The 124,063-nt window shown below is 43.4% G+C and overlaps 6 protein-coding genes and 2 long non-coding RNA genes across 24 annotated transcripts; 3 read left to right on the top strand and 5 right to left on the bottom strand.

The window, feature by feature from the left end:
• Positions 1–14,624: 14,624 nt before the first annotated feature.
• trmt10a (tRNA methyltransferase 10A) lies at positions 14,625–19,409 on the bottom strand. 2 transcript variants are annotated; one of them, XM_040182400.2, is made up of 7 exons: positions 18,953–19,409; positions 18,011–18,152; positions 17,843–17,914; positions 17,690–17,764; positions 16,776–16,925; positions 16,576–16,681; positions 14,625–15,573 (listed from the first exon to the last, which is right to left on the bottom strand). In XM_040182400.2, exons 1-7 carry the CDS (start codon positions 19,126–19,128, stop codon positions 15,398–15,400), a joined length of 897 nt encoding a protein of 298 aa, XP_040038334.1. In that variant the 5' UTR covers positions 19,129–19,409; the 3' UTR covers positions 14,625–15,397. The 2 variants fall into 2 exon arrangements, with proteins under 2 accessions (XP_040038334.1, XP_040038335.1); XM_040182401.2 differs by lacking the exon at positions 17,690–17,764 and having other exon boundaries at positions 18,953–19,408.
• A 1,646-nt stretch (positions 19,410–21,055) lies between these two features.
• On the bottom strand, positions 21,056–33,224 carry c7h4orf54 (chromosome 7 C4orf54 homolog). Of its 3 annotated transcripts, XR_005712545.2 has the most exons (3): positions 27,556–33,224; positions 23,224–23,330; positions 21,056–22,336 (listed from the first exon to the last, which is right to left on the bottom strand). XR_005712545.2 is itself a non-coding variant. In XM_040180056.2 (2 exons), exons 1-2 carry the CDS (start codon positions 32,064–32,066, stop codon positions 22,324–22,326), a joined length of 4,524 nt encoding a protein of 1,507 aa, XP_040035990.2. In that variant the 5' UTR covers positions 32,067–33,224; the 3' UTR covers positions 21,056–22,323. The 3 variants fall into 3 exon arrangements, 2 of the variants coding, with proteins under 2 accessions (XP_040035990.2, XP_040035992.2); XM_040180056.2 differs by lacking the exon at positions 23,224–23,330; XM_040180058.2 differs by lacking the exons at positions 21,056–22,336; positions 23,224–23,330 and having other exon boundaries at positions 26,463–33,224.
• A 2,530-nt stretch (positions 33,225–35,754) lies between these two features.
• LOC144382971 (uncharacterized) lies at positions 35,755–37,251 on the bottom strand. The gene is made up of 2 exons (XR_005712547.2): positions 37,072–37,251; positions 35,755–36,311 (listed from the first exon to the last, which is right to left on the bottom strand). It is a non-coding gene; the product is annotated as an uncharacterized LOC144382971 (long non-coding RNA).
• On the top strand, positions 36,089–42,625 carry hacd4 (3-hydroxyacyl-CoA dehydratase 4). Of its 5 annotated transcripts, none has more exons than XM_040180060.2 (8): positions 36,089–36,351; positions 37,297–37,403; positions 37,591–37,718; positions 37,826–37,932; positions 39,820–39,926; positions 40,494–40,625; positions 41,972–42,086; positions 42,182–42,625. In XM_040180060.2, coding segments are annotated over exons 1-7 (666 nt in total). In that variant the 5' UTR covers positions 36,089–36,349; the 3' UTR covers positions 42,055–42,086; positions 42,182–42,625. The 5 variants fall into 5 exon arrangements, 4 of the variants coding, with proteins under 4 accessions (XP_040035994.2, XP_040035993.2, XP_040035995.2 ...); XR_005712549.2 differs by having other exon boundaries at positions 36,210–36,351; positions 41,949–42,086; XM_040180059.2 differs by having other exon boundaries at positions 36,210–36,351; positions 41,972–42,625.
• Positions 41,259–77,203, bottom strand: focad (focadhesin). Of its 4 annotated transcripts, XM_040180050.2 has the most exons (45): positions 77,143–77,164; positions 73,824–73,899; positions 73,667–73,738; positions 73,056–73,130; positions 72,227–72,381; positions 71,488–71,586; positions 65,506–65,607; positions 65,088–65,301; positions 64,476–64,685; positions 64,300–64,387; positions 62,319–62,512; positions 61,432–61,692; positions 59,320–59,424; positions 59,037–59,138; positions 58,825–58,952; positions 58,548–58,674; positions 58,320–58,454; positions 57,469–57,519; positions 56,862–56,945; positions 55,606–55,744; positions 55,273–55,461; positions 53,751–53,872; positions 53,543–53,635; positions 53,074–53,162; positions 51,353–51,394; positions 51,157–51,265; positions 50,404–50,520; positions 49,608–49,846; positions 49,426–49,515; positions 49,030–49,177; positions 48,725–48,844; positions 48,085–48,207; positions 47,738–47,815; positions 47,367–47,438; positions 47,018–47,120; positions 46,819–46,899; positions 46,554–46,682; positions 46,363–46,478; positions 45,607–45,867; positions 45,010–45,099; positions 44,210–44,387; positions 44,025–44,122; positions 43,415–43,666; positions 43,249–43,324; positions 41,259–42,475 (listed from the first exon to the last, which is right to left on the bottom strand). In XM_040180050.2, the coding sequence occupies exons 3-45, from the start codon at positions 73,721–73,723 to the stop codon at positions 42,402–42,404; spliced, it is 5,415 nt and encodes a 1,804-aa protein (XP_040035984.2). In that variant the 5' UTR covers positions 73,724–73,738; positions 73,824–73,899; positions 77,143–77,164; the 3' UTR covers positions 41,259–42,401. The 4 variants fall into 4 exon arrangements, with proteins under 4 accessions (XP_040035984.2, XP_040035983.2, XP_040035986.2 ...); XM_040180049.2 differs by lacking the exon at positions 73,824–73,899 and having other exon boundaries at positions 77,143–77,203; XM_040180052.2 differs by lacking the exons at positions 73,824–73,899; positions 77,143–77,164 and adding an exon at positions 76,352–76,459.
• On the top strand, positions 46,504–47,363 carry LOC120821492 (uncharacterized). The gene is made up of 2 exons (XR_005712550.2): positions 46,504–46,702; positions 46,845–47,363. It is a non-coding gene; the product is annotated as an uncharacterized LOC120821492 (long non-coding RNA).
• On the top strand, positions 74,681–112,709 carry mllt3 (MLLT3 super elongation complex subunit). Of its 7 annotated transcripts, none has more exons than XM_078105772.1 (14): positions 74,681–74,833; positions 79,260–79,440; positions 91,693–91,775; positions 92,136–92,279; positions 94,433–94,471; positions 95,067–95,198; positions 98,603–99,172; positions 103,516–103,585; positions 103,791–103,844; positions 105,048–105,192; positions 106,180–106,276; positions 106,385–106,441; positions 108,396–108,467; positions 110,664–112,709. In XM_078105772.1, exons 1-14 carry the CDS (start codon positions 74,696–74,698, stop codon positions 110,793–110,795), a joined length of 1,914 nt encoding a protein of 637 aa, XP_077961898.1. In that variant the 5' UTR covers positions 74,681–74,695; the 3' UTR covers positions 110,796–112,709. The 7 variants fall into 7 exon arrangements, with proteins under 7 accessions (XP_077961898.1, XP_077961899.1, XP_077961900.1 ...); XM_040181876.2 differs by lacking the exon at positions 74,681–74,833 and adding an exon at positions 78,446–78,598; XM_078105773.1 differs by lacking the exon at positions 103,791–103,844.
• Positions 112,710–121,978: 9,269 nt separating this feature from the next.
• On the bottom strand, positions 121,979–123,590 carry LOC120822309 (histone H2A.Z). Its single transcript, XM_040181878.2, has 5 exons — positions 123,399–123,590; positions 123,021–123,098; positions 122,763–122,876; positions 122,556–122,685; positions 121,979–122,288 (listed from the first exon to the last, which is right to left on the bottom strand). Exons 1-5 carry the CDS (start codon positions 123,399–123,401, stop codon positions 122,227–122,229), a joined length of 387 nt encoding a protein of 128 aa, XP_040037812.1. The 5' UTR covers positions 123,402–123,590; the 3' UTR covers positions 121,979–122,226.
• Between the last annotated feature and the right edge of the window lie 473 nt (positions 123,591–124,063).

Genomic DNA, 124,063 nt, shown 5'->3' with positions numbered 1-124,063 from the left:
TGTTGATACCCAGGTGACTGAGTTTCGTGATTAGTTTGGAGGGGATGACAGTGTTGAAAGCTGAACTGAAGTCTATGAACAGCATCCTCAAGTCTATGAACAGCATCCTCACATAGCTGTTATTGTCCAGGTGAGAAAGGGCGGAGTGTAATGCCGTGGAGATGTCATCCTGCGTACTCCTGTTCTTGCGGTCAAACTAACTAGACTGAGTACCGATCCGCCTTCGAGGAACCGAGATAGCCCGATGTCAATCATCTCGGTAATTTGAGCTGGATAATGGGACATTTGATCGACTTAGTTGAACCATGTACGACAAATCGGGCCCAGGTCAAAGGCGAAGAGTTGGTAAACACTGTAAAGTGGCGTGGTGATTTTATTGTAATAGGTGGTTTGGCGCAGCTGCAGAGGGGACGGAGCAGGCATATTGGCCTCAGGTGGAATTAACGATGTCTCTAGGTTCTTCCTTAAGAAGGGGAGATCCGGCGACAGCACGGGCAGAGAGTCTGGCGGAGAAGCTGGAGCTGAACGCACGTCGTTTAAGGCGAAATGGAGACCTGCAAAATAGACTGTTAAAACGGCACACTGTTTCCTCGTCTTTCCATGTTCCCCCATGAACCGCGCGTTACAGAAGGTTAAAGACAAAAAGCTACTATAGGTTTCAGTAATCTTTTGCTACAGATAACAGGTGGGTTTTATAAGAAACTGTTTCCCATAGTCTCATGATGTGGTAAGGTTACATAGAGGCCGATGTAAATTTAAATCAACATGAGTTTGGAAACGTTTACAATTAAAGGGTGGACATTTGTCAAGTGTATGTTTAAGTGGTGGATCTATGGTATATGATCTCTCTGAACAAGCAGAAGTATCCAGCGCATATTATGCCTTGGCCAAATTTTGGAGTAATTTCATAACTGACAGTCAACTCGCACATCGGCACAGGAAGTTCCTGATTTTCAATATATTACGTAGATCAGGGGTTAACATTTTTCAGGCCATGGCCTCCCAAACTGATGGTGAGATGGAGAAGGGACCCCCTATTGTATGGAGTTTGATCCGCCGTCTTTTATTTTTGAGCTTCGCGGTCTTTAGACGGGAGTATAGATAAGTTTCCTGAGTGAAATAAGCGGGCCGCCATTGGCCTTTCACTCTGCCAATGACTTCCGGTTGTGTCTGCAAAGCACTTCCGGTTAGCGAGTTAGGGTCTTTTACGGTCTTTGGTTAGCGTGCAAAAAAAGTAAACTATGGATGGTGTTACACGCCGACACGGCTCCGGGACATATTGTGCTGTTCACGGTTGCAACAACTCGTGGCGATTGCTGAATGTTTGGTCGGAAGGAGAATGTTTCGACCATCAACCATCTACAAGTGAGTAAAATGCTATAGATTTGCACTCAAATACGGAAGGCTTATCATTCAAAGTCAACACAGTCTACGAATGTCAGCTTTTTCATAAAAAAAAAAAAAAGGAAGTTAATACCTTTATCCATTCCGAAGCTATTAATAGATATGTCAGGGGTGCGCACTTTGACGCTAGTCAGTCGACTTTGAAGGGTTAAAGCATGCTTTTAGTGCAGGCAGGCTAGAGGGGATTACTTTTTCTTTTTATTACTCTTCGTGTTCTGTTTTATATTAACACACGGATACATACAAACATCTTAATACAAGCATAAGATGGGCTAACGTACCTTCCAAAGCACGGCGGCTGCATGGCTACAGGTACAGCCTGCAGTCTCCACATCTCCCGTCTTGGTAACCAAAACCCAGGCGTTACGCGCTGAATTGTTAACGGACTGGCTTGGTTGAACATCAGCCGTTATATGCCCATATCGTGTAAAAGTACACAGCCCACTTTGTCGGAATGGAGGTACTGAAACGCCTCTGAGCTTTCTTAGGTTATTAATTGCATTCCCATCCACCGCCATGGAATCAATAAAATAAGAAAAGATCTTGATGTTGTGATGCTGGGCCATATCGACATGTTGTCCGGCCATGATGTTACCTTACTTGGATGCGGAATGGTCAAAACACCATTTTTAACAAGATTTTCGGTCGAATGTTGCCATTCCAAAGCCATTTTTACACCACTACTCAGCCTGTGCCGGAAGTTCTTGGCAGAAACAGGAAGTAAACCGGAAGTCCCCGGGAAACTTTTCTATAAACGCGATCTGATTGGCTAGTGCCTGTGCCATCGTATTTGCATGAAAGGTGTTGTGAATGAACCGGTGTCCAGCTTGAGAGAGCTCCTGTGGGTAGCTGAAGATGTGTGTTGCAGAGTGAAAGATAACATCTTCTCCATCAACAATAAATACAATTCTTTCAATTTAAATTTATGGAAAAAAAAAAAAAAAAGTCTTATCAACCAAATATTTTCTTGACCGCCCTGCAGTACCATGGCGGACAATTTATTTTCAGCTGAGTTTGGGGAACCTTTAATATTTATCTATGTGACCAAATGGACACTTGAAATACTTTGGAATAATATCAAGACGGGACAACGCCACTCTTTTTGAGGGGAGAGACCCTGAATTCAATTATTTTACTGGCCAAAACCCCCATGCAAGGTAAACCATAGACTGCCAGAGGCTTCTGCGTGTACAGTGCAATATCACTTTTATTTAAACAATTCCTTTATAAAAGCACATCAAAAGAATTTATACCAATAGTGATTGACCGGGGGCAACAATGACACTTCCAACAATAATGACACTGCACACTGTTAAAAAAAAAGGCTAAAATAACCACCACGGCAAAGTAATAGCACTGGGAATCAGGTTGGGCACACACAAATACTATTAATGATCCTGGTTAATATACACAACACACTAGTGTTATGGTTTGTCTTCGACCCCAAGTGCACGACACTAGACAGAGCTTATGTTCAGCTAAAAACACGGCGTAGTTTATTCCTTCACAAGAACCCAAGAGCGTAAGGTTCCGAGGATCAAACAAAAACTGCCTCCTTAATTGGCAGGTGAAAACAAAGGAAAAACAACTCAAAATCCCTTAGTCCATGGGCACTCACAGTTCAACGAAATGAAGGAAAACTCACTCTTAAATAATCCAAAGGGAAAAAGTCTCTCGTAGGTATCCACAGGGAAGTCTCCAAAACGACGACTGTTCTCTCCGGAAACAGGGCACGAACTCGCGACGAGCCGCCTTCCTCTTCTTCTTCTTTTTCGTTTACTGGCAGATCGCACCAACTTAAAGGTGCATATACCGCCACCTACTGCACTGGAGTGTGAGGCCGGTCACGGCCTCCCTTCTATATCCTGTTGTACAGCCCCGTGTTCCTAAGAAAAATAAATACTGCCTTCATTACTGCCTCCTTCCCTTTTCCACCCCCAAGCACCCCACCTAAGTCCCAGCCCTGCTTTGTCTCCCTGACATTACCATACAACACCACCCTCTCCTTATCATACCTCCCACAGACAAACAGTACATGCTCAACTGTTTACACCACCTCACATCTATCACACAAACCTGTGTCATGTTTTGCCACCACTCTCAACGTGCCATTCAACCCTGTGTGCCCATACCTTAACCTACTCCACACTACCTCTTCCCTCCTGCACCCCATCATTCCCCCAACCTCCTTCACTGACCTATTTATACCCCGGAAGTGCCTCCCTTTACCACCTTCACCCCACTGTCTCTCCCACTCCGCAATCCCTGCTTCCCGTATCAACGACTTAACCTCCCTGCGCCCTAACGACACCCTTACATCCACCTCAGTCCTCCTTACAGCACTCTTTGCCACCATGTCAGCCACCTCATTACCCTCCACTCCAGCATGCGCAGGAACCCAGCAGAACCTCACCTCTACTCCCTGTCTCTCCAACCCCAGCAATATCCCCATCAATTCTCCCAGTAGGTCTTCCCTGTCAGACCTACCATCCAGAACACTGCTTAACACTTCTGCTGAGTCTGAACATATCAGCACCCTACATGGTGTCACATCCTCCACCCATCTCAACCCAATGATCATAGCCACCATCTCTGCTGTATACACAGACACATTATCAGTGACTCTTTTACAGATACTCACACTGAACTCAGGCACATGCACTCCTGCACCCACTCTACCACCATTCACTACCTTAGATCCATCAGTGTACACCCTTACAAAACCATAAAACCGTTTACAGACATACTTCTCCACACACACACTCACATCCCCCTTGCTCCACTCCCTCCTCTCCTCCATCATGCCTACATCCACTCTTGGCATCGGGAACATCCACGGAGGGATGGGCCCCAATGCAATCGCTGGCCCTATCTCTATCCCCTCCAAGCCATACTCTGTCACTTTCTGCCCTATTGTCCACCCATACATCCTCAAACTACTCTTGTCCCTCTCCTAACACTCCCTAGTTGCCACAACCGCCGTGTGGCTTTCAGCACACCCCTTCAGCCTGCCCCAATACGCCAGCGCCAACTTGTCCCTCCTCAAGCTCAGTGGCAATTCCCCTGTATCCACCTGCAACACCACTACTGGAGTGGTCCTGATAGCCCCCACACACAGCCTCAGTGCTCGTGATTGCACCCTGTCCAATCGCTGTATCACCGTCTTGGCCGCAGCTCCATAAATAAAACACCCATAGTCTATCGTGGATCTTACTAGTGCCTGATACATACACAACAGTGTCCTCCTATCTGCCCCCCAGTCTACACCTGCCACAGCCCTCATCAGATTCAGCACCTTCCTGCACTTCTGTTCTATAAACTCCACATGTTTCCTCCATGTGAGCCTTCCGTCAAACCATAATCCCAAATATTTAAACTCTAACACCCTTCCCAATTCCTGGCCATACATGTGTAACCGAACCTCCCCCACCCTCCTTCTCGAGTACACCATGAAACACGATTTAGTCACCGACATCCTAAAACCCCATCTCTTGGACCATTCCTCCACCACATCCACCGCCTCTTGCATCTTCCTCATTACAAACTTTTCATTCTTACCTCTCTTCCACAAAGCCCCATCATCTGCATATAGTGCCCTACCCATACCTCTCCCTACATCCCTAAACACATTGTCTATCATGATTGTAAACAACACAGGGCTAATCACACTGCCCTGTGGGGTGCCATTAGCAACCTCATACCTCTCTGACAATATTGTCCCAACCCTCACCTGTATGTACCTGTCAAACAAGAAATCCAGAATCCAATTATACATTCTGCCCTCAACTCCCAATACACTTAACTTCATTAACACCCCCTCTCTCCACATAGTGTCATACGCCTTCTCTATATCAAAGTACACCACCACCATCTTCTCCTTCATAGCAAGTGCCTTGGCTATCTCTGTGCTAACCACCACCAGTGCATCCATAGTAGACCTTCCTCTCCTGAACCCACTCTGTGCTTCACTCATCAATCCCTTACTTTCCAGGTAGAATATCAATCTTTTCACTATCATCTTTTCCATCAGTTTACATAGGTTTGAGGTCAACGCTATTGGTCTATAGCTATCCACCTTCCCTGGATCTTTTCCCGGTTTAGCAAACGGCAGTACTACCACCTGCTTCTACCCGTCCGGCAGCACCCCAGTCCTCCACACCTTGTTAAACAGCCCTACTATAGCTTCCATTACATTATCAGGTGCCTTTTTCACCATCTCATAGCCTACCCTGTCCCCTCCCGGTGCCGAACGCCTGCATCCTACCAGTGCCTTCGTCAGCTCAAACTTAGTGAATTCCGCATCCATCACTTCCTCCGTCCCTGCCTTCTTATGCAACACATCTCCCTTTTGTTTTAATATCTCGCATCTCCTCCTCTTACTCTCCTCACATAGGTGCTCGCCACTGTGGACCTTCGCAAATGCTACCCCCAACGCATCCGCCTTTTCCTTACCTGTCATAGCAATTGCATCCCCCACCACCAACACTGGTATTTCCGCATTTCCTCCTTTCCCCAACATTTTCCGGAACATTTTCCACACCCTGCCAATGTCCGTACCCCTCCCAATGGTAGAGCAGAACTCACGCCATGCTTCCCTTTTAGCTCTCTTTATTGTTCTCCTTGTCTCTGCCCTTTTATGTTGATACTCCAACACCTTCGTATCTGTCATGCTTCTCCTCAGTGCCCTAAACGCCTTATTCCTCTCACGTACTCTTTTGGAGCATTCATCAGTCCACCACGGTACCACCCTCCTCCTACCACCTCCCTTACTGACTGGAATAGCCACCTCTGCTGCTGCCACTAGCATACTTGTCAGTTCCTGAGCACATTCATTCACTGATCCCTCCATTGTCAACTTCCGTCCTTCCCTCTCACACAAGTACTTGAACTTGATCCAATTAGCCTTCTCATAACACCACCTCTTGCCATGCCCTCTGCTCTGCATACATACACCAGCCTCAAACCTACAAACAATAGGGTAATGATCACTCCCTACAGTGGAGTCTCTCATCACTCGCCACTCACACCTCCCTGCCATAGCCGCAGACACCCACATTAGATCGAAACAGGACTCAGTCCCTTTCCCTATATTTACCCTAGTACCGCCCCCCTCATTGACACATACCATCCCACAACCCTCCATATATTCCTCCACCACTGCCCCATTACCATCCGTGTGTCCACTTCCCCATATCTCATTATGTGCATTAAAGTCTCCACACCAAATCATCTTTCCACCCCCACCACACCTACCCATTACATCTAACTGCTCTGCACTTATAGGCTTACACGGGTTATAAAAATTTAACACCACTATGCCGCCTTCCTTCCTGCACACCTCTATCCCGACACACTCTGCATCATTTACCTCCACTACTCTGTATGCCAGTCCGTCCTCAACAAACGTAGCACATCCCCCACCTACACCCTCTATCCTATCCTTCCTTACCGCATGAAACCCTGGAATTGCAAACTCTAGCATTGGTTTTAGCCACGTTTCCTGCACACAAATGACATTTGGCACTACATCTAACCCATATACATATCTCTTAAACTCCTGCCCGTTAGCTACTAAGCTTCTTGCATTCCATTGTAACACCACCAGTGACATCATTTACTACGGATATCCACATCCCCACTCTTGGGCTGTGCCAACATCCCGTGTAACATCTCCCCTGTTACTTCCATAATCCCCATAAACTCCTTAGCAGCCCTAACAACCATCTCAATCCGTGCCGACTTTTTCTTCACCTGTTCACTCATATTAAGAATATGACACATAAATGCCAAAAAATCCACCCGTTTCACCACCAGTGTCTCTTCTGTAACTGAGCATCCCCCATGACTACACTTCTTATCTCCCCCCTCCACCACCTGACCCTCCCCTCTCCCTGTGATCACTCCTGGCTGTTCCTGGGCCCTTATTTCTTGTTCCCTCCTGCTGCCTTGGCTTTTCCTTGCTGCCTCTGCATATGTTACTTTATTTACTATCTTGTATCTCTGTACCTCTGCCTCTTTTCTCCGCACAATACACCCCCCATATGCCGCACTATGTTCCCCGCCGCAGTTACAATACCTTATTTTAGCCTGTGCTTCACATTTCCCATACTCATGTGGGCCCCCACATTTAGCACACCGACACTGCCCCTTACACACACTGGCCACATGCCACATGCCCCATGCGTTGACACTTGAAGCACCTTAGTGGCGCCGGCACATACTCCCTCACAAAGTAGCTCACATACCCCAGACACACTCTACTGGGTATATGCCCATCAAACTCCACCATCACAGTAGGGCTCTCCTCTCCGTTCCCTTTGTTTTTATTTGTCATTCGTTTTGCCTCCACTACCCGTCCTCCCTTTACTTCTTTCTTGAATTCCTCCACTGTTATATCCAGCGGTACCGCCGTAATCACCCCCCTGCTCTTAGCCCTTCCACCCGGTACGTGACACTTCACCTTCGCTCCATTCAGCGACGTCAACGCCATTAACTTGCCTTGCTGCGCCCAATTAACAGCAAAAATCAACACTCTCCCATGCCCAACACACCTCGCATCTCTAACATGTCCCACCTCTGCTTCAATAGCTTTAGATAATGCTATCGGGTTCAGCACTTTCCTCGTAGGCTCATCGAACACAGCCATAACTTTCCATTCCTTCACCTGCTCTCGCCTCTTATCCCTTCTCATTCTCTCCGCACCCCTCTGGTCATCCCCATCCGACATTGACTCCCCGTCTTTCCTACTACGTTTCTTCTCATTCTTCACCTTCCACTTTACCTTATTCCCCGCATGCATTTCTCCCTCCTCATTGTCCGACCTCTCACTGCCCTCCCGCATATCCACCTCGCTTCCACCCGAACTACCCGCCATGCCAACCTCAGTCACAGCGCAGCTGTCCTCGCGACGAGCCATTGGGAGTCCTCCAACTTAACTCTCCATAGAACGAGCCAACGAGCTGCAGCTGCGCAATGAGCAGAGTGGCTTCAGGTGTGATCCGGTGCACGCCCGGCTCGTCCCCGCCGCAAGGCACGTAACTCTCTGGCTGGCCGAGCCGTAACAACTAGAAGTGGGGAAGGGGGAAGCAACGGTCATCAAAAGGCACAATATTAGTGTGTTGTTTTTATAAATAGAGGTCAAGATGGAGGCACTAGAGCATAATACTAGAATAAAACTATAGTCGTACAAAAAGAGCAGTGGCTGCCCTGCTGACCACTCCGTGTCACCAGTTCAACCTGCAATATACAAAAAAGCAATTAATCACTGAGTACCTATCATCATTACACAATGCATAATGTGCTGGCAAGCCCAACTTACTTCACATCTATATTTCATGCCCTTTTTAAGAGCAAAGACGCCCACCGTACTGATAATCAAAAGTTATTTTCATGGGCTTAGTTGGGGGTTTGCTGTCTTGTCTTGATTTAAGAGTTAGGTAAGGGGGTAAGCAGGATCTGCCAAGCAGGCAGACACGAGTCTGACAGGATGGGGAGTCAGTTTATGTCCTGGCTGAGGAATGTAAGGTCTGCGGGTCAACTAGAAGATTTACCAGCCAAAGGGGGGTTAGAGACACACCAACACTATTCAACATACACACTCTGTTTACGATGTTTACGTTAAGTCAGGAGTCTGGACATTGGATGTGACCGGATCTTAGATGCGGGAGGTGGAAGGTCCTCCTCTACGCCAGTTTAGGGCCAATAGAAATCTTTCCTTCTCTGTCTTTCAAGGGTTATAAAACATGATGTTCTTGCTGATGTTAGTTAGTTGTTCTTCCGGCCTGTGTGCTGCCTGAACTGCTCCTGCCTTTGCAAACGCAGCGCTGATACTTGACCTGTGATCTGACAAATAAATTTTCCAGAACGAGAGAAGTTATTCGGCTGAATTTTTGATAACCCCGACCAGGCTCCAAATCTTGAACACGTATTCTTACAGTACCGTACGCCGGTCGGACAGTCAGCGGCGTCACTCCCCGTCGATCGTATATAGGTGAAACTCGAAAAATTAGAATATCGTGCAATAGTTCATTTATTTCAGTAATTCAACTTAAAAGGTGAAACTAATATATTATATAGACACATTACATGCAAAGTGAGATATGTCAAGCCTTTATTTAATATCATTTTGATGATTATGGCTTATAGCTTATGAAAACCCCAAATTTAAAATCTCAGAAAATTAGAATATTACATGAAATCAATAAAAAAATGATTTTAAATACAGAAATGTCAGCCCTCTGAAAAGTATAATCATGCATATGTACTCAGTACGTGGTTTGGGCCCCTTTTGCATTAATTACTGCCTCAATGCGGCGTGGCATAGATGCTATCAGCCTGTGGCACTGCTGAGGTGTTACGGTGTTAAGACGAAGATGCTTCAATAGCGGACTTCAGCTCGTCTGCATTGTTTGGTCTCATGTCTCTCATCTTTCTCTTGGCAATGCCCCATAGATTCTCAATGGGGTTCAGGTCAGGCGAGTTTGCTGGCCAATCAAGCACAGTAATACCATGGTCATTGAACCAGGTTTTGGTACTTTTGCCAGTGTGGGCATGTGCCTGGTGGGCAAGTCCTGCTGGAAAATGAAGTCAGCATCTCCATAAAGCTTGTCTGCTGAAGGAAGCATGAAGTGCTCTAAAATGTCCTGGTAGACGGCCGCGTTGACTCTGGACTAATAAAGCACAGTGGACCAACACCAGCCGATGACATGGCTCCCCAAACCAACACAGACTGCAAACTTCATACTGGACTTCAAGCATCTTGGATTGTGTGCCTCTCCATTCTTCCTCCAGACTCTGGGACCTTGGTGCAAATGTTGCACCTTGGAGATGCAACATTTGCTCTCATCAGAAAAGAGGACTTTGGACCACTGAGCAACAGACCAGTTATTTTTTTCTTTAGCCCAGGTAAGACGCTTCTGACGTTGTTTGTTGTTCAGGAGCGGCTTGACAAGAGGAATACGACATTTGAAGCCCATGTCCAGGACCCGTCTGTGTGTGGTGGCTCTTGATGCAGTAACTCCAGCCTCTTTCCACTCCTTGTGAAGCTCCCACACACATTTGAATGGCCTTTTCCTGCTACGGTCATCCCTGCTGCTTGTGCACTTTTCCCCTCCACTTAACTTTCTATTAATGTGCTTTGATACAGCACTTTGAGAACATCCAAGTTCTTTTGCAATTACCTTTTGAGGCTTTCCCTCCTCAATGATGTGTCAATGATGGTTTTCTGCACAACTGTCAGGTCAGCAGTCTTCCCCATGATTGTGAATTCAACTGAACCAGACTGAGAGACCATTTAAAGGCTCAGGAACCCTTTGCAAGTGTTTTGGATTAATTAGCTGATAGCGTGACACTTTGAGCCTACAATACTGAACCTTTTCACAATATTTTAATTATCTGAGATTTTGAATTTGGGTTTTCATAAGCTGTAAGCCACAATCATCAAAATTATATCAAATAAAGGCTTGAAATATCTCACTTTGCATGTAATGAGTCTATATAATATATTAGTTTCACCTTTTAAGTTGAGTTACTGAAATAAATGAACTTTTGCACGATATTCACATTTTTCGAGTTTCACCTGTATAACAAATTTTCACACAGTCAATTATTTTGGATAAAATGTGCCCGTTTTTATACAAATGTGTGTGCCCTGGTGTTCTCGAATTTTACACAATAACTGCTTCATGTCCCTTGTTCCCGTATCTGTCCCTGCTGGATCTGTTCCCTGCCCCCTAATTTAAAAATCAAGCATGGGAAGCAAAACAAAGCGTTTACACGACTTCATCCAGCCATTCAAACCATCCATGTGACCCCATCTCTACAGAAGCTAGAAGCTAATATTCTCTCTGAATTGTCCTAGAAACTTTCTCTGCCGTTTCTGTATTTTTGGTTCAGAATAAGAGCTGAAAATCACAAATTAAAATGTCAATACTAAAACTAGCCGTGAGGGCAATGGCAGACTTTCATCACTCCGATGCAGTGTTCCATATACATATTTTATAATTGCTTTACCAGTTTTAATGATTTTCCATCCATCCATCCATTGTCAAACCGCTTATCCTGCACACAGGGTCGCGGGGGGGCTGGAGTCCATCCCAGCCAACTTCGGGCGATAGACAGGGCCAGCCAATCGCAGGGCTACACAGAGACATACAACCATTCACACTCACATTCACACCCCTACGGGCAATTTAATTTATTCCCAAACTAATTGTCAATTAGTACTCATTACAATTGTTCGTTGAGGTACTGTTTTCATGGCAACTATTCCCCTGCTTACAGTCTTAGTGCTAAACTAGGTTAACTGCGCTTCTGGCCGTAGCTTGGTATCAATCTTATCCCACTCTGAAAATATATATGAAAATAAAGTAGTTTCTTCCAAAGCATTAAAAATAAATTGGATCAATTTTAGGATAAAAACCTACAGCATTTATCATTTATTTATGCTAAGTCACGCTGAGCATTTCTTTTTATTCAAACCCATTAAAAAATTGCAATAGAATGCTGTTTCACAGAACTAAACCTGTGTTGGGCAAGTTGAACAATGCTCAAGTCTAGTGATTATTAGATACAACTATTTTGCACACAGGGTCGCAGGGGGCTGGAGTCCATCCCAGCCAACTTCGGGCGATAGACAGGGTACATCCTGGATTGGTCGCCAGCCAATCGCAGGGCTACACAGAGACACACAACCATTCACACATCTACGGGCAATTTAAAGTCCCCAATGAACCTGATCCCCAGAGCATGTCTTTAGACTGTGGGAGGAAGCCGGAGAACCCGGAGAGAACCCACGCAGACTCCACACAGAAAGGCCACTGGGCGGAATCGAACCCAGGACCTTCTTGCTGTGAGGCAACAGTGCTAACCACCACGCCACCGTGCCGCCCTGATTTTAATGAACCAATTAATTAATTCTCCCTTTCATCAAAAGTATTTGTGACCAAACATGGTCACCTCGTTCATACCTGTATGCGCTGTCAATTGGTTGGATGGAAAAGCTGGACAAGTGACAATTTTAATTAGCTGTAAAACAAATGTATGCTTTTTTTCATGAACTGATGGCTACTATCATTGACTTCATGCAAAAGAGGCTAAGAAAAAGTTATGATTATAATAGTTTTTTCAACAATCCTTTTTGTTAAAACTTTCTCAATGTGAGAATTTTGATCCCTCACTAGGCTCAAGAGAAGAAATCTGAAAATCATCTGAAAATTAAAGAAGTGGAACCTCACAGTTTAGCATTAAGGAAGTATTTTAAACTATTTTAAAATGCTTTCTTCTTCTTTCAGCTTATGTGACTTAATTTGCACAATGTACTAAAAATATGGCTGTAATAAATTATTTTAATAAACATAACTATAAAATCTTTAATTTCTGGATTTGCGTTAGAAATGGAAAGCTGCATACTTCTATACTTATACAACACTGTCTAGTTCCTTTGTCAGAGTATATGTTCTATGTAGCTTTGCATCAGCAAATGAGAAAATACAAATACACTAGCATGCTCAAAATCATGATACACAAGACTGTCTAACTTTGGCCAATATAAAAAATGTTATGGTAAAATGATCAAATGTCAAAAATGCCAGATACTAATGAAAGACACAACTGCACCGCCATAACAAAGGCTCAGCAGCATCCATCTATGGTTGAAAGAATAGTTGAGTCCCTCTGCTGACAGACAGAGTGCTATGGTGGGAGATTCAGAGCACAGCAAACTGCACAAGGACAGCAGGAAGAGTCACTATCAACACTTTTCACCCAGTGAAATTCTTCTATATGTAGGTTTGATTAAAATGCAATTAAGAATTAGTCTAAAATACACACTTTAATCGTTGTTACGTGCCTCGGCCTGCTTGGGGGAGGGGGTGTGTGTGTTTTGATTTGTGTTCCCACAGGTGTTCTGACACACCCACCATGCAGTAATCTCCACTGCCCGCTCCCACCTGCAGCCACTAATCACCCACACCCACAGCCAATCAACTGCAGGATGCCATGGCTGAAAAGGAGGTCGGGAGGGCGAGACGGGGGGGCAGACCTGGTGGAGAGAGCGGAAGGACTGTTGTGAAAAATAACTTTTTGAAGGAACTATTGTTTTGAGCGGAGCTGGGTTCAAGTTCTTTTGTTTTGTTTACACATGTATTTGGTCATTTGAATTGGTGAAGGTTAAGTTATTGTTGTTATTCTGTCTGTGGTTATCACGTTGTTTGTACTATTCATTTTTTGTTTCTTCAGTTGTCCCTGGGAAAAGGGACAACTTGAAGTGTGTGTAGGTAAGCGACCCTGGGGTTTACATACTGCCCATAGATAAACCTCTGTCTCTATACACTAGGTAAGACCTGGGCGGACCACCCCCTGTATTTATCATAGTTTAGCAGATGGTGTTTAGACTAGATAGGTTAGGGGTCTTTTTCATTGGTTAATTTCTTTGCTTTGGTTCCGCTCAGCCCCTTTTCCCCCACTACCGTATTATAGGTGAAATAAACCTTGTTTAAACGGTACTTTGTTTTGTTGGTCCTGCTTGTGCGCCCACGCAATTTTTTCACCTCACCCACCTTTTGGCCAGCTCACGTGTGACGGCGAGTTACGGTATCCTCTTTAGAGGAGGGCGTAACAATCGTGATTAATGAATTTCAAAATGTGAGATTGGTTCAATTTTTACACCTATTGACAGTCCAATTATAATTTAATTATTTACATTTTTTGTTTCTGCCAGATGCAGGTGGGGGTCTTACAATGTCCCTATATCCTTAAAGGGGGCCATGACAGAAAAATATGTGTCTCAATCTCTCCATCCGTTTTGCTACTCAGGGACTTTTAACATACAGGTCGACTCATCGGATTCCACAACCTGTGCAGAACTCCTGGACACCTACTTCAACATTGACTTTCCCACTCATAAGAAAAGTACACACACTTAACCGGGTCTGCACTTCCGGCATTGCCATCAGCACTCTAACCAGCATTGACCTCATGATCTCTCACCACCTGTCTATTGCCTACACCCCACACAGTTCTTTTACTAAAATTATTATTTATTTTTTCCCCGTCTCTTTGCCACTTGTAAAGTGTCTTTGGGCATTTAGAAAAGTGTTAAATAAAATGAAAGCTTATTGTTCTAATGCTGCTTTGTTCTTTGGTCATCGTGGTTCCACCAGATAAGTTGTGTCAACACCAAAGCTGTGGCACTGCAATAGGTATACATTTGAACACTTCCATCAAATGACCCTTCATTTTATTCCACAGCAGTTTTTAACGTGAAACATATCTCCATATCTGTGAGTGTTCAAGGTATTCAGAATACTGTATCGAGGAGTTGGTTCTCTGTTGCTCTTCTTGTATGAACAGTAAGATTGGCCCAACTGATGTTTTGATGTCCGCACAGCGCATGGTTTATTTCTTAAGTTGTAACTATTCATTTAAATTAATTCCTTTCATTAAATTATGCAACATACAGACCCTATATACACTGAAACCAGCACTTTACACGTAAACTCAAGCACCTCCTCCAGATGTAGATGTTGCCTTAAAGGAGCACTGTGCAGGATAAGTGGAATCTTGTGGTGCAGTTGCAGTCAACTGAATACAGATTATTCTACTATACTTATGCCTCCTCACGTTTCATAGTCAGAATTGATGCTGCTGGCATCACCCAGTGCAGCATGGTCAGCACCAGGGCCATAAAGGGTGCATGACTATACTCCTAGACCATAATATTCAGAGAATTCCTGGGACAGTCATGTGCTGACTTTGGCTTTCAGTCCTAAAAAATGAACCTGAACTTACAACTTAACAATCAAAGTAGAAATGTCTGTTGCCAAAACTTATGTACATTTCCATAAGTTGTTCAACTCAAATTTGACCCATTACCTGAGGCACAAAATCATAAATAGGTTGCTAAAAAATAAAAAAAGCATTTCCAAACAGAAACATCCCTGTCAGGTACAGCGCCTCAGCATTAATGTATCCACACGTTGGGATGAACATTGTTTTATGTTTCCTCAGTCTGGTCTGGTGTGCCAGGGTCAGAGTCGGAATCTTCCTCTTTTCCTAGAATAGTTGTTCCGTCCTGACTGACAGCCACCGCTCCTTTCCTTTGAGGCAGGACGGTGAAGAAGGCCTCCCGCCAGCTGCTCTTCTCCATATAAGCCAGGACGATCTCAAACACTGACGAGAGACCAGATCACACTTTTAAACCCAATCCAGGCGCAGGAAAATTTCAAACGGCACAGAACAGTGAGAATCAAGATCAGTCAATCTGTTGTTGCAGCGGCAATATATGAATAGTGACATATCAGTGGACCGTTTACGAGAAATAACGATCATGACCGAGAAGCGCAGATCATGTAAGTAACTGTTAGCATAACTCATTTATATACACCAATGTTGTTAATAAAGTAATACTTTGAACCTGGTTGTTTGTCGTCTGCATGACACGGCTCTAACAAGACATTTAGCAAGGCATCAAAGCTGCGTCTTTGTAGTCTATCGTCGGAAATATTGTAGTTTTGTCACTGCAGACCAACATCACTAATATGTGTCTCCCGTTGCATCAGACCTACGTAGCTTAGTGAAAGTGGAGTCAGATTCCCTAAACACCGCAATTTTTTTTTCATAGATCTACATGAATTCTCCTAACCATCTTTCCTTAACCCTTTGACGTTTTCCAGAGTTCAAGGAACAGTGGTTAAGAACAGACGTTACAAGGGAATTTTTTTGACAATTCAAATCCAGCGCCTGTGACATCTCTTCTTACTCTCATCACATAAGAGGTGAAATCTGACTCCTCCTACTCTGTGCTGCCAAGAGGCTTGTAGTGTCATCTGAATGAGTATTGATAAGATATACAAGGTTTTTCATTTGATTAATGTGGGTGCTAATATGCAGAAATGAACTGGGGATGTAATCCGTGTGGGCCCGAACACGATGGCACTGGTACACAATGTACTGCGACTATCGATGAGACTTCCATATAGCTTCAGCTGTGTGAAACAGGGCACTTTGATGGGGTTGAGGTCCCAGTTGAAGAGTGAGCTTTTGCCTTTTCAACATAATAATAAAGGTGGTCAGAATTCTTTCAGACAGCCATGCATAGTCAGTTGTTAATTTATTATTAGACACGATCCCAGCTAATTCAAACTGGCTACTGGTACGAATAAATGTCCTTACCGTGGTTAACTGCAAGAACCTTCCGACTGTTCATTTTGACAAAATTGCTCAGAGGAAGCTGAGCGTGATCAATCCCGAGCTCCTTCGCCCTCTCAAACGTGATCCCCTGCAAACAAATCCCAGACAGGAAACCAACCAGCTCCAATTAGCAAGCAGGAACTGCAACCAGCAGGGAGCTGAAGGCGTGAAGCCAGACGGACCTTGTGGTGGTTGTGGTCCACCAGGCCTCCTATCACATAGGCCTTTTTGTGGTCCAGCTCTTCCAGCACATTGGGAGAGTCTGACGTCAGGTACACCAGGTCCTCCTGCGCCAAAACTTCACTGTAGTGTTCTGTTTTGATGGTGATGTCCTGCACAGAACAGCAGCATGCACATCTACACAGTTATACAATACTACCTAGTGAAAAATCGTAAACAATGCAGTGTAACCTTTTTATTTTCTATATAGCACCAGATCACAACAGTCGTTTAAGGGTTCTTTGCTGTAGAACAGATCTATACCTTGTTTAACAGCGTAAATGGCCTTATGTAACCTGACGCGTGCACCCAAGGATTCCCACAGGTTTCAGTACGACTAAAAAGTAAACTACAAAACGTGTGCATGGAAAACTACAATATGACTAGTAAAGAGATTTTTGTAACAAATGTTTGTGAGGTTTCTAAGGTAACTTCTTGATTCTATGGAGTGTTTTACTTGTGATTTTAACAACGTTACTAACTTTGGGGAAGGGACAAATTGTTGCCTTTTTAGCTATATAAAGAAACACATTTAAAACAAAAAGAAAACAATAGTATTTGTGCAGGACAAGGAGTCTCACAACCAGAGGAAAAGACTGATACTACTTTATCTGGTACCAGACGCCAGCAGGATGAACAGGCTGTGGCAGCGTTGGAATAGTTTTTTGTGTATCCGCTCTTGTCACTGATACCACAGGTGTAGTGTTGGAGTGGGAAAAGTACTGCTTTTTGCCCCTGGCCTTAATATCTATATTGTCTTGCCCTTATGACCAGCCAACTTGGAATTAAGTAAGACTACATACCATCTGGTTCTGCGGCATCCAGTCTGATCGATTTGTCTTTTTAACTGTCCATCACAAAGTAAATCGATAGCTACCTTCCAGTTGACCCATCCTTTGTCCTTCTCGTCCAAGCACTGTTTCAGCTGTCCCCCCAAGCTTGTCAGATAAAACTTTGGCGGGCGGGGAAGAGTAGTTATACATCAGAGAGGATCGTCTCTACGGTTTAATGTTCATCAGCAGACACTAACCTGCACTGGATGCAAGGCTCGTCTGTTCTCAGCATAGCATCGCTGGACCTGTCTGTGAAGCTTCCGGATATCCTGAAAACATGCCCAGATTACCAAGAGAATCTGAACCTCAATTCCCATCTGAATAAACAAATTGTTACTTTGCCCTCCACAGTGGATCGGTTTTACCTTAATGAGCATGAGGTTGTCGAAGCTGCAGTCCACCACGAGCCTCAGTGAACTGGGCGTCAACTCTCTGCGTAGACGTTTCCTGGGGTTCTGGGCCTCTCCTCCTTCTCGTCGCTGCTGCTTCCTCTCCTTTCGTTTTTTCCTGCAACAGAAAGCAGAGGACACATAGTGATATGACACCACATAATAAATATGTCTTAGTTGGATCAATTTACAGTTTATTTTGATCATTTCCATTTCAAATTTCGAATATTATTACACTCATACACACGCACTTATATCCCTCCCTGTATGCATGATTTGTATGGGGTGTATGGGTCAATGAGACGGGCCTTAAAAATAGGTAGTTTCGAGCCGTTGAAGTTCATTTTATTAGTAAGTTGGTCATGTCATTAGTAAATAAAAGTAATACGTTGTTTTATAGTATCTGGACTTGTATAAAATATGTCTAGTCACCTTGTTCCACCATTTCCGTTAAGGTGATGCTGTTATGTACATGCTGTGTATCCTACAACATTTTAGATGTTCTCAGATCTTAGTTAATATCAGAACTGGAACAACGGATTGCTGGAGCAACGGAAATGAAGCATCAGTGTGCTTTATGTAGCATAAAGGCCTTACATATATGTGTTGTGTAAGATTAGGGCAGATTAGGCGAGACAGGTACAGAACTAGCAGGTTTTCTACCAGAGCCAGAATGAATCACTTACACACCTTTGTACTGATTATGGACTTTATTCCTCAGGAGAATGAGGCACGTTGATGGAAATCTCTACTACAAAGCAACTCATAACCCCAACATCGCGACACAGTCAATGACAAACACTTTCATCTTTCACTCAAAAAGGCCTAACGTTAACTGTTAGTACAGCATGATATTCAATGGAACCCACGTGTCGTTAAAGTCATCGATGACACAGGCAGTTAAATGAGCTGACTTACTTCCGTAGTTCCCTTTCGTCCTCCCATTTCTGCTGCTTCAGAAGCTTCTTCATTTGCCTTTTGGAGATAGTTTGGTTTTCTCCGTCAGCGCTGGGAGTCTTGTTACTGCTCCTGTCCCCGTCATCATCTCCCTCCTGCTGGGCCGAGGCTTCACTCTTCGCGCTGTCATTAGCCATCTTTTCGGAGCAGTGATAGACGTCTGCTGTGTCAACTAACGTTAGCTGTTGATGTTAGCTTATCTACTGCTCCTAGCAGAAAGCTAACTGCCAACATTTATTAGCAACGTTCTTTGTAGTTTTACGAAAGACGAAAATAAGTACTATAGAAAGTAAACGCAAACAAGAAAAACTAACGTTAAATAAGCTGTTTAACTAAGTCTGAACCCGCACTTCCACATGTAGTTAAGGTGGCGCATGTGTGACGTAATTTAAGAGCGCCAGATGCATTCAAATGCTATAGAAACAAGGAGATATACAATGACAATCACAGACCTCCTTTATGTATTTCTTTTATTATTATTTCTATATTTTTGTTCCCATTAGTCAGATCCAAAGATCTTTATTGCATGAATTTTGACCATGAATAATAGATGACATGGTCAGGGGAAAATATGTTGCGTTCAAGTGCAGACAAACCATTTTAAGTGCAATTATGTGGAACTATGTTAAAATGTGTTTTGAATTTCACATGGGTCAAATTTAACAAAAGTAACTATAGGACTTGTTGTTTTAAAAACAATGGTTCATTAATTGCTGTTTATGAAGACATAGCCCCCTCCCTAAATTCTTGGAATAAGTTAATTTTCAAAAATTCTGAACTATTCATTTTTCACCTTTAACTGGTTTGGAAATGGAATGAGCACTTTATGGAGACAGACATGATGTGATATGTTTGTGCATGAAGTACAATCCATACTGCTGAGGAGTTGAATAAGTTGTTTTCAGCCACAGTTGACCTACCATTCAGCACTGACAATTTACCAGCATGTTTGCAAGGGTGAAAACTGGTTTAGCAGTGATAGTGTTGCAATGTGCGCTAAAGTGCCTGGGATGCATATCGAAACTGGGTTAGGACGGGATGCAAGTGGAAGGATGAAGCATCATGTTTAAGAGCCAAAACTGTTTAGGAGGCCATAGAGTAACGTTCATTGTGTGTCCACCTGCTGACTGCAAGTTCAACAATCTCAGTCCTTTCTGTTTGGTGCAAACCATCCATCTCAGAACAACACCTGTCTCTTTAGTTGCTAAATGCTCCACAGTGTTTGGCTTCATCAGATTGGTGACAGTGATAAAAGCAAAACAATGAGGTAAAAGAGGCTCAAAGAGAACTGGGCAGAATTGCAGAGGTGGTGATATTCTTTTGGTAACAATCGTTTAATCATTTGTTTTTCTTAGAACAATAGATAGCAGTCCAAATTCAAGGTCCCCTTACTCGCTCTTACCGAAGTATCCTCAGCAAATGCAAAAAAAGCGATTAACTGGTGCTTGAATTGTGAGTGTTATGTCAAAGTTCTGTTAGAAAGTCAAGAATGATTTTTGATGGGGACGTTTAAGGCCAACATGGAGTGGTATATGACCAGATGACTATCTCCTTTACACATGAGTAAATACATCTTCCTGAAGAATAGTTAAGGGTTGAGGGGGTTCCCTGATATCCTTTAGTTTAGGAGACTTCTCCATCAGATCCAGTAGAACCGGTTCAAACTAGATTCATAAAATGCCAGAAGAACAAAAGAAAAAGAGACAGCCCAACCTTGAATATGATGAGAATAAGGATGAACAGAGAATGGAACTTTGTCCAGTTTTGACAGAAGACATTCTTGTTCTTCAGCTGCTCCAACAAAAGCAATCACTGTACGAGAAAGTCCAATGCTTGAGTTCCACAATACGAATTATACTTTTATAAACTCATCAGAAAAAATGTATTGTATCTAAACTAGGGCCTGGATTCCAGAACTATGTCTTTGTAAAACATGAACTTATATCTAAAATGTATAAAAACATACAATAATGGGGACTCTAACAAAATTAAGTCTTTCTATAAGTGTCTCAATGGGTTAGATCTCATATTAACATTCAACAGGTAAAAAACACAAACGAGAGGTCAGCAAAAGGTTTTCATTTATTACATATTCACTCATTTAAAATTAGTAACTGTTGAAACACCCCTCCAGACATCGCTACTTTCCTTTGGAAAACTTAAATTAAATAAACTTAAAACAGGTTTCATTTCTTCATCTCAGCTCACCTTTCCCTGATGTGTCTTCATCATTTCATTCCAAATTAAAAGTTTCCTCATTTCAAAAGTCTTAAACTTCCAAACTTTTTCTAAACTTTCTTTTGCCATCACACCAGATACTGTTAGTTCATAAAGTACATTGTTTCAAAGCCCCACTCTGTTTGAGGGTCTTTGTGCAAAGCTTTGAATCAGAGATGCATCACAATATCTGCCCTTACTAGAGAACTGCAAAAATTGTATTTACACTTCAACATTTGCTCTCTTGCACAACAGAGAAACATTTAATGTACAAACAATGCACATAAAAAAGGTCTGACTTGCAAAGTGCTGCAAAGACCGCAAAACAAGGCAACGCAATGATTTGTATGAAAAAACTACAACCTCACGAGTGGATGTTTCCTGGTGTCCTAGCATGAATACAGTAAAGTTAATTCAAAAGGAAAGGATGGACTGGCCAGCAGATCCAGATTCTGAACAATTATAAATACAATTTAAGTTACAAACAATAAGTTGGTGCTAAAATACTAAATTACTAACAGTGACAGGCATGCCCGCAGAAATACATGTCAAACAGAGCAAAAACTGAATTGAACATTCCGCTCTGTATGAAGGACAAATGCATGATGAGCAATCTCCAGAATGTCTATAGTACATGGTATAGTTTTAACACACACGTCATGCCTTCATATTATTATGTTAATGAATTCAGCAAGGTTGACTTACTTATTATATTTCCGGGTGCATAATAAAACATAAATGCTGACCTTTCTGCATTTTAAAGCTGTATACAATCAAACACTGAAGATGTACTGATACAATTCAAGCTAATTTAGATGTAAGGCTAAATTGTGTCATCATTAAAGTTGTGTTGTAAAATTACAATCACAAAAAACAACATAATCTGTCAAATCAAAGATTAGTTTAGGAGGTGATTGGAAGCAGAGCAAAGGCCTAAAAATGGATTATTTTTCAATTATTTACAGTGTGGTGTTATAAAAAACATCATATACAAGTTAGAAAAGGTCAAACTGCAGGAAAATTAGCCACATTACAAAAGGGCCTTGATTCATAGCCTCCAGCCAATGACTAAAGTAGCACATCAAGACCAAAAGCCAAGGCCCTGCAGCGTCCACTCAGAGTTCAGTCCTGTTGGGAACCAAGAAACAAAACAGTTTGTACAAAGCGCTTCCATCTACTTATTACTTATTTGCATTAAATTTCCATGAGTTTCCACATGTAAAATGTTTAAATTGTACACAACAGGACGGTAGATCACATTTTCCCATGCAGTTATTACCCCCACTAGGAAATATATATTTATATACAGGAATATATATATATATATATTTATATGAGCTAAAAGGAACTTCACAGAACCATGGTGCACAATCTTACAATCTCTCCCAACCCATTTATTTTGTGAGTTGACCAGAATCGAATGATCCATGTTGTCAAAGATGCTTATGTAGTATCTCACTTTAATTCATTGTTAGATGTGAGGAGCCCTCAATAGTAGTATTTTGTCCTGTAAAGGGTCTTCATGTGCAGGCTTGATGTACTCCTTCTCAAAAGAATTGCCCAACAAACTGTCAACTGAATAAGAAGAAATGGGAACAAAAAGTCAAGGGAAACAAACAGAGAGATCCTCCTCTGCCATTCTCCCTAAGGTTTCTTCATATTTTTCCTCTCTATTAAAGGTTTTTGGGGGGCAGTTTTTCCTGTGCTAATAAGAGAGTTGTAGAACAGAGGATGTTGCACTGGTACAGACTGTAAAGCCCTCTGAGGATATTTTGTCATTTTGGGGTAATAAAAATACATTTTATTTAATTTGATTGAAGGTGATAAATAATTTAAATAGGAAAATTCAATTACATAACGCAGTGGAGTTGATTTTATTTCTGTCCTCTTCATTTTGGGCCAAATTATTGAGGGCACTTATGTACAACTACAAACTAATAACTGCCAACATTGTTGTTTGTATATATATTTAGTTATTTAGCTTTGCACAACATCAGTTAGAGCGCAGGTGGTACCTTGGTTAGTAGCTCCTGTCATCAGTGTAAGAGTTGATTTAGCTGATTCAGCTGATTGCACTTTTGTCCCTTTCCACACACAAAGCCACCGCAGCATCAGTTGTTACCTGGTGAATGACACACATCCAGTTTGTAGGATTCAAACTACCTTCCACTCCAATGTGCATTTCTCTCTCCAGCCTGTTGACCATCCGACTACAAGCGATCAGTTTTCTTCATAAACAAAACTGAACTCTCCAGCATGTGGTTTTTTCAGATGAGAAGGGGAACACCAAATGTTCTGCTGCTATGTTGCATGTTGTGTTTATGTAATTGCGGATCAGAGGCCATGTGAACCTGGCTTCTCACTCTCCCTGTCTTTAAATGACTGGTCCTATAAAAAGCCGCCTGACTGTGACCTGCCGTGCAGTGTGTTGATGTCTAGCAGCAGCTGAAGCAGAGCTAGTTTACGCATAACGAATGCCTGTCGCCGAACCTTTAACTCCTGCTCACACTATGGCTAACACACAAATTCAAACACCTCGCCCATGAAATAATCTTATATCAACATGATCCTCCGTTTTGCCGCTGCAGTATCAGAATTCAGCTTGTGAAGGTGAATGCCTGCTGAGGTTCTCAGGTGCTCATGCAAGTCCGTTTGCATGGAGTCACACACTCTTTAGTTGGGCTTTCTTTTCTCACTATATTCAAACTATTGGCAGTGCGGAAAACTGGTGTTGTCAAATAAAAATTGAGTTGGGATGAAGAACATTTAAATAAATATATGAATTTGTATTTCTCTTAATTGTTTAGTAATTTGGAACATGTGGGCATCCATAGCTTTTTGCATTGAAACTTTGATCAACTAGGAGTACACAGTTATAATTACAAATACAAACGAATCAGCAGTTTTTCTTTCAGCTTTAAGGTCACGCCAGAATTACACTAGATGCTTACCGGACACTCTGACAGCCTGAAGGGGGGGCCTGACAGCAGGAAACATACTTAGGCTGCTCATGTCTCTCACGTAAGTGGCACAAAAATGTACACACACACACAAATATAAAATAAGGGTTTCACAAGAAAGGGTTTTTGCTCTTTCCGAGGTCAAGAATGAACTAGAGCTTGTATGAAGCGTTAGCTCAGCGCCTGAGAAGACTCGCCGCACAAAGACGAGTAGGACAAAGACAAGGGAGTCTTTGGGGGCGGCTGAGTGCGGCGCTTTTGACTCCTAATTACTAATAATGTGTTTACTCCTTGCCTGTACCTGTTCGAATCTCTTCCTGCAGATACTACAGGCCTCGGGCTAGATCTGCTCTTTATCATAACCTCTCCTCTCTTACCTATCCCACCCGCTCCACACATCTCCATCACCTTGTCAGAGGAGGCCTCTGGAACTGCTAGCCAGTTACTTGCTTTGCTATGCAGCAGTCGCTTGACTTCTTCGCTCTCACTGAGACCTGGATCACACCGGACCACACATCCACTCCAGCTGCTCTCTCCTCTACCTTCTCCTTCAGCCACACACCCAGACACACTGGCAGAGGTGGTTGCACAGGTTTATTCATTTCACGCAAATGGAGCTTTTCTCTTTACCCTCTTTCACCATCCACCCTACTGTCTTTCGAATTCCATGCTGTCACAGTTACTCACCCTGTATAATTAAACACTGTGGTTCTTTACCGTCCGCCAAGTTCTCTGGGTCATTTCTTGGAAGAATTGGACATCCCCCTGTCCAACTTCCCTGAAAATGGCCCTCTGCTCATCCTCCTGGGTGACTTTAACATCCAGAGAGAGATCATCCGACCTCTTACTCCTACTTTCTTCTTTTGCCCTGTCCCTCTCCTCCTACTTACAAAGCCGGTAGTCACCTTGACTACATCTTCACCAGAAACTGCTCTACCTCTAACCTCACTGTAACTCCACTTTACGTCTCTTTACGTGACCACTTCTTCATCTCCAACTCTCTTCCACTCTCTCTAACTAACCCACCCAATTAACTAACTCTGTATCGTTTTTTCCCCTCCTCTCTGGCCTCTGTTCTATCTGTTCTACTCCACCCTTCTTCCCCGGGTCTCTGTCAACTATTTTACCAAAGAAATAGCTGATTGCTTGTGTCCCACCGACTTCACCTCTATCACCCTCGTGTTTTCTCCTTCACCCCCCCCCCGTCTCCTAACCAAGTTCTCACCTTAGTAACCTCTGCCCGTCCAACCACCTGTCCTCTTGACCCCGCTCCATCCAATATTCTACAATCTATCGCTACTGACCTTCTTACTTTCCTCAACTGTCTCATTAACACTGTTATCTGGCTGTTTTCCCAACTCTCTGAAGGAGGCAAGAGTTAACCCACTCCTGAAGAAACCCACCCTCAACTCATCTGAGACCAGGCCTTCTTCTTCCTTTTTTGTCCAAAAATCTTGGACGTGCGATCTTTAACCACCTCTCCTCCTATCTCCACCGTAACAACCTCCTTGACCCTCACCAGTCAGGCTTCAAGGCAGGCCATTCCACAGAGACTGCTCTGCTTGCTGTCTCAAAGCAACTCAACACTGTTAGAGACGCCTCTCTCCCCTCTGTCCTCATCCAGCTGGTCCTTTCTGCTGCATTTGACACCGTAAACCACCAGATCCTTATTTCCTCCCTTCAGGAACTTGGTGTCTCAGACTCTGCTCTTTCCCTTCTCTCATCCTACCTTCTCTCATACTACCGGGTAACCTGGAGAGGATCTGTGTCAGAACCTTGTCCTCTTACTACTAAAATTCCTCAGGGTTTCGTTCTGGGTCCCCTCCTCTTCTCTCTCTACACCAACACTCTAGGCTCTGTCATTCGCTCACATGGCTTTTCCTACCACAGCTATGCTGATGACACCCAACTAATTCTCTCCTTCCCTCACTCGGACACTCAGGTGGCAGCACGGATCTCCGCCTGTCTGACTGACATCTCTCAGTGGATGTCCTCTCACCATCTGAAAATCCACCCCGACAAAACTCAACCACTTCTCTTTCCGGGAAAAGATTTTCCTGCACAGGATCTGACTGTTAACTTTGGCAACTGTGTGTTTCCGCCCACTGACTGCCAGGAACCTCGGTGTAACACTTGACAGCCAACTCTCCCTAACTCACAACATTACAGCGACAAGTGGGTGGTTCCGCACCACCTGACGTGATTTATTTATCTACCAGCACTGCGTTGGTGAACGACCCGGTCCCCCTGGTCTAACGCATGCGCTCACTCACACAGTGCGACCCCCAGTGAACTTTTTAGGAATAGCAGCTACTTTTATAGAAATGCAATTTATGTCTTTCTGGAATTCTCCAGTAGCAAGGTCATCCGGCAGGCCGTACTGGACCCCCTGGCGGACAGTTCAACACCTGTGCTGTAGATACACGCTCTACAACATCTGGAGAATACATCCCCTTCTCACTCAGAAGGCTGCGCAGGTAGTGATTCAGGCTCTTGTCATCTCCCGCCTTAATAACATCGGTACTCATGTACCATGCTGTGAATGGATCGGGTCCAGTCTACATCCAGGACATGGTCAAACCCAACATCCCAACCCACACACATTCCGCTCTGCATCTGTCAAACTGCTTGTTCATCCCTCACTGAGAGCAAAACACTTCGACATCCTTGCTCTGAAATGGTGGAATCTCTGATGACATCAGGACCGCAGAGACCCTTCACATCTTCCGCCGCAAACTAAAGACACACCTCTTCAGACTCTACCTCGACTAAAAGACTAACAAATTGTAGCACTTGATTTGTGCTTATAATGACTTATCTATAGCAAGTTGTAAATCGGCTTATTTAATGAAATTGCACTTCTTTCTTGTTCTTTTGAGTTTGCATCCTTATTGCATCCTTAAAGGGCACTTATTGCTTATTGTAAGATTTAGATAAAAGCGTCAGCTAAATGACAAGTAATAATGTAATGTAATGTAACTTTTTAAATTTAAAGAAATGCAATCCACTAGAATGAGAAGAAACCGTACCAACTATTTTGATTTTTATCCCATTAGTAGTGTCTCCACCGGTAATATCAAAATCAGAAAATAACGACACAACATGTGCAGAGATTTGTTCACTTGTGCATCATATCTAGATTTGATGGAAGAAAAATAATGCATAATTATCACCATGAAATGAAAGCAAATTTGAATATTTTGCAAGAAATGGTTATCTGTGCTTTTAATTGACTTAAACAGTTTTTAACTTTTGTATTGTTGCAAACAAACCATAAAGTTACTCTATACAAGCCAATAAAGCATACGTCTTACTCGGGACTACTGAACCCTCATTCTGTACATACAAAAGCTAACTACTCAGAACGACTCAGAAGCTGCTGTTCACCTGTGCTCAACCACGAAGCTCATCGTGGTCCCGTCAAATGAGGGCGGAGCAATGATCCGCGGCCCCTGCTGTGAGGTGAAGCTGATGACCGGCTGCCTGGGGAAAGCCTGCAGCGGCCTGTTTGTGGCGCCCGGCTGATGAGCCCCGTGGCCCGCCTGCTTGGTAGACTTTCCTGTGGCCATGTAGAAGGGACTCTCCATGTACCTGCCGTCGGCCTGCTGTATCACAGCTTTCCCTTCGCCCTCCGCTTCTGACTGCATCGACATCTGCGACTGCACCAGCGTCCGGGCCGGGATCACGGACGGGGTCGGCATGAAGCCGGGGTAGATCATGTAGGTGTGTCCGTATGCTCCTGGACTGAGGGCCAAAGGTGAGATCGGCAAGGGCACCGGGGTCATGGAAGGTTGTGGCATGGGCACGTCCACATACTGACCGGTTTCAGGGTCAAAGAGTCGCTTGGTGGCCGGCTGCACAGGAGTGTCCACCAGGTAGTAGCTCCCAGTAGTGGGATCCAGGAGCATCTTTCTCTGCGTGACCTGGAAGGGGTCCACGGTTGGAGCGGGGGTGATCGCAGGAGAGAAGCAATACATCTGCGGCTGATTGGTGGACATTCCCAATGGCAAAGAGTGGTAGATGGTAGCAGGAGGATTCTCAGGTAAGCCTGTGTCCATCACAATGCTGGAGCCTGTGTTGTCAAATCCCCTTGCGCCAGATCCCAAGTGTCCTGAAGGAGTGTTTGGGTGTGTATGGTTGTACACAGCTTTTGTTTTTTCAGCAGATGAGACTTGTCTGTTGCTGCTGATTTTAGTCTTTGCAGGAATGGTTAGGTAGTTTTCGTTGTCAGCTGATACACTAAAGAGCTCTTGTGTGGACCTCTCAACCTCCTTTGATTTAGCTCCTTCCTTTCCACTTGGCTTTGTCCGGCTGACTTTTAAGGACACAGGCAATTTCGGGGACTTGGGGAGGAAGCTTTTGTTGCTGAAATTGGTTTGAGTGGAGGGTTTTGACATGTTTCTTTTACCCACAGCTTCAATTGACCTTGCATCCAACCTGTCCCGGTGGCTGTCAGGTTGCTGGAAGAACATGGAGAGGTCTTTGTCCTCTCGCCGCAGCAGGCTGACGGTGCCAGGGGACACCCCCAGTGGGGGTGAATTATTGTCATGGTTTTGGTGGGAGTCTGTTCTGGCTGTCCTCTCCATTGATGCTCTCCGGCCGTCATCCTCAAGTCCTCCATGCTCATCACCAGCTATCAATGAGAGCACATGGCTGTCTGTCAGGAGATGAGGCTCAGTCTTCCTTTTCCATTCATTTTTTTCAAATTTATACAGCTGCTCCATGGTTTTCACTGCAGCCTGCAGCTTTGCCAAAGCCCCCTGGTTAGGGATTGTTGACTCAGGTTTCTTATCTGTGATATCCAATAATGTTTCCTGCTTTGTTGAAGACGCTCGGCTTTCAATTGTCAACCCAATCACTCCAACTGAGGAATCACTGGTGTCCCCCATGGGTGCTCTCCCTGCTGCACTTTGCGGCTGTGCATTTTTAGCGCCCTCTGGAGTCAACCTGTTTGCGTCAAACGGCTCCTGTTTGGATAACTCGGTAAGATTTACAGAATGTTTCCCGTTATTTGTATTCACAGACTGACATTTGATCATTACAGGGGATACAGAATTATAATTACCATAGGACATTTGCTTCTTTTGCTCCGAGTGGCTGTCGGATTTATTTTTATCTAAAGAGACAAAGTGATAAGAACTTTTCACCAATTTACGCACGTCTCTCACTTGGTGGATGGGCGTCTGCAGCTTCCCTTTGTTATCTCGAATGTCTCTGACCATGAAGTGCGGCACTTTATCTGACGACTCACCTTTCAGAGCTGCAGCCAGCGCCTGGCATTTTAAATCATCCGCCCTGATGAGGCTGGCGGCGTTGCAGCCTATATTGGGAGCGCGTAGTTTAGAAACGCCGAAAGTATCCATTTTATTATCTCTGGCGCTCCTTAAATTAATTTTAATTTCAGGAGATTTAGACGTTACCACGGAGCCTGCGACGTACAACGTGTTGTTAGAGCTTTCGATCTCTCCTCCGTCCCATGGAGAATCATTTCTGTTCTGCAGCTGCTGCCCGGCTTCTCCGTCACCAGATAGCAGTTGGATACTTGGCACAAACAAATGTGACATTTTCGTCAGTTTGCCGCTTCCCGCTGATTTCTGCTCTCCTTCGCCCTCTTTTCCGTCAGCCGAGTGCAACCTCACCGGAGTTGTATCGTTTTTATGATCCTTTTGCAACTCTAGCTCCTCGTCCCTCCAGCACCTGAATGCGCTATTTTGGCTGCGAAGGAGCGTACTTTTGGACGCTTCCAACTCGCCTTTTTTAGCTGCGATTCCAGCCCTACTGGCCGGTTCTAAATTAGTTTGAGGCGCAGGAGCGGCCGCGTCTTGTCTCCGAGAGTCGCTCCTGGTATCACACGTGCCGCTTTCCAAGAGGTCCCCCAATTCATCCACGTACACAATCGCGTACTCGGCGCTGCTCTCGGAAAACTTGGAGCTCTGTCTGCGCAGCTCCTTGCTTCCCTTCTCCCCGTGGCCTTCGCTCTCCTGGCGCGCGAGGCACGGGGAGGGCGTCGGATGCCGCTCGCTTATCTCCCCCCGTTCCATCTTGCGCTCCTGCTCGAACTGCATCTTCTTAGAAATTACATTTTTAATCAGGCTCGAGGCGAATACGGCTTTCTTGTGCGTGTCTTCCATGGTTTCAGAAGGCGACTTGCTGGCCCCTCTCCTCTGGCCACTTGGCAACCTGTCGGTAACCGCATCTGTGGAACGTGATCCTGCAGCGTTTTGTGCAAACTTAGAGAGCCTTTCTCCTCCAGACATTCCTGATTTGACATTGCAACGGAAATTCAAAGTCTCCGTGAGTCTAATCACTCCGCTGTGGCTCTGACTGAATTCCCCGGTCAGCTCGATTTGCTTTGCTGACGACGTGCTGTGGGGTTCGCCATTTAGAGTGAATATCTTGCTGGAGGGCGGTTTGATGCTCGCCAGAGCGATGCCCTTACAACCTATATGTTTTATATTCTTTGCTATTTCAAATGAGGCTGCAGAGTTTTGATGGGAAAGCACACTTTGGTCCAGACCCCGTGACATGTTCATATTGCCATATTTCAGGTCAACAAACGTAGCCCAACTGTTTATACCTTTCCCTTGCTCTGATGCCGAAGACTCGCTAGAGGTGCTGAAATTGATGGATTCAAAGTAGGGATACGCCAGGCTCTTGAAGGCTTTGGCTGTCAGGTTGCGTACCTCCTTGTCAGCCTCATCCAGGGAGCTGACAGCGCTGGATGCACCGCTGGAATACCCGGTGACCTCTTTCCCTGTCAATCTACAGCCAAAGTGCAAGCGTCCGGGCGCGGCTATGAAACACTTCGCCCTGTCACACAACGTCTCTGCCTTCCCATCAACCCCCTTCAACACATAGCGACTCATATCCCCGGAGCGCCTGGCATGATACAGTATCCCCCCCCGTTCTTGGATGCTGCCAGGGTCATTTATAGCTCGAGACGTGGTTCTGATTGACAGGTGGATCTGTCCCGAACTGTTCCCACTGCGCAGGTGCTGCTGCAGGTGCTTTGACACGCTCTCATCTGAGCTGGTGAATTTGGCCCCATCGATGGGATCACTTTCAAGCGGAGTGCTGACTGCTGTTGTCGCGACCGTTGATCGAGGCTGTACGGCGTCCCCCCTCTCCCCCGCCGTCCCACCACCATTACACGAGGCGTAGTCGACAAACGAGTACACCTGGTTGTCGTCCTCGATGTCCCAGCTGGTGGAGGAGCCGCCACCGAGATCGAAGTCCTGCTCGTGATCAGAGAGCTCCAAGAGCTGGATCTCGTGCGTGGTAATATAATGGGACTCATCCTCCGTTACGCACGAGACGCAGTCGTCGCAAATCACCGAACTAATGTCATCATCCTCTTCTTCACTATCCTCATCACTTCTTCCGCTCAGATAGTTATCAATACTGTATAATCCCTCACCTTGTGGAGGGTTTTTGTTGTCTTTTCTTTTGGACACCTCCGACTGCGTTATTGCGCGCTCACCCTCGACTCCTGATTTGAAGCAACCCTCCGACTTTGCGTTAAGACAAGGGAGATTTGATGGATCAGGTGGACCCTCCTTGACATTCTCTACATATTTTCCAACTCCAGAAACATTGTGTGTTTTAGTTTCAGTATTGGTTTTAATCGCCACCTGCTTGGCCGCTTCCGTTTCGCGCAGAGCTCCGGCGTTGCTGCCGTTGATGAAGGCAGGCATTTGGTCTTTCTTTTGGCCAAAGCCAGAGTCCTTCTCCGGGTTTGTCCCGCATAAGTCCACGTCCATTAATTCCAAATGGACGTAATTGCTTTTGTCTTTTTTGTCTGGGTCCTCCTCCTCTCCTCTGTGCGCCTCTTTTTGGAGCACGTCTTTGAGCTCCCGTAGAGTCGCCGGCGTCTCCACACAGGTTTGCTCTGTCTTCATAGCTCAACCGGGAGGTTTGACTTTACATGTGTTGTCAGAAGGAAACGGCAGAGACGGAGCACTTCCAGGATTCCTCGGACATTTAAGGAGAGATTGCGCGGCGCACAACGCTCCGAGGCAGTTCGAGACAAACACTGTGATGACAGCGCTGCACACATTCCAGCTCACCGCGATGTGAAGCCGAAAGCCGAGTATCTAAAAAGGACCAGAGACATCACTGACCAACTGTCTCCAGGCCACATGGTTCTCAAAATTGGGTTCACAGACCGGTAGGGGTCGCTGTGAGGTCGCCCCTACCAAATTAGTTCATTAAATATGATCCCTAATACAAAATGTTTTATTTATTTAAATGTTAATATCAAGTAGTCCCAAAATGAGCTGTATACATTCACTGACTTTACTTAAATATCAAATTAATGAAATATTTGATTTCTGACACCATTTAAAGAAAGAAATGGAGTATTCATAAGTATGTTTTCCATTCTGCATTATAAGAATAGTTATCTTCAAATGAGAAAAGTCGTCTTCAAAGAAGCCCAGAAGAGACTTGAGCCAGCTGCCAGAATAAGAGGAATGAATTGCACGTCAAATCTCAACATCTCTAAACCAAAAATAAATTTCATAATAACATTTCTGCATGCCTATCATCGTTGGAGTTTATTAATCACTTGTGGGCATTTATAAATCATAGGTATGCAACACAACTACTTGGTTAGGTTTAAAATACGATGGATTGTGTATAAATAAGTAGGCCATTTAGGGTTTTGCGGGAGCCGCAAACACTGGCCTCCTCTTTATGTGGACCTATGGCTTGGTTATACTCCCTGTGAACAGCTATATGAACAACACAGCCTTGCAGTGCGCGTCTTAATGCAGTCTTAGATACCTACTCTTCCAATTCAACACCCTCTGGTAAAGTTATCAGTCTTAGTCTTAAGAGTAAAGCAATACAGAAGCTTGTAGAACCTCTTTAGACACGCAAATAAACTTTCCCTGCAGGGCTCAGAGAGCATCGGGGAATCCAGTCCAATTGAAAATAATAAATGGAAATTGAATGCTAATGGTTGGCTGGCAAGGACCCTGAACTTACCACCAGTCAGCGAGGGAAGGGCAGCGGGGCGTCTGCTGTTGGTAGGCAAGAACATCTCCCTGTCACCCCCTGCCAGCACTGTAAATGCAGCAGATACTGTGAGAAACCAGAGATGACCCTGAGCTTAACTGGGGGAAACTCTGCTCTCCTTGTGTCAAAGATGTTATCCAGCCGTATCCAGTGTGCAATCTATTGGATTAAAGCTGCAGGTATTTGGTGGTCCAACTTGTTCTGAACACACTTGTGATGCCAGTTATGAACATTTTGAAAAATAAAATAAAATATTTCATTTGGGAAACAACTGCAACCCAGTGGGACCCACAACTTAGTGTTTTCATCTTTTTTGTCTTGATCTAACAATTTGCTTGTGGAGATAACGGGGCCCACATTCTGAGTGTTGAAAAAGTCACCTCCATGATGGTCCCCTGCAAGACTTACACCTGACCCTACATCGCTGTTCCCACCAGGAGTGACATTTAATCAACCTGGCGAGGGTTATGCAGGTTAATTCAGCCACGCCACGTTAATACAAAATGATCTCAAATACAAAAAATGACACGTTAATGTTTGGTGAACATTAACGTGTTACAAAGCTGTGTATACGTCAACAGAATCCAAACTGAAGAAGATACATGGGATGTGTTTTTTAAAAATGGAATGTATCCTGTAAATATCCTAAAATATCTGCTTCCCCGGCACGTCCTCTCCGCCTGTCTGCATGTCTCAGCAGAGCTGTGGCCACAGAGGTCTATGAAGTGATTTAGCTAATTGCCGGATAAATATATAAATGTGTGACGTTCAATTTGACTGATTGCCGTCCTCAGATAAATTTAAGCCCAAGGCCAAAGTGGTTTGGAAAATCACCTTTTGTAAAGGACACTTGTTTTGAGGCTTTTTTCACTTCCAGATTTGGTTGAAATTTGGTTGAAAGCTGAGTGTCGGCCCGAACAGTTTGAGCACCTTGGTAGTTGCTCCAGACATTGGCTGGAGCTGAATTACTGAATACCCAGCCACACAAACAGGATATATTTAGAGTACTATTTTAGTGAGACTGCCCGGTGACTCCAGGTCTTGAGGAGCTACAGTTACTTCTGGAGTCCCGATTAAAAAAGCAGGCTATCAATCTTGTTGGACCATTAGTCAAGAAGGGTTAAGATAAGGTGACATAACGAGTAGAGGACTGTTTGCTGCTTTGGATCTCCATAGCAGCAAACATACAAAAGATATGATTAACATGGAATATCGTGTTTAAAGCCTGGAGCAGTAGTGCAATACACTGTCCCACAGCAAAGCAACAAGTCAATGACTTCATTGGGATATCATCAGGCACCTTTCCACCTGTGAACAAAGTTACTCCCTTCAGTGGCTCTGGAGAGTACCGGTAATGGTGCATTATTTCAAACAGAAAGAAGTCAGCCAATTGAATCCAAAGACGGCCACATGGCTGGCATGAGATGGCAATGTCAGTTACAAACATCAAGGTCCTTGCTGACTTCCTGAGGGTTTAGTTGTGTCCTATTGTCAAATTGTTATGTGTTTGAGGGATTTCTGGTAGACATTTTTAGGCCTTTATGAAACCTTTCCGTAATTCAGCATTCGGTGGTCAAAAATAGGATAACCAGTGAAAGCATGGAGGCGTACAGAAAGATAAACTAAGAAGACGGCACACGTGTTTTCAGACGGTCATAATAAAATGTACACATTTAAAACATCAATAATTAAAGATGGAGAAAAAACACATGAAATAAGAATATATTTATTAATCTATTGATGAAATTTAACATTTTGTCATTGTCAAAAAAACTCTGCCCTTTACAATGACCGTAAATGTCACGGTGTGGGTTTATTTCCTGTTTTATTTTGTAGTTTCCTGCCGCTCGTTATACCTGGGTTAGCTTCACTTCCTGCCCTGTCGGGCCCTGTGATTGTCTGCTGTGATCCTGATTGTTTCCAATTACCTTCACCTCCACCTTCCCAGTGTATTTAAACCACAGCTTTCTCTTGTTGGTTCATTGAGTTGTTTGAATGATTTCCTGAGTTGTCTGAGTGTCTTGTTCATGTCGGTGAGTTTTTGGTTGTTCCTGGTCTGCGTTTTGCCCCAAGGCATTCTGTATTATTCAAATAAAGTCTTTAATTTTTGCTACATCTGAGATTGAGTTCTACTTCCGCCACCTCAAGCGTGATGGTAGAAAGTATTAAATACCCTCAATTGTAAATCAGATTTTTTTACCTTGTCAGTGAAAGTGACCATAACCACTGCAGATGCCGATCTGTCAACTACAAGGTTGGAGGTTTACAGTGTTCACTGAGTAGTATAATTTTCCCAAGACTTCTATTCAACAGAAGAGCCGCCCTCTGATAAAAAGTAGAGAGAATGCACCTGATCGATAATGCACCTGATCGTTACCATCTCCTTTTATGAGTGTTAGAAACCGCCTCATATGGATAAGTCAATATCATGTAGACTATAGTATATCTATATCTATATAGCATTTCTATTTGTCTTTGGCTTCCTATCTCTTAAAGGCACATTATAAAGTGCATTGCAGTATACAAAATTGAAGGGAAAATTAATGGACCTGTGTGAGAAACCGATTCTTTACTTGTGTTATTTATATTTTATTATCTCAATGTATGAAAGGTACATTAGCATCCATTCAGTTAACCAGAGCAGACATGTGATATCTCTCCCCTGTGACCCTCTATAACCCTTCTAACACACACACTAAGGGATGACATATAACACATATGTTATGTTTACAAACTCATCACCAAAGACTACCTGTCTATGACTTTAATTCCGACCTCTACAGAATGTACTTGTTCTTTCCACCACTAGAGGGCAGTGCATACTATTTTATTTATCTTGCCTGCGTGTGCTGAGCCACATTAGTCTTCTTTTAGGGGACTGGGACAATCCAACGTCGGACTCGCAGTCGACATTCCACGTACTTTGCGTAAAGTAATAGCTGGAAACATCCGCCTGTCGAAGAACGACAGAAACACTGATGTTGCAGCATTTCTTCGGCTACCAGTTGTGAGGGACGATCACAAAAGAGGCGGGTCTCTATGAACTGGGAGGAAACTCGTGCAGGGAGCCACAAAGTGCACCACAACATGATCCTGGGACTATGAGCAGAAACTTCTTGCTGTACCTGAAACGAAAGAGGCAAAAGGAGACCTCGGAGGGAGAATGTAAGTGGCTATGGAGAGACTTCAACAGCAGTGTCTGACTTCTGCCTGCGGAAGGATTGTTCTGCTTCTACAGGGCGTTTTGAGGGATGTCAGACAGAAGTCGTATACAAAGCTTTTTTCAAGCATTCAACAGCTACATCATATGAGATTGCTATAGTTTGAATGTATCTGACTTGATATCCAAGAAGATATAATCTGCATAGAGCTTTAAAACTAACCCAACTATTAGATTTTGGTTCACCTTCTGTAAGGAGTTGATTAAGACCAAAAGCAGTCTTAAAGAAGCAAGAATATTGGACATATATGTGGCATATATATATGATATGTCAGTTAAAAAGAAACATGACTCTTACTCCATAAATACTAGTTTTCTAACATGTCAGCCACAATCATTTTTAAATAGATAAAAAGAGAGACAAAACCTCTTTCATTTCCTTGCAGTGAATAAGTTGGCAAATCCTCTTTAAGTAAAAGTATCAATGCAATCATCTGAATACCAGAAAAATAGAATGTCTACACACAAAATTGTGCTTAAGTTAAAACATTGAAGTATTAGAAACAAAACCTACTTACTTTTGTTTGCTCAATTTCATGTCCTAGCATTAGGAAAAGCCCGTAGACTGTTAGCCTAGCTTAGCATGACGTCTATTAGCAGGGGTGGTGCATTTGTTTAACCTACATTAAAAAAAAAGGTGCTAACAACACATGTGGTGGTGTTACCTTCAGTCAAAGTGTAACCACAGGGCGACTGGATCAGTGAGTGCAGGTCGTCCTTCAATCAGATCAGTGGTTCGATCCCCGGCTCCAATGTGCAGCTGTGACATGGTGTGACAATATGAATTAGTCACTGCTTGGTAGGTGTCACTGTTAGCGCCTGACATTAGATGGTTTCACAAGTACAGTGTGAAGCAATAATAAATGCTTTTTATTTTCTCTCTCTTACAGGCTCAGTTTCAGACTTGCCTACATTTTCTCGTATAACCTGTTCCAGTTCTGTGGACACACGTGGATCCTGGCGAATACAATAGCCAGGTTTCTCACATTTGGTCAAGGTAAGGTTTATACAAATAAAAGGGATAAACAAAAAAGGATACAATACTGTGAAATGTAGATCTTTAGATGTCTGAGCTCATCATGAGAGACCAACTTTCACGATTGCTTTTAACTCCAGAGCAGGAATACGCTAATTGACACAAAAACCTGTTTGTATGATGCAATTTGATTTTTTTCACTTGGTAGATGCCCTAGCAGACACATTTTACTCTGTTGGCCTTGTGATGACTCTGTGCCAGCTGCTCTCCATCCTGGAGCTTTTCCATATAGCAGATGGGATTGAGAAAGCCAGACTCCTCCCTCGCTTCATCCAAGTGCGTATAAAACGTAAAAATGTGGATTTCCTAATATGCTAAAATGTTTATTCAAGAGTTTCACATCCATTTGAAGCGGTGGGTGGATTGCTGGGATCTTGTTTTAGGTTATGGAGAAGAACTGCCTGCTGATCATGGTCATCATGCTGGAGATCGAGTGTAAACCAGTGGTGTGTGCACAGCTCTTCTTGTGGAACATTTTGGACCTCCTACGGTAAGCATGTCTTCATTTCACTTGATCCATCCTGTTTAGGATTATGCTGCATATTTGAGCTGTTCCAGGAATGCAGGAGCTGCACTTCTGCCAGGTTTTATTTACACGTTTGTTTTCCCCCCCAACCGCACCCCTCCATCCGAACACATTTTTTAGTAACACTTAACAATTTTATTACATTACAAGCTATTTTCAAGTAAATTTACTTCAAATTATACAATTTAAGTGGTTCAAACAGTGCAAAAACATATATTTCCACATTTAACAGGAAGTTTTTCCAACCATTTTTTCAGTTTGCACCATCTCACGGTCTGCGCGGTTCGAACACAACGCATGGAAAGTCCTAAGGCTGGTTTCACTTTTGTTAGTTTTTTTCCGTCGTGGGTCTGCGTTCGGGTTGGTGATGAAGCCGTGACCCCACTGTCGGCTCACCGGGTCGCGACCCCCAGGAGAGGCCCGTAAGGGATAAATTAATTTATGCTTTCTAGTTAAGTGGAATATTCTCTTTTTCTCATCATCCTGTTTCCCATTGATTTTTATTAGTAATTTTATATTTATTTTGTTGGGCTGCCAATTATTACAATATTAAAATCTTATGACAAAGTGGCCAATCTGAGGTGATTGCATCTGTTTAAAATGCAAGCCATGAATTGATGCTGGCTGCTCATCAATTCTATTAAACTTTTTTTGTTTTATGATATCCTTTGAAACTTCCTGACAATTCTTGGCTGCTTTTATTTTTAACTGCATATTCTCCTTCAGCAGTATTGATGCTGGATCCAAACAACAGATCAAGAGTCTCTGACTGGTTTAAATTACATTCGATACGATTTGTGTAATGAGGCTCGATGCCTTAAAAGATTGTTTCACAAACCACAAAGACAATATGGGGCGTCATGCAGATTGTTTTTTGAGAAAATTGGCACAGAACATAGTCAATATTCTGTAACATTAGTAACATTATACTGAAGCAATGAAGTATGTTGAGATGCCGTTTCTCAACATCCTATTTGCCAAAAATGTTTTGGCGTTGTAAATGCAATGTTCATGTATTGCGCTTGCAAGTCTTTTGACCGCTTCAAGCACTTTGTTACTGTGGAGTTCTGAAACTTCTGATCAAGGAATGCTACTATTACCCTCTCCCCTTCTGATATGAGAAGTCAAAAAGAGTCAACTGGCTCGAGTTTAAAAATGATAAAGAATTTAATAACCGAAGCAATACAATTACAAAGTGAAATACGGTAGGAATATTATATTTCACAAAATAGAGAAGCCCCTTGGTCCTGTCTCAAATGACCATCAATATTGGTTCACAAGCTTCTGCCTGTTCCTTCTCCAGCTCAGCTTTTCCAATATCGCAGTCCCTTGTGCTGCAGTTCTATGTGATTGGCTGCACGTTCAAACCCAGCTCCTCCCAGTTGTCCTTCCTCGTGAATGCCTTTCTGCTTCAAGGCATTCCATGACTCTCTCCCCTGGTTTTATCTGATGGACAAATCTGAAATCCCTCAATGCCCTGATCTCGATTGACTTAATTCTTCAATACATTCAATGATTACACCATTGGCTTAAAGCTTTTTCTTGTAAAAATAACAAAACATACATAATATCATCAGCATCTAATATCTAGCACACTTTAATAATATAATACATCTTTAATCATCACAGTTCATCACATTTTAACCATTATGTTTAACTCAGTTTTTATGGTCTGCCTGGCAGTCCTACATCCTTTTGCTCATAAACAGCCCAACAGGAGAAAAAGGAATACGATCCTTCCCCTAGACTGTGACATTACGAATATGAGTGTGACGTGAGTGTCTTGTGAGTACTGTCTGATCCAATCACCTGTCGGTTATTGTGTAATACTGTGCCGTTGTGTGATGACAGGTACCCTCATGAGCTGCTGTGTGTAATGGGCAAACCCTCCATCCCCATGGTGTGGATCCGCTACACACTCTGCATCCCCTTGTACATCCTGTCAGTGGCCACTGAAGGTGACTACGTGTTTTATACACTTCATATCTGCTATCAAGTAATGAAACTGGCATTTTGACCCAAAAGGCCTGAAATAAATTCAACGGCATTGCACTACATTTAGGATCATCAGCTATATTGCAACACTGTTCCAATGTGTCAAGAAGGGTTTTCGTACAAGGGAAGTGGTGGAAGTGTACAGGAAATGAGTTGGCAAGGCATAGCTGATAACATGTCAGGAAGTGTGTTGGGAAAGAACACGTGACCGCAGGCAGTGTTGTTACGGACTCCTCACTTTCTGTGTACTCGCAAAACATCCCTTTGTGTAAAACAAGCCATTTAGAGGTTTCCTGTTGTTTTGTAGAAGGTTCCAATTACCTGTTCTTATGCATTGATTTTATTTTTTTAACAATTTGCATTCTTAACAGGCTTTTCTTTATCATGTGACATTTAAGAAAACACTATCTAAAATAACAATCTATACTCAAAGAATAACATTATTTGAAGTCTTTGGCAACTCCTGGCGGGGTCTGGATCAGGGCTTTACCTACAGACATATAAAGGAATGTGTTCCTCTCCCTCCTCAGTTGTCACTATATACCAGGTCCTGCCTTACGTGGAGCCAACAACACCAAGCAGTTCCTGTTTGAACTCTACAGCGTCGCCACCCGCTCGCCCCCCATTGCTCCTGATGGTGTACCTGCCTGTTCTGGCTCTTGGTGAGATGTTAGATGTTCAGGGTGCATTGGAGAGGACAGTGAAGGAATATCTGATACTAAAACACTCACCGGCAGTTATTATAATCATAGGAAGTTATTACTTTGGAAATTCCATCTTTTATCATGATGGAAGGCCAGATACACACCCTTTCGTTTATTGCAAAAACAGTGTGGGTGCCGCCCCACTTCTGTGCTCATACAGCAGCCCCGCAGAGTTGGATGAGGGGTCTTTTTGTCTTTTCTGTGACGTTTCATTAAAGAGGTGTTTTATTTCCAATACCTGTTTCGAGAGCATTCCAGGGTGTGACACGTTGGAACTATTTAACAGTTTGCTGCTAGTCAGGTTTGGCACCATAAACCCGTGCGCTCAAACCTGCAAACCTAAGCTATAGCCAGAGGTAAAATTAGGAATCCAACTATAACTAAGGTGTGGCCATTATCACTGCCCTCTCTTTGGGTATAAGCCAAACTAATCTCACTCCTCATGACAAACCTCAGCTGGTGTACACATTAGAGATACAGCATTGCTTTTCCCCCTGCTTCCAGAACTTATGCTAAGCTAGGCTAATAGACTTCCATTTGTTCTAATAACCTCATATCACGTTTAGAAAGGAGGTACAGACACAATTTTCATCATTTTGACTGTTTTATTTAACATTTATTGTGGTGGTGAATACAATCAAGTTTTGAGAGAATACTTACAGCTTCAATTAGAGGATATTTACGTTTAAATAAGCATAACAGTATAGGAATTCTAACACGTTATACATATAATTGGACAAAGTGATATAATAAATCAAATTGTCACTTTTAATATATGGACACACACCAGCCAATTGTCAAATACTTCTGATCCCTTCAAAAGAGGAGACCTTATAATTCCTACACCATTGAATTGAAGCTGAAAGTCTCCACTCTTGATTGTTTCCTTTCAAATCCATTGTAGCTGTGTACAGAGCCATGCCAGAGCCATAATGAAAACTGAGTCAATGTCTAAATATTTATGGACCTGACTGTAAATATAGAGAATGTATCTTTTGAAAGTACCAGGACCAGTTTGTCCTCGATAAAGAAGTTACTCAATTGCAGGTAAGTCAAGCTGTATTAGGACTGAAGAATTTGCTTGTTGCTGTACGATAAAGTTTACAAAAGCTTAATCAGCTGTATTTGAGTCTTGGCTTCATCGTGAGTAACCTTTTTTTATACCAGGTCACTCTTTGTAAATAGTCTTGCACTTACGGTAGATATTATTTCTTTGGAGGCAATCTATTTTGCAGCTGTTGGATTTGTTCTATAAACACAATGTTTTTCTGACTTTAACAGTGATGTTGTGTGGTTCGGTTAAGGGGCCTCAGTGACCGTCTGGCAACTGCTGAAGGAGAGAAAACACCACCTTGAGAAATGGAACAAGAAGTTAAAGAGGAAATGACACCTGAGACTGAATGTATAGAAGTCTCTCAGGTAATTCCCCTGAAGTTCATCAGCAAATAGTTTTTTTTTTTTAAATAATGTGAGTTTGATGTCATCTCAATCATTACAATCTGTATTTTCTTTAGAAGAACTCGAACTTAACATCCTAAAATATTGGAACTTTTAATGATGTGCTGCTGGAACATGACCCTCTAGACGTTGCGATGAAGTCCTTTCTGCTGGATGAGCCTCACACATCCAGCGCCGTGTCCAGCAGTCTGAGGAACGAAAGGTGTTCCAGACACATTTTTGTGAAGAACACCTGCATGCGTTGCCACGGCGACAGTTTGTAAAAGCTCTTCTGGGCTACCACCCGTATGCTCTGGTCCATACAGCTTTCTTCTTGAACTCAGCGGATGACTTCAGGGCCAAAAGGGCAGCTGAAACAACAAGCATCAGATAAACCTTTACAGAATAAGTATATTTTCATTGTTGTCCAGCACCGGACTAAAATCCCTCTCTATGGATGTGTGCGGTCACTGCATTGCATATCATGTTAACGATACACGTATAAAATATGGTGTAGATAATCCAGTGTCTCTTCAATTATTTTATATATGCCGTATTATTATTGACACTTATTTTGTTACGTATTGAAAATTTGATATTGTTAATGGCCATTATATACACACATCTGTTCACTTCCACACAATATTTTAAGACCTGCATATGTAATGATTTTTAGAGGCTCTAGTCAAAAGTTTTACATACATCTCTCATATAATGTCAGTCTGTTAATATTGACAATGGCCCATTCACTGGCGGCCACAAACAGCCTTCCATCAGCTAAGCAGCACTTTGTATTTGTCTATGATGAAGCACCATCTTAAACAATTCGGATGGAAACTAATGATTGTGCCATATCCTCGTGTAAGAATGGGAATAAATTCTCAATGAATATTTTCATTGTCATTGATTGGACAAATGTCGTTGATGTCCCCTGCTCTACATGGGCGAAATGCTTTCAGGGACACCACAGTTGGCCACTGTGGGAATCGCCATCTCTTTAAACTGCCCAGTTTTGAGCATCACAGACTTAAATCAACATGGCCATAGCCGGTGTCATTTGAAGAGCTCAACATTTTGTATCACATAATAATACATTGAGAATATAGATAGATAATACATTTGCTGTGATGTTTGCACTGCTTACCTCTGGCTGTGCTGACAGTTGTGGCTGACAGAGTCTGATCAGGACCTTCTATGATGGTGAAAAGCCACTCTATGAACTGAGACACACAAAGACATGCTCAGACTGTAATCATTTTGTTCATCGTAGTGATTCTTTAAAAAAAAATCAGAATATGAGACTCACTAACCTTGTGCGTCTGGCTGCTCCAAGGCTCTTTGGCCAGGAGTAGAGCCAGGCTGCAGGACATACCCAGCAGGCACTGTGGCAGGGCGCGCTCCGTGAGCGACTCCTCACCGTACAGACCATGTCGCACAGTTTGGGGCTTTGAGTCGGATTGCCATGGGAACCACTGGGCCCTGATGCCGAACAGGAGGGGCATGGAGTGGTCACCCCAGGAAACTACGGCAGCAGCAAAGACCTGGAACAGGAAGTCTGTGGCCTGCCGGAAAAAAAAGGGAAATCTATGTTCAAATGAGTGTCCGGAGGGAGCTGTGTAAAGTCTGTCTGTGTCAGTCATAGGTTTCAGAATACATAAGCCACTACTGGCATAATCAGGTTGTGTTGTGGGTAATGCACTGTAGGTGTCACTTTTGACAAGGATGTGTAAAATAAGACCATTCTAACAGCAGCAAATTAATTGTACATTTGTTTTTTTTATTTGGGTAACAGAGTGGAGTTATAGTCTTAGGAATGACTCTTACCTACTTGCTGGAGGATCGTCTGCGGTATGTGACACCAACACACCGGCATCTCTAGAACTATCTCAAGTCTTCCACCATGAATCAGAAAACACATACCAGTTTGGTGTCTCCAATTGTGACGGATGTTGCACCGTAGGCAACATTTCGGATGTGTCCCATCAGCTCCAGCAGCCAATCCATTCTTTTTGAAACACCTATGACGAAGAACAAATCCTCTCAAAAGACATGCGGACATTAACATATGTCCTGCTTGACGTGAATGCACCAGAGATTCTTCTAACCAGTATTGGGGCTGGTGGCCAGGCGACACTGGTAAAAAGTCTGCAGGAGGAGCCAGCCAACTCTGCGGCTTGGCCAACCACGAAGCACACCGGCAATGACGTCATTGAGCCCCAGGAGGGGCACTCGGCCCTGGGAGGTCAAGTAAGCGAGGACGAAGCAGGTCTTCTCCATCTGAGTCTAAACAGGACAGAGTGTTCAACATTTGTTTTTTTACATGGTCACTAATAATTGTAGGTTAACAGCAGGTGCTAGCATGCACCACTTGTTATCTGGAATGCCATGTTATTCTACTAACATAAATGCATCCATCAGAATTTCAGTCTTTTTTCAATGCTATTTTCAACTGATAAAGGCTCCACTAACCACACAAATTACAATTTGTTTACAGATTAGAAAATCGTATTTTATTAGTGAGCTTCTGAGGTGTATCTTAACTTTGGATCGAGCAAGGCTCGTTCTTTCCCTCTGCTTACAGCCCTTATGCTAAGCAAAGCTAACCATGTACTGACTTTTAGTTAGTTAGTTTAGTTAGTTCTGTAACTAACACACTATAAGGATTACATTGACAACAAAATCAGGATTAACAGAAATGTCTGCTAGATAACAGATTCACAATACATGTAGTCGGTATGTCGAGTTTACACCACAATCAATAATCCAGAAAGAGCTATCATTCAAAATCCACTCTGTTGTTCAGCCAGAAGCCATGCGCCAAACCATTTGTAACCATGTTTGCACATGATACAAGCACTTCTCTTTTCTTACAATATACCATTTACTTTGTCACACCATACTGTACCTCCTGGACCCGTGTGACTCTTTCAATCTCTGCATCAGACATCTCAGACAAACATTTGCTGATTCCCACGTACAAATCCACTTCATTATCCTAAAACAAATGAATGTATCGTCAGCAAAATAAATATTCATAGATATTGTGGTGTATGGTCTGGTAAAATTATTTACCAGACCATACACCAACTATTTTTCAATTTTAAACAATTTAGTCTCATAGTTATATGTTGTAAACTTATATTGTCAAATGAGGATTAAAAGGGCAAATGTCAGCTGAAGAGTGAAAGCAGCTGTAATATCAGCATATTGTAATTCATGTGGGCTGAAAGAAAACTAGACTTTAGCACCTGCTTTCGGCTCTGTTTTCCTATTGCCGGTCGTCTAAAGCAGTGGTCCCCAACCACCAGGCCGCGGACCGGTACCGGTCCGTGGGCCGTTTGGTACTGGGCCGCACCACAGAAAGGTTTTTTTTTTTTTCTGAAAAATGTCGGACCTTCTCAACCGGTCCGCGAAATATTGTCTGACATGAAAACGGTCCGTGAGGTAAAAAAGGTTGGGGACCACTGGTCTAAAGGCAAAGCAGTGTGTTTAATTTCAGCACCTGGATGTTGTTGGGCAGCAGGGTGAAGATCTTCTCAGTGGTGGAGCAGAGGATGGTCCAGCAGTTATTGGGGGGGCTTTGGAGAGCCATGGCCACGGCGAGGCCCTGCAGCAGGGAACGGCACAGGGCCAGTCGCTGGGGTCGGAGATCCCCCTGGAACTGCTGCAGACCCAGACTCTCCAAGTGGACCTGGAGCTTATCTTCAGAAACATGCTTCATCCACAAGCCAACACTCTCAAACAGCAAAGCCCGAGTCTGGTACTGGAAGAGAAATAGAAATCCTCCAAAGTCACGTTTACTGTATTATGAGTAATATACAGCACTCTGTCAAGTACACAAAGTTAGGATACATTTAAAATTGTAAAATTAATTCACATTTGCTCAAACTAGTTGGCATTTGTGAGCCGTACAATGCATTTACGAATATGATAAATTACTCACTAATTGTCATACAAATTTGTACATAATGTTTACTTTTTAGATTATGAATATTGAGTCAAATCTATCCTTAACAAAAAGCTGAGACTGCAACTGAAATGAGTTTGCATCACAAACATGTGCTAAAATCCAGCATCGATTAAGCAAGTCTGTGGTTGTCAAGACGGAGCACAAAGTTACGCCCATGGCCCCAAATAAAAAAAAAAAATCCAATATATGTCAGTCAGCCCTTGTCTGGGCTAGGCTGAGGCCTTCATTCGCTAATCAACACTTGCCATGCTGTGAACATATTTCACTCACTACTCAAGAGGAACTTACGCTGAGACTGTGCACAAGGGGCGGGGACAGCCAGGGGCCCAGAAAGAGAGAGGCACTCTGAGAGGACTGAACCTGGCACGCTGCCAGCCGCACACACTGATGCTGAACATCCTCTCCTGTCAATGACAAAAGAGATGCTGAGCCTGGACTAACCCCGAGGCACAAAGAGACACGTGTGTGAGAGCCCTCACCGAAGCTGAGCCTCATCAGAGGAGATAAGACAGCACTCCAGTTGACGGGGGGGTACTGGAAGCTGGCTCCAACCGATGCCAGTGGGGTCAGAACCGATTTAACCAGAGCTGGATGAGCAAACTCTGGACCTGGGTCCACAAGAAGAGAGGTACAAGTGAAATTCAAGCATTTGCAGGCAATTCATGTTTAATTAGTGTTTTCATACCTTATGTAGAAGTGTGTGATATGTTGAAGAAAATAACATAGTTAAATATGTAATCTAACCTTTTTTCCCTGCCTCTGAGATGAAGTCAACGATGGATCGGATGAGGCTTTTCTCTGGGAGGTAACTGAAATCCTGAGGGACTGACAACATGAGAGGAGAACAAGGAGATGAATAAAGACAAAGACATATACCACCGACCTAGAATCCTGGTGAATTGTGAGAACATGGAGGTTCACAGGTGCACTGCTCCATTCTTACCTGCTGTATGACTGTGACTGGTGGATACATGGGCCAAATGCAAATGACCAACCAAACAAGCACTGTTGGACTGCAAACCAATGGCTCCTGAGGATGTTATGATCTGCAAAAGAGAACCAATACGGCTATTACATAATACAATCAGAGCAAGTGAAAAAATCTGTAATAACAGAAACTTCATTTTGAAATACTGTGCTGAAACAGTGACGATGCATTTTTGGTGTCTGACAGTGTGAAACATGTTGGAGTAGGGACAATAATGCTATGCTAAAATGCTAAATGCTAAAAGACGGGGAACATTGTCACTGGTGAAAACAATAACAACAATAAAATCTGTGGTGTGACATACCTGTGTGATGGCTCGAATAACCTCATTCAGCCTGCTCCGTTTCTGGGAGGAAAGCTCCAGCTCACTTGTTTGCTGAAAGAAAGAAACATGCAATGCCTCATTAGAGAAGTTATTTAGAAGTGTAAATAGTTCACTCCCAATATTTAGAAAGTGGAATCAATTAGCCCTGATTGCCAACTAGTTCAGGTATATTCCACATAATTTAATTCCACATGCTCAGTATATCAATTTAAGGATTTATTTGTGATACTTGACTTATTGGATTAAATATTAAAAAGTATGTGTACAAACAAGTCACAGTTTCATTGGGTCCCCCTGCCATCAGGGGACTTCTTCATAGGGATACGGACCTCCAGTAAGCAATTGCTTACCTGGATGAGAGAACTCTCAGATCCGACTAAAGCCACCAGGCCATTTGCGGCGGCCAGGCGCTGCATAGTAGGACAACCCTGAAACATGAAGACAAGTCCTCGACTGAACACACAACATGCTCTTAATGGTGTAATAATAATTAAAGCTTGTACATAATTGTAGATGTTACAATACTTTTATTACTGTGAGCAGTGAATAGTTTGAAATGTAAACTTCAGATTTGTCTCTCTCTAAATGGAGATCTATTACCTATATGTGAATGCAGAATCTGTTTGTAAAGATGAGAGGTGTATAAATACATTATATATTGCAGTTGCAGATAGGAGAGTTAATGTAAATGTAGGACCTCGGCCAATAAGATCTTGATCCAAGCTGCCAGCAGACGATGATGGATGTCCTCTGCTTTACCATGGCCTGACATCGACAGGCCGTGGACCACCAGCCCCAGAGCCAGGGAGAAGCCTGGGGTCTGATCAGAAGCATCCCAACAGCATAGAAACCAGGCGTTAGACTGTGGATTCCTCAGAATGGAGCTTTGTACAAAATATTCAATGCAATTTTTTCTATAGAAACACACAACCACCTTTCAACAGAGCTTGATTACTTGATATTGGTTTCATGAGTCTACTCTGGCCTCCCATGTTATAATTGCTAATTGATTAATTACCAGATTGTATGTTAACTTGCCCTTATAATAAGCAGTGTAGCTATTCCAACACAGGCAATACTTAATTCTCCGAACTTCGTGTGTACTCATTGCAGATGATGCGCTTCTATTGGCTCCGTCAGACCTCCAGCACACTGGACCAGAGTCAGTACCTACAACTCAAACACCAGGCTTCGCAGTCAGAAAACACCGGATTGAGCAGCTGCTCTCTTCTTCTACAGGGATTATATATCTCATCTGTGCAAGTCGGTCGCTCTAGAAGGAAGGAATAGATGTAGGCGCTTTAGTTGAGGTGAAGTCCTAAACAGTTGTTGCTGACCTGCTGGCTCTCCTCAGTCAGGGCGCGCAGAGTGTTCATGACCTCCTCAGCCTTGTCAGCATCAATAAGTCCTCCATTAAAGGCCGAGACGCCTATACAGGCAACAGAGTACGCCAAAACCTGCACAGTCAAAGTAAAATAATTAAATAAGAAAAATGTATTAATAGGTTAAAATTCCTGTTCTAATAAAGGTTTTCTATGGATAACGTTGAACCTCATAAGTAATAAGTCATATATACTGCCAAATACTGACACCATGTTTGGGCGAGGGATTCATCCTGGACCACTAAAGCTAGGGTTTGTACCTCCTGCTGCATGCGTCCCTGCCCACTGCTGTCCTGCAGGTTGGACAGTAGTTTGTCCAGTGTCAGGGTGATGTGGACATGTTGGTCCGTATGTCCACTGCTGCAGAGAGCTGCGAGCACCAGACCCAGACCTAAAACACAGCCAGTACTGAGGAAGGGGGCGGAAAAAAGGAAACTGGGTTATAAGACCAGTGAAGCTGGCATGAATGGGCTTTCTCTACTTGACTTTGGGGAAAATAATATCTTAAAAATAAGAGCACAATTCTGGGAATTGACCAGACTAGAAAACTTTCTTCATGACAATGTTGACCAGTATTTGAAACCACTCAATGGTGTTAACCATACTGCCTATTGTTATCCCCTATTGGTTAGTACTGTTAAGCACTCAGCACTCACTTGTATTCCAGGTTGGTGTTGAACGAGCAACATTCCAGAGCATCCAGAGAGCTGAGGAGGAGATCAGTGTCCTTGTGAAGAGGGACATCACTGGAGAACAGGGAGAGACCAGATCATCAGATGAACAGTACGTGATGGGTTAAAGCATCCGGTGGAGCCATTACTACAGACTCAGATCATACCTGAGGCGTTGGTGTTGCACACTGGCAAGCACCATGCCGAGTGCCAGGCCGGAGTGGAACTGGACAGCCTGGGAGTCGTCGGCGGTGGGGGAGCCTGGCAGGCCGGCCTGCAGCGCTGACAGGACCTGTCCCAGACCGTCCCTCTGCCACACCACCAGCACCGGGACCAGCAGAGACAACGCCAGACTGGCACAGGAGCGAGCGATAGCACTCGCTGTGTTCTCACCAGAGTAGGACCGCTTCGATTGAAGGAGGGAGCGGTGAGGGCAGCATGGTTAGGAATCAGGCAGGGCGTTAAAGCTCCTTGCATGTCATTTCACACTTATTACACTTTATTAGTAACACAAACGCATTGTCTTAAATCAAAGCTTCTATTCACATTAGTGCACAAACCTATCTATTATTGGGTGTTCAGCTGACTCACATGTGAAAAGAGTAGTATAAAGCCTGTGGTGTCCCCTGATTGAGCTGTGTGAAGTCTGATAAATGTCCTGAGTGATATCACTTGTCTGTGTCAAACATAACCATTTCATAAACTGTGACTATATTTTAGTTTCTCATATTTCTTTCATTGCACACATAAAAAGATTTTGTGGACTTTTTTTTGCCATTTTCAGAGTAAGATGGATAACTGGATTAAAACACTGAATGAACCAAGTGACTGCACGTATCAATTACATGCTTTCACAGTGGTTGTATAGCCCCTAAACTTGCTTTGTAATAAAAAAAGACTTCCTTTCCTCTACCTGCCAATATGTTCATAGTAGAACAAACTAAAAGCCCAGACAAGACTTACATGTAGGAACCATGGGAAGACTTGTCCTTTGGCTTTGTAGCTGCTGCTGCTGATGCTGAGCATGGTGTTGACAACAATAGCCAACCAGCTGGCTGAGGGGACAAACTCTGGTCCAGCCTACAGCGAGAAGTAAGAGGAATATTAATTTCCCCATCATGATGTTGATCACATGGTTGTTTGGGGGACGAACCGGTTCTGAAGACCAAAATCATTCCTGTACCTGACTAGTTGAAAGTCTAGGATAGGATTGTCATTTATTTTGTATGGCTTCATTTGAATTAATTTGTTTTCTTTGCTGCTTTTGATCTTTAGATCATCACCAAATATATCTTAATTATTTAATAACACATTGTAACAGGTTGTTTTGTCAGTTTGCCTGACAACACCTAGAAATCAGTATAATAGCCAATCATAAAAGATATCAGCCATATCTTTGATTATTGAGAGATGTATCTTATGATCAATTTACTGGCTGCTAAACCCACACGCAGTACTACAGGATTTCTTCAGAAATTGAGTGAATACACGGAAAATACATCAATACAGTAATCACTAATAACATGAATGCTTCAATTAACTATAACAGTGTGAAATTTAAATTGAATAATTTATGAATGCATAATTTGCATTCATAAAATAATTATAACTGAACTTAATAAACCTACCATAGTTATAAATATTGTATTGTATCCCACAAAGATGAAGTAATATATCACACATATATATATATACACAACATTTTAATACTGTTACCCCGAGGCTGCCGTCTCCATCAGCAGGCAGGTTGCTCTCATATTTAGCCAGAACAGCAGCCAGGCCGCTCACAGCCAGGATGGAGTTCCCCTGAACTACAGGACTGTCCCTGAGGAACACAGAGCCCCCACTACGGTTAACACTCACACTGTGTGTGGCAAACGCACGCGCAGAAATGGTGTAAAGCAGGACTCACTTTGTAGCAGCTTTGATCACGTCGGCCAGCTGATCTCTGGCCCTGAAAGGGACGAAAAGTTAAGGATGAAAGAATGAGATGAGGACCGCAGTGTTAACGGAGAATCCTTCTTCTGCTAATGCAATGAACAACAGTCTGAGTAAGAGTTCTCTTCTATTCATTTTCTATTCATAATTTAGTTGATGTTGATTTTTGTATCATAGTCAAATAGACAGACCTTTCAGAACAGCTTTTTTAATGCTTATAACATATAGCAGTGTTCTCAAACCTTTTTGCCTTCTGTCTGAGGCTTTGGTGACCTCTAGTGGGGGTCAGTGCCCTGAGGTTGGGAACATTCTACTAATGGCAGTATCTTTCTCCCTGCGTCACGTCTTAGTTTTAGGTTAGATAAGAGTGCATGCATAATTCATTCATTGTATATGTTTAAACTATATATATATATATATATATATATATATATATATACTTTACTATGTATACAGAGCATCTTGGGATAAGTACTTTTGAAATAAGCAAAGAGCAAGCAAAAGTGCTCCAGTGCTGCAGGTTTGACTCCCACCTCGGGACCTAAGTAGCATGCCATTTCAAATGAAGGCGAAAAAGACATCAATGAAATAAAAAAATGTTTTCAAAATTGCTACAGTCTAAATATGATACATTTGAAGGAAATCCCCATTTCATTTTTAAATTTGGTGCTATATGAAAAAAAGCTGACAAGAAAAAACGCTTTATGTCCTTTTAATTGTAATGACTAGAATTACAATATAGTATGACATGGAAACACATGGGACCACTTTGGCTCAACCCTTTTGCTGATTTTAAGTCAAGAGTCAATCATCTTACTCAATAAGAGTCAATCAACAACAACAAAAATGTATTTTGAACAATACGTTTCATGACAATGCTGCTACCTGTCATAAAATAACGTGTATTGATAACAAATAATGTCTAACTATATATATATATATATATATATATATAGATATAGATTGATTGATTGATTGATATATATATATATATATATCAATCAATCAAGGTAAATTGACAGGTTTTTAGCAACCTTTTCCACGTGATAAGACACATTCCTGCCCTTTCTCATTTTGAGCTAAAATATCCTGAAATTGAGTTTAGAGCAAAGTATCAATAGGTAATAGGATAAAAAAAAAACACCTTAAAGGACGGATCGTATGCCCATTTGACCACAAGTTGATATCGTTCCTTGGGGTCTTGATGAAATGTCTGTATCATAATTTGGTGAAAATACCACAAGGATCATTTAAAACCTTTTTACCCCGTCTAAAACAGCCCACCACAGAGTGACCTGTTTTCAGTGCCTGTTCTTCTAAATGCTAATGAGCCAATTGCTAGATTGCTATTCCAGGTGTATCCGATGTTGGAAAAATATCGTATCAATACTGAGTGGGGTGGGTGGGCCAAGGCCATGTAAGAGACTGATTTTATAGTGACGAGAGAATGTTAAGGAAGCTCATTCGCAGTGACTCCAGCACGACGTTTCTGACGTAACAACCACAACGAATCGCAGGAGTCGTTTTTTTTCCCCCCCAGAGTTTTTGAGTCGTTAGACATGCCAGATTAACGCGTAGAAGCAATAAAAAAGTGGAATTTTCATAGTCTTCCCCCTTTAATACCTACTACCGCCAAACTGTCTTTAGACAGTAATCAGTATTGTGTGTGTGTGTGTGTGTGTGTGCGACTCTCACCACAGCCAGGCACAGTGCTGTTTGTATTGGAGCTCCTGGGGCTCCTCTTCACTTCGTTTCTGCAGCATCTCTAATTCAGCACGTCGACCCTGGAGAAGGACACAAAACACAACGATTAATTTTACCATTCAGGTAAAAATCAAAATGATTCAGTCAAACGAGTTATAAACACATACTTTGAGCAATATAACAAATATCCAGAAGTATCAGTGCCAATATTACATTACAGGTTATTTAGCTTTTATCCAAAGCAACTTATATTACCTTTTTAACCCATGGCTTTTTACATTTTTGCCCGGGGACTAATTAGGGGTCAGGTGTCTTGCTCAGGGACACTTTGACATGGGCCATGGGGCAGCCGGGGCTCCAACCACCCTCTCTACCCCTGCGTCACGTCAACCCTCTAGAACCTAATGCAGTGTTTATCATTTCTTATATCATTGATCCATCAGCTGCTCAAAGCAGAAACCTGTAGGACAGCGTGGAAAGCTCGGCTCATGAAACCTCTCCAGGCCTGAGGGAGGAGGAGAGCACGATGCCACTCGGATGGCTGGATGTTCACCTGCACATCACCAACAAGAGGAAGACAACAGGTTTCATTGGGTCCGTTTGAAATACTTTTAAATTCCTAATAAAGAGGAGCTCGACAGTTGGGTTAGGAGCTGGTGGAGACGTACTTCGTGAATAAGAGTTGCCAAGGACTGCTGGTAGCTGCGGCTGCGGCTGACGAGAAAACGGTCGATCCGTCTGCCTTCACGGTCCGTCTGCACAGGCAGGTCGTAACAGAGCAGCAGGCCAGCTAACACACACACACACACACACACACACACACACTCAACCTTAGAGGCTTTGTAATCACATACTGAAAGTGTGTATATAGGAGAACCCAAAACATTTTAAAACCATAAAGCGCCAGTGATAGTAATTTGGGGTCTGCAGAATTGTAATATAATATTCATGGCTATGTTTTCAGTTGTGTATAATCACCTGCAAATAACCATCATTATGTATTCCTTAAGGAGCCCTTAATGTCTACATATTGAGCACCACCATGTGACTCGTCCTGAATGGACAAACCAATTACTGACGCTAGAGACAGCCTTGAGTATTGCCACTGTAGTTTGTGCCACTACATGAGACGCTACCGGGGCCTCATTTCTGTAGCTCCATACGCAGTGTTTGTAGTATGAGTGGCCTCTGAGCTCGGCAAAGCGAGGTACCATGGTTTTGCACTCTGCATCTCACATTTCTGCAGACTAGGAAATGGAGACCTCTGTATTTCACATCATCCTAATTTGTTTTCACCCTTTCGCCTGTTCACAAACTCTCCTGTCATTTCAGAACCAGTCCCTCCCTCCCATCAGAACTCAGATCCCTTTCCTGATACTCACGCCCATCTTACTTTTTTTTTTAATGTTTTAGCAAGCAGCTGTCTGCATACACATCCAGAACTTATGGAGCAACATTATCATTTACTTGGGAGTTTTGTTTGTGTGTACCTGATATTCATTGCTTTTGATCTCTGGTTTGGTCTCCGCCAACTCAACAACCATATCAGTCACTTCAGCTGCTAGATGCTCCTCTATTTAAAACAGCTGGTCACCAACTGTATCTGCTATCTGCTGTTGAGCAGGCAGTTACAGTGCGGCAAAAAAGTATAGCATAGGGCCAGAGATGGGGTAAAACAGTCATAGTCCAAACTCCACTATGGCCAAGACCAAAGAGCTGGCAAAGGACACCAGAAAAAAAATTGCAGACCTGCACCACGCTGGGAAGACTGAATCTGCGATAGGTAAACAGCTACAATGTGATTTTCTGGATTCTTTTTTCTCATTTTGTGTCTCATAGTTGACGTGTACCTATGATGAAAATTACAGGCCGCTCCAATCTTTTTAAGTGGGAGAACTTGCACAATTGGTGGCTGACTAAATACTTTTTTGCTCCACTGTAACTGTGTGCATATCAGAAATCTTAATGACAAACTGGAAAAACTACTGTAGCTGTTGAGCTAACCGCTAAGTCGGTAGCCAGCCGGAAACACTGATCTGTCATGAAAGCTCTCCAAGATAGCTTGTTTGCTGACCGTCAGTTTGTGAGCCCAGTATTTAAGTCTCTTATCAGACAGCATATTGAGGTAGTTACTTGTGTACCACAGTTCCAAAGCGAGAGCTTCACACAAAAGGGGACTGGTTTGCTCACCTGCCAGTCCAGGCTTCAGCCCAGGCTGCTTGTTCTTCTCATAGGTTTTCAACATGAATGAAGGGATCCCGGCCATGGTTTTTCCCTGGTCAGAACGCAGGTTCCCCCCCCTCAGGGCGGAGAAGTACACCCCCCGGGGCATCTGGCCCATCTCCTGCTTCACCAGTGAGGTCAGAAAGAGCTCGAAGGCTGAAAAGACAAATTCTAAATGAGAGTCTGTAAGACACAACAATAATGAGAAGCATTTTGACCTTGCAACCACTAACACTGCCCATTGTTGGAAGCACCACAGCACATATTAGATGCTAGATGTTTGACCACAACCTGATGTACCTGGTAGAACAGACACAGGGGTGAGAGCCATCAGCTTCACATAAGATGAACCTGGGATGGAGAGATCCTTCTCTTCGTTCTCTTCCTCCGTCACGGTTTCATCCTCCTCATTTTCAGGGACCTTTGCAGCTGGTCTGGCCTACACAGGAGCAGAGCCAACAAGACGATGTTAACAGAAGATCAAAGAGAGGGGAAACTTTCAGGCGAAGAGCTATGAGAAGAGAACCGATCTGTAACGCAACATATTCATATTAGTTATTTTTACAGCTAATTTCAATTATATTTTTTCGGTGCATTCTGAATTTGTATCAACTGATAAAGAATTGATGACTAACAAAAAAACAAAACACTGTCCTTCTGGTTTTGAAATGGTACACATGTTGTACTTGTATTTCGCTCTTCTAATCTTCGTCCGCTCAAAGCTCTTTAATGTCATCATTCACCCATTACACACATTCAAAACACTGATGGGAGGAGCTACCATACACTGACACCTGCCCATCAGCAATTAACATTTACAACATCCACATACCATAGTCACAGCTACTGGAGCAATGTCTAATTACATGCAGATAAGTAGAGCCAGTGATCAAACCCCTGATCCTCTGATTGAAGGACAGCTATTCTCCGCACTAACCAACATGTCAAATGCATGGGATGTGGAATTAAGACGATTGAAGCCATACATTCTTCAGTGTGTGCTGTATTTATCTGGAAAGCGGAGTCCATTGCTCTTGGAGCAACCCCAGCAGTGCCTACATGTACCAGAATGCATTGCACATAACCCCCCCAACAAGTTTCAACTGGAGGGTCCCCGACCATTAGGCCACATATTCATGCTCGGCCTGGCCGCTGCCTTTCTTTAGCCGTATCCTTTGGCTCCCATAAATACTCCAACAACTTGAGTGAGTGAAAAGCACTACAAAATGTATCCGCCAACATTACAGCTCAGCTCTCAAATTGTGGGAATAAAGTAAATCAGGAGGCTCTCCTTTTAAGGTCTAAGAGGCAGGGACTAGAAGTTGAAGGTCAGTGGTTCATCCTCATCTCATTGTCAGGTCACATGACGGCAAGTTCAATCCATTACTTTAGCCATCAACAATTATTGGACTTCCACATAAAAAGGGGCCTGATTTTCCCTTTAAGCTTCCAATGTGATACCACACAATCATCTGCTTTACCAGAAATTTGAGTGTGGGGGGAAAACTACTCATTGTGTGATGTAATGTTATAGACTTGAGACTGTTGATTCTTACTGCATCAGGAAGAAGATGTATTGTGTGGACCACTTCAGGAAAATCTGCTAAAGCCCTGTAGCCACAGCTGGCCACCTCTGGATCCTGTTACAGCAAACACACACACACATAGATGACTCAACGTTTTAAAATAGAAGTAGACTGTAAGAAATGTAGACTGTGTTTTCACAGAGATTACCATTGGTTTGAGCCGATGTTTCAGGCCTCTGCAAAGCTGAATTATGAACATTTTATGGGGAACGTAGCTACATTTGATGAACACATTTGATCCATTGTTTTTATTAAAAAAACAAATAACCGCAGCTTTAGGAATGTACTGCATTTAGGTTCAGCAGCTGCCTTCCCTAACCTTTAGCCAATCATTTAATTTGCTTTTGTTCGAAATCTATAACTTCAATATAAGAAATGAGTTGCTGCACAAGTTTTTATCTATGTGAGAGGAAAAATAATTTATTAAAACGATTCAATTCTGTAAATGAAAACACAAATCCTCCCTAGATCTGTCTGTCACACGCATGCGCGCACACACACACACACACACACACACACACACACACACACACACACACACACACACACACACACACACTACATTCAGGACACGTACCATGCTCACAGCATAATTCCAGAGAAAGCTGACCACCTCCTCCTTCACTTTCTGGATAAAAAAAAAAGCATTTGTAAAGCAAACATTAGCTTTAAAATGTAACAACATACACTCACAGGTTATATTAGGCTTAGGTTAGGGTTGTGCTATATCTATAGCCTATATATAGACTCTGTATAGATATAGCACAACAATCTGAGTGTAAGATCTCAAGACCATTCTCTTAAATGTGTAATGTAAACACAACTTAAGTCAGTGGATGTTTAGCCTAGCTTAGCATGGAAACTGGGTGGAAACTACTAGCCTTGCTCTGTCCCAAAGTATCAACCACTCTAAAGCTTACTGTTGAACTGGTCTGTCAGTCTGATACTTTTGTTTAGGGTCTCCATTTCAAGTGGGATGGTCTGTCGATGAGCTCAGGTTTTGGTCTTCATGTACAATGATAACCATTCTGACCATAATATTTTAGAAAGCTCACAGAAAAACACAAAACACACAGCTGCAGGAGCCAGCTCAATAAGAGGTGCTTGTATTGTTCTTGGAGTACATATTCTTATCTTTAGAAGTGCTTGCAGGGATATTTTTTAACTTTGGCGAGGTTCCTTCTTTCTATAGACACATAAACCTGCTTTAATCAAACAAAAAGTAGGCAAACAAAGACAGTTGGCTGGTTATTACCTATTTAAAGCCCTAACTTGTACATTTGTCTTTTTTTTCCTACAGGAAAAACGGTTCTGATTAGCCAGAGTGGTGTGTAAATGTGATAGCCCCTTTTGGAACCAGCAGACAAACTGATTGAACTAGTCCTAACAGTGCATCAAACAGAGGCTTTCACGCAGTACACCAGATACCTTGTATTCATCCGACTTGACAGGGAGCTGGGGAACCAGAGCCAGAAGTTCTGCAATGGCTTTGACCATCTGGGGACGCGAGTCACAGCTCAGCTCGGGTCCCAGACTCCTCCATGTCGAGACAATGTCCACAACCTATAAGACAATCCTCATAGAAGTCAGGTATACTGCACATGGAGCAAATGTTGTCTACGTGTGTGTGTGTGTGTGTGTGTGTGTGTGTGAGACCTCTGCCCGGCACAGCTCCTGTAGTCCTTGCAGGGCGAGAGCAGCAGGGGTGGCCATGTCTGGTTTGGTGCACTGGTTCAGAGTAAGTGTGATGACAGCCAACATGTCACTTCCATGTTGGTAAGGCCTGTTACACAATCATAAAACATGGTGTCAATGAGTGGGTGGAAGTTAAATGACCAAAGTTAAGCATCGGACTCTAATCCACTCCCTTCCCTTTGTATTCAATCAATCAGACCCTAAGGTCTTCCCTTAAAGAAAGCCCCTCGTCCATCACCTCTCTCTGCAGATGTCTCTGACGCAGGCGGCTCTGGCCAGGATCTGCTCCCACTGGGAGTCCCTCCCCACCACCACCCTGCTGTCCTGCTGGCCCAGCAGACGCTGCAACTCCGGGTAGACTCGATCCTGACAGGGAGGGACCAAGCGGGTGGTTAGGAGGAGGCGGACAACAACCCGAAAGGGAGAACATGAGCGTCACTCATCACGGACCTGTTTCTTCCAAAGAGCGGTCATGAGGCGCATTGCCACCGCTCTGAGCTTAGTGGTGCTGGCCAGCATGTGGAGAGTCTGCAGCACCATGGGGACACAGAACTGGAACAACAAAGCACACGGCCTGGCTTATTGATTAAGATCAACTGAAATGAGCTCTCCGAGTCCTCTGCTTGTGCACATTCACAATATCAATCAGGCTTTATGAAGAGCGATCTTCAGAGATGATGAACGGTTGTTTGCATTTCATGACGTAACATAACGTTGCAGATGTGCTCGGTACCTTGTGAGTCCCGAGGTTTGGCAGGCAGTTCAGCACAGCGTGAGCCAGGACCGGATTCTTCTCCTTCCCAAGTTTGAACAACAGAACAGGAATAAGGGAGGGAACCTGCAGACACACACAGTGTCTTTAGATCAAGCACCTCAAAAGAGGAGATTTATCCCAACAGGATAAAAGTACTCAGATTGACACACTTTCGGTCCTAACATTCTACCCAGCACCATTTGTAACCCAGTTCGCCAATGGTTGTTTGAAAAATGAGTTTTCAGATTGAGAAGTGATTACGAACCATGATGCACCAGCATCATCAGCCCATGACCTTTAACATTAACAGACTCAAAAAGGAACCCAGAGTGGGTTCTAGACAAATCCCTTGGAACAAAAATGATTGTGGGTGGATTCTTGTTTAGGATTGAACCTTCTGAGAGGGTTCTGGGTGAAACCACACATCATCTAATACCAAGGGCAGTCTAAGATAGGAATGATTGATGACAAAAAGCTTAATAAAGAACAAATCTTTTTTTACACTTAATATGTGTGGGTTGCAGAGAAGCGCACGTGTCGTCTCTGCAGAAACCAGTTGTTGAGTCCATTCCATTCAACGGACCCAGGTCTGACAAAGAGTGAAAATAGGAACCGGTGACGGTCCTTGGACGCATGTCGTCAACAGCTCTGCAGTCTAACAGCCTTTAATTAACATAAAGCACTTACTGCTGCCCTGCACCTTAGCCGTTGCATAGCAACCACTTCACCTGCTTGAGAGGAAGCACGGTGGGGTACAGAAGAAGGAAATGGGTTTTCCTTCAAGCTGAATCCCTGAAAAAAATAGTGTTGACTCTAAACCACAAGCTTCAATGCAGATAAATAATACTGGATCAATCCTTTGTGGTTACTTTTCTAACAAAGACATACTAAGCCGGCAGACATGGTTCATGCGATATTGGAGAGGGAAGTCCAAAGCAGTCTCATATGCCAATAACTTTCCACCAGCACATTGGAACGGCAAGCCAAGTGTCGTTCTGGGAGCAATTAGAGCAGCAGGGGAACACCGGGAGGCCTCTAACGAGCCCCTGTAATGAGCAGAGTATAACAATGTGATACTTCAGTTCATCTTCTGGAGCTAGTGGCTCCATTTATCGTTCTCCAGGGTCGGGAGGGGGGGTCTCTTTAAGCCTCTCTCTTCATACGACCAAAAGCAGAACGCCTTTTCCCAAATAGTTTACACTAGTGCTTACATTTATACAACAGATTATTAAAATAATGTTAAAAAACAAAGCCTGGTTTAACCCTTGTATTCCTGATAAAATTGAATACAATTTGGGAGTGGGGTGATGGCCCTAATAGGTCTCTCTAACTACATAAAATGCAAAGAGAACCCAAACCGTATGTGAAACAGGCTTTGCTTTCTAATTCCACCTGTTCTCCAACAGTTCCTCTAGGTTTACCTGTCGACCTGATATGTTCAGCACAACGTACATGAACACAGCCTTAAGTACAATGGAGCTTCTCTGCTTCTTTTTGAAAACATTTTTTTTTAAATGATTTCAAGTCTGTTGCATTTATTTTTGTTTGTATATTTGATAACAAGACCATAACCATATATTTCAAAATAATAATATCCTAGTTGCTCTATTCGAAACGTAAAAACGGTTTCTTTCATGCCGAGGTACATCTTGACATTTGGGCTTTTTCTCCTTTGATCCAAGACCCAAAATACACATTCTGATCCTTCTACTACTTTGTCCATTTGGCTTTATACATTTCAACAAAAATTACCATTAGTTAATGCCATAAATATTCCATAAACATTTTAGAAAAACATTTTTAAAAAATGTAATATATTACTAAAAGCATAGGGATTTTTCTCCATGGCTGTTGATTGTATTTTCTAATTTCTGGGGTGAAATAATTTGATATTGAAAATCCCATTGATAAAAACCTTACATTTTCCAAACAAAACCACAATAATAAACCTAGCTATATCGAATACTCAGATCTCTGTTCCGGAAATGCAGAACAGCTCATATTCTTTACAAATTGAGGCCCCTACATACTAACAAAAGGCAGCGGTAGCTGTACTTTGGCCATCTGAAGTGAAACTGGTGGATCACCTACCTGGCAGGGGTCGGCTGCAGCGACGGCCTGGCCTGCTTTGAGAGCCAGCTGGCACACGTCTTCCCCACCCACGATGATGAGGTGGGTCACGATGAGGGCCAGGGTGCCGAGCCGGCTGTGGCTGGACGACAGGGCCGAGCAGACGGACAGCAGCCACTCAGCTGCTGCCGCCGGATGGTCTACCACGCTACGCAGCATGGACAGTGCCACACTGAGCTCGCTGTACCACGGAGTGAGAGGAAGAGCCAATGGGGGACCAGACTGAGGAGGAGAACCGTTTATCTGTCATGCTCAAATTTATGATGAGACATAGGAATAAACTAATCAACAACTGGAAAAGAAGATTCAATGTTAAAAGAGAAAGTGAGAGGATAGGAGCTTTAGCCTTGTAGAACAGCAGCTGGTCCATTCTTCCTCACTCACGTAGTGTTGGACTGGAGGAGAAGTAACTTTCACCAATGCCGATTGCATTTTAATGCATTAATTTCAACAAAAAGCATTAAGGTGTTCAACTGGAATCACTAATGTTCTTTTTCAGTTTTATTTTGTCATTATTATTATTTAAAGGAGATAATCAAAATACTTCAATCCTAGCCAATATAACTGCTCTTTCACTATAGAGCTCAATTCTTAATTGCAATATATATATATATATAAAGTATTGTTTTTTCATTGTGCTCTATACTTTCAGCAGTGAGTGACAGATCAAATCTGGGTGGGAAAAGCATTGGATTATAAAGTCAGTGTAACAAAGAGTATGAGAAAACTGCTGATGTACCCGTTAATAAACAGTCGGATAAAACTATTTCAGCCAAACTAGCTCAGACGTTTAAAAATAGCCTGCTCTCAGACTGGTCATTTTGAGTCAACAGCTCGCTGATGGTCACCTGACCAGGTTTCCCCGCCGGTCTGCTGATGCGGCGCAGAAGCCTGTGGGCCAGGTCCTTGTTGAGGCTGTGTGTCCGCCGGTCAGCCAGCGGCTCGGTGAGGTCCGAGCAGGACAGGAGCTGGAGCACAGGAAGAACCAGGACTGGACTGGACCAGGGCGACGGCTCAGCCTGCTCAGGAACTAAACCCAGAGCTGTGGCAGCGGGACAGAGAGAGAGAAGAGAAAAAAGGTCAAAGAATCTATTGGCGCAAATGAGGGTGTAAAGTGGGAGAGATGAAATGATCAACGGGCATTTTAACATGCCATCTTGGGAAATTATGTAGCTAGGAAGGAATAACCACACACACCACAGTTCATACATTCAAGGGCAATGCAGTGCATGTTAAATGTTATGTCATATACATAAAATAACTAATGCAATTATTGGAGGGATTGTAAATTAACGAGGTAATAATGCATAGCCAAATTGTATAGGTCAATTTTAAGCTTAAATATATATAATTTATCATTGTCAATCAAACGTTGTTCTTCAAATGTGTTGACATGTTTTGAATGATTTTGCAGTTATAGTACCGATCGGTTTACTGAGCCATACAATTTATATCTAGCAATGTCGTTAAAATAAACCTACCACTTCTATGTGGAAAATATGTATAATAAGTCTCGTATTGTAATGAAGCAGTTATCCGTGATGATTCTCAGTCTATGGGATATTTGGTTAGTTTGTTTAACCTCTAAAAACAAGTCACATAAACACTAACTGATGGAGGCAGCAGTACACCACCAAGTCCTGTGTTCTGAGTGCTAGAATTTGTCAATTGAGTTATTAGCTTTTAAGAGAGCATAAAGGGGATTATGGCTTCAGTTAAATCAGCGCAAATATGATAAATCTAGTGTAAATTATATAGTGCAGCGATTCCCAAAGTGTGGGCCGCGAAGGTACTGCAGGTGGGCCGCGAGAGGTCATTTACAATAAATAGTTTAATTTTCAATTTTTAAAAGTTTGAAATGAATATAAAAATATTGATGATACGGCACATTAGTTATGTGAAACATTAGTTGATGAAGCACAAACAATTTAAACGGACAGATTAATAAAACAATAAGGCTCTCGCTCGAAATGGCTGCTCTTGTCCGCCTGTCATTGTTCAACAAACGGGGCGCCCTCTTGTAGTATTAAAGTAAATATACCGCATTTTACGCACTCCAAGGCGCACTTAAAAGGCTTTAATTTTCTCAAAAAACGACGGTGCCTTATAATCCGGAGCGCCTTATATATGGATCAATTGGTTAATCCATACTGGTTGTACACGGCGCTCAAGGCGCTCTGCCAAACATGCCAAAGCTCGGCCTACGACGGCGAGATGCTGAGCGGCGCTGAAGCGCGTGAGATACGGAGCTTTTTTCAGGGCGTGTCGGAGAAACAAAGCTGTCGTTCTCGCCGAGCACTTCATGAGATCAAAGAGCGAGAGACGGCGCCCTTTTCTTTACAGTAGCTGAACCATCTTAACGGGGAAAATAAGTTATTCTAAAAGCAGCCGATTTAAGATTTAAGGCGTGGATGGCGAGGGGGCGGCGGGAGCGGACGCACTTCACGGCATCGATCGGACCCTGAAAGCACCGTCTCCACCTTACTGTCAAACAGAACAACAGCGAGCACGTGGAAAACTCTTTTGAGCGCGAGCAGAGATTCTCCTCGCGAGCAACGAAGTTCACGTTTCGCAAGCGAGCAAATACCTTGCGGAGGTCATTTAATCATTATGTTTTGATCAGAGTTGTGATTAAAGGTTTGGGTGGTCCGCGAAAGATTTTAAGATTTCAAAGTGGGCCGTGGCATTCTTGAGTTTGGGAGCCGCTGATATAGTGTAAATGATCTAGTGTATGAAGAACTACATCGTGCAATCACACTCTCCCTGTGTGTCCAGTACTGGATGTTTCACACATTCAGATTCAACAGATTTATTAAAGAGGCTTTTTACCCAGACTGAGCAGGCTGGTCTGCTGAGCTGCAGGGACCTCTAAGAGCAGCATAGCCACGCCCATCAACAGCTCATCCAACGGCAGCTCCTGCAGATGGAAACAGTGCAGGTGAGATGACTGTCGATGAACTTGTCCAGAGCGAATAACTTGTTTTATTGGAACATAAACTACCGACCTGGTGACTGGCGGGCAGCAGCCGTTGCAGCACGTTGAGCAGAGGGCGGCAGTCTCCGTTTAACTCCAGGCAGCGCCGGCAGGCACACAGCAGGTGGAGAAGAAGGCCGACTCTCTCCGTCCTCCAGCGTTCCTTCGGGGCCAGGACGAGGTTCTGAAACAGGGCGTCTACGAATCCACACAGCTCCAGCACCGCCTCCACGCTGTCCACCTGTCAACACGGACGATAACACCAACTCCTCTTAACACCATCAACCACATTGTCTCTGTGTAGTGATGAAGAAGTTCATTTAAACTGCTGCTCGTGCGAGTGTTGTTAGATTTTGGCAGAGTTAGATTTCACAAGAAGGTGCTGCAGCACGGAGACTTTCACCCGGTTTCTTGGTATTTGATTTGGAGAAAGTTATTATGTATTAGAATAACATCCTTCAAGTAACAATGATAATTGGACCATAAGATTTGTTTGTATGAAAATGCAAGTGCTCTATGCCCCAGTCTTTTTGATACTGATACTGAGACATGATGTTTTGGAGCTATATATTATTTTATCTATGACCTCTATGACGTAGGCCTCTGTTACAGTTCTGCCTAACCACACCCTAAAGTGAGTCACCTGCATGTGTGGCACCAGCTGACAGAGGCACTGAAGTAGGCTGTCTGCCACTTGGGAGGTGGGTTCCTGGAGGACGGATCCAGCCCCTGGGTGTGCAGGCAGGAGCACCCTGAGGAGTCTGTGCCGCAGGAGGGCGTGCTGGGGCTGCCTCTGAGGCTCACAGTACAGGTATTGCAGGAAGGGGGCCAGCATGGTGATGTAGGAGGGTTCACTTCTGCAAAAACACAAAGTCCACACCAGGTGAGAAGCAGAGATGTGCAGTGGTGGTGTGTGTCTGTCGTCATTGGAATAACAGCTGAGCGCTGAGATATGAGTTATCAGGATGGGTGTCCGCACCAGATGGCGTTGAAATTCATGCAGCGTGATAGGAAGGAGATTTGATGGGAGGGTTCAAAGCCTCTGTGGCAGCCATGCTAACCTGTCAGCAGCCTGGCCAATTAAGTCATCAATCTCCAGAAGCAAAGTGGGCCAGCAGTCCACGCGGTTCTCCAGCGCAGTGATGAACGGGTGAGGGCTGCTCCTGCAAAACAACACGAACAGAGTGTTGCCAGATGTTACATGCTAAATGAACCACAGTAATCACCATTTAAGCTCCTATAGCAAAAAACTTAAGGTCCAGGATCCAAACTATTAAATTTATAAACTGAAATGACAGATATGACTGACGGCTCATTAGTGATCAACTTGAGAGATGAACTATGAAGAGGAACTACAGAAACAACCCTTCACAAAAAGGATTGCACAGCTTTTGCTGCCGCTAAACCTGAACATACGGGACAAGAAGAAGCTACTGCAGAGTGAAATACGCCACAATCTGAGAACATCTCAGTGCTCTTGGGCTATTCGACTGGGAAACCAAAGTAGGTTTTCCGTCCCTCACTTTGAAAATTGTTGCCCGAAGTTTTAATATTTAATGCGCCTGCCCTTTGATGTGCGGAAATGTTGTTATTTATTCGTAATCATTCTGCCTACTGTGTTGTTTCTTATTCATGTTTTGCCAGATTAATAGTTGCAATCAGATATACAAATGTTATAATTGCAGTCGGCTGAAAGATAAAATGTGCGTGTAATGCTGCTGCCAAGAATTGTGCATCACTGCACAATTCTTTGAGCACTAAAACCAAGCAAGAACATCCATTCGTTGTCTTGAGTCTGAACTCACATTCGCTCACTGGTGCTGCCAATTACTCTTTTACATTTGTCAATCTCGTATGGAGCCATATAGAACACAAGAGCCCGGCTGTCATCAAGGTTAGCAGTAAGCTTCAGTAAAATATGTGTGGATCGGCCCCATCTCTCACAATCATATTATGTCTTCCAATTACTATTTTTGAATAAAATAGTTTAAAAACTAGAGGTGTTCCCATCCTCTACCTGTCCTGGCAGTGTAAAATCCACACAGCCTTCATTACGCTTCCATTTGCAGACCCATAAGTCCGGACCACACACAGGGGTCAAATCCAAGGTGAAGCCCACAGACAGGTCAACTCAAGAGCACTTAACCCACGCATTCCTTCCATCGCATATGGAAGTGGAGGAAGGAAGTTCAGTGACTGAGCATGTCTGTGCTCGTAGCAGACTCCAGCCAGGCCCTGACACGGACTAAAAAGCGCCCTCCCCCACACACACTTTACATGCTGTTATCTGTCTGACCATGTCTGCCCCCCTCCTCGGGTTCCCGATAGCCGTCTCCTCAGCACAGCTTCCATCCATCAGCCTCTCAACGCGCTGCCTCCTTTTCAGGAGCCACACAAAGGGAGCGGCAGAGACCTTCCTCCTGTAAGCTCAACTCCAAGTTCAGCGGTGGATCAGAGTGCTGGCGGACGGACAGGCCAGGTAAGAGCCGTCTGCTGAAAGGCTGCCGTTTACACCCAGCTCTGAGTCGAAGTCTGGGTTACCACCTGAAAGCACCACAGCACTCTAACGATATCCTTCATGAATCCCATTAACCTTGAAGGTATCTTTAACAGATAAATATGACCGATAAAACCCCCCAATTCTTATCACTCAGACATGCAGACACACAGAAAGCTTAGTCTTATAGCGCATGACGTTAATAAGCACAACCGAGGCTGGCTTTAGCCTTTAGAGAAACATAATTAGTCCGAAAAAGACATCCTGATGTTTTGTTTAGTATACAGGTTTTAGTACAGAGACACTAGTGTCATATTGGCCTTACAATTGAAAGTCCTCAAATGATACCAGCGATACAACCATTGGACATTGATGTCAAAATGACATGAAAAAGACAGAAATTAGAGCATAAAATGACATCACGTGAGGATTAACACTACAGGCTGCAAAAACAAAAGCCAAATTGTGATCCTGTAGTGTGTACAGAAAGTTATGTATGGCTCTTTTGTGTCACATGACCCAACTCTGTTATACTGCATCTCTGTTTCTCTCGATTTCACTGTAGCAGTGTTGACGGGGGCAGGTCTGTGGGGGACTATTTGCGATACTGAAAGGTGGCTGCCTGAAGTCCAGCCTGGCACATGTTACAGTGTGGACTGCTGGGGGCTGGCATGCTCTTGAGCAAGGCACTGAATCCCCCCCTAGCTGCTTCAAAGTCTGAATATGTGGTAGCTCCATCGCTTTGCCACGACTGTAATAAAGAGAAAATGCAGAATCAAACAATTAAGTACTCCTAAGAGTAAAAAGAAAAATCAGTCGCTTTATTTGTGTAGAAGTGGAAAAGACGAAACGCGCAAACATTAAGGTAATAGATCATTTGGGGTCGTCGTGGCGCAGGGGTTAGAGAAGGTTGTTGGTTCGATTCCAGGCTGCCCCATGTTCCATGTCGAAGTGTCCCTGAGCAAGACACCCCTAATTGCTCCGCGGGGCAAAAATGTGAAAAAGCCATGGGTTTAAAGTGTAATGTAAGTCGCTTTGGATAAAAGCATCTGCTAAATGACCTGTAATGTAATGTAATCATATCAGTACTTCTATAAAATAGTAATTCTTAAGTGCAAGGGAGGGAAGAGGATAGAAGTGTGAACTACATACTCATTCAAGTTAATTCAGAATATATTTTTAGTATTAGTAATTACTATTAGGACATTAAAGCAAGCGATAAGGATTGTATAAGGATTACTTCCAGTGATTTAACATGATAATTAATGTTGGTGTTTGTTGTTATTTTGTATTGATTTGGTAATTAACTCATTACACATCAAAAAAATATTTTTCCATCAGCTTATGTTTCATCATCTTTGGAGCATATGCTTTGTCATATACGCCAAGTACGAAAGCTTTTTTGTTCATGTTCATTTTGTTCACTTCATCACATTCAGTTTAGGTCAATTTTGCACAAATTGTAAACATGCTGCAATGTCTCCCCCCAAATGATGATGATGATGAGAAAACTACACTGTACACAAAGAAGCAATGTCAGTTCATCAATCATAACATGTCCTTCACAGTGGGACCTGAATTCTTTAATGACCTAAAAGGCCTACAGCAAATACACTGTCTTGTCTGTAAACACTAATATATTAGTTATTGATGTGATCTACGTTCACTCTACGATTACTAACTAGCCAGGGTTTGCATGGCTGACCTTGAGAGTAGCTGCTGATTACCTGAGCTGGCACACGCATCCAGGACAAACTACGCTACGGTCACAAATCGCAGCCCCTCACACCCCCACACCCTGCTGGGGGTGTGAGGGGCTCGGAGTCTCCGTGGCAGATTGCAGCGAGCAGACGATCAACAAAGGACGGCAGTGTGCATCCTCCATTAATCCTGCAGCACTTAGTTACCCAGGGGTGCCAGGACCAGCGACCAATGGAGGGCCAGACTGCCAGACCAACGGCGCCTCCCTGCTGCCCCCCCACACATTCATCTCCCCACCGGGGAGGTGTGGGCCGCCCGACAGACGCAGACAGAAGAGGCAGCGCTGAAGACAGAATAGGACAATGGGAAGGAGGAGAGGAAGCAAGGAAAGATAGAGATGAGGAGAAAGACACGTTAAGAGGGTGAAGGGTAGATGGAGAGCGGCAGAGAGGAAGGGAAGAACATAAACAACTCTTTATATCACCCGCTGTAACTGATTAAAGAGGCCCCGGGGTCCTGGCAGGGGTAAAGGTCTAAGACTGGAGGAAGAGGAGGAGGAGGAGGACACCCCTACACTAAATCTGCCTAAGCCACAGACAGCTACTACTCTGAATAGGAACTGGATAGTCAGCATGACTGCTCTCCTAACAAAAGCTTCCAAGTAAGTGGGGCCTCCACTGGCTCGGATATTGGTCAAAGTAAATGCTGAGTTTTCATGAAACTGAAAATGCTTTGAGTGTAATGGCTCAAAACACACAAGCAGTAAGACATTCAAACAGTTCACCAAGCTGATCTAGACTAAAGAGCATCTGAAATGTGGATCGGAATCAGAAGCCATTTATTACAACATATGTTATACATTTGTCTTGATGACTAGATATACAAATACAATTGAATAAAAGAAGATAAAAATATATAAGCAAAATTAAAACAATGAACAGATACGTATGTTAAAACACGTATGTATGTACATTGGTTTCTCTCACCATTGAAACATATGTGCAAAATGTTCCAGGGATGGAGTATTGGGTGAATCGGGGGCTCGTACTTTGTTCATGAGACTGATGGCGGGGGAAAAAAAAAAAAACTTTCTGTGGCGTGAGGTCTTGGTCATGATGGCCCGAACCCTCCTGCCAGAGGCTCAAAGAGAAGTGCACCATCATTGTCTTTGGCTGGTTGAATTTCTTTAACTGCCCCAGGAAGAACAACCTCTGCTGAGCCTTCTTGGTGATGGAGCTGATGTTCAGCTCCCACTTGAGGTCCTGGGTGATGATGGAGCCCAGGAAACGAAAGGACTCCATAGTGGTACCGGCAGAATCACAGTGATGGGGGAAAATGGGCCCACGTTGCTTCGGAAATCCACAACCATCTCCACTGTCTTTAGAGCGTTGAGCTCCAGGTTGTTCTGGCTGCACCACGACACCAGATGGTCAGACTCCACCTGTAGGCGGACTCATCCCCACCAGAGATCAGTCCAATGAGGGTGGTGTCATCCGCAAACTTCAGGAGCTTGACGGACTGGTGACTGGAGGTGCAGCTGTTGGTGTACAGGGAGAAGAGCAGAGGGGAAAGACCGCAGCCTTGGGGGGAACCGGTGCTGACGGTCCGAGAGGCTGAGACATGTTTCCCAGCTTCACGTGCTGCTTCCTGTCGGACAGGAAGTCTGTGATCCACTTGCAGGTGAAGTCGGGCACGTGCAGCAGAGACGGGACGATGGTGTTGAAAGCAGAGCTGAAGTCCACAAACAGGATCCTGGCGTAGGTTCCTGGAGAGTCCAGATGCTGGAGGGCCATGTTGACAGCATTGTCTACAGACCTGTAGGCGAGCTGCAGGTGGTCCATGAGGGGGTTGGTAAAGGTTGAGGTGGGACAGGACTAGGCCTTCAAATGACTTCATGACAATACCACAATCTCATTGGCTACTGGAAACGGGCAATGTTTCAGTGGCTCCTCCCAATCAGACTAATTTGAGTAGTGAGAATGTTAGAGTTGAGGTGACATTCACAGGCAGCCGTAGTCTACGCTTTCATAGCTCATAAAACACTAAATCCTCGTCAGACCACAGTCACTGGCATCCCAGTCTACATTTAGACCTCTCCACAAAGACTGTATCTGCATTCAACCAAAGCCTGCTCGAACGTAGTCTGAGCAGCGTTGACCAAACACTTTTCTGAGTAAAAAGTATCAATAATATACTAGATAACATTAATGGATAGCCGCCACAGTGACCGTGTCACTGCAGTGTCATGCAACTCAGCCATTATTAATTTGGATTCTGTACACCTGTTACAGTGTGACTACCTGGCCTAGTCCCAGGTGCATCAAAGCAGCAACAACACGTTTACAGCTCACTGATCAACATGTTGCATCTGTTTAATGTGCACGAGCAAAGCCTGAAAAGGATGGTTTGTGTTTTCAGGGAGATCTGTAGGTCTGGGATTGAAGCAGTTAAATAGTGACCTACTTATTTAAGAATTTCCCTAGTAAAAAGAGAGATAAACAAGGGATACATAAAAAATCCTTACATAAAAACCACAAAACTTTCTTCTCATCAGTCATAATTCATAATAATAATAATAATAATTCACACTCATAATCACTTCAGGCTTGATTTGACCAGAAAACAGAAAGCAAAAATGAGCAGCAGGATTTGCTGTTGATTTTGAAAGCACCCTTACTCCTAGGATTCCTACATGATGTACTAAATACAACGGAGGAGTCAACCTATCAAAGGGGATCCTCGAACAGTACCAAAATAACCTTTAAAATGTCATCGTGTGAGATATGACCAATTATACACATGCAACAATAAAGATAGATCGACATCCCGTGTGATTGAGACTGACCTGATGGAGTAAGGACAGCTGAAGTGTGGGACTCTTTCTCTCTGGTCGGCCTGCAACTGGAGCAGCCGTCCAATATTCTTCATCAGCCCCTGGGCATTTCTGCTCACAGGGCCGGTCACAAACAGACACAGAATAATAAGGAAAGAGCTCAAATTAGAAAAGGAAAAGGAGCTTATTTGCTTTCTGACACTTGAGCACAAATGTTGAATACATAGAAATGTTTATATCACTTTGATACATACGGGTATGCCATAAATCATATTAATAGTAGACCTTTGCATGGGGTCATTGTCTCTAAATGGAACTCGTGAATTTGAATTGATATATCGCAATCCCTGGATTTTGCAGTTACAATGAGAGCTAACATACAGTTGTGGTCAAACGTTTACATACACAAAGGCCATTTAAGATGAGTCCTATCGTGTTGAATAGAAAAAAAAGTTACTCAGCAGTTGGAAATGATCCTCCTGCTCTGCAGGCATCACTGCATCCTGAAAGTTATATTCTTCCGGACGTTCTACTTAAAGAAATATCCGTATTTGGTGGTCACCTTGACTGGCACAACACTGAGCTGTGACTTGTGAGTACTATTGTATTACTACTGACAGATTTTTGTTGACCTAAAAACAATAAAAGTTGTCTCAAAGTTCAAAAGTGGCTTCACAGAAAGGTATAGAATAGAAATCGAAGCATGTGCACGCTAGATGAAGTGAGGCTCTACTTGGTGTGTTTTGTGTACCTGGAGGAGGGCAGCAGGTTGAGGACTCTGTTGAGAACGTAGTGTAGGTCGGCGTGGCCTTGATCCACCAGCAGCACCACGGCATCGCAGCAGGCAGAGCGCACCGGAGCGCAGTCACTGCAGCACTGCTGCCACAGGGCCTCCAGCGCCGGGCCCTGCACACACAACTCCAGATCTGGATCTAGATTCAGCTTGAAAGCTCCCGTTCAATTGGACTCACATGTTCAACAACTCCTTCAGTCAGGACAAAGAGTGTGCTGAATTCCCTGCATGTCTTGTTTTACAGTCCATGTTCAGACTTAAAAACATGGTATTTTCAACAAGAAAAGTGCACAAAGGTACAGTTCAGAACTCCTCAAGGTCCGTCTGCAACGACCAGCCTCTGATGGTTATCTGTTGCAATGCATTCTAAATGCTTGGGTCGGGTGCTTCTGTGAAAAGCGGATCATCAGAGACGAGCCGATGGCGCTAAAAAGCCAACACGAGTGGAACACGTTCCCGATGTTGGATACCAATTGTCAATGTATGGTTCTTTTGTATCTCATCATTTCAAAACTGAATATGCAATAATGTCAACACAGTTCAATAAATAATTAATGCCAAACGATGAATAAAAGGCTTCAATAACACTATATCACCGGTACTGCTTTCAGTGATCAGTGATCTCTTATTGGTCCTAAAGACCCCAAATGGAGACTCCTTAGTGGGTGTAGTCTCAAACTCAACTTCTCCAATTAAATCTAGGAGCCGTTATATCACACCCAAACGTCATGTTAATACAGGAAACACTTAGCATCCAGCAGCAGTGAAGCCATTATAATAAACTCACCTGGGTGGAGGACTGTGTGATTCGCCCATTGGTTTCTTTCTCCTTCAGCACAGCAGCAACAAGCTGTCTCACCGTCTGGAATAGAGAAAGCAGACCTGGTACGTGTCTGATTTTAAGAAAGGTTCGCTTTGTTTGAGAGATCTTTCTTGTGGTTTTCTTAAGATTGATCTTTTCAGCATTAAACAATCCCCTTCTGTTGTTTTGAGAGGTGAGTGGCACGTGCCTGCTTCTCTGCCATTGGTCGGCAGTTCTAGCCTGGCTCACTCATTGGCTAACAGGATAAGAAGATCGGCACGAGGGCCGGACCTAGGAGTGTTCATCCCAATGACAGTTTAACATCCTGGGAGATGCATCCACCTGCTTGTGAGATGATGGGATTGATATGCCAAGTGCAGAGCTGTGCTCCCATTTGAATACTTCCATTAGTACATATTCATCCAAGACAATGTGCGCACAATGTACCTACTAAGCTAGTGAGCACATTGAGACAGGTCAGTGTTGTCTCAAATCAAACCAGGTCGTTGTGAACTGACCAGAAATGAAGACAAAGACCCCTGACAGTGGGAATATGGAAGTGAAGACCAGTCTGAGCTGCTGACTCAGCAGCTTACCTGAGCTTGTATGACGGGGCTGTGAAAGTCAAATCGTATCTTCAGACTGTCCGTCATATCAGCTGGTCAAGCCTTGAAGGGGGGGACACAAAAATCAATAACGTTTGTGGTAGTTAACAGTGTTAGTGAAACAAAGCTGAGTGATGCTGTGAGCCACCTGCTGCATTGTAGCATCAATGGAGACGACCGTCCCCGGCTGAAGCCCTGCTCGGAGGCGTTCAGGGGCCGACACCCTTTTGAAAGGCAATTCGGGCCTTGTGTTATTAGATGATTGGCCTGCAGCCATCGCATCATTTTGCATTAAATTATTCACAAGTCATCAGTTTACCACTCCGTTCAATAAGTCTCAGGGGGCCCATCTCAGGGTATCGGGCCTGCCGATACGGAGCACAGGTGCTGAGCGCCAGCTGTCGGAGGCCTGCAGACCACAGCTGCACACCAGCACCCAGCAGGTCTCCTATCGGCCCATACTTCAGGGAGCGTCTGTGTGCTAGGTATCAGAAAATAGATGTAGGCTGCTTTATCGGAGACATCCTTCATTAGAATCAAACTACTTTTAGTTCTGGAAACTGGTTTAATAGTTTCTGAGGCGACGCTTGTCTTCTTGACTTTTAACGAGAATGTTCTCCCCCTCTGTTAAATGAAACATATTTATCTTCGAATTTGCTGGATCATTCGGGTGGCTTTGCATAGATTTGTATTGGGTGTAGTATCATCAAAAACAAAAGTGAAGGCCTGAAATATTTATACATATATATTACCTAAAAGAATGAAGAACACAGTGTTGCTTGTTAGTTTGGTTAAATCTTTGGACTATTGTTTACTTGGCTAATTGAACTTTATATTCTTATATTTTTAGTATATATTGTGCATTTTTTTATAGGTTTTACTCTTTTATTTCTTCCCCTGTAAGTATAAACGCTGCTGTGGCTTAAAGAAGTACTATCTACCTACATGTGACTTCAGGGGAGAGAAGAGCATACAGTGAAGCTTTTAAGCCTTTTCCACTCATCGATATATTAGTTTACCATGACTGTAAACACGAGCAGCCTCAACAACCCCCCCCCCCCTCCCTGTTATCTAACTGATTACCCCGCCTGCCTTGCTCTACTGTCCACCAGCCTGCTCGCTCTGCACCGACATTCAGCTCCATGGCCACATGAACCAGTAAGTACTGCTGCTATACAGCTGTTTGGACAATTGATACTTCTGCTAATAATGAAGGACCCACATGTGTTACTAAGATATTTTAGCTAAAAACTTGATTTTGACAAGTTGTGTGTGTGTGGTAGAAGTTTACTTTTTAGTGAAACAAACTATAACGACTGTCATTACTTGTCACGGCTCAGGTGACAGCTATAATTTGGAAAAAGCTGCTTCTACCCAAACTTAAGGCAGCGGATGGTCAGATAGAGCTATAAAAAAAAAAATGTTCCAGTGGTTTCTAGAGCATATGTACCTGAGAGGAAAACAATACGGTCCGGCCTGTCCTGCCAGGTCTGCATTGGCAACAAAAGGGAGGACAATACAGGGACAGTGTTGAGCCAACACGGCTTTAGAAATGACCCCTCTGAGGCTTTACTGTGGGACACCGGCTGCCGAGAAACACACAGCCCCGACTGACACGTGGGACTTCTGATGGGCTTTCAGGAGACACAACACACACGCTTTCACAGCCATGTCGGAATGCCTCATATCACACAACAGCTACACAACCGGTGGTCTTCTCGAACATGTGAAACACATTTAAATAAAAGGGTTGGTTCGTGATAGTTTGGATTAATAAATCATTACGTCATTAGATCAATCTTATTAGGGCTGTGAAACAAGTTAGTCAATTGATAAAATATTTGATCAACAACAACAATCGCAATCATTTATGAAGCATTCTTTGTCTTTTTTGGAGCAAAAACGCTGCTGGATGCAGTTCCTCAAAAAGAAATGTGAAAATGTTTTTTAATAAACTAATTAAAAGCTATTTATTTAACATGGTACTTTTAACGGTCTTTGACAAGATGTTAAATACACACACACGCACACACACACACACACACAACTCCACATTTCAAACAGAAGGAGGGTCAGTGGCAAACGGACCACTTAAAGCACCGTTATGCTAAGCTAGCTGCTAGGCTAAGCTAGCTGCTATGCTACTTCCATCTCAACATCTAACGTTACCCTGCGTGGCACACAGTCTGCAGAGGACCACCACTGTGTCCATAAAAGACTGTGGTTTGAAAACGTCCTGGCTAAATGTGGGGATTGTTGGCACTTCAAAAACAGCCATTAAATGATGGAGAGATGAGAGCAAAGTGCACGAGGACAGCAGGAAGAGTCGCAAGTTCAACATGTTCCACCAGGTGGAATTCTGTCTCCAAGATGATCAAATGCATGTAGTTTTGGGTTTAAAAAAACATTAACAAATAAACAACAGTGTCCTAAAAACACACTTTCTAAAGTGATTACGTTTAAGATTTAGAAAAACAAAACATTCCTATTGTAACAACAACAACATTATTAATCGCCATTAACGAGATTAATGAATTTCAAAATGTGCAATAAATGAGTTAATTGTTTTAATCTATTAGGCACAACGATCAAAATGTTAACTCTTGAAGTATGTGGGAACCGGACAATGGCGTTGACCACTAGTGCCGTGGAGCGGTGGCTGTTTGAGAAGGTTACCTGATACCATGGATCCTGTATCAAAATGCTGCCTTAGGTGAAGCCAAAACATCTCCATCAAAATATTAACCTGGTGACTGGCAGCAGTAGAAAGGCCAAAGATGAGAGGATAGTATCGTATTCATTGTTTAAAGAGGACCACCTGAGCAGGTTGTGATGGACGCCGCTTTGTTAGCGGGTCATGCTGCCGTCTGCTGCTGCTACACACACACCGCACACCTCCGGGGGTCCAGCCCTGCACTCCCGTTTGTGAGGCATCACGGATAGTCACAACGCATTTTGATGCGGCCATAAGATGACGATTTCATGTCTATTCGATCTATCCTTTGACTGGGCTGTTAGTTAACTTGCACTTATTTTTATGGCACAATAAATTGTCTGAAAATGTTTTATGCAATCAGCAATTTCTTACAGAAGCGTCCGCTGCATCATAATGACTTGCTCGTAAGTTAGTTTAGATTACAAATGTATCCGTGGGCTCGACTGTGCCAACATCTCTCGGTCGCGGTGCTGACGCGGGCTACTAGTCGTATATAACCATATGTCACGCAGCAAAACTATAGCGACCTCTACAAACACACGTGGCTAGATAATTAAGTTGTAGCTAGCTGAACCGGCTAATATTGCTACAATTGAGTGATGTAGCAGCTGAAGATATTGAGCTGTCAGAGGCAATTCTTCGTAATAATAAAGCATAGTGGACCGCAATGCTCCTGCAGTAGACTGAGTAGCATAACAGTCTCTCTGCTTAAAGTAAATGCACGTTAAACAGGTTGCTGCCATAACTTTACCTCAACATCCTTTATCCCGCAAACCAGCAAGTAACTACGGCGCGTATGGAGGACCAAAAAGAACGCACACACACCGCACAAATGTCAGGCTATAATAAGATGCGATCAAAACTTTACAATAAACTGACATCGGAAACTTTGAATATCAAGTTTATATAAATATGCACGCACGAGTTATGATCAATATTAACAGTTAAATTAAATTGTTATTACATCCATTATGTGTTTATTTTATTTGTTTATTCATCAAAATAGTGCTTGTAAAGTTCCGTTCCCGTTGTTCTTGTTGGAAGTCAAATGTCTTGTCGCCATCACATTAGTCGTCCATTAGCCATTGCTTCAAACTGCTTTAAACGGATTTGATTCATTTGTATTACAAACTGTGAAAATGCCTCTCTAGGCAGCTTCCCACGAGGCGGTTGCGTCCCAACGATTGGAGGGCCGTGTGCCTGCTCTTCTCTTATTGGCTCTTTCCGTCTTGTGCTCCGTCTCAGACCAGCCCCAGTTGGCATGCCAAGCTGCGCGTGCGCGCTGACCCTCAGGGTCGTAAAGTTTGCGAATTGTGGAAAATATGCAGCGGAAACGAAAGAACTTTATGTTAAAATAAAAGGATGCAAAATGATTAGAAACAAGGAATATTTTGTTACTGGGAAAAACTTGCAGGTAATTAACCTGTGATGCATCGTAATTCCTCAATAGATGAAATAAAGAATACAAATGCAATTTTCGATTGATCCTTTATCATATTACCACGGCTAGTTCTGGGTTTTACCATCTGGACCAGCAGCCATGGGCCTACTCTATCATATACATATGAAAACAAACGGAACTTTCATTCAAAAAGTTACGTTACCATGGGGTGTCATATTAGGAGATTATGCTAAAAGAAACACATGTTATAAAGTAGCTGATTAGTTCACTCGCAGTACATGAGTACGTAAAAAGCAGAAATTATATTATTATATTATATTACCGTTGCTCGATTTGTCATAATTACCATTTAACATAAATTGAATGTAAGGCCAAAATACCCAGTTTGTTTCACAACCTTTTGACCCGTCGTAACACGTGGAGGTCTTTATTCAACCATGAGGCATGCCTACTACTCATGCCGCAGTATATGTAAGACCCTGTCCAAGGTCTTGGGTAAATACAATGCAAATACCGTGTCACGACAACGAAAAATGACGAAAGCATCGCTTGCTATTCTGCAAATCCGCAGACTAAGAATGACCGCACTGCGATGGGTTTTATTTTGAAAGTCTGCAGCGGAACCTCTCCATGGTGTTGAATTGCGTTTTGACAGCCGGCGCTGCTCTGCAAGTCTCGAGCGTGACTTCAGTCCAGGAGAGACCATGTCGGCCGCGATAGGCAAACTGAATGCACCCCTGCTCCCATTTAAAACGAGTTCTCCATGAAATAACAGCGACGTGGGGCCTCAAGGATGGCCAACTCGGTAAGTAGCCAGTCGGAGGATTTGCTCGCCGGTCCGGCCTAACGGAGCATATTTTCGGATATTGTACCGCCTTGTCTCACCGGAGGAGCCGGTGTTTTTTCCTCCGTGCAGCTAGCCAGAGCCGAGACGTGCCGCTGTGTCCTGCCCGGACAGCGTGATGCAAACCCCCCTCGCTGGTGCTTTTCATGTGTTCTCCATAACCGTACCACCAAGTCTCACTCGGCTTAATGTTCCACGCGGTGCTTAAAGTAGCACGTAAATGGCTGATATGTCAGCTTTCAAGTAGTTGTAGATGCATTATGATTTGACACTTATTTCTCTGATATAAAGTTTGTGTGAACGTTCTAATGACACCTCATGAAAGGACCTGTATGCTCAAGCTAATAATTAAAAGTGGAGCAACTTAAATCAGGCTCACACAGGAGTAAACGTGGCGAGGATCAACGCTGCATTAAATGAATGCTGGCTGCTTTTTTAAAAGAGTTCTCCATTAATGTATAATGCAAAATGGCAGAGTGAAAGGATTTATTTTGAAGTCACACCACATGTCTGGTTTCTATTGGTGTGACGTCAGGATGGAGCTACTCTGATCATGTTTACCTGTTTTTGTTTGTTCGCATGCGCATGCTTTAGTAATAACCCGCAGGCGTGTGTTCTGCAGGGGGCTGTTCAGGTGAAACTAGAACTCGGTCATCGTGCTCAGCTGAGAAAGAAACCCACTGTGGAGGGCTTCACCCACGACTGGATGGTGTTTGTCCGAGGACCAGAGCACTGCAACATCCAGCACTTTGTGGAGAAAGTGGTTTTCCACCTCCACGAGAGCTTCCCCAAACCAAAAAGAGGTACGCCGTTTGTTCCTCTTTGCCTGGCTCTGTTTCTTTAGCTGTGCTGTGGAAGGAGCCTGGAGCATCCTCGCTGAGCTCTAGTCTGCTGCAGTCAAAGGCTCTCACACGTCGCACAGAGAAAGTGGTGAAAAGTTCACAGTCGAATGAAATAATTAGTGCTGGGCAAAGATGAAAGAATGTAACTCGATTAATTGCCTGATTTTCTGTGATTAACAGGCATTAATTGCATTATGCGCATAATTCTATAATCCATTAAAAACTAGTGTATTGCATGCTTTTTTATTTGTAACGGGCACTGTCGGAGCAAGTTAACCTCCGGTATATTAATCTGTTTTCTTTTCTTTCTGAACAAGTACCAGAAGAAACACTTGTCTTTGATCAGGGAACAGCGTGATGCAGCATATTTTCAGTAACGACGGTCTCTGTTAGAGTAAACTCAAGTGGTCCTGCACAAAAAAAGGACTTTTTAGTTTGTAAAGACTGTGGATTTCAGTGATGCAGGTTGAGCGGTTACACAATGACAAAATTAACTTTTAACGTCCTCTTTTCTTTATCCACTCCTCCGACTTTGCATTTTCTTACTCCGCTGCACAAAGCCAGTTGCTGAGACAAACAAGGTCATTTATGTTTTCAGATGATAAAGAACCTCTCTTCTTCTGAACAATATGACCAGCAAGAGAAAACCACCTTTCACAGGGTGCAGAAACTTCAGACTGCTGTGTGAGTCTGCATGTCGTCAGTGAGCGCAACAGTTGGTGCTCGTTGTAACGCCGTTCACACGAGTGTTCTCCTCACGGTGGATCGTGTTGGGGGAGGCTCGTACGCACCTCATTTGCTATCCACTACATGACTCATTCTGGGCTGTTCTTCTCAAGTTCTATTTTCTATTTTTCTTTTGTGTGCTCAGTTCTCTTCCTTTTTTGTCTGTCTGGTTTTGTTCTTGTCTGTTATTGTGAAGTGTCTCTGGGTAGCTAGAAAAGCGCTATAAAAAACAAAACTATTATTATTCGTTGCGATTCTGAAGAATTTTCATTCTTTTTGCGTTGGTTTGTTGACGTTCTCCTGCACGCCACATCCAACGTAGTCAAAGTCTCGCTCCACTGGTCGTTTAGGGAGCTAGTTGGCTGCATCAATGCTGTGAAACGCTTTATGTGGCTTTAAGCTCATAGTACTCTGATGATAAGATGTCTCCGGTTTGCAGTGGTTACAAATGGCTTTTATTGACTACGGTGTCTGGTAGATGGATTGATTGAATGGATTGATACGTGAACGCGTTAATGTGCCCGGTACTAGAAATAATGAAAGTTCAGTTCTGTTAAAGAACTTGTGTTACAACATGTAGTGTTCCTCCTGATGGTGTCTCTGTCACGGTGTGCTTGTGTTGTTGTTTCTGGACATGAGAGCGTCTTTTTGTAGGATGTGTAAAGAGAAATCCGGGGGGGTTGGTGTTTGTCTGTGACTGTTTGTCAGGTGGTCGCGGTGTCTGCTATTTGGGTGTTGTTTGTGTCTGTGTTTATCGGTTGTGTTTTTTTGGGTAGTGGTGGTGTTTTCCTGTTGGTATCTGTGTGGTGTTTGTTAGTCAGGTGGTGTGTGTGTGTGTGTGTGTGTGTGTGTGTGTGTGTGTGTGTGTGTGTGTTAGTCGGCTGCTGTTGTGGTGTTTGGGTGGTAGTGTCTGTGTTGTTTCGGTGGTGGTGTCTGTTAGTCAGGTGGTGTGTGTGTTGGTCGGTTGCTGTTGTTTGGGTGGTGGTGTCTGTAGGGCTCCAAAGGGGCAGTAAATTTCGGGGAACTTTCCATGGGAAGTTAAGCTTGGCAAAAACGTCACCTAAATGTAACCTAAAGCCATATAAATCGTTATACCAAGTTTATTTGTACACCGTAAAGGCTTTACAGCAGCGAGCGGGACGTCTATGTCCACAAAAGACTAAACCATTACCATGATTATCCGCGGCTGTTGGGGTTCCTCAAAAAGCGACTGAACCTAGATAAAGTAATTACTGCAAATTAAAGGCTGAGCAATAAAAACATGGTTCAAAACTATATTTTAAAGATTTATGGGATGCACCACATCCTGTGTTTCTTTGCAAAACCACCTTTTTTCTCTCAACCGGACGTTGATCTGAAAGTATTCAGGGAAAAACACAAAATCCGGAGGCTTGAGAAGCTTAATTCATTTTGCATTGAGAAATTAACTTTTGGGGAGGTGGTGATCTTATGGAATACATTACACATACAACGTTCATGTTATTGTTGTTCATGAAAGAAATGAAGTCCTACTCACAAATTAATTAAAATCTGATTAAAAATGTCAAATTTTGACTCAATGATGATGGTCTTTGATGAAGTCTTTAGAGTCCATGGGAGTCTGATGATGGACAGATACGCAGGCTGGATTTGAATAAAATAACCTCCTCCCAAGCATTTATTGCTGACCAATGCGAAAAACGTCAGGGGTCAAGGAAAGAGGTTAGAGTTAGGAGAATTCATGAGGAGTTAAAAAAAGACAGCCACAGTCCGACTCCACTCTCACTGGGTGTTTCCCCTACCGTTAGGGGCGAAGAAGCTGTGATGGACATTTTTGTCATGAGTTTGTAATCCTCAATGAATCAATACAACAACTATCGGATTAATCCGTAATGTAGTCTGTATACCAGTTAAGCTTTTTAGTGAACTCGTTTTGTTTTTGTTTTCAAACTCTCCGTGTGTTTTTATTGTTAGCATGTAGCACTTTGGGATTTTCTTAAATATACAGTGCATTACAAATTAAATGTATTAATATTATTATTATTATTAAACGTTTTGGGAAAATAAAAGCCTACCTCAGAAATAGGAATATGTCAATTTTTGACATCGAATCTGTGCTCTAAAGAAAAAGGAGAACAAAGCATAATACCATATACTTATTTAACACATCTTTTGAAATGGAAATCAAAGAATACTACTCTGCATAATGAATTCTCAGCATAAACCTGTCTCTTTTTGACATAGCTAGGTGAAATGGTATTACTATATGGGGTAAAGTACAATGTTAGCCATAGGATGTCATTAAATCACTCCCAAAGCACAGGAGCTCAGCAGCTTCTTGGCCCCACGCAGGAAGAACTGTTAAAGAGCAGCGTTGAGCGCCTGGGACAGTTTCTATGCTCCCCATGAGCTGCTGGGTGTTGTCATGTCTTCTACATATACCTTTGATAGCACCAGCAGAGGAATGGAAGGACTTGAGTGCTGTGTTGGGAAAATTTCGCTGTGTTCATTCACTCGGGACCCTCCTTGCTCTCACATTCCTCTGTGCTGATACGGGACCTTCAAAGCTTTAAGTCTCTCTCATGATGTGAGCAGAAAGGGTTTGGCTGCATCCTTCTCTCTTGATAAATGTCATGTGTGGCCGGACGACTTCAGGCAGCAGAGCTCTTAACCCTCAACAAGTCCGTGTGGTAAGAGGTCTCTCGAGAGTCCTGTGTGTTTCTACCCGGCGACAGGTTGTGAGCCAAGGGGTCTGAGGGGTCAGGTCTGTAGATGCCCCGGTAGGTTATTAGTTGAACCACATTTGTACCTTCGGGTTACTTTCCTTGTGTAATACTACATTTGGGTAGCCTTGGAACCCCGATATTCATAGCACCATTTAGATCCATTAGAATACTTAGATCGCTAGATCAAGGTCAGGTGAACATCAGGGCGGCAGCAGGAAAGCCGTTGTCACGGTCACCACGGATTCCCCCCCTCCATGTCCTATCACGATGTCCCTGCTACTTGGCTCCCTTGTTTGGAGAGGCATCCTTTGTTTAGTTGTGTGTGTCTGTCACGTTTTCTCTGGCTTCAAATGATTCTGACACAGCTCGTCAACTTTGAGGCTGATGGGGTTCCACCAAGCTTCTCCACATCCAAAAGACTGTTGTTGTCTAGCTGGAATCTGTGTGAAGGAGAGTGCAGCATCCCACTCTAAGTGATTTGTAGAAGCTGCCAGACAACACATTAAGATAAATGATCGGCCCGTAAAGCTTAAAGCTGCCACTTATGGACACTCTGTTAGAGGCCTGTTGGCGGCATTTGCTGTTTGAAGGCATGGAGGTAAAGGAGCTCTTTCGGAGCAGTGAAGGGAGTTGCTATTCTCTCAATCGGCTCTGGAGACGGCGTCTCTGCAGAGGTGTTTGATGGTTCAGGGAACTGTCACTTTTATGCACAGTGTAAGTCAGTGTAATGGGAAAGAAAAGGACCAGCGTGATGAGCCGTGGTCTTTAACAGGGTGAAACACCGCGACACAACAGTTATGTGACACATAACCAATTTGTAACACTAATAATTGTACATGTAACTGTGTCTGCTGTTTGGAGGTTTTTGGTTTTAAAAAATTCAACCTAGATCAGAAAACGATTTATTGCAAAGTTTGTGGCGCCGCTGGTGTTTCCTCTAGTGGCAACAGTGGTAATTTAGAAACAGGAAGGGACCAAAGGGAAGACACGCCACATCAACAGCTGTTCACTGCACGTTGGCCAATTGCGAGCAGTGAACAGCTGTTCATTTGGTCGGGGCAATGAATGTATAAAAAAATACTGTGATATAACTTGAAACCACATAATCTTAATACCGCCAAGCCCCATATTAGACCATAACCTTTACCAAACTCTACAACTGGAGGAAAAAAACATAAAAGCCGTCATATGAGTTGTACATCCAGAGGCAAAGCCAGCATGGTTTTGATCACAGCGGCCCCACTGCCAAAGCTGCGGTCCTCATTCTTGGATTTGTCTTCCAGAAGTGACAGGTCACTTCAGTTCTAGAGAGCATGAGGTCAACTACAGTAAATATTTGGTAAACCAGCTTGAACCTCATTTCTGCGCCTGTAACTCTTATTCACATTCATGCACTACAAAGCTATCTGAAGCTTCAAGTTTACTCCTCCGGCTCCCAGAAGGCCAAAATCACTTCCTTACACTCACATTTCCTCAGACGATCTCCTTTCCTTGCAGAGAGAGAGTTATTTTCCTTGAGCCAGATTGGCGACCGTGTAAGCCCCTTACATTTTACACACACACACACACACACACAGATTGATGCCTTAATGATTGGGCCAGCATGTTAGCCTGTGGCCATCTCCCTGGCTCTGTGGAGCGCTCCCATGAAGCCTCTTAACTCCCCTCATGCTCTCCTCTGGCTTAATTTGTGGTTGGTGTGCACATACCACATACGTCAAGTCACTGCAGTCCCCTATACATCAGTGTTCCCCCATTATATTAGGGGGGCACCACCGTACCCCTAGAACGTCAGCTTAACTTTCTTAAATTTGAGCTTGTATATAGCACCGGAGCACAACAGATGTCCTTTAATGTTACCTTTCCTATTGAACAGGTCTATATATTGTTTTTTTTTCATTAAAAAATGACAAAGTGGTTCCCCTTGCTTAACACCTTTTGGGGGGGAAAGGGGTGCTGACAGATTGACCAACTGACGGGGGTGGGACGGACAGTTGGACACCATTATTTTTCCATGTCTGTGTTTGCCCGACGGGGGGAACTCCGTTAAGAGCTGTGGAGAATTGCAAATGTAACACTAAAAAAAACAGTTAAGGGAAAATGCTGCACTAAATGGCCTTATGTTCCTTATCTTATTCACACATAAAACAGCATGTCATTTCTGTCTACATGGTCACGCGTTTACGCCGCATTCTGTATCGCGCGCGGCAGAGTTCCGACTCGATTGACACGGACGCATGCTTAGGGGAAGCGCTGCATCAGATTCACATCCTCATGCTCACTACGTCTCAGAAGCTGCGCTGCATTCCTGTGTTCTGCTAATGGGATCTGTGACCAGTATTGATATCCCTTTTGTACAGTAACAATAGTGGGGTCATGACTTTTAACTGAGAACACTTGCCACATCTTTTCTGTCTTCAGGCTGCTGGTAAATGGAGGACTACAACCCTGGGATACATTGTAGTTTCCTTAAATCCGAGCCCCATATATTGTTAAATAATACCAACTCCACCAGTGTTGGACCTCTGTACTTGTTCTGGGCGATATGGCCAAAAATTCTCATCACGGTATTTTGTAAGATACTAACTGTATCGCTGTATAGATTTTTTTCTTTAGAGTGAACCCATTTATTAATTTATGCTGAAAAGGGACACCTGATCAGCTGTTCACCGCTGTTTTTTCACCACTGGGGGCCAGTGAGAGGTGAACAGCTGTTTGTGTTGCCACCAGTGGTAATACCAGCAGCTCGACAAACTTCAATAAATTGTTTTCTGATCCATGTCGGATTTTTCAAAACCTCCAAACAGCTGACAAAGCTCTTTTCTTGGGCACAAGTTTTGTTGGTGCAACTCTTTAACAGCGTAAAACACCACAACACAAGCCCGAGTAACAACTAGTTACACCACTGATTAGTTTCCATAATAATAATAGGATTTACGATTGAGTGTGTAAACTGTACACAAAGTGATTCTAGTGTGTGATGATGAGTTGTTTTGTGGAGGAGACTTTGAATAATGGAATTGTATTTCAATAGTTCATCAAGTGACACATTTCCACAAGTTTTGTTTATTGGCTGAAACAAATTGAAGTGATTGTGTCTAATTTTAAAAAAGATGACAAACCGGACAGGACCCTGTGTGGGATGAGCAAAGAGCGTTCAGCTGCTGATACAGGGTCTTCTCAGGTGCAACTGACATAATGCATGGTTGACGGGGACATCACACGGTTTTTACCACCAGTTAAAACACACAGGGAGATCAGGAAGCAACGTCATATAAAGTTGTGTATTATAAAGAGGTAAACGGGAACTCCACCCAAAGAGACGGAAGGCCTGGAATCTGTGTTGGCGAGTAAGGAACAGGATCTTCCCCACCGGCCTCCTGGCTCACTGAAATCCATCACTACAGACCTGCTGATTATTTCTGAGCAGCAGCAGTAGTCTCTGAGATGATGTGTGCATTAGGGACCAAGTATCGGCAGGTTGTACATGGATGAAAATAACTAACATTTTGGGTAAAGGCTCCTAACACCCCCTCCTCAGTCCCCACGCCCCACCCCTCAGCGTCTAGCAGAAATCAAAGGGCTGCAGGAATTTGCCAGTAATTGTTTTACGATTCTTGAGCAATCATTGCTACTTGTATGGACTGAACACAAAGAGAGCTGCAGGCCGGCTGCTTCTGCTGCCATGAAAGAGGGGGAAGGGGAGGAGGTGCAGATAGACCACCAAAAAACAGGAACTGAGCTGTAAATGCCCGCTGTCCCTCGGTTCAGTCAATGAAAGCAGGGAGGAGGAAGTGGTTTATTGGAGCGTGCTTTATAAGGGCTGTCTGTCTGTCGCCGTGCCATAAAACATTTGTCTCTTATTTACGGCACTTCCACACACCTACGCTGGAGGATTAGTCAGTAATTAGTAGATGAGCGGCAAGCGCTTTCCTCAGTGAGATAAATAAAGGGGGAAATCATTTCCAACTAGAACTGTAGCTCTTCCTTTTACTCGTTTGTTACAGCAGACTGTTTGCATCCCTCAGTCCAGGGGTGGCCATACTTTTTTGGCTCGCAAGCTACTTTTCACTCAACCTATTGGGCACCCGTCTCTTAGTCCATGGACAGAGAATCCATTCCATCCATTCAGGACGTCCGTGTTGAAGTCATTTGTCTTTGATTGCAGCCAGATCTGCAAGTTCACATCAAAGAACACCGATGGCTCTTCTCAGCATATCTGTACATTGACCTGTTGCTTGACATTGACAAACAGAATTAATATGATTGAACTACAGGTTGCCCAGGACTCAGGCTCAGGCTGTGGTTCCTTTAATTGGCCAGATGGATGGAGTTGACAACCCCTAGTAGGATGAATATAGCAATATCTGCAATATAGAGTTTCTGAGGGAGCACTTGAGTAGATCAAATGTCAGAACATGTACGCATGATGCTTCCCAGGGGAGAGTCTCCCCCCGGTGTGCCCTGTTTATCAGAGGCTTCCCTGGGAGCTGGACCCAACCCCCTCACTTTAGTGCACTATTCTTTCTTTTTTTTGGTCCCGTGAGGGGAGCGCTGTGTCACACCTGTGGATTAGTGTAGAAAGGGCTCCTGGTGTTTATGAATCTTTCTTCTTTGACCGGCATGCTCATGTGTCGTCTTTACGACTTTTGTTTCTTATTTCAAATGAGCCTCGGTTTAATAAAGAGAAGCTAGTTAACATAATGAGAAGTGAGGCGTGCATGGCATGTTCAACCCGTTAACCTTTTCACATCACTACTGCTAACTGGTCGGCCGCTCGTCCAGCTCGTCGGCTTCCGACACAAACTTGAATGTTTCCCCGACGCAGTATAGAGAAACCCGTAGTAACGCTGAGATGAACGTCTCTACTGCAGAGACCGAGGGATTAACATTAAATCAGCGAATGAGCCTCCCTAAGTACTTTCTTATTTTCAAGTGATGTCTTATGTCCTCCAGCCTGGCCTCATTACAAAGCAGTCTGTGTGGAAAGGGCAAACACATAGTGACTGGCATTGTTCTGTGATTGGCATCTTGGTTTAAAGTGAGGGTGCGTTCATAAACAACCCGACCTCGTCCCTCCTTGAAAGCCTCTGTGACCACGGGCAGGTTTTGTTTACAGGTCAGCGGTTGCATTGTGCCTCTGAGACACCCTTCAGATAATGGCAACCTTTTCCAACTGAACTACTGGACCTCAGCCCAGATGCTGCCCTGACTTCTCCTGCTCATCGCTAGCTGGGTTCCTCCTTTTCACCATAACATGACCCATCACTTAGTTTGTGCAGTTTGGAATTCAGTATTGAAGTCTCCGTCATTCCTAATAAAAGGCCCGTCGGGAGGCTGCTAAACATGATTGGTTTGCCATGTTTTATTGTATTAAAGTGTTATATTTAGGGCTGCAACAAGTTTAACATTTTTAATCAGACTATTAAACCTCTAAGACTGTGAACAATGCAGCACATCCTCTCACCTCTACCTCATCTTTTCTTTTCCACAATGGATGTGGGTATATGTCACGTGGTAGTCTCCTACCCAACCGTCGTCTTTGCGATCTGGGCATATGCTAACTTGTATAGAAGGCTCCAGACGGATCATATCAACATCCTATTGCAACATTTCCACCGTTTTCTTTGCTATTGTCATTCATTGTGTTTGTTTGCATAAAAACACACAATTCAGATGCAGATGTTTTCCCAAGGTAGCTTTGGGAAGGGTTACCAACGGGCACAGTCATTTTCTGACTCGCCCCCCAGTATAATGATGGAGGGAAACGATGGAGATTATGTTGCTGTTCAACTACATTTTACAGGGCTACATTTGAACACATCATGGTAACTTGAGAAGTGGCCTTTTTATTGAACAGAATTGAAGCTTGAATGCGTCATAACATAACACAATGGCCGCTCCATTCACTTTCTTAATACCCCTCTTAATATCACATTTTTACTGATTTTTTTTAAATATTTAACAAAGGCAAGCATCAAATTATTTCAATTTAGGCTGAAACCTGTGCATGTTTGCCACTTTGACTTACATTATTAATTGGTTATGAGAATAGTTCCATTATCCCTGTGGAGATTTGCTCAGTTAACTACTTTCATTTCCTTATGTATGTTGGGTCAATCACAAATTCTGGGGGATTGTGTGACTTTTAATAGATATTGACCGTAGGGTGAAGAAGAAAAATGAATGACTGAAGCCTCAGAGATCCTGGTTGAGTAGGAAGTGGCTGTTTTGTGGCCGTTCGAACCTTAAACCACCAGGTCACCACTTGGTGTATTTTAACAGTGTGCAGGCAATATGTCAGCTAATAAGTAACCGCAATAGTCACCACTACATCAGTTGTCCATCAGGGAGTGCTTACAGGATCATCTAACTGGGAGGTCCAGCTCTCACGTCTACCCAGCTGTCCACGAAAACAAGAGAAATATGACATAACATGTCTACAGAGTTTATGTGGTCTATCATCCACCTTAGTTTATAGAAAGGGCTGCTGGTGAATGGGATCTTTTAGGCTGCTGTAATTGAACCTGACCCACTTGCACAATTAACTCTAACCCATAATATTTGCTCAGCGGTATTGGGGTTTTGAATGGCTCGGGCCCCAGTGGTGAGGTCGACCTCAGCGTAGCCATCAATCCGACACTAGTGTTTAACGGGCTGTATTCCTCACTGTGGAAACACCAGGCCTGAAAGTTCTAAATACATTGATATGAATGTACTGGATTGTTATTTGATTATTTAAATAATGTATTGTACTCCAACAACTCAAAGTTCAACCTTTTTAATTCTGAGATCTGTTGTATTGTTACCAAAACCCAGTCCAGCTTTTTGAGTCAGTATAGTACAAGTGTCCTTAATCAAGATTAAATGGTAATGGGGGGTTATCTTGAAGTTGGATAGTTACTTCTTATCATATTGGTACTTTATCAACAATCTAAAAGAATCTTAACTGAGAAACCAATTAATGTGGGTTTACTTCCTGCATGACTGGTACTATAGTAATGGACTGAGTATGTTTGTAAGGTGCTACACCTCTTGTATTATGCATCCTAGACATCGAGTCGCACAACTTTTTTTTTTATTTATTCCTGAACTGAAAAGAACTTTTAGCTCAGTAATTATCTGTCTGTGGCACTTTTTCTGACATCTTGATTAACCTTTTATTCATGATTTGCGTCACAGTGGAAGTCTCTAAAGAACCAGAGCTAAGACGTGCTTTCATCTGCTCTTCCAGGAAACCCAATCAGGTTGCTGCATATGTGCACTTAATTGGTACTTCTCTCCAGGCAGAGTCCACCGGGAGAGACACACACACACACACACACACACACACACACACCTACGAGGAGGAACACCTGAGCTCTTGTAGTTTGTTTGTCTTGAAAGGCCCATGGGAGTGTGGGGGAGGGGGGGCTTCATTGTGTCACCATCTAGGTGTATTCTGAAGCTTTAAAGACTCCGGTCCTAATTTATACCCCATTAGTTGCATCCTTACCAGCAGAGACAGTGTGAACGAGAGCTAATGAGATCTCATGAGAATGGAGACGCAGACTTGATGGCTCCGTTCATTAAGCGACGTGACTTTCACAAGGAAAGGCGCATATATTCATATACACGTAACCGTTTTTTGTGAGAAATGTGATCATTTTAATAGTGGTGAGGACTTTGTGTTCTCTTTCCCAGCAGCCACCAATTCTCTCTCTCTCTCTCACACTCACACTCACACACACGCACACCACTGCTGTGCAACAGTGTTTGAATGGAGGCAGCTGCTTTTCATTTTCTTGAAGTTAAACGATTAAACCTGTCGCTCTGTTTAGTTAAGTCACCTCATGTTGACGGGGCGGCACGGTAGTGTGGTGGTTAGCACAAGAAGGGCCTGGGTCAGAAACTTCCCAGCAGCCTTTCTGTGTGGAGTTTGCATGAGTTCCCGTGTCTGCGTGGGCTCTTGCCGGGTACTCCGCTTCCTCCCACATGCTTTGGGGATTAGGTACATCAGGGTTTCTATGTTGCCCGTATGGGTGTGGATGTGCACGCAGGGTCGCGGAGGGGCTGGAGTCTATCCCAGCTAACATCGGGCAAGAGACTGGGTGCACCCTGGATTGGTCGCCAGCCAATCACAGGGCTGACACATAAACAACCATTCACACACCTACGGGCAATTTAGAGTCACCAATCAACCCAATCCCCAGAGCATGTCTTTGGACTGTGGGAGCTGGAGAACCCGGTGCGATCCAGAAATGGGGAGAACATGCAGACTCCTCACACAAAGGTTGCTGGGTTGAGTCGAGGCCAGGACCTTCTTGCTGTGAGGCGCCCGTGTTAACCGCCACATGACCATACCGCCCCAGATTAAAAAATGACTGTAATAAAAACGTGTCTTGCAAACTATATCACCCTTGCTTTTCTACTGCTATTAACGAGCTAACGCCAGCTTATCGTGCTTGTCAAGCTGGATGATGAACACCTTTAGACCTACCGGAGGGACGTTACGTTCCTCAATGCAAAGCGGAACAGGAGTAGGATTCTGAAGTGACTGCTGTTGAACTCCCTCCCTCCTCATCAAGGACTCCAACATTTTACGTTTTATGTGCTGAATCATCACAGCGTGTTCGTCCTGCGATTGACTGGTAACCAATCCAGGCTGTGCGTTGTGTGTTGGCTGGGATTGACCCAGCCCCCCGACAATCCTGTAAAAAGGACAGGCAGCATAGAAATGACGGACTGACCTTGTGTTGAAGGTTGATGGCTTCAATTTAACATCAAATCTCTTTCATTTCAGTGTGCAAGGACCCACCTTACAAAGTGGAGGAGTCTGGATACGCAGGCTTCATCTTGCCTATTGAAGTTTACTTCAAAAATAAGGTATATTTGAACAGTTTTACTCACTGTTTTAATACTGTATTCATTGAAAGTCTTAATCTGCTCTTTCTTCAGGTTTGTTGGGTTGTGTGATGGTAGCAAACCATTCTTCCTCATTTCTGAAGAGCGAGACATTTTTGTGCAGCACTTTCATTATGCACCAATAATAGTTTTACTATTAATGGATTTACCATTAGAGCAGTTTAAAATGCTTCATTAAACTTTTGGTTCTCTCAATCATTGGAGTCACTCTGGAGAAGCAGAATGTAGTTTGGATCTGAAGGAGTGCAGCATAGTGGTGTTGGTGAAGTCCTGATGTGACCGTTCTTTTGCCTCTCTCGGTGGAACACCACTTCTCCTCAGGAAGAACCCAAGAAAGTCCGCTTTGATTACGATCTGTTCCTTCACCTGGAGGGCCACCCACCTGTCAATCATCTGCGCTGTGAGAAGCTCACCTTCAACAACCCAACAGAGGAATTTCGAAGGAAGCTGCTGAAAGCCGGAGGGGTAAGAGTTTAAGAGGGAGGCGGGGACTGTATGTTTACAGTACTGCAACCCGCCTAGAATGAAAAACGTAGTATTTTTCCTTCAGGGAAGGCGGAGTTCAGGACTATGTCCTGAGAAACACTCATTCAGTTTCACATTAAAACCGTTCCATTTAACCTGCCTTATGTCTGCCACAGTGGATTAGCCGTTTCATTATGTACATATTTAAAGAATAAGGCTGATAATATATTTATTGTTAACAAATCCTATGAGAAAAGTCATTTGTAGGCCTGGCAATTTAGGGCTGGCCCTTAAAAGTCAGATTGGTTCCCTAGTGGAATCTTCTTTGTTTTGTTAGCTGCATCATATAACTCTGCATACTGTAAACTTAACAAAGCCAATCTCAAAATGAGCTGACAGCAGGCTGACAAATGATGAAAGGGCCTTCCAGAAGTTGTCCAGCCTTACTGTCCATAAAGCTCTATATAGGTCTAGGGTTACCATGCATGCATCCAGATTTTCTTTGGTCTCAATCCCTGACCTTTTTAATATTGGTATTTAATACCAAGTCCTATCAAATGTTTAATGTTGATTAAACCTTTAAATAACAGCTGAAACTAAATTAAACCCACCAATGTGATCCAAAGCAAAAGTAGTTTTTCAGGAGGAAAAACCCTACATCAGCCATGATTTAGTTGTGCCTGACATTAAGCATCCAATGTTCATGATGTACGATTGCCCGGGGCCATCCTCAGCTCGCTCCTTCGGTCTGTGCTGTCAACTGTCTTTCGGGCCGGGAAAAAGTAATTGGCATAACTGTAGTAGGAAAAGGCATGTGGGAAAATGAGAGATGAGGGGAGTTGCAGAAGGGAGGATATGAAAGAAGGTGGAGAGAAGGATGTGGTAGTTCATCGTGTCAAAACGCTGCTGAAAGGTGTCGCAGGGTGACAGAGGAGAAGAAGACTGTTCTTGCAGTTGGGAGGTCCTCAGTAGAATGGCCTGCCTTGACGAAAATGCTTGAAGATATGCAGAAAAGAGTGAAATCAGCACATTCAAGTGTTCATGAAAGAAATATACTGGTCTGTAAATGTAAAGCTAAGAAGATTTTGATTGAAACCTCCATCAGAGGTGTCAAAAATATTCACATTCATTACTCAAGTAGAAGTATAGATACTAGAGTTAAAGTAAAAGTATAAAAGTACTGGTTTCAAAACTACTTGAAGTATACAAGTAATGTAAGGGGGAAAATAAATCCATTAAGGACAAAATCTTAATGTGTAACCTCGCTCACAGAACATGTCAGTCCGTTACAATATGATCGGAAGGTGCCTCCAGATCATGTGACCTGTGAACATGGCGATATTCAGAGAGGCAACACTGAAACAGAGGGACAAATGTATCAACCTGCATGCTATATAACATAAACAGATAAAACCAGAACCCATTTTCCAGTGACTGCTAAATGACATGAGTCAGAGGACGTACACACACCTTTGTCGCTACATACTCAACTGAGATCGGTTTGTGCCGTTCAGAAAAGGCAGGAGTAGAAAGTACAGATATTTGTGTGAAAATGTAAGTAAAAAGTTGTCTTCAAAAATAAATACTCCAGTAAAATATAGATACTCAACATTTATATTCGTAGTGTTTGTACTTCATTACCTGACACCTCTGGCATCCATTGACCAAATGATGTTGGACATTCACACATCTTCACTTGAATATGGAGGAAAATGCTCGCCGTGTAGATGCTGCTGTGGTAAAGGTGAGCAGTCTGAGGTGGATCAAGCAAAGCAGGCTCCAATGTATCTAACACCCTCATATGATCCCTAGCAAGGACTGAGGACGCAACTAGGGTTGCTTCCTTAGTGTTGGTCCCCTGCCAGAGGACCCCTGATGCCTAGGCCTTTTATGACTGGAGCTAAGTGCTCTTTATTTACTTTGGCCTGCATCCCCTTCTCAGCCTCAAAAGGACTTGTCATTGACTATATCAAAACTCACATTCTCTGTTGTGTCTCCCCACTTAAAGATCCATTTCTTTGAATTCAAACCTACCATACCACGCCTTGTTCCACTGTTTTGAATATTAATAATGTAAGTGGGTTTTTGCCTTAGCTATTCTTTTGAATGTGAGAGAATGAAAGTGTAAATCTTTGTTGTTCTCCTTTTAACAGCAACGGGATCCTCACAAACGAAGTTCAGAAGACTCTAAAGTAAGATTTTTACCATAATTTGGGGCTCAGGGTGAAACGGCTTGACTGACTGAAGATGACTAAGAACTTGGATGATTCTAGAAAGTGGCTACAAACTGTTTCTGTGTAATTATACCAGCATGTTTATTGTGGCTGGGAGACTTACCCTCCAGTGCCTCAGGTACATTCACTTTATTTCTTTCAAAAGTAAGACAAGAAAAATGTCCTGTATTGGTTAATTCTTCTGCCATAGTCCAGACGTTGGCAGCTGAGCCCAGCAACAGATTTTTGTTTTGGCGAGAGAAAGGTGGTACACATTCACCGAGGAGCTTTGGAGGTGCATAGTGTGCTTTTGAACTTTGGACAGAGACATCAGTGTTTCCTCATTATAACAGGGGCCGCCCCTCCCTCTGAAGTTATAAACCTAGGGGAAACACTGGTTTAATGCACATCACAGACAGATCAAAACTCTTCTTCTTGTAGCTTACGGTCTCCAAGGGCGTACCCTTTTGATCCATTCCTTTTTAGATTAGAATCATAAAACCTTTTATTTGATGTGAATGAATATAGAATACAGGAATCTGATCCTTGTGGTTTGCTGCCGTTTCTCTGCGAGGTGATGGTAATGCAGGAGGGCTCCACCTCCCTGTTCACCCAGCACCTGAAGCTGCCTACGCTCCCCAACACCTCGCATCTGACACCCACCTTCTCTGATCCAAAGAAGAACAAAAGCTTCCATGGCTCAAAGGTCAGTGTTGTCTTCGGGGACTTGCCGGGAGCTAGACAACCTCCTCCTCTGCCTCCATTCTTGGGTCCCACCCAGCTCTGAGACTTTCTACCTCTAGTATTTCGGCCCTAATCCCTAAAACATTTTGCAGAGGCAAAGGCCTCTATGATAGTCATACTCAAGGATTTCAAAGACATCCAACATTTCCTAGAACACACTTTGTTTGCTGCCGCTCAGCTGTAAACACTGACAGAGACAGATTGAGACTGATAATCTTTGACAACCTGTGGGTTAGAGCAGGGGTGCCCAAGCTTTTTTGCCTCACGGACCGCTTTCATGTAAGCCAATAGTGGCGGATAAACACAGCGAAATACCGGTAACCGGCCGGGGGTGGTTGTGGCGCGCTCTCTATCCGCTGGTGGGCAGAACTGCCGTGCACAGTGAATAGTGATTCTTGGGTAATATGTCAAGAGAGACGAGCGCACGTAATCGTGCCTGGAAAGGACCCTTGCATGGCAGTTCTGTCCCGACACATGTGCAAATATGTCATGTGCGCATGGCCCTCGCACCAGCGGACAGAGAGCACCCCCGTTGGCCGAACTGTTCGCCTGACTACTGTCTCGGGGAAACAACGATACAAGTAGTAGACAATAATGTACAAAATGATTCAAGCATGATGGGCCCAGAAGCTGCAGGGAAGATTGAGACAGCTCGTGCACCACTGAATCATGTATGTCAATAAGCTGGCATGTTGTTTCCCTTGTGTGTTATTTTTAGTCCCTTTTTTAAATAGTGGTCCAGGTTAGGAGACGCCCATTTCACATGGAAACAGTTTCTAGTCTAAACACAGTTCGTGTGATAAATTACTTGTGGAGCAGGCGGTCACACACACACACACACACACACACACACACACACTGTCCAACTGCATGTTATTTTACAAATACCATGTTGCATAGAACTACTTTGTGGCAAGTTAAAGCACAGTTAAAACTGCGGCAATTACTTTGACTATTAACGCAATTTTAATAAAATATTATTTTGAAAGTCTGTTGCTTACTGGCTCTATATAGACACACACAAAACACATGGGTCAACAGAGGGGGGGTGGTGATCAGTATTGGTTGAGCACACATCTCAACCAATGAGAGCATTTGGGGGCGGGCCTAAAGCCTAGTTTATGCGTTTTCAGAGAGACGCAAAGACACGCAGACGCAAGACCCCCTTGCGTGTCCCTTGCGCGCCTTTTCACACCTCCTTGCGTCCTTGCGTGTGTCGACCCATTTTTCTAGGCTTGCGTCAAAAGCTACACAAGCCTCCTGCAGCCCGCAAGGCTGTGATTGGTCTGCTAACTACATCCTTTATGTATCACATTTCCGGTTTCATAGCACAATACCGCCATTATTAAAACAAAGATTTTTACGAGAGAACGGATCAGATTGAATAACTTTTGTCGGAAGAAATCCGTAAATATCACCACTTCTACAGCCTCTGACTCATGGAGGGAGATCTCTGCAAACGTCTGTTTGCCGGTCGAGGGGTGTACAAAGTTGTGGGGGAAAATACGTAACAGATGGGTCCGTGATGAAAATGGAAATGTGTGACTCCGTAAAGGATGTAGTTAGCAGACCAGGAGGCTTGCGTCGCTTTCGACGCAAGCCTCCTGCAGAAAAATAGGTTGACGCACGCAAGGAGGTGTGAAAAGGCACGCAAGGGACACGCAAGGGGATCTTGCGTCTGCGTTTCCTTGCGTCGCTCTGAAAACGCAGAAGCATAAACTAGGCTTTATTCGTTGGGATTCCAAGGACGCTTCATTCTTCGTGAGTTGGTTTGTCGACAGTTCTCCTGCACGCCGCATCCAACCTAGTCGGCCAAAGCCTCGCTCCACTGGTTGTTTTGGGAGCTAGTGGGCTCATATCAATTCAGTGTAACCCTTTAGTATTACTTCAGGCTCGTAGTACTCCTGTGATAAGATACGTTTTGCAGTGGTCACAAATAGCTTTGTATTTATCAACTACACGCCGTCTGGTAGATTTCAAATGAAAATGTCCATTTAAGAGTGCAGAGATTTTCTCCATTCTCCCAGTTAATTTGCGCCGCAGTGTTAAGCCCCTCCCAATGCAAAAAAAAAGAATGGCTGTTAACGCATGAGGAAATTATTGTCTGCGTTAATGGATTAACGATTGATGGAAATACGTTAACGCATTTCTAACACATAATGCCTATTAAACTGCTATTCTAGATGGTGAAATCGTAATAAAACAAAATCATAATAATAAATGACTTGATCCAGGCCTCTTGTTTGATTGAACAAAATATATACCTAGAAAGTTAAACATAAATCCGTAACCGTGTGGTATGGTGTGGTATGGTGTGGTTTCAGTTCGGACAGCATTATTGTTCTTACCCCTAAACTGATTTACATGAACCTGGGTGAGCTGCTCAATGTCATGGTGCTGAGAGGTCTGTTAAAGAGTGCCCCTTTGGTGAATCCATGTTGGTGGCAGCAGAGGCACCGTGTCCCCTCTAGAGCACTAAAGCAGATCGATGTGTGGCGGGCTGGGATCACTGCAGCCGAGGAGTGCGTTGGAGTTCAGACACGAGCCGACAGCTTTACACCCTAAGGTCCCGAGGTCACTGACAGATAAACAAAATAAAGGTTTTAGAGGCGGTGTTCCAAAGTTGTCGGCCTCCCGTCGTCTAGACTGCTTTAATGGCTTTACTGCATTGATGAAATATTGACATGGGGGCTGGAGGTGAGGCCCAGAGAGTCGTTAAAAGGAATGCACTTCCTCCTTTCTCCATGTTAGCCTTCGCTCCACTTTTAAGGGTGTGCATGTGGCTGCTGAAAAGGCCCTCAAAAGTCTTGGGTTTGCTTCTCAAGTCCATAGAGACTAACAAGACCCTTTAGTATACTGTGATGCCAAGCTGCAGGGCGCCATGAGCTTACCTCTTGTGTCAAAGGCTAAGATGAATCTTGACTTGACCTCGCTCTCTGCTTTTCGCTCAATTTGTTGATTGGCACCATGAATTTTTGGGCTAAAGGGCTAAATGTGTTCTAAAGTTAACAATCAAGTCAATCAAAGAGGACAACCGTACCAGCACACATGTCGAGAGTTAAACCAAATTCAGTTATCACTGCAATGCAAGACCAGGTTGTCCTACCAACAGAATTAGTCAGTGTTCGCTCTATTATGTTTGCCCACTGACCTAAAGATGGGATTTCCACTGCTCCTTAATCCTTAGTTGCTGAGGTTTATTCGTTTGTAGCTTATGATTCTGTGTAGTTCTGCACCAGCACCCTAAAAGTTGGGTAGACTTTCTTGTCTTTTCTAGACCTGCTTGAATCTGCCGTCATGATTTGGACTTATTGCCGTTTGCTCTAAAGGACGTTTTTGTCTAATGAAAGAATTGTTGATTCGCAGGATGGCTCCAAAGGAAGCGGTGTCACCCTTCTCACCACCGCCACAACCACCAGCACCACCAACAGCAGCAGCTTCTCCAAACTTCACAAGCCCTCCAAGGACCACAAAGACAAGCCTCCAAAAGACTCAAAAGAGCCAAAAAGTGCCTTCAGAGACTCCGACTGGGAACCCAGCAAAACCCCCAAAGAACCTTCCAGGAAACCCAAAGAGAACCAACCACTTAGAGATATCAATCCTAAAATGGGCTTCAAGGAACCCAAGTCTTTGTCCAAGGAGCATCGGACTGAGGGTGGGAACCACGGGGCGGTTCTAAACAAGCGTCTGTCCACCCCCGACCGTGACAATCGCGTGACCAAAAAACGTAAAAAGGGATTCGGAGATCCAGCAGGGAAGCCACCGTCTGGGTCAGACACTCAACATTTGGATAAGAATCTCTTGAAGGATAGAATGAGTAAACTGCGACCAGAAGCTACTGAGGCAGACCGAAGGAAGGTTTCCACGCTGCTACCGTTCCAGGAAAGGGTGGACCCCAATGACTCGGATATTGAGGACCAGTCTACCAAATCGGATGTAAGTACGATGTCTTTGCCATTGTTATCAATATCAATTTACATTTATTTCGTATAGCCCCAAATCACAAATTATAAATGATCCCCTGAGGGATATACAGTCAAATTCAACATCCTCTGTCCTTGAATCCTCTAATCGGCACAAGAAAAACAGCCTTTAAACAGAGGGGGAAAAAGGAAGAAACTCTAGGGAGGGCAGCAGAGGAAGATCCCTCCATTATGATGGACAGCAGTGTGATAGATGTCATGTTTATACAATGAAATCACAAGTGCAAGGGTTCTTGGGAGCACATTGAACTCCCTGATATAAGCTTACCAGCCAGTACCCGAAGAAAGGGGTGAAAGGAGGGGTTGTGGAGAGTGCCCCAGTTCCTCCAAGGCTTCAAAGAGGGCGGTGTGCTGGTGGTCAGTCCTTCCCTGGCTATATGCTATAAAGTCAAATGGCCAACTGAGAGAAAAACTTTTTCTAATGGGAGTCCCAAGAACCACAGGGGTCTGGACAAGGGAAGTGTGGTGGGGGGGGCGCGCTGTCATTAACTACCTCAGGTTCATTCATCTGGGTGGCCCAAACAGGAAGTGGAAAACAAAACTGAAGCAAGATGGTTACATGATCCAGTTTTGTTGACCTATTAACGGTAAAAGCACATAGAAGGAATTTTGCTTTTTGGGACCCTAAAAGTGTGTTTTGTTGATTAAGTAACTGGATGTGGAATCGTATCCGGCTCCACATATTGAGTAGGATTATACTTCACGTCTACAGTGGCTGCTTTCATGAGTATGCTGACATTTGACTGGGTTGCCTGGTCCACACACATTTGGGGGAGGACCTCACCATAAAGCCAGGCTGTTTTAAAGCCAAATAGTAGACAAGAAAGATTTATGGTTTTACAACACCTGAGGAGAAAGGGGAGACGTGAATGGCCCGCTTTTCCCTTTAATCCTTCTAGCTTTTAAAAGGAGTTTGTGTGAGAAAGGTCTAAATCCCTGCGCTTTGAGCACTTTTCTTTCCTGTCATGGTGTTTTCATTTCTATTCTCTTAAGCTTGTATAAAGCGTAGGTCTTTGTATCTTTCTCCTTAGGGGTTCAGCCAGGGGAGTTATGACTTAGCACAAGCACAACCCATGTTTTTGTCTGCGCTGTATGTAAATGCCTCTCAAGTTGTCCCACGGACAGGCTGGGGGTCGGGCCGGCCGTAAAGGGGATGTGGGTTGACAAATACCAGGTGTTTGATCCTCCCCAGGCTAGCGACTGCGGTGGGTGAGCGCAGTTCTCCCTTCTTATTTGACCACTTGTTTGATCTCAGTGTTTCTACCCGAGCACTGGGCCAGAAATGGCAGATGGGAGGAAATGTGGAGTAGGTGATGACATGAAGGGAGAACCGGCTGGAGCGTCATCCCGGGAAGCCATTAAGCACACGCGAGGAGGGAACCGTCACCTGCACAAGTCATTTGATAAAAGCAAAATGCAATGCTTTGTACACGTTATGAAACTCATGTTAACTTGTATGTCAAGGATAATTCATTAATATTTGCAGCACAATTTTTGAGAGATATTTGAAATATGCACTCAGTTGTGGAAGAAACACTTCCTTAACCAGCTTAACCACCAGTTCTTAACCAGTGGGTGTTTTTTGTTTAATATACTGCATATACTGTTATCCCTTACAATGGAATGAAACAGGATTTACTGTATATTAAGAGAAATGATAGATATAGAACTTCGGCTTTGACATGGACATTTTGAAAGAAAAGTGACTAGGTCAAATAAATAAAGTTGAGGTCATTTGGCCTTAACTTGCATTGACTCTGCAACAATGACCCAACAGCTGAGAGAACCATGAACGGGTTAACCGCAGCAACCGCAGTGCGAATGAGCTGATAGATTAGTGTGCCTACCACAATGTCTCTGTACAGAGTGAGACTGTTTGGACTGCCCCTGCTGAATCAGACAAGCTAACCAAATGCTCTATGCTCGGTTTGGTCTTGTTTGCTGACATTTCTTGTTGGCCATTCTAACTGTGCCAAGAGTAAAGAGAAAAGGCCAGATTTATGGCTAAAGACTAGTTGTCTCTGAGGAGGTCAGCTTTGAGCAAAGCGGACAAAGGCCCTTAAAAGGAGCCGTGGTGAGATTTATGGCCGTCTGAAGAACTGTCCCATAAACCACCAGACCAGCTGTGTGCTGTTTGTCGGTGGGAGGTGACGGCCATTGAAGTCGCTCTGCCCTTTGTCCTCACAGCTCTCTTTTTCTCCTGTTTCTTCTGGAGGTGGCTTCTCACACTTTGTCTCTGTGGAGCCACATGTACATTTTACACTGCTGTTAGAAGGACGCGTTGTAGACATCCACATCTCCAGTTGGTCTGAGTGGGTCACAAAATGTACTATGGGGAAATGATTAAATCCACCTATGCATAAGCATAGAGAAAGACAACAAAAACAGCACTACGTATAGACTATACAATATAATTATAGCATAAACCCCTATGTATGTATGTATGTAGCTAGTTGGCTTCCAGATAGCTAGCTATAACAGCAGGAAATATGTGGCTTCCCTTTATTCAATTGAACAAACTCAAAAACACAACATTTGCACTATTAAAGGTGTGTACACTGGTATTACTCCACTTGATGGTGAAACAGTCTGATAGTAACAATCCTACTTCAATTTCTATAACCATGAATGACGTGTTCCGAGGGTCCTGAACACGGCACAGCGCTCTTCTATTCATCTTGTACTCCTTTTATTTCTGGTTGAAAAGAGGTAGAATAAGCACAGCAGGACCACTAAAGCAGAGTCCTTGTGTGTCTCTTCTTCACGCCTCTGGCCAAGAGGCAACCTGTGCATCCAGACCACAGGTTATGTTCTACTTCCCATGTGCAGACAGCAATGTAATTGTTCCATTAGGTTCTGTTGTTGTCCCAAACTGTTGACCCATCACTTGAAACCACTTTCTCGGTTTACTCCCCTGTGTGCATTTTGATTCTTGGTTTTCTTTATTTTTTTTTCAATTCAGTTTGCGTCATGTACTGTCTAGCTGCTGTGTCCTTATTTTTGTCAGATGCTATGAACTCTTTCAGAGCGCTGACACTTTCTCCTACTGAAAGCCAAAGATAAGAAAACCTGAAAATATTCACTATACTTGTGGCTACGTTAGTATGAAGGGGGACAATCGGAAACGTCTTTAACACAGCAAAATAAGACAATCCTTGGATGGAGACTGCGCTACACACTTCTTGCGAGAAAGAAAAGGAATCCCTCTCCAATCAGTCTTATCATTTTTTTTTCATTTTCGAGATGGGAATGTGCAGTGAATTGTATTCCATTTCAAAGGGCTTCAACCAATCAGGGGTCAGATAATCAATCTGACGTACTGGTGTTTCCATTTGATCTGACAAAGACAACTAGGGGGAGCTCTTAGTTCCCGAGAGCATCCTTGTTAAAATTTACGAGCTGCCTTTGAGAGCAAATTTGAGAGCAACACGTGACTGTCTAAGGAGTGAGGTCTCAAGTCCTAAAAGATATCGATCTGAGCTATAGTAACAGGGAAAAGTCTTAACTTAACTGTTTTTCATTACATTTATACTTAATATGTCTCATATGTCATGGAAGATGTTTAGAGCTATACATTAAGACGATTGTTTGTGCTGCGGTACCATCTGACTTGTAGCAAATACTATCATACAGGAGTTGGTGTCGATCTTTTTTTCTTTTTCTTCAATATTCATATAATACTCAAAATAGGTATCATGATTACGCCGATACGTGTGTCCAAAAAAGGATCAGCCAATTCTAATGCTTGATGGAGATTTCAGGCTCAAACACTAAAACAAGCAGAACAGCAGTGTGTTCATTAGCTAGATGCCAACATGACATTGTGTTAGTGGCGACAAAGACAGACCTATGTGACTCCTCAAAGGCTACGTGGGTTTAGGGATCCATCCGTCTGACACACCAGTCCTGACACAGAGCAACACCTGCAGGTACGGAGTACTGATCCCTTGCTGGGGGCTTCAAGCCTCTTTCACACTCCAAACAAAAAAATGGTTCATTGTAAAACATCATTAAAAAAATCAACTTTGGTGGACGGCCACAGCCTTGGTAATTATAACAAAGAAACTGAAATCAGTCTTGGACCCCCCATGTTCAGTTTGTTATGCTTTATTTTCCAGGCAGTCAGTAAATAATGAACATATTTAAGATTTTTCCGTCTCGCACTAAATAATGAGCCGTGGGAACTTGTACCTAATATATATCATAGCATGAAGGTGGTCAAAAGTTCAAAAGTAAACATTGACAATCTCCTGTAGGTTTTATTCATCAGTTTGTTTTTTTCTTCTCTTCTCCCAGTCAGAACAGCCCAGTCCAGCCAGTTCCAGCTCCAGTTCAGGCTTTGCTCCCACACACCACCAACGGCAAGGTAATTATAACTTTCAGCTGATACCTCTTCTTCATTGTGTCTTTCAGTCCCAAATGGTCCATAGAGAGGTCCAGTGTCATTGCTCTAGAAATCCTTTTGGACTAGAGCGAGTGTCAGAGGTCAGGGTCACCAGTGTGGGGCATTGGCCTCTGCTTTACTTGAGGGTGACCTCTGCTTGTGTGTTTGTAATTTTCTCTGGATGCAGTGGTGGACTTCATCATCAGGAAAAGGGTGGCTTTACCTGGCCCCACCCATACAGGTAACCTTTCCTGTTAGCCCCCCCATGCACATATGCACGGAGAATCTCTTGGCTACATTCGAATTGTCAAAACAATTGCCTCCTAACGTCTGTTCCTAACCACTATTCCTTGACCTCTGTGGAAAACATCACTGGGTCAAGGAAAGATGGTTAGGGGAATTTATGAGGAGTTCGGAAAAGTCAGCCGCGGTGTTTAGATCCGACATCCACTTTCACTAAGCTAAGTACTTATGATGCGACAGGAGACGCATGTTAGTGATGTCAGTCAGCAGCACGAAACTACAATTCCTCCGAAAATGGACTATAAAGAAGCGCATCTTAGATGCCTCCGTCCGTGTTGTTACAGTGGAGTCGTGCAGACGACATAACCAGGTTCAAAGTATTACTTTATTAACAAGGTTGCACTATAAATGAGTTATGCTAACGGTTACTCACATGATCTACGTTTCTCGGTTATTTCTCATGAACGGTCAACGTCACTATATGTCACCATTTAAATATTGCCCCCGCAAGGAATTGTGTGACAGAAATATCTCCTTGCCTTTCGTAAAAGATGGTCCAGTGTTTTCTATGCTAAAGGAGCAGAGTAGAAAAGCATTGAAGCTCATTTTCTTAACATTTAGAGAACTCGAATAGCACTTATCATGGCGGCCACACTACTTCTGGGTCATTTTCCTCAGTTAGGAACCTTCCTAAGCAGATTTGACAATTCGAATCCAACCCTTGTCTCAGAGCATGAAAACTCGTGCATCTCTCTGCAGCCCTGTCCGTAGGTGATTGGTGCAGAGCAGCATGTGCACATGCGTCCTCCTGCACTCTGTGATGTCATTGTCCTTTCATCGCCACAGACACACTGACTGTAGTGTATTTCACTTCATTCCGCTGTCCTTCTGCCAGAAATACTCACCAGTGCACCTAATATGGATAAAAATCCTCTGCTGCAAATAATCCCCAATGTATGTTTGCCATTCATATAAAGAAAGAATGTATCTGTGGACCAGATTTGTGCTGAGAGGCGCTGATCAGAGAGGCCGACTAATGCATCATTGGTTTAGGTGTTTTTGCAAAAAAAGCAAAGTGAAGAGTAAAAGTGTTGTGCAACCACAGCTTCCACTATTCGACCAGCTTACATGAACCGCTGCCTTGTTCGTGCCTTCACCCGAGCCCCGACAAAGTAATGACAGCTCTGCCACCATCCCACAGTGCTGGGCCCGCTGCAGTCGGTGCTACAGGACCTGCACTCCGATGATAACGATGACGATTCAGAGGACGACGACGACGACGACAACGACATAGACTCCGACGTGGAGCGACCGCCACACGCGCTTCTCACGCACCACCAACGCAGGTTAGTGGGCCTGCTGATGGAGGACAGGGAACCACACTTGGGCCTAGGCACCGTCGGCTAATGCTGCTGGGGAAACGCACATTGGAGGGGTTGATTTTTCATCTTTTTTACATCTTAAGGGAATACATTTTGTATGAATTTAAATATGCTTACACTGCATATGTATCACTGCAGTAAGGCAGCATTGATAAAGAGACATAATGTAAATCAGCTGATATAATACAAGCAACACTATCCATTCCTTTTTTAGAGCTCGGTAGTCCCATTTCTCTTGGTATTTAGAGCTGCACTAGTCAATGGTATTGAATTCACAATCAAATGACTGTGTAATGTGAAAGGTGTAAATGGTAAATGGTAAATGGCCTGTACTTGTATAGCGCTTTTCTAGTCTTCTGACCACTCAAAGCGCTTTAACACTACATGACATCATTCACCCATTCATACACTTATGACAGGAGAACCATACACAGTGACACCTGCCATCAGTAACTACCATTCACACACTGTAGTCACAGCTACAGAAGCAATGTTGGGTTAAGTGTCTTGCCCAAGGACACAACGGCATGCGGGTTAGCCGGGCCTGGGATCGAACCGACAACCCTCTGATTGGAGGACGACCGTGCTCCCCACTCACCCACAGTCGTTGTAGTGATGACCCCACAAAGTATTCTTCCAGAAGTGCAGTTTCCACTTTTCCTCTACCTGTCCAGCAGACTGGTTGGTGAACTGGAAGAGCATTTATGACCTTCAGAGACACCAGAGCTAAAAGAGAGATTTCATATTGGACGTGCATTCATCGGATGGACAGTAATTCGACTCCAGATGAATGCTAATGTTGCTTTGAGTCTGCTGGATGTATAAATGGTAGATCTGATATACCGGATGTTTACTACTCGTTCTGCTGTCAGCATTGGGTCAGACACAAACCTCAAAGTCTGGGCCTCGTTGAACACCTGTCTATCTTTCCTCCTATGATAAACTACCCAGGGTCAGTTTGAGTGATGGCAGTGAGAGTGACAGCTCCTCACCCTCCCCCCCATCCCGGAATGAAGTCCCACCCATACTTAAGACTACTGCTAACCAGGTAACACGATATGCTATGCTGTGTATTCTTGTGGTTAGTGTAATTTAACTCAGCACAAGGGTGTAGCTCCATGTGTCTAGAGTGACCGTGTACTCTGTCCTCTGTCAGATAATGGAATTGAAGAGTCCCAGCAAGCAGAGGAACAGAAACCTAGACTGTGATAAGGTAAAACAGGCTCTTCTGTCTTCATTACAATACATTACATGTCATTTAGCTGACGCTTTTATCCAAAGCGACTTATAATAAGTGCATTCAACTATAGGGATACAAACTCAGAAGAGCAAGAAACGAGAAAGTGCAATTTCATCAAATAAACCCATTTGCTATAGATAAATTGTACTTATAATGCCACTTAGGTGCTTCAATTTGTTAGTCTTTTAGTCGAGGTAGTGTCTGAAGAGGTGTGTCTTTAGTTTGCAGCGGAAGATGTGAAGGCTCTCTGCGGTCCTGATGTCATCAGAGAGCTCGTTCCACCATTTCGGAGCAAGGACAGCAAAGAGTCGTGATCTAGTCGAGTGTTTTGCTCTCAGTGAGGGAGGAACGAGCAGTTTTGCAGATGCAGAGCGGAGAGTGAGGGTCGGGATGTCGGGTTTGACTATGTCCTGGATGTAAGCTGGACCCGATCCATTCACAGCATGGTACGTGAGCACCAATGTTTTGAACTGGATGCGGGCAGCCACCCGTAGCCAGTGAAGAGAGCGGAGGAGTGGAGTAGTGTGGGAGAATTTCGGAAAGTTAAAGACCAGTCAAGCTGCTGTATTCTGGATGAGCTGCAGAGGCCGAATGGCGGTAGCAGGGAGACATGCCAGGAGGGAGTTGCAGTATCTCCCAGGCGTGAGATGACAAGAGCCTGAATCAGTACCTGCGCTGCCTTCGGAGTGAGAAGGGGACATATTCTCCTGATGTTGTAGAGCGTGTATCTACAGGATCGTGTTGTCGCAGTGATGTTGGGAGTCAGGGAGAGTTGGCTGTCGAGTGTCACACCGAGGTTCCTAGCAGTCAAAGTGGGCGTTAGCACGAAGTTGCCAAAGTTGACCGTCAAGTCATGGGTCGGAGAATCTTTTCCAGTCAGACAGGCGGAGATCCGTGCCGCCACCTGAGTGTTCGAGTGAGGGAAGGAGAGAATTAGTTGGGTGTCATCGGCATAACTGTGGTAGGAAAAGCCATGCGAGTGAATGACCCCGCCGAGAGAGTTGGTGTAGAGCGAGAAGAGGAGGGGACCCAGGACGGAACCCTGAGGAACTCCAGTAGTAAGAGGACAAGGTTCCGACAAAAATCCTCTCCAAGTTACCCGTTAGGTGCGGCCGTCGAGGTAGGACGAGAGAAGGGAGAGAGCAGAGCCTGAGACACCAAGTTCCTGAAGGGAGGAAATAAGGATCTGGTGGTTGACTGTGTCAAATGCAGCAGAGAGGTCCAGAAGGATGAGGACAGAGGAGAGAGAGGCAGCTCTAGCAGTGTGGATTTGCTCTGAGACAGCAAGGAGAGCAGTCTCTGTGGAATGGCCTGCCTTGAAGGCTGACTAGTGGGGCTCAAGGAGGTTGTTACGGTGTAAATAGGAGGAGAGGTGGTTAAAGATCGCACGTTCAAGAGTTTTGGATAAAACCGTTTTTTTCCACTAGAAGTCTGTCCCTATCAATCGATGAGGTGATATTTGTAGTAAAAAATGTTCATCTGGCTCAGTCTATTACACAAATGTACTTTGTGTTTTAATGGGTCATCGTGTAGTATAATAATACAACACCCTTAAAGACATGCAATGGCTCACAAGTTATTATAGAATTCATATTATTTGATTTTGCCACGCTCAAGTGGAGTTCCCGGCCGGGCGGACACAGTAATTTTCTGACGCGCGCTCTCTGTCCCGCTGGTGTGCACGTGTCTTTGCCTGCCCATCAGGGCAGAACTCCACTGAGCATTGGAGAAATGTAAATGTAAAAAAAACTTAAAGAGTTTCTGGGGAGGTGGCCAGCACGATGAAGGGTTCAGGCTCGATACGTTTGCCTTCTGCTAGGCTTCTTCTTAATGACTCCCATGAAATAAACGTATATAAGGTGTTTAAGAACAGCTTGGTGAGATGGTCCTGTGTATAGCTAACCACATGTTGCTCTGTGCTCCCCAGGCCTACCTGGACGAGCTGGTGGAGCTGCACAAAAGACTGATGACACTCAGAGAAGGTCATATACTGCAACAGGTATGTATGTCCACCTCATGATCACCCGCCGTTTCCTCTTGTCTCATCGAACTCCAGCATCTTATACTGACAGTCTTTTTTATTACCCACATTCTTCTTCTTAGTCTGAACTCCGCCAAATATACCCACAATGTCAACAGTTGGGTGGTAGATTAAGGTGTATTTAGCTGATAGCGGCTAACATAAGCACTTCCCTTTGCTTAAACTTGGTAGCGTTAAACTAAAAGCCTGCATGCCTATAACAATAGATATTCAGTCTGATTTTCCAGCATATTTACTTTGTGTTTGGCCAGCAACCACTCAGATGTGAGGCTAACGGCCAACGGCTACTGTCTGCGTGAAGCCCTAGAGAAGTGTCTCTTTCTGTGTGTGGCTTCCATCAGAGCTTCATAACCGGCCCGACCATTTTAGTGTATATGAGTTCCTGTGAGTGGGCTAGCTGTGCACTCCCAATCCTTTAGTATCAAACCAAAAATCAAAGGCCACAAACAAAGAGAACCTCAAATGTTGTCGGGGCTTTATTGTTTTCAATGAAAAGGTTGCACTGAACTGCTGAGCTTCTGATGTCTGTGCTATTAGTTGGCTCTGTTGGATTAGCAGAGGAGCTGTGATCTGTTACAGGTCCTCTGTAATCTGCGTCCTCATCTGGCACCAATGAATTATTTGGTTAACCTCTCCTCCCTGAGAGACTGCATGTTTCTCTGTGACATTCCGGAGGCCTATAATGTGACGCTAGTGGGGGGTCTTCCCTCGGCCGGGCCCAAGTGGTGCCTCGCTCTCCTAACTAGACTCGGCTGTGATAGGGAAACGAGATGTAGACCAATACACAGCGGAGGCCGATTGGTGTGCACTGTGTTACCTGGTGCTAATCGAGCAGATCTGGCCGGGGCTGAGCAAATTGCTCCGCTGGACCATGATTTAGTGTTAGGCTCCACTGCACTCTGGTGGTGCTCACCCTGGACCACAGAGCGCACCGTGATGCGGATGTCTGGGGACAGAGGGAACCTCTTTCTTTGGGAGCGGTTTCTAGTTGAAATGAATCCTAAACTAAATGGAAGCAAGCTGAAACCAGAGCGGTGACACCTCAGTGTCTGACTTTGATCTGACCCGCCGTAAATAACCTCTCCAACTTTTCTCACATTCTTGAAAACTGTACCCACAATAAGATATATGGGACGGTGTTACTTGTAATCTCAGGACTCCCTTTTCTCTTAGCGGTACCAAGTTTTAAAGCAATAACACCTGCATAACAGATCCACCTCTGTCAGTCAAGACAGGGGGAGAGTCCACATTATCCTTCAGGGTCCTGAGGGACTTAGGGTTACAAAATTCAAAGTTTGAAACTTTCCATGGGACAGGAATAGGAATATATGAGAATAACAGAAATAAACAGGGACATTTTTGGGTAATTTAACTGTACTTACCTCGGTATATATGACAAAACAACATTTGGTTTGTTTCAGCAGACATGCATGCAAACATTTGCAAATGCTAATTACATGTTTGCCTTAATTCATATATTTGTGAGTAGGACTTTACTCATTCAACATTGAATAAAATAGTGATAAAAAATGAATTGCTTTACAACAGTTAGCTACATCCTTTGCAAAGAAACACAGCATGTGCTGCATGCATCTTTAACATGTAGTTTGGAATTACCTTTTAATTGCTCAGCCTTTCATTTGCACTAATTACTTTTATTTGTGATAAGTCGGTGCACTTTTGTGTAGACATGCATACATCCTACTCGTTGCTGTAACAAGTTGGCCTACAGTATACAAATGAACTTAGTATTTAAAATAACATGGCTAGGTGCATAGTCTTGTTCTCAACGACATTTAAGTTACCCGTTATATGCTTTTCAAAACAATTAAAAAATTCCCCACCTAAACTTCCCATGGAAAGTTTCCAAAAGGTTACCAGAAATGTCTGTCTGTCCGTCTTTGTGTCCTTCTGTCTCTTTTTGTCTGTCTCTCTCTTTCTGTGTCTGTCTCTCTGTGTGTGTCTGTGTGTCTTTCTATTTGTCTCTCTCCATCTCTTTTGTCTCACATTTCAGCCCCAATCCCAACCTCCCCCCTTTACGGACAGGGGACGGCAGACCTGTGTTCAGAATGTTACATGTTAAAATGTCCACATTTATAATGTCATGGATTTTTTCATAAAATAGAACACCACTGATTTTGTTCTATCTTCCAGATTGTGAACCTCATTGAAGAGACGGGACACTTCCACATCACAAACACTACTTTTGACTTTGACCTTTGCTCCCTGGACAGAAGCACGGTGAGGAAGCTGCAGAGTTACTTGGACACCTCAGGGCTGTCCTGAGGCTCTGAGCAGCTAGCTGCTGATCCGTCTCCATGTAGACTTTTTTGATTTGTCTTGACTGAACTCCACCTTTGGATGCAATGCAAAGGCCCCACCGCGACTGGGTCCGGTTTACTGTGTGTCCAGCCTGCCGCTGGGACCAAGCCCTCTCAATGAAGAGGTTGTCCCGCTGCAGGACCCAGGGCCCGGTGGTGTGGGTCATGAGCCCTGTGAATCAGGGGATCACCCAGAAAGCCTTCAAACCGCACTTGATTTCTGAGAGAGAAAAGAAGTGGTTGCTCTTAATGAATGTGCTTTTTGTCACCATGTATTTTCCTTGATTTGTGTTCATCGTAACAAATGCATGGTCAAAATTACCTTACAACATAGTATGTCTTATTTATTGTGTGTGTGTGTGTGTGTGTGTGTGTGTGTGTGTGTGTGTGTGTGTGTGTGTGTGTGTGTGTGTGTGTGTGTGTGTGTGTGTGTGTGTGTGTGTGTGTGTGTGTGTGTGTGTGTGTGTGTGTGTGTGTGTGTGTGTGTGTGTGTGAGAGAGAGAGAGAGAACTAGAATAACACAAGATTGGACTTTATTGAAGCACTTCACAGGGGGCATGTCTTTGGATCTGTGACAGTGGAGCTGAGGACATAATGTCCCCTCTGAATCATGTCTGTGGGATTGACGGCAGCAGGTCTGCAGAAAGCGCTCCTCTAGTGAAGCCAGTCTCTGAGGATCTGGGGTTATCAAGTTCCAGAAGCAAGCAAGCAGCATTAAAAGAAGTCTCCATTCCTGGGCATACTGCGCAAAACTCAGAGTGCTCATAAGAAGTGAGCATAGTCCCGGTGAACCGTCTAGGATAAATGCTGTCACTGTCACAATTTTTTTTTCACAATTTATGAATGAATTTGAAATGTGGAGGAGAAACTTGGAGGCTTTAGTTGCAGAGGAGACCTGTGAATCACAGTAAGCACACCCTAAAACATACCCTAATTTATGATCTATCTGAGTCCAAATGGACTTCATTTAGCATTGTCTTTACTGGGGAGAACTGGAGGTTGCCACAGGGCATGAAAATAGAAATGTACACACATGACATTGGTTTCATGCTTACTACAAGCCAGAGCCAGCGTCACAGAGGCCTTTTAGAATGCAGATGCTTTCATCTGATGGAAAGCCAAAAACATCAAATCTTCACTGACTGCTTAAAGCTCTTATGTGTGCAATAACACAAATACAACACTGTGGTTGTGACAAAGCTGGAGCTGACCAACTGAAAACCAACATTTTAGGGCATACCAATCTTCACATTTCTGTCCTGTTGTACATGAATTGTAAGCCTGCCAGACTAATGAGTACTTCTGCACCTCTTCAGATAAAAAGATGAAATGGCACAAATTAGCTTCCCAGCTGTGAGGATTGGCGCACACATTGTTTCAGCTGCAACATCACAATTCCCATATTTTGACGAGATAAAGTGAAGGATGCCCTGCTCATTGGCTGCAACTTAAAGACAGCGTTGTTATGTTGGCTCATGTTCTGTCAACATGCAACATCATTAACAGATCCATTTGGTTTAGGAGACATGTTTATCATCGTAATACAATTGAAGGGAAATCATAAATATTCCATCTGGAGAAATGTATTTGTAGAACAAACCCTTTGTGAGGGGACGTGTCCTGCATTGCTCAAACGTGTGAAATATTTTGGTACATTTTTACAAAAGAGAAGGTCCGTAAACTGATAGCTATTGTACAGGTGTAAGAGGACAAATCATCATCTCTTTCATTTATTTAGTGGGTGTTTGAAAGCTCTGCATTCCTTTTTCCTTGGTTCACATGAGCTGAGGGTTCTCATCCTGCCTTCTCTTATGGTTTATTGTGTATTTTGAAGACATCCAATAAACATTCTTTATGATGTACAGATGAATAATCAAAACACTTGTGGTTGAGCTGTTTTTGCTGCTTTTCTTTAATTCTCAGGTTCATGCCTCTCATGGGTCAGGCAAAATATTCTTCTCCAGTCTAACAAGAATGTAGAATAATAGATTCACTAAGTACTCAGTACTTGACGAACCTGGTTTTGCAGTTGCTTTTGGCTCCGTTCCTCGTATGTGGCTAACTGTTGGAGGAACAGGGCGCGAAGTGAGGGCTTCAGGACAGAGGATGTTGCATGTGTACAGACTGTAAAGCCCTCTGAGGAAAATTTGCGATTTTGGGCTATGCAAAATAAAATAAATGACATTCAATCATTTTTAGGATGAGATTGCATAGATCAGGTTTTTTGTTTCACTGCTTCAATTGATCAAATTTCTAATTATGAATAATACATACATTCATATACGAGCATATACAGATTTGCACAAACATATTAAAACTCCTAGTTCTATACATGTATACACACATATATGACACATATCGTCATAACTATTGATCTGTATTAGATTCTCTTTGGACTTGTTCTGAAAGAGTTGAGAATTATTTAAGCAAGATCTCATTGGATGATGCATTCCATGAAGCCTACTGCCAACCGGTACATTTAAAGAAATGTAATCTGATTGTTTAGAGTGATGAGGCACTTAAAATGAACCTATACATGTTCCCAACACGCATTTAACTTGTCTGCGATACTTTGCCAGCCAAGTAGCCCTATCGGCGTTGGCTGTGTTAGTTTTAACATGATGATGCTATTCAATTAAATTCATATTTTGTATAGTCAAAGATCGCCTCAGAGGACTTTACTGTCTGTACGTATACGACATCCTTTCCGGCACCTGGGATGGACAGGCTACAGTGGATGTTGTGTCTACAGAATGAATGAGAAGTTTCAAAAGACACGTTCAAAGTAAAAGATGTACAATATGTTCAATTTCTTTGACAGAAATGATTCATATGATGGATCAATATGATGGACTTTAATTCCTCATGATCACCTCCTGCTCGTCAGTGGAGAAAAAGGCTCTTTTGAGTTTATTTGCCGTTGTACTGGTTTTAGTGATCGACTCAGATCAATCCATCCAGGATCAGAGTCTGTTTGGGACTGGGATCAAATCTCTGTATCACTACACCCTGTGCCATGCGTGTTCTTATGTGGGTCTGAGTGGGTAGTCTGAGCGAGGAGGCTTTCTTAAGTGTTCACGTCACAGATCTCAGCGGGCCTGCGCTGAAACATTTTCTCTTTTTTAAATATCAAAATGGCCACCCTTGCATGTCCGTGTGGTTTTAATTTACACAATGACCTTTCATCCAGCATCACCCTCTGAGTGAAAAAAGTCAGACATCCAACATCATTGTGATGCTTTTTGTGGAAACTAAACCATTATCTGCCACCTATCTAATATTGAACAACCATTATCTCTAGGAAACAATACAGTATCAAAATACAAACTATTGCAATAATCAAGTTTAAAGGCTTTTGTCTTTACTGGGATATTGCTCATGGTGACCTCAGTTACAATCTCCTATTGAAGAAATCCCAATGAGACGGCTCTATGGCTAATAGCCAATCAGCAGGTAATCACTTCCACACTTCTTCTTTCAGGGCCAGAGTTTTTGAGATGAGCTCAATAAAAGCTATATCTAATAACAGTTTGGAGAACTGCTTTGATTGCATTAACCTTGAAGGATGACGTTCGATAAAATGATAGACATACTGTACATGGATGTAAAGCTCTACTTGACTGGTTGGTTATATGCAGGCATACACCATAGGCACAAAGATGAACAGCAAATCTATGTACAGTTGTGGTCAAAAGTTTACATACACTTGTAAAGAACATAATGTCGTGGCTCTCTTCAGTTTCCAGTTATTGTGATTGAGTGATAGAGTGATTGGAACACATACTTCTTTGTCACAAAAAGCATTCACGAAGTTTGGTTCTTTTGTGACTTCATTATGGGTTAACAGAAAAAGTGATCAAATCTGCTGGGTCAAAAATATACATACAGCAACATGAATTAGCAATTTTGGTGACTTAGAAAGTTGTGTCAATGAAATTTTGCTGACTTCATGACTCTTCTCTGCGTATGGTGCTGATCCCCCGGTGAGTTAATTCCGGAAAAAGGATATCTCATAGGTCATTAGAACTTATTTTTGATTTTTGACAGTATAACTTTTAAGTGTACCGTTTTAAATGTAGCCATAACTTATTTGTGTGTTCATATGGCATCAGCTCATCATCAGGAGAAGTTTCAATAGTGAATGATTTTACTGGCATTCCATGGAAGGGGGCATGGAGAAAGAATAAAGCAGGAGAGGGATCTCTACAGGGGTCCAGCCAGCAGGACATCCAGTTTGAGCTTCCAAATACAACTCCCTCAAATAAAAAGGTGGTAAGCTTGAAAATAATCTCCCACAGAACAGACACAGATTGATTGTCACCATGGCAAGAGGCCAAGGCTGATGAGAAAAGCTGCCCCCCATCAAGCCTCTGGATGGTAGTCAAAAGGTCCCTTCAGGAAGTCATTAGAGCTCAAGGTTAATGACGATTCTTTCCTTTATAATCATGTTTCTGTCTAAAGGCATGCTGCTCGGACAACATCCAACTCATTTGCAGAAGCAGGTGCAGCTTCCAGGGCCACATGATAGAAATATTACCTTGATGATAAATTGCTTTGTTCTGTTGCTGCTAAGTTGTGGGTAATATCTTGATACTGAAAGCTGCTAACCTGCTCTGCCTCAGCTCTGTTAATTTAGATAGAACTGTTTTTCTTTGTCTTGACAGTATGTTAAATTTACCTCCCGGTTGGGACAGGTGAGAAAAAGAAACAATAGAAATTGACCAAATTGCAGTCTAGATTTCAACACAGCATTATTAAAATGTTGATCGTTCACAGATGTCTTTGTAAAGAAATGCAAAGATGCATACATATACACCGTATAATTCATTCAAAAGATTAGGTAGACATTACTCCATTACTCCACTATAGATATACATAGATATTAGTGGTTTGCTGCTATGTTAATGCTTACATGCTAAATGTCATTCATAAAACCTTTTAACGGAAGATAACCATTAAAGACAATAAATTGCCTATGTCTCAGTCAGCTTTGATGATGTATTTCTAACTCACTCTCGAAGATGATGATCCGTTTCCATTTTCTATTCATTTCAACTTGTCATAAACACTTATTATCGAGTGAAATCCTTTTTTTAAGTAAGTGGGGAGTCTTGCTCATGTAAATCTGCTCTATTAGATCTCCTGTGCCTCTCTAAGAGCTTATTCATATTTATGTTTACAGCCTGTTGCTGTCTCTTCTGCTGGGGAAGCTGATGTTCAAAGACTACCGAAGCTACCCGGCATCTGTTTGCAAAGGGATTTCAGCCCCCTGACCGCTTGGCCATTGTCATCAACTTTGCACAGAGCTACAATAATTCAAACACTGTGCATATGCTTTTGCGTTGCTGGTGTCCTATCGTGTTGACCTTCCTGTAAGTTTCCCTGTGGAATTGTGGGTGGCTGGCGGTTCTGCCGACCTTTCACCCCCGTGCTTCCCTTCTGCACCCCCACATAGAATGCATCCAAATTAGCCTTCCAAATATCAGATAAAGTTATGTAAAGAACAAAAGCAAGGCGGGCTTCAAAGAGGAGGGACGAAGCATATGGAAGGATGCTGCACGCAGAGGCTTTAACTAGCTCACTCAACCGGCCCGGTCCTCAGACGCTGTGCCAGATTTGATTATTGTTTTTATCTCCACTCCTCCCCTTTGCTCCCTGAGACCCCCAGCACCACCAAAATGGGTCCAGTCCTTTGGAGCAAATCCCAATCCCAGACCTAGTCTTTGATTTCAGGGGGCTTGGCACTGTTTCTTCTCCCCCTGCTTTGTTCCTCTTGATGGATCTAGGCGGGCCGGCAAACCGTGACCCCTGCCAGCCCCCCCTTCTTTGTGAGCGCACACACACACATTAACAAACAATGCCAAGATACCACAGAAGCCGAGAGTAAAGGAGAGGAAAAAGGAGCGGGGAAAAAAATGTCGACAAATGTGCTGAAAGCATCTGTGAATGGAAGTCTCATCCCTGACAGAGATTACAGACCCGGTGGATGTCGGGCTGTTTTCATTGTGTCTGTTCTGATAAGTTAGCCATGTGTGATGGGCAAGGAGGAGAGTCTGGACCGCTCCCTATTCAGCTGCTCTGAACCACCTGCCACCAGACGAACCCCAGTCTGAACTTGAACAAGGGAAAAAAAACACTTCAATTCCCAGCCCTCCCGGCGGCCGCCTCATTTTCTCTCTGACTGTGTGATCAAGCCCTGCTTTGTCTCGGCTCTGAAGCGGGCTCGCTGCTGAGTTGACAAGCTTTCACAGTCTCGCAGAGCAGAATATTTCATGCTGGGAACTTTTTGTGTACTGAGGTTGAAAACAAAGCAGCTTATGAGAGGCTATAGGAAATCAGCGATATCTGTCAAAGACCAGCATGCAATTCAGAATGCACACACGCTGATTCAGAGTTCACTTCTCCTCTCAGTAAACACCGGAAAAATGTCTACATTATTTGTCCATTCATTTTTGTTTATTAAAACTATATTGAAAATGATTATTTTTATGATTTGGCCATCATTTTGATAAATCGTGAGAACGTTGCACTCACCCCACTGCTTGTTCCCATGTCAACACTGTTACTGCTGCACTGCTTGAAAACTGCGTGAAAACATTTAGATAAATAAAACAAAACAAAATTTGAGAGAAGCTGAGCAAAGGGTTTAAATCATATTGTGTGTAGAGGTCAGATCCAGGGAGTAAAACAGGTTAAAAAGATAAAAGCTGAAGCGAAGGACCACAGTTTAAAAGCCCCATACACTTGGAGATCAGGACGGAACAATGAAATGAAGAAACACTGTGCGTGTTGGATCTTTGACCTGTTATAGTCAGTGAAAAGTGAAAGCAGCATCTGTCTACATAGCATAGAAGTGATAATGCTAGTTAATGATATGCTACTTACTTTTCGTTAGCTGCTCATGGTTTTTAATATAGAAACACAACCGTTTTATCTCCTTCCAACCCCTCCTTCTGACGAGGATCCCTATTAAACAACGTTTAGCAGCCTGAAAATTAACAATATTTTAAAAATGTTTAAAATCTAAACCACCATAAGAGAGTTCTCTTGACAGACAGTAAATCCTTTTTCAACTCGTGATGACGTGTTATGAGCTCTGTAAATCAACCGTAGCTCGGCGAATGCTGCAGTGTGAAGCTGCCTCACCTTTTGCTAAGCTAACCACGGCTCTATACTTCATGCAAGAGCATAGGATTGACATAGAATCCCTAATCTCTTCAAAAGAAAGCTAACACCCAAAAATATTAAACTTTTCCTACACTTTGAGCACAACTGCTGTCCTTTTGTGTATAAAGGTAAAGAATTCTTTTTTTTCAGCCAGTGAGTGCTGGGAAAGGTTCTAGCCCCAAGAAACCCTGAAGTAACAAAGACGTTATGCTACATCTTGATGAAATGAAAAAAGTCTGAATGTCTCCTTGTATTCAGTAAAAGTGACAAGTAGACTGTGCGGACCCTTTCCCATCATTAAGTACGACGAGTTTTGATGCTGTCACATGTGGGATCAGTTTACTAATTATTATTCCACTCATTATTTCCCCATAAATGAGGCACAATGAGTGCACCTTGGTAGTGTTTGGACTCATTTGTCCAGTTAAGGACTTCGGCCTCTCTAGCACCTTTGATTAGTTTGGACAAGCCAGCAAGACCAGCTCAAGTTCTTTGTGCGAGCCAAGTCTGTGTCACTCTGAAAGGTTCTCTTAAGTATTTTTAAATGTCACATCTGATTTTGCAGACATAAGCGGTGAAAACACAACAGTTGGACTTGGCAAACTCCAAAAGTCCATGGACTAATACTCATTAATTAAAGGGTTCACGATTATTTGATTTACGATGCTTAGCTGCTTACGATTTAGGTGAAAATAAATGGTCCTATGAAAATCTAAGAACTCGATATAGACTGAATATTAAAAGCACCCTTCACCAACTTTTGGAATACAAAATTCTGAGCTTTCTGTCTGAGATGAAAAGGCAAACTTTAATATGTCGGCTTGTTTGTTACTGAGCTGTTGTTAGTCTAGCTTAACGATCAGCAGGAAACTAACCTGAACTGAAATAAATGAAAGGTAGGTGGTAGGTAGGTGGTAGGTGATACGCCACGCTCAAAACTCATTGTTTGAAGCCTGTGCAGTGACCCAACAAATGATTGTGTGTTTTGTCATGTTGCAGTGTGGGTAGTGTAGGTGCAGGAATGTAGAATACGTGGAATCAAATTTTCAACGCGGCTTTAAAAACAAGTTTCATTTCATTTTATTGCACCATCTGTTTGATTTTTTTATTGCAATATTGACGTCATCAGGTTCATTGCTCAAACCTCAATGGACATGAAGATAGATCCAACAGGAAACACACCATCACATTTTTTAAAAATCAATTAAGTGTTGCTAAAATGTAGTGTTTGTTATTGCTGCTATAACTTGCTTGTTGGATAGCCGAGTGTCTTTTTAATGTAAAGATTCCCACTCAACTCATCCAGGTCGATGATATGGTTTTGTTCCATAAATCTCCCTGGACGCACCACAGATTGGATGATAGAATATTGTAGGTCAGTTTGTTGAATCGATATAATTTTTAACAGAATGATAGAGGCTTTGACTGATGACTTCTAATTATATGGGCTCCATTTATCCCAAAACTGGAGGCTTGTGGCTGTGTTATAGTGTCATCTAGTGGTGACACACTGAGATAAGGGGTCAACTGTATCCAAGTCTGGTTGCCAGATCTTACAGGGACAATTCACCCTAAAACAATCTTCATTAAAAAATAACACTTCAGGGAAAATGTGCATTTTTTATTTTGGAGTATACTGTCCCTTTAATAAATCCTTCGAGTATGTCATGAAGGGTCTAGGCCACATTTACACATAGCCGGGTATTTACAGAAACGAATATTTCTGCCCCTCCGTTTTCAAAAAAGTTTCTGTTTATATGAACCCACATAAATACCGTGACGTTTAACAACCTAAAACTCTGTTTGATCTAGTTCGCACGCAAACACAAAAACTGAGTTTTCAGAAATCTCCACTTTGGCCGGAGTTTTTAGAAATTATCGTTTTCTGTGATAAAACCTCCGTTTTTGTGTAAATGAAAGGCCAAAACGCATGAAAATATATGCGTTTTCCCATTGTGTAAACAGGGTCTAAGCGTGCTTTTCCAGAGACAGAATTCTCCTAAAGCCACTAAAGTATCCAATAAATGTAACCACCTCAACGTTCACAATTCTACAAAATTGTTTGTATCTTTCCACATCTCTTAAACCTGTGTGCAAGTGTGTTAATTTATGAATCACTTTAAAACATTGAGAGCTCAGAGACCAAGCTTGCATCTTAATAAAAGTATCATAAAGTCTGTAATATTTGAAATAATTTCAGTCCATCAGTATCACAGCTAAGAATACACAGTACAGTGTTGATGCCGAGATGTTTTCTATAAATCATTGCTTTTGGATGTGATCAGTGGAATGATTCATATCCAAACCGAAGGTTAATAAACATTAGTAAATATATTTTGGGGTTGTCTCTGAATATTCTCAAAGAGAGATACATTTCCAGCGTGAAGCATTTTGTTGTTGTTTGTTTGGACTCATCTCTGGGGGGGATGAGTGATTGATTAGAGTCAGTCCATCAGTTTCTAGACTCCCTGACAACATGTTTCATGAACATTTAATGAATCCAAAATGAAAGCTATGTCCAACTCAACTGTAAAAAGAAAGAAACTGTTTATATTTAACTCAATATCCATTAGAAAAAAGTATGACCGCCTTCTATTTTACATTAAGGTGCTTCACACTGCAGTCATGGAATTATTCAACAGGGCATTTTAACGGCGGAGGACTTGACACTGAGACTTACAGTGCATCTGGAAAGTATTCGCAGCACTTCACTTTTTCCACATTTGTTATGTTGCGGCCTTATTCCAATATGTATTAAATTCATATTTTTCCTCAAACTGCTACACACAACACCCCATAATGACAAATTGCAAAAGGTTTTGGGGAAATTTTTGCTAACCAAAATATAACATGTACATAAGTATTCACAGCCTTTGCAACAACACTCAAAATTGAGCTCAGGTCAATCCTGTTTCCACTGATCATCCTTGAGAATTTTCTACAACTCCAGCCTGCCATATTCAGTTGATTGGTCATGATTTAAAAAGGCCAACACATATGTATATATGTTATATATCAGGTCCCACGGTTGACAAACCATAATGTCCAAGGAATTGTCTGTAGACCTGAGACACAGATCTGACAAAGGGTACAGAAACATTTCTGCAGCATAGACTAACTGGGATAGTCAGGTCTGAGGGAAAGAGGAATGTACAGACTTCCTCAATGAAAACCTGCTCCAGAGCTTCCTTGAGCTCAGACTCATCTTTTTTTTAAAAGAACGACCCAGCAGAGACAAAGGAATGGCTTCGGGACAACTGTGAATGTCCTTGAATGGCCCACAGAGCCCTGACTTGAACCCGATTGAACATCTCTGGAGAGATCTGAAAATGGCTGTGCACCAACATACCCCATCCCGATGGAGCTAGAGGTTTTGCTAAGAATGGGGAAAAACTGCCCAAAAGTAGGTGTCCTAAACTTGTAACATGTCCAAGACCGGAGGCTAGAATTGCTACCAAAGTGTTCCACAATGGCTATGAATACATATGTGCATGTTATATTTCACACTTTATTCAATCGGAAACGAGATCACGCGTGGTCATTATGGGTAGGACATTGAGGAAAGGAACATCTAGATTTGTAATGCAGCTTTAGGCATAGGGCTCAACTGAAAACATGGACCTGCCTCCATGCATGGACTCATCCAGCCAGCAGATAAATTACTGTAAATGATTTATTCACTACAATACATCTTCGGTCGTAGCAGGGTGGGGAAGCAACACGATCAATAGGTTTTAAAAACTTGCAACTTTACACGGCTAGTTAGCATGCTTAATGTGGCTCCAGGCACGCCAGCCCGCAGGCAATTTAAAAGCCGTGGAGTGTTACTTTGAAGGTGGTTTCTTTCAGACTGGGAAACTTAAACCACCCAAGTCAAACATGTACATCAGTCACACTGAAAGAGCAACTTTAAAGCTTCCAGGTTAGTAGTTTAAGAATTAAGACAACAAAAATATAAGCTCAGAAAAAACCAACTGCAAATGCCCAATAAGAGCTTTATTAAAACACTTTGAACATACCAATGCCACGAAAGCAAGTATTAACAAAAATGGCAGCACCAGAAACCGAAAAGAAAAAAAAAGAAACCGAAAAATTAGCTTCTCTGAAGCCACTTAAAAAAAAAAACCCCAGTGTGAGTAAAAGCAAGCTCAACCATACACAACAATCAGTGTTCTAATCGAAGACATTTAAGCCACTTGGCAGACTTCACAACTCAAGAGCACTTCAGGTTATACGGTCTTCTGCTGGCCCTTCTTTCCAATCAGAGACTTGTGGATGTGAGGGATCACACCTGGGAAGCAGAAGAAAATGAATGAGTCATTATTACCACCATGAAAGACAAATAAACCAAACTATTCAGGGGATAATCCGAAAATGTAGAGGCATCACTACAACCTTAACTAAATGTAAGGGAGGGGCTCTTTTTTCAGGGTAGCACCGTCTGTGATAAATACCACTGTGGAAAGTGTAAGACTTATTTGATTGACACATTATGATGAAACTAGAGCCCAAAGCTCAACACGGTCTAGCGCCACCTGGTGCACAACCGTTTCCTTACCTCCACCAGCAATAGTGGCCTTGATCAGAGAATCGAGCTCCTCATCTCCTCGAATGGCCAGCTGCAAATGGCGTGGCGTTATACGCTTCACCTTAAGATCCTTCGACGCATTTCCCGCCAACTCCAGCACCTGAAACGAACAGCTTTTTAACACGGGCGAGACACCGGCAGGACCCGGAAGAGAACAGTTGGGAAGCGTAGCGTCACCTCGGCCGTGAGGTACTCGAGAATAGCCGCGCTGTACACCGCCGCGGTGGCCCCCACTCTTCCGTGGCTGGTGGTTCTGGACTTGAGGTGTCTGTGGATACGACCCACGGGGAACTGCGGGGGATGAGAAAGAGCGGACATTGGTGCAGAGAAACGGGGCTCACTGGCCACCCGAGCAGCCTCTGCGGCGCCTGGTTGTTACGTTAACTCGTGGCTACGTTAGCACACCCGAGGCATGATACACATCAGCGGACCAACCTGCAGTCCTGCTCTCTGCGAGCGCGAGATAGCCTTCGTCTTGGTCTTTCCAGAGTCTTTACCCGCCTTACCACCGGCCTGAAAAACAGCAACACGGCTGCAGTAGTTTAATGATAATGCCGTGAAATGTAATTTCCTAAAACGTGGACAATTAGATGCTTTCTTTTCTGCATTCAGTACCCGGTCTACTGCTCGTCCATTGAAGCCAATGGCTGAGGTAGTTAGCATACTAAGCTAACGTTAGTACAACAGCTGAGACTAGTTTAGAAGCGAATAGTTTCCTACTTGACGATATTCACTAACAACTACATAATATGAATCATAAGCAGTAGCAGTTTGCCGTTCTGACATGCCACTAAGATGACATGGAATACTAACCATGTTTAAAATCCACCAATAATTTCTGCCGCTGCAGCCCAAAATCGAGTGTCTCACTACAGACCAACTGCAGTCTTGCTTTATAACCCCTCAACTGTCGCTGCTTTATAGTCGATCTGTATCCGGGTAACTGCTGCGAGAGCACTAACCAATCATATTTCGTTACATGTTTCCGTCTTTTTGCGTTCAGCCAGTTAGCGAGCTCGCTTTTCGGCAAATATGGTTCCTAACTGTTCTAAGGTAATGCTGGGTAATGTAGTGTAGACAGACAATTGTGTTAACTTTTCATATAGAGCCGTTAGAAATGTATCAGAGGCAGACACACCAGCTTCAGATATGATGTATTTTCTACTCTTTCCTCTAACATTTGTTTGGATGGACATTTATTAGGCCAACTACATAAACCATGCCAGGCAGCTTGTGGACTTTGAACACGTGGTCCATTTCATACACAACATATGATCCCATAATGAAAGGGGGAAGCAGAAACTACAGGGCCACAAATTGTGTGCAAATCCTTCATGTTATGTTTAAAACCAAGTTTCTTGTTCCACTACATTTTAACCTTATAAAACGTGACTCAAAAACTAACTTTTATATATAAATCTTACTGGTTGATTGAATTTCCTGTTTATCTCAAAATGCAAAACTTGTTTTGTAATCCT

Source organism: Gasterosteus aculeatus, chromosome 7, assembly GCF_964276395.1.
Source record: "Gasterosteus aculeatus chromosome 7, fGasAcu3.hap1.1, whole genome shotgun sequence".
Classification (NCBI taxonomy): Eukaryota; Metazoa; Chordata; class Actinopteri; order Perciformes; family Gasterosteidae; genus Gasterosteus; species Gasterosteus aculeatus.
The sequence above is the reverse complement of the archived record's forward strand: the minus strand, read 5'-3'. Positions and strand labels throughout refer to the sequence as shown.

Excerpts from the sequence above, each read along its gene's own strand:
- focad (XM_040180049.2), bottom strand. The coding sequence starts at position 73,723 with ATGACGGACAGTCTGAAGATACGATTTGACTTTCACAGCCCCGTCATA. Across the intron at positions 59,139-59,319 it reads CAAACCTCGGGACTCACAAG|TTCTGTGTCCCCATGGTGCT; the intron begins GTACCGAGCACA and ends TTGTTGTTCCAG. Across the intron at positions 57,520-58,319 it reads TCAAGTCGGATGAATACAAG|AAAGTGAAGGAGGAGGTGGT; the intron begins GTATCTGGTGTA and ends TTTTTTATCCAG.
- trmt10a (XM_040182400.2), bottom strand. The coding sequence starts at position 19,128 with ATGGCTAATGACAGCGCGAAGAGTGAAGCCTCGGCCCAGCAGGAGGGA. Across the intron at positions 17,915-18,010 it reads ACAACCTCATGCTCATTAAG|GATATCCGGAAGCTTCACAG; the intron begins GTAAAACCGATC and ends GCATGTTTTCAG. Across the intron at positions 15,574-16,575 it reads GGTTCTTGCAGTTAACCACG|TGTTTGAGATCGTCCTGGCT; the intron begins GTAAGGACATTT and ends GTCTCTCGTCAG.
- c7h4orf54 (XM_040180056.2), bottom strand. The coding sequence starts at position 32,066 with ATGAAGACAGAGCAAACCTGTGTGGAGACGCCGGCGACTCTACGGGAG.
- hacd4 (XM_078105778.1), top strand. The coding sequence starts at position 36,288 with ATGAGCAGAAACTTCTTGCTGTACCTGAAACGAAAGAGGCAAAAGGAG. Across the intron at positions 37,404-37,590 it reads GTTTCTCACATTTGGTCAAG|ATGCCCTAGCAGACACATTT; the intron begins GTAAGGTTTATA and ends TTCACTTGGTAG. Across the intron at positions 39,927-40,493 it reads CCTGTCAGTGGCCACTGAAG|TTGTCACTATATACCAGGTC; the intron begins GTGACTACGTGT and ends CTCCCTCCTCAG.
- LOC120822309 (XM_040181878.2), bottom strand. Across the intron at positions 122,686-122,762 it reads TCGAGTACCTCACGGCCGAG|GTGCTGGAGTTGGCGGGAAA; the intron begins GTGACGCTACGC and ends TGTTCGTTTCAG. Across the intron at positions 122,289-122,555 it reads GGCCACTATTGCTGGTGGAG|GTGTGATCCCTCACATCCAC; the intron begins GTAAGGAAACGG and ends TCTGCTTCCCAG.
- mllt3 (XM_078105772.1), top strand. The coding sequence starts at position 74,696 with ATGACTGTAAACACGAGCAGCCTCAACAACCCCCCCCCCCCTCCCTGT. Across the intron at positions 105,193-106,179 it reads CTCACGCACCACCAACGCAG|GGTCAGTTTGAGTGATGGCA; the intron begins GTTAGTGGGCCT and ends TAAACTACCCAG. Across the intron at positions 108,468-110,663 it reads AAGGTCATATACTGCAACAG|ATTGTGAACCTCATTGAAGA; the intron begins GTATGTATGTCC and ends TCTATCTTCCAG.